This window comes from Triturus cristatus, chromosome 3_1 (assembly GCF_964204655.1).
Source record: "Triturus cristatus chromosome 3_1, aTriCri1.1, whole genome shotgun sequence".
Taxonomy (NCBI): Eukaryota; Metazoa; Chordata; class Amphibia; order Caudata; family Salamandridae; genus Triturus; species Triturus cristatus.
Window position 1 is genome coordinate 9,363,551 of NC_140583.1, and position 144,179 is coordinate 9,507,729.

A 144,179-nucleotide genomic window follows, 5' to 3' on the forward strand; every position below is an offset into this window, starting at 1 on the left:
CTCCTGCATCCGGACCAGCCCCGCACCAGCACCCGACAAGTCGAACTCCAGCAGCACCCACCTCAAGTGCATCCTGCTCAACACCCGCTCCGTCCACAGACACGCCATCGAACTCTGGAACCTCCTAGACGCCACAGCCCCTGACGTTGCCTTCCTCACGGAGACCTGGATGAACGCCTCTTCAGCTCCCGACATCGCCATCGCCATCCCAGAGGGCTACAAGATCATCCGGAGGGACCGCAACGCCAACCAGATGGGAGGAGGCATCGCCATCATCCACAGGAACACCATCCGTCTCACGACCAGCACCGACAACACCCTGACCAGCGCCGAACACCTGCACTTCCAGATCCACACCAACCCGAACACCACCCTCAGAGGCACCCTGATCTACCGACCCCCTGGACCACGCACGCAATTCAGCGAGGACATCGCCGACTTCGTCAGCCCGCATGCCCTCCCCTCCGCCGACTACATCCTCCTGGGGGACCTGAACTTCCACCTGGAGAACAACAACGACCACAACACCAGCACCCTGCTCGACAACCTCGCCAACCTGGGACTCAAGCAACTGGTGTCCACCCCCACCCACCTCGCCGGACACACACTCGACGCCGTCTTCTCATCCAGCACAGACATCAACTTCAGCCACGCCACAGAGCTTCAATGGACGGACCACAGCTGCGTCCACTTCACCTTCAAGAGAACGACGACCCACCAACACCAGCAACACACCGCCCGCAGAAGCTGGAACAAGATCACAGCAGACCAGCTCGCCACCTCCCTGAGCCAACACCCTCCTGCCAGCTCAGCGAACCCCAGCCAGGCCGCCGACAACCTCACGAAGTGGATCACCACCTGCGCGGACGAGCTCGCCCCGCTGAGGACCCCGCCCAGCAGACCCACCAGCAAGAAGGCCCCATGGTTCACCGACGAACTCAAGAGCTCCAAGAAGAACTGCCGAGCCCTCGAGAAAGCCTGGAAAAAGGACCCGACACCGGACAACAGGACCTCCTACAAACTGGCCACCCGGAAACACCACCAGCTGATCCGCGCCGCCAAGAGAACAGCATTCAAGGACCGGTTGGACAACAACGCACACAACAGCAAGGAACTCTTCAACATCGTGAAAGAGCTTTCCAACCCCAGCGCAGGAAACAACGACATCACCCCATCGCAAGACCTCTGCAACTCCCTCGCCTCATACTTCCACAACAAGATCACGGACATACACAGCAGTTTCAACAACCAACCAACGCACACCACGACCGACCTGCCACCCCCCCCCACCACCACCCTCCACGCCTGGACCCCGATCAGCACAGAAGACACCATCCGCACGATGAACTCCATCCACTCCGGATCACCAACCGACCCCTGCCCTCACCACGTCTTCAACAAGGCCGACGCTGTCATCGCACCCCACCTGCGAGACATCATCAACACATCCTTCGACACCGCCATCTTCCCCGAAAGCTGGAAACACGCCGAACTCAGCGCCCTACTCAAGAAACCAACAGCGGACCCCACCGACCTCAAGAATTACCGCCCCATCTCGCTTCTACCGTTTCCAGCCAAAGTCATCGAGAAGACCGTCAACAAGCAGATGGCCGCCTTCCTCGAGACGAACGGATCCCTCGACCCCTCACAGTCCGGCTTCCGAGCCAAACACAGCACCGAGACCGCCCTCATCGCCGCCACCGATGACATCCGAGCCCTGATGGACAAGGGAGAAACAGCGGCCCTCATCCTCCTAGACCTCTCCGCGGCATTCGACACGGTCTGCCACCGCACCCTAACACGGCGCCTCAGCGACATCGGTATCCAGGACAAGGCGCTGGAATGGATCATCTCCTTCCTCGACGGAAGAACACAGCGAGTCCGCCTACCACCGTACAAGTCAGAGGCCTCCGAAGTCATCTGCGGCGTCCCCCAAGGATCATCACTGAGCCCCACCCTCTTCAACGTCTACATGAGCCCCCTCGCGGCCATCGTACGCAAACACCACCTCAGCATCATCTCCTACGCCGACGACACCCAGCTGATCCTCTCCCTGACCAACAACCCCGCCGCCGCCAGAGCCAACCTGCACGAAGGGATGAAAGAGGTAGCCGAGTGGATGACGACCAGCCGCCTGAAACTGAACTCGGACAAGACGGAGGTCCTCATCCTGGGCTCTTCACCCTCCGCCTGGGACGACTCCTGGTGGCCTCCCGCCCTGGGCACCGCGCCCAAACCGACAGACCATGCACGAAACCTGGGCTTCATCCTGGACTCCTCCCTCTCCATGACCAGGCAAGTCAACAGCGTCTCCTCGGCGTGCTTCAACATCCTACGCATGCTACGAAAGATCTTTTGGTGGATCCCCTCAGAGACCAGGAAGACCGTCACCCAGGCCCTCGTCACCAGCCGACTGGACTACGGCAACGCCCTCTACGCCGGGACCACCGCCAAGCTCCAGGAGAGACTCCAGCGGATCCAAAACGCCTCAGCCAGACTCATCCTCGACATCCCACGATCCAGCCACATCTCCGGTCATCTGAGAGACCTTCACTGGCTCCCCATCAACAAGAGAATCACCTTCCGCCTCCTCACCCACGCACACAAAGCCCTACACGACCAAGGCCCGAGCTACCTCAACAGCCGAGTCAACTTCTACGCTCCCAAACGCCACCTCCGATCAGCCAACCACGCCCTCGCCGCCGTCCCCCGCATCCGAAGAGCGACTACAGGAGGAAGGTCCTTCTCCTACCTGGCCGCCAAGACCTGGAACTCCCTCCCGTCCGACCTGCGCCTGACCCAAGACCACCTCTCCTTCAGGAAGAAGCTGAAGACCTGGCTGTTCGAGCAGTAGCGGCACCCCCCCTCCCCAGCGCCTTGAGACCCTACGGGTATGTAGCGCGCTTTATAAGTGTCACTGATTGATTGATTGATTGATAGTGTAGGGGTAAAAATTACTATTCTAACTCCAGGGGGTACAACAGTAGGGTAAGTGTTGGATAGTGTAGGGGTAAAAATTACTATTCTAACTCCAGGGGGTGCAACAGTAGGGTAAGTGTTGGATAGTGTAGGGGTAAAAATTACTATTCTTACTCCAGGGGGTGCATCAGTAGGGTAAGTGTTGGATAGTATAGGGGTAAAAATTACTATTCTAACTCCAGGGGGTGCATCAGTAGGGTAAGTGTTGGATAGTATAGGGGTAAAAATTACTATTCTAACTCCAGGGGGTGCATCAGTAGGGTAAGTGTTGGATAGTATAGGGTTAAAAATTACTATTCTAACTCCAGGGGGTGCATCAGTAGGGTAAGTGTTGGATAGTATAGGGGTAAAAATTACTATTCTAACTCCAGGGGGTGCATCAGTAGGGTAAGTGTTGGATAGTATAGGGGTAAAAATTACTATTCTAACTCCAGGGGGTGCATCAGTAGGGTAAGTGTTGGATAGTATAGGGGTACAAATTACTATTCTAACTCCAGGGGGTGCATCAGTAGGGTAAGTGTTGGATAGTATAGGGGTAAAAATTACTATTCTAACTCCAGGGGGTGCATCAGTAGGGTAAGTGTTGGATAGTATAGGGGTAAAAATTACTATTCTAACTCCAGGGGGTGCATCAGTAGGGTAAGTGTTGGATAGTGTAGGGGTAAAAATTACTATTCTAACTCCAGGGGGTGCATCAGTAGGGTAAGTGTTGGATAGTATAGTGTAATATTATGCGTTGTAATGGTATGCGTTGTAATGGTAGTATGCGTTGTAATGGAATGCGTTGTAAAGGTAGTTTTTAAAAATGCGTTGTAGTGTCATGCGTTGTAATGTCATGCGTTGTAATGGATTATGCGTTGTAAAAAATGCGTTGTAATGGTAGTGCGTTGTAAAAGTTGCGTTGTAAAGGTTGTTCCCCAGGGGAAAACTGTGATGGCAAATAATGTACGTTTCAGCACAGTCACTCTTCCCTAATTGAGCTCTTGGATTCTGACCATTACCTTGTAAACAGAACCGACCTATGTGGGGTACGACCCAAATCGGAGATGAACTTTTACGCTGTTTCTCGCCCAGACTAATGCTATACCCCGTCGCATTCCAACCCACATAAGCTCGCAACTCATCCTTGGGAATAGATGAATATGCATCAATGTCTCTACTCATATCAGCAACTCCTCTCATCAAGGCTTTATTATTCGTGCTAGGTCTATTGGAACGCAGTGGTCGTGGGGAATAGGTCTCAAGTGCAAAAAGAAACATAGTCTGGAATGCCCATGATGACCCATTATAGCTAAACGGCAGCACTAGATACGGGATACCCTTATTAATGGTATGCGGCATCAAACCACACACCCAGCAATTTGTTGTGTTCATAACTAGTTGGTGCTGGTGCAGGAGTTGAATAAACGAATTGTTTACGAACTCAGAACGTCTAGCTTGTTCGTGCTCAGACAGAGGGTGGAAAGAGTGTGAGGGAACAGTAGGAGGAGGTATGGGCTGTATAGTGGGTGCAAACGGCACTTGAAAAGACAATAATACATAACCTACAGAAAACATCATCATGCTAAATAGTACAAACAGACATAATATTACAAAACATTTGCTATTCTTTACTTTACATATTCTGCTCTTAAAATTTATTTCCTCAGCGGGTCTCTCCATCTCGAAAAACTCCATCCTCTAATCGTGCTGTTCGCGGCGGATGAGTGTCTTCTGCTAAGGAGTACACCTGTCAGTCCAGGGAACGCCCTAGACCAACCAGACCGTTGACCTAACGTCTCCGGCTTGTACCCCAAAGTCTTGGCACCGCGACCCTGCAGCTGAACCCGGATGGCGGTTCGAAAAAGCAAAAATAAGAAAGTTTCTCAGATGGAAGAGAGAGCTGCACTTCTCAAAAAATATCAAAGAAAAAGAATTTTTATTTGTCCATAGTTCTCGGCCTCAAATTGTAACGGCTTCTTGTAGGTACTGTTTGGTCTTGAAACAAGAGTTCAGGCTCTGTAGTGTCCAATCGAATTGGCGGTGGCACAGCTTCTTGCAAGATGTCATCGCTTTCCTTCTCAGAAAGCGTTCCTTTTACTCGTGCATCGCTAAAGGGCAGAAGACGAGGCACAGTCTCAGTCTCTGAGTCAGCGATCCCTTTCTGGACCCACTGGTCGTAAGGCAAAGGCAAAGGGACCCTCTTGCAGTGAACGCCGTGTATCCAGTTCTTTTTCCCTTTTACTCGAACAGCCGATCTCGTTGAAAGAAGGACGAGATGGATGAAGTTTTTGACCAGCACCCATGATCCAGGGTTGATAGGATGCCCTGGAGCTTCAGAGACCTGAGGCAGAGTATCATGCACCTGTTGGTGTAAAGCACGCAATTTAGCCGTCAATTCATACAAATAATCGAGCAGTACTGGATGTTCGATCTCACTAAGTTTTGTAGGCCTTGGCACTCCCCATATATTGGCCGGGCGGCCAAACACGATTTCATAGGGACTAAGTCCCACTCGTGAATGCACAGTCATTCTTGTTGATAGGAGTGCTAAGGGCAGAGCATCAGGCCATTTAAGACCAGAACTTGCTTGAATCTTAGCCAACTTGAGTTTCAAAGTGCCATTGTAACACTCTACTAGTCCAGCTGATTGGGGGTGATTTGCAGCGTGGAATTTCTGCTTAATACCTAGTCCCTCACATACATTCTTCATCACTCGACCCACAAATTCACTCCCATTATCACTCCATACCATTCTCGGCATTCCAAACCTAGGGAAAAATTCCTTGACAAGGGCTTTAGCTGTGGATAAGGCAGTATTGTCTTTTAGGGGATAGGCTTCTATCCACCTTGAAAAAGCGCAGACAACAACAAGTACATATTTCAAATTGTTGCACCTTTCCATGTGGATGAAATCTAGCTGCAAAACCTCAAACGGATACGTTGGAGGCGCAAAATGACCAGCTGGAGTTGGGGTTCCCCTACCAGGATTGTATTTCAAACATACCATGCAATTTTTGACCACATTCTCTGCACACTTGGGAATTCCAGCATTCTGCCATACTGGAGCTAACAACTTACAAATCCCTTTCACACTGATATGCGCCATTCCATGTGCCATCGTGACCACTGGAAGCACATATGCATCAGGTAACAACCATCGCCGGTGCTCTGACAAATCAACCCAACAACCATTTTCATCCAATTTACCCTTACTTTCTTTCCACATACTCAATTCTTTCTCTGTGGCTTCAGCTTGAAGGGACTTCACACTCTCTATCGTGTCTTCACATATTCCAACATCACCAACCCATCTTGCAGGGCCTGCAACATACATTCGAGTTGTAACATCTTTTGCTGTTTCTTTCGCAACTTTGTCAGCAAATGCATTACCACAACCAACATCATCGGTAACTTTCTTGTGTGCACTGCATTTCACAATCGCAACTTGTAATGACAAGCTCAACGACTCAAGGAGATCATTCACCAACTGACCATTCTGAATCTTAGTTCCATGCAAAGTCAAGAACCCACGTTCTTTCCACAAGCGCCCAAAACTATGGGCCACACCAAAGGCATACTGACTGTCAGTATATATGTTCACTTTCGTTCCTTTCGACAACACGCATGCTCTTGTAAGGGCAATTGATTCTGCTGCTTGAGACGAATTATGTGGTATACGTGCAGTTTCAACAATCGTGTGCAAAGTCGTGATAGCATATGCAGCAGTCGTTTCACCATTCGGAAGCTTGAAGCACGAGCCATCCACCCATAAGGTACCATCACACTCAACCAAGGCAGTATCTTTAAGATCCACTCTCCCTTTTGGTTCTTCTTCTGTTCTGAACAGACAATCATGTTGTTCAATCTCATCTGTGTCTGCTGAAATCGGCAATAAAGTAGCTGTATTCAACGTGTTACACTTCTTTATGTGCACATGACTCGCTAATAGTGTTAACTCATAACCTGACAATCGAGCACTAGTTAAGTGCTGTGTCTTGGTCCTGTTTAATAACGTGTCCACTGCGTGTGGAACCATCACAATCAACGTGTTGTTGATTACTAACCCAGCAGACTGTCGAATAGAAACAGCTGCTGATGCTGTGGCTCTCAAACGACTTGGCAATGCCTTGGCTACCGGATCCAAAATTGACGAAAAATACGCGCACGGACGCTGTTTGTCTCCAAAAGACTGTGTCAGCACTGACAATGCACAACCTTCTTTCTCGTGAACATACAACGTAAAGGGCTTACTGTAGTCGGGGGTACCCAACACAGGAGCTGAACATAATGCATTACGCAATTCTGAAAAACTTTTCTGACACTCTTCAGACCACGGGACGGGATTCGGGGTATCTTTACATGTTAATGCTATCAAAGGTTTTGCCAGCAAAGAAAAACTCGGGATCCACTGCCTACAGTATGAAGTAATACCCAAGAAAGCACGCACTTCTCTCTGTGTTCTTGGCACGCTCAATTGTGCAATGGCCTGAATTCTTTCTGGGGTCAGTTTCCTTCCCTCTTTCGATAAGAGATGGCCTAAGTAGGTCACTTATTGTCGACAATATTGCAGTTTTGAGAGAGACACTTTGTGATGAAAAGTAGACAAATGACGCAACAACGACAATGTAGCTTCTTTACAAATCTCCTCAGTATCCGCGGCGATTAGTAAATCGTCAACATACTGAATAAGGATAGCGCCACTAGGTAGAACAATTGTATCAAGCTGCGCTTTTAAAGCCTGACTGTATATTGATGGACTTTCACAGTAGCCCTGTGGAGCGCGTTTAAAATGGAAGCTTCGACCTCCTAGACTAAAACCAAAAATATCCCTGCTCTCCTCTGCAACCGGGATGCTAAAGAAAGCATTCTTCAAATCGACCACTGAGAACCAAGCAGCGGAAGCTGGAATCATAGTTAACAAGGCAGTTATATCAGGGACAACTGGAAACTGTGGCACAACTATCTTATTGACCTCTCTAAGATCGATCACAAATCTGTAAACAGGTGGCTGAGAAGGGTCAGTACATTTTAAAACAGGCAGAACCGGACTATTGCAAATGTTGCCTCTTGTCTCTTCAATTACATCCTTTTAAATCAAGTCATAGATGATCGCTAACAACGCTTTCTCACCTTCATTAGAGATCTTGTACTGGGGAATGCATGGCAATTTAACATTGGCTTTCAAAGTGACCACGTATGGCGGTATTTCTAAGAGACCCACATCATTAAGACCAGAAGCCCAAAGGACATCCGGAAGCGACGACAATTCAGCTGGCAGTTTATTCTTCGACAAATACATTGGAGAAATCACTTCCCTACCCAGTGTAAGTTGTACTCCCGAGGGGGAACAATATAATGTTGCATGTAATCTCTTTAACAAATCCAATCCTAACAGGTTTTCACCACATCCTGTCGTTAGGATGAGGGGTGCTTTCAGCTCACAAGGTCCAACAGAAAGGGGCATAGGACTAGAGATCGGGTTCCTAACCGGGGCGCCAGAAAAACCTACTGAAACATTAATTTCGCCAGACAAAGGCGCGCCAGGGAGTTTTGAGTGCATAATAGAACTTTTTGCAGCACCAGTATCCAATAGAAAAGGTTCTGATACACCCGCTGTAGTCACCTTGACATACGGTCTACTCTGGTCCACTGGCACTGAAACAACTCCCTCTCTCTGTCTATGGCTGTCCTAGTAATCATTACCTTCCGCATTTTCATCTTCTGCATAATAGTCGTTATTATAGTCGTCCTACCAGTTGCATTGGCTTGCTGATCAAAACTATTCATCGTATTTTGAGGCGGAAGAGGACGCGCGTTCTGGGGAACATTCCCACGCCCTCTACCTCTAGGAGCTTGCTGACCACCTCTACCTCTCGTGCCATAAGCATTATTCGTACGCTGCAACAATATAGGACAACTATACTTAAAATGACCTTCTTCTTTACAATACGAACATTGATTGGGACCTACCGGAACACGCGGTTGGGAATATTCGAACCTTTGCATGTTTCTTTGAAACTGCTGAGGTTGCTGATAGTTACTCTGACTTCCGCGTGGTGGGTAGGCCTGCTGTAAAAGAACCTTCGTTTTTAATTCTTTTGTTTTCTTGTCTGCTTTATCTTTCTCATCTTTATCCCTATTTTCGTAATACTGTGCAGTAGCCAGTATTTGTGCTGAACAGGAAACAGCCCAAGAACTCTTAGAATCTTTCAATTTCTTACACAACTCGGGAAGCAAATTATGCACAAATTTGTCAACAAATAATCGTTGACCACCTTCCGTACTCATATCTTGTCCACTATGGTCGATAAAAGTTTCTTCGAACCTGGTGAAGAAATCGGACACTGACTCGTCTTTCTTCTGCTTGTATGCCGATAATTTATCCCAATTCACACACATCGCGGGCATTAAAGTTTTCATATAATTAATTATTCTACCAGGGGGTTCTGCTACCGCGGGCTCAGGCTTGGCACCACCAACTTGTCTAGTGTCTGCAGCAATGATATTAGCCCATGTGTCACCTAGTTCTGCAGCATGATCTGCATTACGAATCAATCCCCACAAAGGCTGCGGAACAACATTCCCGAACAACATATCAATGTCAGCTAAATTCATAACATACAATTCTGCGGTCTGTGATAACTCCTTATAATATCCTGCAGGGTTTTTATGGGGGTCAGGCAATGTCTGCTTAAGCGCTATTACTTCAGCTCGCTTCCATGGCACGTGTACCCAAACACACTGAAAATGTGGCTGAACAGGTGGGTTAGCATTTAAATCACCAGGTCTCCAAACTGGAGTAACCTCACGCATCGGATATTGGCGCGCTTTTACCTTTTTCCCTACAGGGAACTCCTGTTCGAACAACGACTGATGACAATCCCCATTCCTGAAGGACAACAATGTCGTAACTGCTCTATCAACATCGGGGCCCACAATCGTGCCTTTCTCAAAATCGAACCGTACATGACACACCTCCTGCGGGCTTGAGTCTAGACCATGATCTTCCAATTCCTCACAGAGGAATTCACACATTTTCTCGAAAACGTATCTCTGTTTTGGTGCTTCCCATTGATGAAAAACATTTACAACAGATTCCACATCATATCTTGAAGGACAAACAATCCATTTATGTGCCATGCGGTCCAATACTTCTTTCTCTTCAGAACCAGGCAGCTGACTACGCAACTGCTTATGTTGTGAACCAGGGGTCGTACTAGATGACCCGAAGAGAGGCGATATAAAACTAGTGACCGCACTAGCTATTCGTTGTCGTGTAGAAGGTGAAGTTGAGGCAAGAACAGGGGGAAAAACAGAGGGAAGAAAAACGGGTGCGGAGACAGGTACAGGTATCGTATCAGGAATAGCGCCGAGAGAGGCAGCTGATGTACTAGGTAGAGTCGCAGGAAGCGCAGAAGAGATAGGTAGCGAAACCGGCGGCCCTTGAGAGGGCTGTGCCGTAGGGATAGGAGCCGGCTGAGGAGGAGCTGGCGGCTGCGGGAAGGCTTGCGGCAAATTAACTAGAGGCTGTACATTTAAGGGTTGCGGAGGTGCTGTAGCACTCTGCGCATACGGGGGTGGTGAACTCAGCAAATGTGACATTAGGGGATCTTTCTCCTTTTCTTTTGACGCATCTTGCTGAAGGGGCGGCAAAACTGGGTAACATTTATCAATCACTAGTTTACGTTGCCTTCGCAGCTGCTGATTCATTTGTTCTTCTTCATTATCTTTAAACTGTAAGGCTGCTTGCATTATCGACATACCTTTCTCTCTTTTATTTTTCTTCGCTAATTTGATTTCTTTCTGTTTGGCTTCCTTTCGCCATAGGCGGAAAGAATCAAACATCGCCGGCCGGGCTTTCTTTTTAAATAATTTAACCTCTAGATAATCCAAAATCTCTGTGTCGAAACTACCATATTGGGGCCATTTTAAATCACCATCTTTCCTGGTGTATCGGATCCATACTTCATTGTACGTAATGGGGCCCACGCCATGTTTTACATAAAGCTCATAAGTTGGAGTTCCAATTGGAGGAACCGGACACAAATCCTCTAATCGGGAGTCCTTATTACAACCCAGACAAAACAAATTTCCAAATATACTAGAACCAGGCATCTTCGCTCACTAGTCTAGTTTCAAACGTCAAAGGATTATCGAATACGGTAATCTCGTGAATGCACGAGTCCTTCGGCTTTGGCACTTGCAAGTTCCAAATCAAAGCGATCCCAAAGGGATACCAAACTAAGAACCAAACTAAGGACTGGGAGACGCTCCACTTATACTTAACTGAGGTATCGATGACGTCACCAGAAGACTCGTTAAATCGTTTCGCTCTACCAAATCATCAAGGGTCCAAAACAGGGCGATAGTCAGGGCAGCAGTCCTTCGTAGCCGTCGGGACGTGGAGAACCTCGCAGTAAAGACTTTCGGACCGCGTCCACATGCAGGGGTCGATGAAGTGGCAGCCTTCCTCCAGAATTTTCACACGAAGCTCCTCACGAACCTCTGGCTTGGACCGGTACCGCTGAAATTGCCCAACGTTGGGCGCCAACTGAAGTACTGGGTTTTTCAGAACCAACCCAGCGGTGCCAGGGGACACACCCGAAGACTTCGAGTTCTTCCTGTTTCAGACTACAGAAACACAGAGTCTTCTAGATGAAGTCAAAGATCGTATTTATTGGCTGCAGACCTACATTCCCAAGCCGCGTAAGATGAGAAATTGGTCTAAGCTCCCATTAGATCAGTGGATCAGTCTTCTGACAGCCAGCAGACCCTCTCTCTCAGAGAATGCTTCATTGGACAACAAGGAATTTGACGACTGGATTCGTAGCTCGCTTCACTCTGTAATACCTATAAAAGAAATCAGCCTAAAAAGGGTACAAGAAACAGCTCCTTGGTACTCGGAAGAGCTTAGAGCAAAAAAACGGCATTGCAGAAAGCTCGAAAGAAAGTGGCGGCTGGGCTATGCCACTGTAGATAAAATCGCGTACAGAGAGGCTATCAGAGCTTACAAATCAGAAATAAAATCCAGGCAATCCTCCTACTACAGTGATAAAATTATGAAGGCCAGATCAAAACCAAGTGAGATCTTCCATATCGTTAAAAGTCTTACTAAACTTCCTTCACCCGGGACAATACTCTCTCCCGCTGTAATGAGTTAGCAAGCTCTCCAGCCTGCTCTCGGGTACCCTCCTCCACCCGGCCTCACTTCCTCCCTGCTTCTTCCTCTCCTGCCCGCGGTGGCAGCTGTCCGAGAAAACAAGCCGTGAAAACTGCTGGAGCCGGCTCAAAAAGACAGAGCAATTAATACTGCCCCCTCAGGCCAGGTCGGGAGTGGGAGGGCAGCAGGGAGGACGTCAAATCCGGGAAGGAAGCTGAAGGCACCTAATGACTGGGAAACTTGCGCTGAAACTTCAGACGCGAGCGCACGGGAGTTGCGTAAAGAAGAAGCAACAGGAGGCGGAGCAGCGGCGGCAGTAGCAGCACGGGCCGGGCGCAGCCTTCTCCGCTCCGTGCTATGGGCAGAGGAGCCCGCGGGAGCACGGGACGGCGCTGACCGCGGCTCGGGTGCGCTTGGCATCAGCTGGAGAATCGCGCTGTTTTGCATCACCGGAGGACGCCGCCCTGGAGTACCCTAGTGCTTCCTTGCCGCCGCCGCTCACACCACCTACGCGGCCGCTGTGAGCAAGGTAAACCACAATACCCAGCAACCCTTGCGGGACGAGCCCGCACACGTCACGAAGAAGCGCGCTTGTAGGCGCATAAAGGCAGCGGGAGCCCTGGCAGAGTGGGGGGTCTATCTCCGACCTGTTGCCTGAAGCTGACACGTACTTTTTCTGCTCCCAGAATCGCGCTGTTTTGCATCACCGGAGGACGCCGCCCTGGAGTACCCTAGTGCTTCCTTGCCGCCGCCGCTCACACCACCTACGCGGCCGCTGTGAGCAAGGTAAACCACAATACCCAGCAACCCTTGCGGGACGAGCCCGCACACGTCACGAAGAAGCGCGCTTGTAGGCGCATAAAGGCAGCGGGAGCCCCCGCGACGCGGGATCGCGCGCGTGTCGGCGCCGGGCTAAGCCCGGGCAAAGGGCGGGCCGTCTGAGGCCGTCCGAGGACGACAGAGGACGGGACGGACCCACACTACCATGATCGTGTCTGAGTGAGTGATTATCGAACTTTGTCACATTGGGTACTGCTGTTAATTGCTCTAACACAGCTGATATCAAGCAGCAGTGAACTTGAAGTAGATCGGGTAAAGCTGTGTGGTGAATATGCCGAAATCGAAAAAAACTACAAGTGCGAACACCATGGACAATTATATGGTGCAGATCGTTAGCAAAATTAATAACGACAGAAGAGCGTCACTGGGGTTAAATTGTTCTCAAAATGCTTCTGAAAAATCTCCTGTGCCTGCACCTTTGTCTGATTCACTTTTGGCTTCCCCCTTAATGGCTAATACTAGCACCCCAACTGAAATTGATGAGTCAGAGAGTGACATTATTGAACTAAGCACTTATCCAACAGTTACCTCACAACCCATTTCTGATGTAGATTTACACATGGCCGTCGAATTAGCTGATATCGATTCTTCCATCCCTCCTCCCAGAGTCAGGCAAGTTAGAACCTGTAGGAAAAATCAGGTTAAAAGTAATGGCTCCCGCCCAGGGAAAAAAAAGGCTACCTCTGCACCCAAAATTGTGAAGAAGGCTGAGGCACCAGAATCTCATTTTGCTAAATATTCTGAGAATGAATTGTCCAAGAAAATAGCAAACATGATTGATATTAAAATTGAGAGTGTTATTACTCCTCTGGTAGCCAGAATTGATGAATTAATGACAGAGGTAGTCAGATTAAACTCCCTGATAAGTAGACCTGTGGAAGAGGTACCTAGAACTGAGTATCCGGCACTGAGCCACAGTAGTCTGATAGTACCACCTGATAGAGGGGAGCGAAGGGCAACACAAAATGAGATTGTGAACCCACCACTCTTGCAATCTACAACTGAGGGGAATACCCAGAAAACATCTAAACCAGGCCTTCCTATTGACCGACTTGCCCAACGTCCAGCGAATGACCAGTTCCAATGTATTGTCGAGGCATTTCCTACTACATTGGTTCTTGCCAATGTACCTAATTTACCTCCTGACAAAATAGAAACTACATCTTCCCTCATTAGTAAATCATTACATTGGCTAACAAAAAATATGAGAATGACTCCTTGGGGAGAGAGGCAATTAGCTGGCGAAATCATCATGGCAAGAAGGGTCTCATGGCTAGGCCATGATCCTAAAAAATATGCCGGGGATTGTGTGGTCATTAATTTTTCCAACTTGGCTGTCCTTCCTAATATCCTGCATAACATACTTCCCCCACAACGGAGACATGGCACTATCATTCCATTAACGCTGCACTATTTCTATTGCAGAAAGAAAGGGGTGGTAAATCAAGCGATGGTGAGGAAAGGGCGAACCCTATTACCTAGTATAGGGGATAGGGGTGACCTTAATAGGATATGGAATATCAACGTAGAAAACAGATTTGAGGTCCTGTCAAATCTGAATGACTGCGATTGACTTGATGGGAATGCTAGATTTGAGGCTGTTACATCTACTTTGCACGATACCTCATTTATCCCCATAGGAACAGCCAGTTGTAATGACAGTATTGTAAAAGGCAACCCCAGCTCTACCAAGTTGGCTGTACGGGAACTCTGTAGATCTGCATTACCCACCCAACTAGGAACTGGAGATATTGGAGTACAGGCACTAATAAATGAATCATTAAGTAATCCAAATAGCAGGACTGATTATACGAATAGGATTGAAGATGATATCCAATACTCATTAACGTTAAATGAGCTTACTAGTCCCATTAAACCTAAGCCTCATTTGTCCGTTTTATCTTGGAACCTTGCAGGAATTGGCAACAAAATGCACTGTCCTGAGTGGTGCATTTTTGTTGACCAGTTCGATATAATTTTATTTCAAAAGTCGTGGTCAATGGACCCGGTTTATCGCTTGGGTTTCCTTAATTTCTACGTACCTGCCACTAAAAAAGCTAAAGGTCGTCCCTCAGGAGGCTTGATAATTTGGATCCGCCAATCCCTTTGCTGTAAAATTGACCAACTTAGTTCTCAATCTAGTGACATTCTGTCACTAAATATCACCTGGCCTAATGACCAGGGATTGGTTATAGCAAATGTTTATGCTAGAGGGACGGTTGGAGGCTCCTCATCAGACGTAATATCTGTCTTAGACCAACATCTCTCTGTATTACCATCGGAGAAGCCTATCTTAGTAGGTGGGGATTTTAATACGACGTTCGAACCTCTTGGTTCGGAGGATCAGTTCCTAGCAGAAGAAGAAGATAGTAAGTGGGGGGTTCCCCAGCTGGAACTACCCCCGGTCAAGAGGTGGACCGCCATGGCCATTCAATTGAAAGCACTTTGCCTAGAGAGAGGGCTTAGGGCTGCTAATGGACGTACCCGGTCAGACTACCAGGGGGCAAATACGTTCGACAATGGCAGATCCACTAGTCGTATTGATTATTTCCTAGTGGATATAAGGATTTGGCCTAAACTGAACGATATGATCATAATTAAACGAGATGACAGTGATCATAACGCCCTTCACCTGGAACTACAAACCTTTAATGAGCCCACAGAACTAGGAAATGAAGATGGGAAAACTAGCCTGGATGTTGTTGTATCAAACAACATGAGGCATGTTAAATGGGAGAGATTTATAGAGAAGCCCGAAGAATTAGCAGATCTTAAAAAAGTGGTAACTGACGAAATGGATAAATTGCTTACACTAACATCTGGAAACACATTTTTATCATCAATGGATGAGGTCCATACCACTTTCTTTCAAAACCTCCAAAAAAATTTTAAAAAACCCCTAGTGGGTGGAAAATCCAATAAGGACAAACAACCTATGGCGGGATGGTTCAACAAATCTTGTAGAGCAGCTCGCCAGAGTTTAAGTTTGGCCCTTAGATCAAAAAACATGGATAGTGTGAGATCTGCTAGAAAACTATATAAGCATACACAGCTAAAGGCTAAGAAGGAATGGGACGAGGATCATTGGCAGGATCTGAAAGCAGCTTGCATGTCGAAGGATCAAAAGAAGTTTTGGGCGATAGTAAAATGGGACAGAGGCGGGGTTGCACCATCTCCCCAAAATAATGTGGCAATAAACCAATGGATTGATTTTTTCAAACCACAATACGCTTCAGCCTTGCAAGAAGGAGAGCACTTACCCCCCCCGGTCATTTATTTTCAAACGCAGGTGTTCACGATTAAAGATATAAACTTAGCATTAGATTGTATAACCAGGGGCCGTGCCCCCGGGATGGACGGAATACCTGCGGATGTATTTTTAACTGATAGATTGTCCTGGTGTCAGTATTTCCAATATCTAGCAAATTCTATCGCTATGGGGGCGCCTGTACCCCCCTCATGGAAAGGGGCTGAAATAATCCCAGTTTTTAAGAAAGGGGACAAATCATTACCCAGTAACTATAGACCTATCAGTCTCATAGATTCCGCCCAGAAACTGATAGGTCGATTAGTGCAAAATAGATTACATACCTGGATTGAAGAAAATAACATTCTTTCTCCCTTTCAGGCTGGGTTTAGACCATGCACTAGTTCGGTTGACCAGGTATTTTATTTTTTAGCACTCTATTGGAGGAATGTAAAGCTAACCAATGGGACCCTTTATGCGGTTTTTATAGATTTAAAATCCGCATTTGATTTGGTGCCTCGCTCCAAATTATGGAGGGTTCTCGACGAAGCAGGGATTGCTCCAGAATTACTAACACTACTCGTCCGCTTACATGAAAACAATTATGCACGAATTAGGTGGGGAACGCAGGGGGAGGTTACTGACACATTCCCTGTAGAGCGTGGTGTTCGGCAGGGATGTGTCCTGGCGCCCACGTTGTTCTCCCTGTTTATTAATGGTATTGTAAAACACCTGAGTCGTTCGCCCACAGACGCCCCCGTATTGGCTGGAACCCGCGTACCTGTTCTCATGTTCGCGGATGACACATTGATAGTTTCACGGACACCTAGTGGCCTGCAGAAGGCGCTAAATGCATTCGGTGAGTTTTGTCGAGAACGTGGCCTTGAAATAAACACCTCCAAAACAAAGTTCATGTGCCTAAATAAGAGGAAAAATTTTAGAGGTGTTATCAAATTCAATGACACTCCGTTAGAACAAGTAGAGGCATTTACATATTTAGGGATATCCCTCCAGAGTAACATGAAGTGGACAAACCATATTGATATGGCTGCCCTAAAATTCCATCAGCTAACGGGGGCAATTGTCTCAAAATATAAAACATCCCTGACTAAACCTATCACTCCAGCCTTAGAGATTTATAATATGAAGGCTATTAGTGCCGTATTATATGGTTCAGAATTATGGGGTTTTGGCAACCTGAAACAACTAAGTCTTGCTGAAAACAAGTTCTTACGTTGCCTAACGGGAGTTCCCCGAAGTACCCCAATGATTCCATTAGCCTATGATCTGGGCAGGAAAAGATTTGAGGATTTGGCACGATTGCGCCCACTCCTATATTGGAGACGTATCATGGTCACACCGGAATTGGCCCATTATGCTACAGCCCTAAAAGATATTATTAGGGCCGACCAATTTCATTCTATATCATGGCTTAAAGAAATCAGAGACTTATTAATAAAACTAGATTTGGGGCATCTATGGGATGATTTAAATGGGCTAAAATTTCCTCCCAAGTCTGCACTCAAAAAAATGTACTGGGATATGATTACAACATCTGTTATTATTACTGGCCAGAACACCAATCTAACAGGACGATATCTCGACATCAAAAGTATTCCATCTTGTGAGGCTTTTTGGGATTATATAGAGAGGCCTTTTGATAGAAAACTGTATTTTCAGTTTCGAATTGGGACCCTCCCTGTTAAAACATTTACACAGAATTGGCTACCCAACCATGATAATTGTTGTCCTCACTGTCGAGATTTGATTGAAGATGCTGGTCATTTACTATTTGTTTGTCCATTATATGTCACTCCACGTCGTAGATGGATAAAACCAGTATGTTTAAATTTGGGAATACGTAGATACAAGGATGCCTTGAGAATACTCGAATCTGATTGCACTCAATATTTGGTCATTGCTGTAGCAAAATTCTTGGGGTGGGCCTGGGTTATACGTTCACGCACCCTAAAAATGTTAGAAGAAGGATAAAGAACATCTGACACCAAGGACATTGTTCTATTTTTAGCATAAATTTGTTTTTAATCGATGTTATCAATTCATCGGAACTATTCGCCAGCATCATGGTTTAATGTATTTTTAAGATTGTATATTGTTTTAAATATAGTATTTATATTTATTGTTAGGATGTAAATATGCTTTTATGACAATGCTGTCGAATAAAGCTTTGAATTTGTATTTGTAATGAGTTAGCGGAATTTTTCTATCAAAAAATCAATAAAATTTACTCATCATTTGTAGTCTCAGCCCGGGAACCCCCACCCAATGATCTTTCTTCTACCTTGGAAACGGCTCACTCTTCACAAATGATTTTGGATCATTTCCCTTTGATCAATCTAGACACGTTAGAGGCTCTTACCCAGCAAGGAAAATCAGGTTCCCCACGTGATTCTGCCCCTCCTTGGACTATGGTGTCGGTCAGTCAAATCATCCTCCCCACCCTGTTGGAGCTGCTTAACACCTCCTTAATTACCTGCAGTGTCCCACCTGCGTGGAAACAAGCCATGGTGAGGGCACTGTTGAAAAAGCCTACCCTCGACCCTACGGATCACGGTAATTATCGCCCCATCTCCTTGCTACCCTGGGCGAGTAAAATTCTGGAAAAACACATTAATTTCCATCTGACTGTGTTTCTCGAGAATAATCATCTACTCGATGTCTCTCAGACAGGGTTCCGTCCTAAACATGGAACAGAAACGGCCCTGTTGGCCGTAACAGAGGAAACTAGACGGATCTTAGATCGGGGAGGATCAGTGGCAGTCATCCTCCTCGATCTAAGTGCAGCCTTCGATACAGTGAGCCACGAAACCCTACTGAACCGACTCCTTAATCTGGGAGTGTCAGGGACTGCTTTAGCCTGGTTTAAATCCTTTTTGTGTGGAAGGACTTTTCAGGTCTTTGATGGAGACTGTATTAACTCAAGTAAACCCCTGGCCTGCGGGGTTCCGCAGGGTTCGTCACTTAGTACCGCCTTATTTAACGTGTACATGAGACCACTGGTTTAGATTGTTCACCCATATGGTATTAGGATCATTACATATGCGGATGACAGTGGTCTCCCTTGCACAAAGGAATTGTGACATTGCACAGACCAACCTGATTGCCTGCATGGAAGAAGTCAAAAACTGGATGACAGCCTCGTCCCTTAAATTTAACGGTGATAAGACCGAACTTATGCTAATTGGACCACCAGCACTGTCTACTATTGACCTCCTATGGCCCTCTATTCTGAGCGCTCCGCCCATTCCAAAAACCAACATAAAAAGTCTCGGAGTCTGGTTGGACGATTCCCTAACCCTGAACACCCAAGCAACCAAGATTTCTGCAACCTGCTTTGGAATCATTAGAATGCTGAAGAAAATTCTCCCGCTTCTACCATTTGAAGCCAAGCAGGTTGCGATTCAGGGCTTAATTCAATCTAGATTGGATTTTAGTAACGCCTTATATCTAGGGTCTCCGGAATATGTCCTGCAAAAACTTCAGCGCATTCAGAACTGTGCTGCACGCATGCTGCTTCAGCTCCTTTGTAGAGCATCAACGGAGTCAGGACTGAAGACTCTGCACTGGCTCCCTGTTAGGGAGCGAATTAAATTTAAAGCCATGTGCATCTCTCATCAGGCCTTTTGGAATACTGGTCCAAAGATCAACCATTGCCTGCTCTCTCCTTACCAACCCAGCAAACAACTCCGCTCTGCCAAAGCATTTCTAGCCGAAGCTCCTAGGATTAGGAGATCAAGAGCAGGAGGTAGATCCTTTTCCCATAATGCGGCCAAACTTTGGAACTCTCTCCCTTTATACCTCAGATCTGATTCTAATTTGCTTTCTTTCCGGAAAAAGCTTAAAACCTTCCTCTTCACTAAATAATCACTCCTGAAGCTATCGCGCTACGTGGCACTATCTTTTTCTATTTAGCGCTTGGACGCCCTTGGGCAGCAGCAGCGCATAATAAAATTTCTTTTCATTTCATTTCATTTGGTCTCTGGCCTCTGGTCTCTGGTCACCGGTCTCTGGCCTCTGGCCTCTGGTCTCTGGTCTCTGGCCTCTGGCCTCTGGTTTCTGCATCTAGTCGCCGGTCTCTGGTCTCTGGCCTCTGGTCTCTGGCCTCTGGTCTCTGGCCTCTGGTCTCTGGTCTCTAGCCTCTGGTCTCTTGCCTCTGGTCTCTTGCCTCTGGTCTCTGGTCTCTGGCCTCCGGTCTCCGGCCTCTGGCCTCTGGTCCCTGGTCTCTGGTCTCTGACCTCTGGTCTCTTGCCTCTGGTCTCTTGCCTCTGGTCTCTGGTCTCCGATATCTGGTCTCCGGTCTCTGGCCGGCCTCTGGTCTCTGGTCTCTGGCCTCTGACCTCTGGTCTCTTGCCTCTGGTCTTTTGCCTCTGGTCTCCGGTCTCTGGACTCCGGTCTCTGGCCTCCGGTCTCTGGCCTCTAGTCCCTGGTCTCTGGTCTCTGGTCCCTGGTCTCTGGTTCCTGGTCTCTGACCTCTGGTCTCTGACCTCTGGTCCCTGGTCTCTGGTCTCTGGTCTCTGGTCCCTGGTCTCTGGCCTCTGGTGTCTTGCCTCTGGTCTCTTGCCTCTGGTCTCTGACCTCTGGCCCCTGGCCCCTGGTCTCTGGTCCCTGGTCCCTGGTCTCTGGTCCCTGGTCTCTGGCCTCTGGCCTCTGGCCTCTGGTCTCTGGTCTCTGGCCTCTGGCCTCTGGCCTCTGGTCTCTGGTCTCTGGTCTCTGGTCTCTGGTCTCAGGTCCCTGGTCTCTGGTTCCTGGTTCCTGGTCTCTGACCACTGGTCTCTGACCTCTGGTCTCTGGCCTCTGGTCCCTGGTCCCTGGCCTCTGGTCCCTGGTCCCTGGTCTCTGGCCTCTGGTCTCTTGCCTCTGGCCTCTGGCCTCTGGCCTCTGGCCTCTTGCCTCTGGTCTCTTGCCTCTGGTCTCTTGCCTCTGGTCTCTTGTCTCCGGCCTCTGGTCTCTGGTCTCTAGCCTCTGACCTCTGGCCTCTGGCCTCTGGTCTCTTGACTCTGGTCTCTTGCCTCTGGTCTCTTGCCTCTGGTCTCTGGTCCCTGGTCCCTGGTCTCTGGCCTCTGGCCTCTGGCCTCTGGTCTCTTGCCTCTGGTCCCTGGTCTCCGGTCTCTGGCCTCCGGTCTCTGGCCTCCGGTCTCTGGTCTCTAGTCCCTGGTCTCTGGTCTCTGGTCCCTGGTCTCTGGTCCCTGGTCTCTGGTCTCTGGTCTCTGGTCTCTGACCTCTGGTCTCTTGCCTCTGGTCTCTTGCCTCTGGTCTCCGGTCTCTGGTCTCCGGTCTCTGGCCGGCCTCTGGCCTCTGGTCTCTGACCTCCGGTCTCTGGCCTCCGGTCTCTGGCCTCCGGTCTCTGGCCTCCGGTCCCTGGTCTCTGGTCTCTGGTCTCTGGTCCCTGGTCTCTGGCCTTTGGTGTCTTGCCTCTGGTGTCTTGCCTCTGGTCTCTTGCCTCTGGTCTCTGACCTCTGGCCCCTGGTCTCTGGTCCCTGGTCTCTGGTCCCTGGTCTCTGGCCTCTGGCCTCTGGTCTCTTGCCTCTGGTCTCTGGTCTCTGGTCTCTGGTCTCTGGCCTCTGGCCTCTGGCCTCTGGCCTCTGGTCTCTGGTCTCTGGTCTCTGGTCTCTGGTCTCTGGTCTCAGGTCCCTGGTCTCTGGTTCCTGGTTCCTGGTCTCTGACCGCTGGTCTCTGACCTCTGGTCTCTGGCCTCTGGTCCCTGGTCCCTGGCCTCTGGTCCCTGGTCCCTGGTCTCTGGCCTCCGGTCTCTGGCCTCTAGTCCCTGGTCTCTCGTCTCTGGTCCCTGGTCTCTGGTTCCTGGTCTCTGACCTCTGGTCTCTGGCCTCTGGTCCCTGGTCTCTGGTCTCTGGTCCCTGGTCTCTGGCCTCTGGCCTCTGGTCTCTTGCCTCTGGTGTCTTGCCTTTGGTCTGTTGCCTCTGGTCTCTGACCTCTGGCCCCTACTCTCTGGTCTCTGGTCCCTGGTCTCTGGTCCCTGGTCTCTGGTCCCTGGTCTCTGGCCTCTTGCCTCTGGTCGCTTGCCTCTGGTCTCTGGTCTCTGGTCTCTGGTCTCTGGTCTCTGGCCTCTGGTCCCTGGTCTCTGGACTCTGGCCTCTGGTGTCTTGCCTCTGGTCTCTTGCCTCTGGTCTCTGGTCCCTGGTCCCTGGCCTCTGGCCTCTGGCCTCTGGTCTTTTGCCTCTGGTCTCTTGCCTCTGGTGCCTGGTCTCTGGCCTCTGGTCTCCGGTCTCTGGCCTCCTATCTCTGGCCTCTAGTCCCTGGTCTCTGGTCCCTGGTCTCTGGTTCCTGGTCTCTGACTTCTTGCCTCTGGTCTCTTGCCTCAGGTCTCTGACCTCTGGTCTCTGGTCTCTGGCCCCTGGTCCCTGGTCTCTGGCCTCTGGCCTCTTGCCTCTGGTCTCTTGCCTCTGGTCTCTGGTCTCTGGTCTCTGGTCTCTGGTCTCTGGTCCCTGGTCTCTGGCTCTGGCCTCTGGCCTCTGGTCTCTTGCCTCTGGCCTCTGGTCTCTGGTCTCAGGTCCCTGGTCTCTGGTTCCTGGTTCCTGGACTCTGACCGCTGGTCTCTGACCTCTGGTCTCTGGCCTCTGGTCCCTGGTCCCTGGCCTTTGGTCCCTGGTCCCTGGCCTCCTGCCTCTGGCCTCTGGTCTCTTGCCTCTGGTCTCTGACCTCTGGCCCCGGGTCTCAGGTCCCTGGTCTCTGGTCTCTGGTCCCTGGTCCCTGGTCCCTGGTCTCTGGCCTCTGGCCTCTGGCCTCTGGCCTCTGGTCTCTTGCCTCTGGTCTCTTGCCTCTGGCCTCTGGTCTCTGGTCTCAGGTCCCTGGTCTCTGGTTCCTGGTTCCTGGACTCTGACCGCTGGTCTCTGACCTCTGGTCTCTGGCCTCTGGTCCCTGGTCCCTGGCCTCTGGTCCCTGGTCCCTGGCCTCTGGCCTCTGGCCTCTGGTCTCTGGCCTCTGGTCTCTGACCTCTGGCCCCGGGTCTCAGGTCCCTGGTCTCTGGTCTCTGGTCCCTGGTCCCTGGCCTCTGGCCTCTGGCCTCTGGCCTCTGGTCTCTTGCCACTGGTCTCTTGCCTCTGGTCCCTGGTCTCTGGCCTCTGGTCTCCGGTCTCTGGCCTCCGGTCTCTGGCCTCTAGTCCCTGGTCTCTGGTCTCTCGTCCCTGGTCTCTGGTTCCTGGTCTCTGGCCTCTGGCCTCCGGTCTCTTGCCTCCGGTCTCTTGCCTCTGGTGTCTTGCCTCTGGTCTCTTGCCTCTGGTCTCTGTCCTCTGGCCCCTGGTCTCTGGTCTCTGGTCCCTGGTCTCTGGTCTCTTGCCTCTGGTCTATTGCCTCTGGTCTCTGGTCTCTGGCCTCTGGTCCCTGGTCTCTGGTCTCTGGTCTCTGGTCCCTGGTCTCTGGCCTCTGGTCTCTGGCCTCTGGCCTCTGGTGTCTTGCCTCTGGTGTCTTGCCTCTGGTCTCTTGCCTCTGGTCTCTGACCTTTGGCCCCTGGTCTCTGGTCTCTGGTCCCTGGTCCCTGGTCCCTGGTCTCTGGTCCCTGGTCTCTGGCCTCTGGCCTCTGGTCTCTGGTCTCTGGTCTCTGGCCTCTGGTCTCTGGTCTCTGGTCTCTGGCCTCTGGTCTCTGGTCTCTGGTCTCTGGTCTCTGGTCTCAGGTCCCTGGTCTCTGGTTCCTGGTCTCTGACCACTGGTCTCTGACCTCTGGTCCCTGGCCTCTGGTCCCTGGCCTCTGGTCCCTGGCCTCTGGTCTCTGGCCTCTGGCCTCTTGCCTCTGGCCTCTGGCCTCTGGCCTCTTGCCTCTGGCCTCTTGCCTCTGGTCTCTTGCCTCTGGTCTCTTGCCTCTGGTCTCTTGCCTCTGGTCTCTTGTCTCCGGTCTCTGGCCTCTGGTCTCTAGCCTCTGACCTCTGGCCTCTGGCCTCTGGTCTCTTGCCTCTGGTCTCTTGCCTCTGGTCTCTTGCCTCTGGTCTCTGGTCCCTGGTCCCTGGTCTCTGGCCTCTGGCCTCTGGTCTCTTGCCTCTGGTCCCTGGTCTCTGGCCTCCGGTCTCTGGCCTCTAGTCCCTGGTCTCTGGTCTCTGGTCCCTGGTCTCTGGTCCCTGGTCTCTGGTCCCTGGTCTCTGGTCTCTGGTCTCTGGTCTCTGACCTCTGGTCTCTTGCCTCTGGTCTCTTGCCTCTGGTCTCTGGTCTCCGGTCTCTGGCCGGCCTCTGGCCTCTGGTCTCTGGCCTCTGGTCTCTGGCCTCTGGCCTCTGGCCTCTGACCTCTGGTCTTTTGCCTCTGGTCTCCGGTCTCTGGCCTCCGGTCTCTGGCCTCCGGTCTCTGGCCTCTAGTCCCTGGTCTCTGGTCTCTGGTTCCTGGTCTCTGGTTGCTGGTCTCTGACCTCTGGTCTCTGGCCTCTGGTCCCTGGTCTCTGGTCCCTGGTCTCTGGCCTCTGGCATCTGGCCTCTGGCATCTGGTGTCTTGCCTCTGGTGTCTTGCCTCTGGTCTCTTGCCTCTGGTCTCTGACCTCTGGCCCCTGGTCTCTGGTCCCTGGTCTCTGGTCCCTGGCCTCTGGCCTCTGGTCTCTTGCCTCTGGTCTCTGGCCTCTGGTCTCTGGCCTCTGGTCTCTGGCCTCTGGTCTCTGGGTTCTGGTCTCTGGTCTCAGGTCCCTGGTCTCTGGTTCCTGGTCTCTGACCGCTGGTCTCTGACCTCTGGTCTCTGGCCTCTGGTCCCTGGTCCCTGGCCTCTGGTCCCTGGTCCCTGGTCTCTGGCCTCCGGTCTCTGGCCTCTAGTCCCTGGTCTCTCGTCTCTGGTCCCTGGTCTCTGGTTCCTGGTCTCTGACCTCTGGTCTCTGGCCTCTGGTCCCTGGTCTCTGGTCTCTGGCCTCTGGTCTCTTGCCTCTGGTGTCTTGCCTTTGGTCTCTTGCCTCTGGTCTCTGACCTCTGGCCCCTGGTCTCTGGTCTCTGGTCTCTCGTCTCTGGTCCCTGGTCTCTGGTCTCTGGTCTCTGGTCCCTGGTCTCTGGTCTCTGGCCTCTTGCCTCTGGTCTCTGGTCTCTGGTCTCCGGTCTCCGGTCTCCGGTCTCTGGCCTCCGGTCTCTCAACGGCCTATGGCCTCTGGTCTCTGGCCTCTGGTCTCTGGCCTCTGGCCTCTGACCTCTGGTCTTTTGCCTCTGGTCTCCGGTCTCTGGCCTCCGGTCTCTGGCCTCTAGTCCCTGGTCTCTGGTCTCTGGTCCCTGGTCTCTGGTTGCTGGTCTCTGACCTCTGGTCTCTGGCCTCTGGTCCCTGGTCTCTGGTCTCTGGTCCCTGGTCTCTGGCCTCTGGCATCTGGTGTCTTGCCTCTGGTGTCTTGCCTCTGGTGTCTTGCCTCTGGTCTCTTGCCTCTGGCCCCTGGTCTCTGGTCCCTGGTCTCTGGTCCCTGGCCTCTGGCCTCTGGTCTCTTGCCTCTGGTCTCTGGCCTCTGGTCTCTGGCCTCTGGTCTCTGGGTTCTGGTCTCCGGTCTCAGGTCCCTGGTCTCTGGTTCCTGGTTCCTGGTCTCTGACCGCTGGTCTCTGACCTCTGGTCTCTGGCCTCTGGTCCCTGGCCTCTGGTCCCTGGTCCCTGGTCTCTGGCCTCCGGTCTCTGGCCTCTAGTCCCTGGTCTCTCATCTCTGGTCCCTGGTCTCTGGTTCCTGGTCTCTGGCCTTTGGTCTCTTGCCTTTGGTCTCTTGCCTCTGGTCTCTGGTCTCTGGTCTCTGGTCTCTGGTCTCTGGTCTCTGGTCTCTGGTCCCTGGTCTCTGGTCCCTGGTCTCTGGTCCCTGGTCCCTGGTCTCTGGCCTCTTGCCTCTTGCCTCTTGCCTCTTGCCTCTTGCCTCTGGTCTCCGGTCTCCGGTCTCCGGTCTCCGGTCTCTGGTCTCTGGACCCTGGTCTCCGGACTCTGGTCTCTGGTCTCTGGTCTCTGGTCTCTGGCCTCTGGTCCCTGGTCTCTGGCCTCTGGCCTCTGGCCTCTGGCCTCTGGTGTCTTGCCTCTGGTCTCTTGCCTCTGGTCTCTTGCCTCTGGTCTCTGGTCCCTGGTCCCTGGCCTCTGGTCTCTTGCCTCTGGTCTCTGTTCTCTTGCCTCTGGTGCCTGGTCTCTGGCCTCTGGTCTCCGGTCTCTGGCCTCCGGTCTCTGGCCTTTAGTCCCTGGTCTCTGGTCTCTGGTTCCTGGTCTCTGACTTCTGGTCTCTGGCCTCTGGTCCCTGGTCTCTGGTCTCTGGTCTCTGGCCTCTGGCCTCTGGTCTCTTGCCTCTGGTGTCTTGCCTCTGGTCTCTTGCCTCTGGTCTCTGACCTCTGACCTCTGGCCCCTGGTCTGTGGTCTCTGGCCCTTGGTCTCTGGTCCCTGGTCTCTGGCCTCTGCCTCTTGCCTCTGGTCTCTGGTCTCTGGTCTCTGGTCCCTGGTCTCTGGCCTCTGGCCTCTGGCCTCTGGTCTCTTGCCTCTGGCCTCTGGTCTCTGGTCTCAGGTCCCTGGTCTCTGGTCTCTGGTTCCTGGTTCCTGGTCTCTGACCGCTGGTCTCTGACCTCTGGTCTCTGGCCTCTGGTCCCTGGTCCCTGGCCTCTGGTCCCTGGCCTCTGGTCCCTGGTCTCTTGCCTCTGGCCTCTGGCCTCTTGCCTCTGGTCTCTTGCCTCTGGTCTCTGGTCTCTGGTCTCTGGCCTCTGGTCCCTGGCCTCTGGTCCCTGGCCTCTGGTCCCTGGCCTCTGGTCCCTGGTCTCTGGCCTCTGGCCTCTGGTCTCTTGCCTCTGGTCTCTTGCCTCTGGTCTCTGACCTCTGGCCCCGGGTCTCTGGTCTCCGGTCTCTGGCCTCTGGTCTCTGGTCTCTGGTCTCTGGTCTCTTGCCTCTGGTCTCTTGCCTCTGGTCTCTGGTCTCTGGTCTCTGGTCCCTGGTCCCTGGTCTCTGGCCTCTTGCCTCTGGTCTCTTGCCTCTGGTCTCTGACCTCTGGCCCCTGGTCTCTGGTCCCTGGTCTCTGGTCCCTGGTCTCTGGCCTCTGGCCTCTGGTCTCTTGCCTCTGGTCTCTGGCCTCTGGTCTCTGGCCTCTGGTCTCTGGTCTCTGGTCTCTGGTCTCAGGTCCCTGGTCTCTGGTTCCTGGTTCCTGGTCTCTGACCGCTGGTCTCTGACCTCTGGTCTCTGGCCTCTGGTCCCTGGTCCCTGGCCTCTGGTCCCTGGTCCCTGGTCTCTGGCCTCCGGTCTCTGGCCTCCAGTCCCTGGTCTCTCGTCTCTGGTCCCTGGTCTCTGGTTCCTGGTCTCTGACCTCTGGTATCTGGCCTCTGGTCCCTGGTCTCTGGTCTCTGGTCCCTGGTCTCTGGCCTCTGGTCTCTTGCCTCTGGTGTCTTGCCTTTGGTCTCTTGTCTCTGGTCTCTGACCTCTGGCCCCTGGTCTCTGACCTCTGGCCCCTGGTCTCTGGCCTCTGGTCCCTGGTCTCTGGTCCCTGGTCTCTGGCCTCTGGCCTCTGGTCTCTTGCCTCTGGTGTCTTGCCTCTGGTCTCTTGCCTCTGGTCTCTGGTCTCTGGTCCCTGGTCTCTGGTCTCTGGTCCCTGGCCTCTGGCCTCTGGTCTCTTGCCTCTGGTCTCTTGCCTCTGGTCTCTTGCCTCTGGTCTCTGGCCTCTGGTCTCTGGCCTCTGGTCTCTGGGTTCTGGTCTCTGGTCTCAGGTCCCTGGTCTCTGGTTCCTGGTCTCTGACCTCTGGTCTCTGACCTCTGGTCTCTGGCCTCTGGTCCCTGGTCCCTGGCCTCTGGTCCCTGGTCCCTGGTCTCTGGCCTCCGGTCTCTGGCCTCTAGTCCCTGGTCTCTCGTCTCTGGTCCCTGGTCTCTGGTTCCTGGTCTCTGACCTCTGGTCTCTGGCCTCTGGTCCCTGGTCTCTGGTCTCTGGCCTCTGGTCTCTTGCCTCTGGTGTCTTGCCTTTGGTCTCTTGCCTCTGGTCTCTGACCTCTGGCCCCTGGTCTCTGGTCTCTGGTCTCTCATCTCTGGTCCCTGGTCTCTGGTCTCTGGTCCCTGGTCTCTGGTCTCTGGTCTCTGGTCCCTGGTCTCTGGTCTCTGGCCTCTTGCCTCTGGTCTCTGGTCTCTGGTCTTCGGTCTCCGGTCTCCGGTCTCTGGCCTCTAGTCCCTGGTCTCTGGTCTCTCGTCTCTGGTCCCTGGTCTCTGGTCCCTGGTCTCTGGTCTCTGGTCTCTGGTCCCTGGTCTCTGGTCTCTGGTCTCTGGCCTCTTGCCTCTGGTCTCTGGTCTCTGGTCTCTGGTCTCCGGTCTCCGGTCTCCGGTCTCTGGCCTCCGGTCTCTGGCCTCTAGTCCCTGGTCTCTGGTCTCTGGTCCCTGGTCTCTGGTCCCTGGTCTCTGGTCTCTGGTCTCTGACCTCTGGTCTCTTGCCTCTGGTCTCTTGCCTCTGGTCTCTGGTCTCTGGTCTCCGGTCTCTGGCCGGCCTCTGGCCTCTGGTCTCTGGCCTCTGGCCTCTGGTCTCTGGCCTCTGGCCTCTGACCTCTGGTCTTTTGTCTCTGGTCTCCGGTCTCTGGCCTCCGGTCTCTGGCCTCCGGTCTCTGGCCTCTAGTCCCTGGTCTCTGGTCTCTGGTCCCTGGTCTCTGGTTGCTGGTCTCTGACCTCTGGTCTCTGGCCTCTGGTCCCTGGTCTCTGGTCTCTGGTCCCTGGTCTCTGGCCTCTGGCATCTGGTGTCTTGCCTCTGGTGTCTTGCCTCTGGTGTCTTGCCTCTGGTCTCTTGCCTCTGGCCCCTGGTCTCTGGTCCCTGGTCTCTGGTCCCTGGCTTCTGGCCTCTGGTCTCTTGCCTCTGGTCTCTGGCCTCTGGTCTCTGGCCTCTGGTCTCTGGGTTCTGGTCTCTGGTCTCAGGTCCCTGGTCTCTGGTTCCTGGTTCCTGGTCTCTGACCGCTGGTCTCTGACCGCTGGTCTCTGACCTCTGGTCTCTGGCCTCTGGTCCCTGGTCCCTGGCCTCTGGTCCCTGGTCCCTGGTCCCTGGTCTCTGGCCTCCCGTCTCTGGCCTCTAGTCCCTGGTCTCTCGTCTCTGGTCCCTGGTCTCTGGTCCCTGGTCTCTGGTTCCTGGTCTCTGGCCTTTGGTCTCTTGCCTCTGGTCTCTTGCCTCTGGTCTCTGGTCTCTGGTCTCTGGTCTCTGGTCTCTGGTCTCTGGTCTCTGGTCTCTGGTCCCTGGTCTCTGGTCCCTGGTCTCTGGTCTCTGGTCCCTGGTCCCTGGTCCCTGGTCTCTTGCCTCTTGCCTCTGGTCTCCGGTCTCCGGTCTCCGGTCTCCGGTCTCCGGTCTCCGGTCTCCGGTCTCCGGTCTCCGGTCTCCGGTCTCCGGTCTCCGGTCTCCGGTCTCTGGTCTCTGGTCTCTGGTCCCTGGTCTCCGGTCTCTGGTCTCTGGTCTCTGGTCCCTGGTCTCTGGCCTCTGGCCTCTGGCCTCTGGTGTCTTGCCTCTGGTCTCTTGCCTCTGGTCTCTTGCCTCTGGTCTCTGGTCCCTGGTCTCTGGTCTCTTGCCTCTGGTCTCTGTTCTCTTGCCTCTGGTGCCTGGTCTCTGGCCTCTGGTCTCCGGTCTCTGGCCTCCGGTCTCTGGCCTTTAGTCCCTGGTCTCTGGTCTCTGGTCCCTGGTCTCTGGTTCCTGGTCTCTGACTTCTGGTCTCTGGCCTCTGGTCCCTGGTCTCTGGTCTCTGGTCCCTGGTCTCTGGCCTCTGGCCTCTGGTCTCTTGCCTCTGGTGTCTTGCCTCTGGTCTCTTGCCTCTGGTCTCTGACCTCTGGCCCCTGGTCTGTGGTCTCTGGCCCTTGGTCTCTGGTCCCTGGTCTCTGGCCTCTGCCTCTTGCCTCTGGTCTCTGGTCTCTGGTCTCTGGTCCCTGGTCTCTGGCCTCTGGCCTCTGGCCTCTGGCCTCTGGCCTCTGGCCTCTGGTCTCTTGCCTCTGGCCTCTGGTCTCTGGTCTCAGGTCCCTGGTCTCTGGTCTCTGGTTCCTGGTTCCTGGTCTCTGACCGCTGGTCTCTGACCTCTGGTCCCTGGCCTCTGGTCCCTGGTCCCTGGCCTCTGGTCCCTGGCCTCTGGTCCCTGGTCCCTGGCCTCTTGCCTCTGGCCTCTGGCCTCTTGCCTCTGGTCTCTTGCCTCTGGTCTCTTGCCTCTGGTCTCTTGCCTCTGGTCTCTGGCCTCTGGCCTCTGGCCCCTGGTCCCTGGTCCCTGGCCTCTGGTCCCTGGTCTCTGGCCTCTGGCCTCTGGCCTCTGGTCTCTTGCCTCTGGTCTCTTGCCTCTGGTCTCTGACCTCTGGCCCCGGGTCTCTGGTCTCCGGTCTCTGGCCTCTGGTCTCTGGTCTCTGGTCTCTTGCCTCTGGTCTCTTGCCTCTGGTCTCTGGTCCCTGGTCCCTGGTCTCTGGCCTCTTGCCTCTGGTCTCTTGCGTCTGGTCTCTGACCTCTGGCCCCTGGTCTCTGGTCCCTGGTCTCTGGTCCCTGGTCTCTGGCCTCTGGCCTCTGGTCTCTTGCCTCTGGTCTCTGGCCTCTGGTCTCTGGCCTCTGGCCTCTGGCCTCTGGCCTCTGGTCTCTGGTCTCAGGTCCCTGGTCTCTGGTTCCTGGTTCCTGGTCTCTGACCGCTGGTCTCTGACCTCTGGTCTCTGGCCTCTGGTCCCTGGTCCCTGGCCTCTGGTCCCTGGTCCCTGGTCTCTGGCCTCCGGTCTCTGGCCTCCAGTCCCTGGTCTCTCGTCTCTGGTCCCTGGTCTCTGGTTCCTGGTCTCTGACTTCTGGTCTCTGGCCTCTGGTCCCTGGTCTCTGGTCTCTGGTCCCTGGTCTCTGGCCTCTGGCCTCTGGTCTCTTGCCTCTGGTGTCTTGCCTCTGGTCTCTTGCCTCTGGCCTCTGGTCTCTGGTCTCAGGTCCCTGGTCTCTGGTCTCTGGTTCCTGGTTCCTGGTCTCTGACCGCTGGTCTCTGGCCTCTGGTCCCTGGTCCCTGGCCTCTGGTCCCTGGCCTCTGGTCCCTGGTCCCTGGCCTCTTGCCTCTTGCCTCTGGCCTCTGGCCTCTTGCCTCTGGTCTCTTGCCTCTGGTCTCTTGCCTCTGGTCTCTTGCCTCTGGTCTCTGGTCTCCGGTCTCTGGCCTCTGGCCCCTGGTCCCTGGTCCCTGGCCTCTGGTCCCTGGTCTCTGGCCTCTGGCCTCTGGCCTCTGGTCTCTTGCCTCTGGTCTCTTGCCTCTGGTCTCTGACCTCTGGCCCCGGGTCTCTGGTCTCCGGTCTCTGGCCTCTGGTCTCTGGTCTCTGGTCTCTTGCCTCTGGTCTCTTGCCTCTGGTCTCTGGTCCCTGGTCCCTGGTCTCTGGCCTCTTGCCTCTGGTCTCTTGCGTCTGGTCTCTGACCTCTGGCCCCTGGTCTCTGGTCCCTGGTCTCTGGTCCCTGGTCTCTGGCCTCTGGCCTCTGGTCTCTTGCCTCTGGTCTCTGGCCTCTGGTCTCTGGCCTCTGGCCTCTGGTCTCTGGTCTCAGGTCCCTGGTCTCTGGTTCCTGGTTCCTGGTCTCTGACCGCTGGTCTCTGACCTCTGGTCTCTGGCCTCTGGTCCCTGGTCCCTGGCCTCTGGTCCCTGGTCCCTGGTCTCTGGCCTCCGGTCTCTGGCCTCCAGTCCCTGGTCTCTCGTCTCTGGTCCCTGGTCTCTGGTTCCTGGTCTCTGACCTCTGGTCTCTGGCCTCTGGTCCCTGGTCTCTGGTCTCTGGTCCCTGGTCTCTGGCCTCTGGTCTCTTGCCTCTGGTGTCTTGCCTTTGGTCTCTTGTCTCTGGTCTCTGACCTCTGGCCCCTGGTCTCTGACCTCTGGCCCCTGGTCTCTGGTCCCTGGTCCCTGGTCCCTGGTCCCTGGTCCCTGGTCTCTGGTCTCTGGTCCCTGGTCTCTGGCCTCTTGCCTCTGGTCTCTTGCCTCTGGTCTCTGGTCCCTGGTCCCTGGTCTCTGGTCTCTGGCCTCTTGCCTCTGGTCTCTTGCCTCTGGTCTCTGGTCTCTGGTCTCCGGTCTCTGGTCCCTGGTCTCTGGCCTCTGGCCTCTGGTGTCTTGCCTCTGGTCTCTTGCCTCTGGTCTCTTGCCTTTGGTCTCTGGTCCCTGGTCCCTGGCCTCTGGTCTCTTGCCTCTGGTGCCTGGTCTCTGGCCTCTGGTCTGCGGTCTCTGGCCTCTGGTCTGCGGTCTCTGGCCTCTGGTCTCTGGCCTCTAGTCCCTGGTCTCTGGTCCCTGGTCTCTGGTTCCTGGTCTCTGACTTCTGGTCTCTGGCCTCTGGTCCCTGGTCTCTGGTCTCTGGTCCCTGGTCTCTGGCCTCTGGTCTCTTGCCTCTGGTGTCTTGCCTCTGGTCTCTTGCTTCTGGTCTCTGACCTCTGGCCCCTGGTCTGTGGTCTCTGGCCCCTGGTCTCTGGTCCCTGGTCTCTGGCCTCTGGCCTCTTGCCTCTGGTCTCTTGCCTCTGGTCTCTGGCCTCTGGCCTCTGGCCTCTGGCCTCTGGCCTCTGGCCTCTGGTCTCTTGCCTCTGGCCTCTGGCCTCTGGTCTCTTGCCTCTGGCCTCTGGCCTCTGGTCTCTGGTCTCAGGTCCCTGGTCTCTGGTCTCTGGTTCCTGGTTCCTGGTCTCTGACCGCTGGTCTCTGACCTCTGGTCTCTGGCCTCTGGTCCCTGGTCCCTGGTCCCTGGTCCCTGGTCCCTGGTCCCTGGCCTCTTGCCTCTGGCCTCTGGCCTCTGGTCTCTTGCCTCTGGTCTCTTGCCTCTGGTCTCTGGTCTCCGGTCTCTGGCCCCTGGTCCCTGGTCTCTGGTCCCTGGTCTCTGGTCCCTGGTCCCTGGCCTCTGGTCCCTGGTCTCTGGCCTCTGGCCTCTGGCCTCTGGTCTCTTGCCTCTGGTCTCTTGCCTCTGGTCTCTGACCTCTGGCCCTGGGTCTCTGGTCTCCGGTCTCTGGCCTCTGGTCTCTGGTCTCTAGCCTCTGGCCTCTGGTCTCTTGCCTCTGGTCTCTTGCCTCTGGTCTCTGGTCCCTGGTCCCTGGTCCCTGGTCTCTGGCCTCTGGCCTCTGGTCTCTTGCCTCTGGTCTCTTGCCTCTGGTCCCTGGTCTCTGGCCTCTGGTCTCCGGTCTTTGGCCTCCGGTCTCTGGCCTCTAGTCCCTGGTCTCTGGTCTCTCGTCCCTGGTCTCTGGTTCCTGGTCTCTGGCCTCTGGCCTCCGGTCTCTTGCCTCTGGTGTCTTGCCTCTGGTCTCTTGCCTCTGGTCTCTGTCCTCTGGCCCCTGGTCTCTGGTCTCTGGTCCCTGGTCTCTGGTCCCTGGTCTCTGGCCTCTTGCCTCTGGTCTATTGCCTCTGGTCTCTGGTCTCCGGTCTCTGGTCTCCGGTCTCTGGTCTCTGGTCCCTGGCCTCTGGCCTCTGGCCTCTGGCCTCTGGTCTCTGGCCTCTGGTCCCTGGTTTCTGGCCTCTGGTCTCTGGTCTCTTGCCTCTGGTCTCTTGCCTCTTGCCTCTTGCCTCTTGCCTCTGGTCTCTTGCCTCTGGTCTCTTGCCTCTGGTCTCTTGCCTCTGGTCTCTTGCCTCTGGTCTCTGGCCTCTTGTCTCAGGTCTCTGGCCTCTGGTCTCTGGTCCCTGGCCTCTGGCAGAAGGACATGATGTCCCCTTGCGGTGCCAGACTAACGTTTCGCACAACCTGACTGGGCCCTGCCTGACTGTCTCAGTAGCAGCCAGTAGGCACAACCTGACTTGGCCACCCCTGACTGTCTCAGTAGCAGCCAATAGGCACAACCTGACTGGGACCCGCCTGACTGTCTTAGTAGCAGCCATTAGGCACAACCTGACTGGGCCCCACCTGACTGTCTCAGTAGCAGCCATTAGGCACAACCTGACTGGGCCTCGCCTGACTGTCTCAGTAGCAGCCAATAGGCACAACCGTTACATTGGGTTGTCTAAGAGCCGCGCAAGATAAATAATCCCAATAATGCATTGTAACAGTGATCCTGCCAGAAGCCTTAGCTCAGTTGAGAGACCCAAGCCTTTGGAGGTGGTGCGCACACGCCTAATGCTCGATGTGTGGTACTTGGCAGAACTACAAAGCCACACCAGGCCCTCTCTTCAGCAGCCCTCCGTGGGTCAGCACCCAGGCCACTCCATGCCCTCCTCACAGCACCCCTTCCCTGGGTCAGCACCCTGGCCACTCCAGGAATGAATGAAGCCAGGGGCTACAGGTCACTTGTGCAACCACAGGTCACTTGTGCTTCCTGAGGTCCCTTGGGCTTCTGCAGGTCACTTGTGCATCCACAGGTCACTTGTGCTTCCTGAGGTCACTTGTGCTTCCGCAGGTCACTTGTGCATCCACAGGTCACTTGTGCTCCGCAGGTCACTTGTGCTTCCGCAGGTCACTTGTGCTTCCGCAGGTCACTTGTGCATCCACAGGTCACTTGTGCTTCCTGAGGTCACTTATCCGTTCACAGGTCACTTGTGCTTCTTGAGTTTCTTGTGCTCCCGCAGGTCACTTGTGCTTCCAGAGTCACTTGTGCTTCAGGAGTCATTTGTGCATGCACAGGTCAGGTACCCCATGCACACCTGCTCTTCACCTGCCCTCTTTCTTGGTCTCACAAATACTGCACCAGACATGGCTGAACGGAAAACCACACATCGCTTGTGCTCCCTGGGCTCACTTGTGTCACAAACACCTAGCCTGCCCTGCACATTGGTCCCAAACATCTGGTTCCCTTGCCTCGCACATCCCAGCCAGGAGCCAAGGGCATAACACAGGACCCTGTAGCCCCAACCCACCGACTGCCCCTGTCACACCGACTGTCCTCGTCACACCAACAGTCCTTGTCACACCGACTGTACTCGTCACACCCACGGTCCCCGTCACAGCGACTGTCCTCTTCACACCCACGGTCCCCGTCACAGCGACTGTCCTCTTCACACTGAATGTCCCTGTGAGAAGTTGGCCTGGCATATGCTGGTCATTAGTTATAGTGGCCACCTTGCAACAGTCCAATTCGACTCTTATGGTAGATAGGTTTAAGACAACCTTTTAAAGAAAGCTATCATAGTGGTAGCAGTGGAGAGCAGCCTTCAGGCTAAGTCTCAGAGGAATGCAAAGCAGCTTGTTTGACCTTATAATCTCTTGAATTACCAAATAAAAGGATATCACACAGCTATAAATATAAAATATATATGTATTTATTTCTAGACACACTCTACTAATCTCTTTATGAGATTAGAAGTCAGGAACATATGCAAAAATCAACAGTTCACAACAAGTTAATCACTTATATGGCTGGGGCCCTAGGGGCGTACCAGACCATATACTAATAAAGAGACTTAAGAAGAACGACTTGAGAAGGGACAAGGCCTAGGGCCTTCAGAAGCGCTGGGGCTTCAGTAATCCACGCAAGGCAGGTAAGTAAAGGACCCACGGGAGACGCCTGCAGTGTGAGAACACATCCGCGGATCCCAATGGACTTCAATGGAGCAAGTCGCGGTTGGAATTTTAAAGTTTAAGGGTACTTCGGGAGAGTCTACAAGCAAGTCACTTACAGGGTAAGTAGTTTGAGGGCCAACACCCACAGGAGCACCGGAGTGCACAAGTTACCTCACCCAGGGAAGCCGGGTGCATAGGTGTCTTTTGGTGTCGGGTCGGTATACCTCTTTTTTAGTATATAGTCTGGTACGCCCCTAGGGCCCCAGCCATATAAGTGCTTAATTTGTTGTGAAACATTGATTTGTGCATATGTTCCTGACTTCTAATCTCATAAAGAGATTAGTAGAGTGTGTCTAGAAATAAATACATATATATTTTATATATATACCTGTGTGGTATCCTTTCATTTGGTAATTCAAGAGATTATAAGGTAAAACAAGCTGCTTTACATTCCTCTGAGACTTAGCCTGAAGGCTGCTCTCCACAGCTACCACTAGGATAGCCTTCTTTAAAAGGTTGTCTAAAAACTTACTACCATAAGAGTCGAATTGGACTGGTGCAAGGTGGCCACTATAACTAGTGGCCAGCATATGCCAGGCCAACTTCTCACATTGGTGGGCAGCGTGTGGTATTCCAGCTTGCCATTGTTTTACCAGAAAATCTCTATTTGAATTACTAACTGAAAACCACTAAAGGTACTCAAGGTACATATAAAGTCAAGCTTAGTATCAGCACGATCTACTGAACTTAGAGCTGTTTGTGAAGGGATAGCACACCCTTGCTACAGCTCAAGCTAGGATCAGTAGGCCACAAACTAGTGTAGGTAGTACAACACTGCACAACAGTAGAATGTCCTCAATGGGTCTAGCCAGCCTCATTATAAGGACATTACTTTATTTGACTTGAAAGCCATGTGTGTTGCCAGACACCTGAAGCTAGGACAGAGTCCCTTCACACTAGGCCTGATAGATCTGCTGACAGCAGATGATCTGAGGTTGGCTCTAGGAGCTAACAGATCTGAATCAGGGAGTGGGTCAATTACAGTCTCTGGGTCAGATGATGAAAATCAAGATGACCTGGACTCTGGGGTTGAAGGGCCAGATCCAAAAGGATCTGAACAGGACAGAGGAATTCTCCCTAAGAGAACTGACAGAGTCAGATCCCTTTCTAGGGAGTCTGAGCACTCATATCACTCTGGCAGAGAATCTGTCCAGCGCAGGAACTCATACTTTAATAGAAGAGAGACCTCCTCTGATCTGAGGTTGGCTCTAGGAGCTAACAGATCTGAATCAGGGAGTGGGTCAATTCCAGTGTCTGGGTCAGATGATGAAAATCAAGATGACCAGGACTCTGTGATTGAAGGGCCAGATCCAGATGGGTCTTAACAGAACAGAGGAATACTCCCTAAGAGAACTGACAGAGTGGACTTACCTTCTTTGCAGACACCGCTGGACACTGCTGGACCACCAGGGACGGGACGCACACGCTGTTGGTTCCCCTCGCCGCCACTCGTGAACGTTGGCCGCAGTGGGGGGGAACTACAGCTCCCGGCATACCTAGCACCGGCCAGGACTTCCTTCCGGCTTGTTCCGCACCCGGAGGCGCTATAACTACAGAGGCTCCCTCCGCGTCGCGGGACGCGCGCGGGCGACGCCGGGCTGAGACGGGGCAGAGGGCGGGCCGTCTGTGGCCGTCAGGGGCAGACAGAGGCAGGGCTGGGCCACCCCTCTAAGGCAAGTGAACACTTACGCTTGGATATACCCCGTAGCATATCACCTGTTGCACTTTAGTTACCTATGCATGTAAGTTTGTGACTTGCATTAACTAGAAGGCTGGCTTACGAGTTCGTTAGAAGGCCTCTCCCCCAATATTGGACAAAATCTGAACTCTGACTAATTGGTTGCCGGCTTGCTCCGTGTTCTTACTATCTCTTGCTGCCAGAAGCTCCTGTTCCATTTTTACTCAGTAACAGCAAATAGATAGAGCTTTCAGTTACCATTTTGACCCAAGATATATAATTCATATAAGAGGACAGCCGTCATTCCCTATCTTGTGTATACTCCAACTTATAATTTATATTTCATTGTGTTGCAAATGTGGTGCTCGAAGAATTCTAATTAATATATCCCTAGGATCAGGGCAATTAGGGTGATCACAGATAGCTAGTAATCGGGCTCTTGAACCAAACTGTACCCCATATTATTATTCCATGGTAAAAAACAATTCTACTATGGATAACTACCTTGTGAAAGTAGTACGCCAAATTAATAAAGACAGAAGGAAATCATTGGGTCGCGAAAATACTACTACTACTGACTTAGGTTCTCTAAGTAATGCTGCTAATGTTGCTAATACTAATGTAAATACTGTGGCACCTAATGTCTTAGCCGCTGAATGTTTGCTAACAGAGTTTATGGCGCTACCTGAGTCTCCTGTAGTCTCAGAATGTCCTTTACTTACGTCTGCAGACTCCAACGCTACACCTTTGAATCTGTTGGACGAACCAAGAACTGATCATCATTTAGCATGCTCCCCAAAAAAAAGGGCTGTAAGGGAATGTAGAAAAACTATACCAAAGCGAGGTGGGGCACAGCACAAATCGAACTGTGAAGCTACTCCCAAAAATTCCCTTTGCCAAAAGGGAACTATGACCAAAAACTGTGGCACTGATATATTTTCGACGACAAATACTATGTCCTGTATTATTAAGGCATTTGAGGACAAATTAGAGGCTGTGGTTAAACCACTAGTTGAGAAAATAGATATACTATCAGCAGAAGTGCTTAGACTAGGTGGCTCTCTTTCTACATTAATTGATACTCAGATTAATCGACAGGGTGGGATAATGGAGCAAGAGGGAAGAAATGTACAAGTCCCGATTAAAGAGAATACCCCTCCAACTAATCCCATACCAAACAACCAGATGTTGGATAAAACCAATGCCCCAAATGTAGAACCACTTTCTACAGGTTGGACAACGGTTCAAGCCAAGAAAATTCGCTCTACAAATTTACCCCCACAGTGTGAACCATATGTTATAGTACTTACAAATGTGCCACCCTTAGACAATATGCAGTCTAATGTACAAAACGAATCACATGATTCCCTTAAACGGAAAACAGTCTCCTGGCTAAACCACAATTGTGGGTTTCCCGTCAACTATTCAGATCAGATACTATCAACTAGACGGGTCCCCTGGATCGGGAGTGCCAGGAAAACTTGTAAAGGTGATTGCATAATTGTTAATTTTAAACACCCTCAACACGTGGCGACTGTACTACTTAGAGAAGCATCATTGGCACTGAGAGAGAATAGTGTGGGTGTACATCCTTTAGGCTACTTTTATCAGCATTTAGCTAGGGATAAACAGATTAATACTTTAAGTATATCCCAAAACAATATCCAAGGCCCACCTTTTCAGACCAATACAAACAATAGGTACTTGGCACTAAGAACCTTGGATCTAAATGACTGACTAACCCCAGCCTATGTGTCAGAGGTGGAGACTAAGTTAGCAACTAAAGGTGGAGACAGGACTCCGACCATAGTGGAACCTAATGTTGAAACCGTTCAAATAAGGTTGGAGACCCCAGTAATTGCACATGATATTCAGACACCCTATCCTAGGACAACTACGGACACCTATATAAATTCAAGGATAACTATTGCTAGCTTGGGTGAGAATAGACAATGTGGTACCAAGCATACTAAGATTGGGGGGCTAACTACCGCAAACCCACCTCCGCATGAAAATACTGTCCCTCACATTATTGAGGATGGTGCAACTGAATTCCCATCTGTTAAACTAATAACATGGAATATAGCAGGGGTATCTAGGAACTTGCAGGATGAGGTTTGGTGTTCTTACACTGAGAATTTTGATATCATTCTCCTGCAGGAGACCTGGGCCATAGATATACCTCATAGACTGGGTTATAAAACTTTCAGTGTCGTCAGCGAGAGGAAGAGCATCTGGGGGCCTGGTGATCTGGGTAAGGGTTACTATGGAGGTAGATATTACATCACTGTCGATTGATTCCCCTGATATAATGGGACTAAAAATGGTAACTACGGGGAAAGAAATTATATACTTATTAAATGTATATAATAGACCGCATCCCCATAGTAAAGATTCACAGGTGATAGTCCTCCTTGATTCTTTTTTAAATACTTTAAGTCCAAGCAAGCAGGTAATTGTTGGAGGAGATTTTAACTGCCAATACGAGCCAATATTGGGCTTGGATACTTTATTTGAAGAACAGGATACAGCTAATAATGTCCTTCCCTTAGAGTCCAATAATATGGTAAAAAATTCAAGAGCAGCTATGCAGATTTTACAAACTTCAGTAAATCATGATTTAAGGGCGTGTAATGGCCGCTTTCAGTCTGATAGACCAGCGGCTCCAACCTTTGGTAGGGGAAATTACAGGTCTCACATAGATTTTCTAATGGTCTCCATCAGTCTATGGTATCTAATAATAGATTTTAAAATAGACCATAGAACAGAGAGTGACCACTTCCCCCTCCAACTATGGTTACATTCAGAACCTTTCGCACCTAAAACAAATATGATAACAATGCTAAATAGCCCTGTAGGAGAACATCAGGTCTCAAATAATAGGCGTGCTATCAAGTGGCCCTATATTCTGGCCAAGGATGAAACGATGACAAACATATACAACTCCTTTGCCGATATATTGGAGGGAAGTCAAATGTCTGTTCTAGGTACTCAGGATGTCCTTGATTTACATTACAAACTAGTAGACGCATTGACTCCCCACTTAAGTAAAATCTATAAAAAGGATTTGAGCCAGAAATGTAACCATTCAACAACAACAAACCAATGGTACAACAAAGATTGTCGTAATGCTAAAACTGACCTGATCCAGGCTGTAAAATTAAAGGACTTCCAGGGAATTAAAGATAGTAGATTAACATATAAAAAGACCTTGGCCGAAGCAAAAAAAGCCTGGGACGATGTTCTCTGGGATGACCTCTTAAATGCAGCCCACCAGAAAGATCAGGCCACATTCTGGAATCTAATCTCCAAGGGAAATAAAAAAGGCAGATCATCCAGGGACATATACCTCGATGAAAAAACCTGGTGCAATCACTTCTCTAAATTATATTGTAACACCAATGAGGAGATGGCCACGGAGGACCAAGAGATTAATAGATTACTTGATAATAATACTCGTCTAGATTTTAGTTTAGAAGAAACTGTTGAGGCAATACAGGATATTAAAACGGGCAAAGCACCAGGCCCCGACAAAATTCCCGGTGACTTGCTAAAGCATGATGTAGGAATTTGGGGACCCTACATTAACTTCTTATGTAATTCTATAGTGGCTGGGACACCAATTCCCGAATCATGGAAAGGGGCTGAAATCGTTACAATTTTTAAGAAAGGGGATCGTTATGATCCAGCAAATTACCGCCAGATAAGTTTAATTGATCTTTTACAAAAAACTTTCGCCAGACATATTTTAAATAGACTTTTAATATGGATAAAAGAGGAACAGATTTTAACTAAATACCAAGCAGGATTTAGGTTAAAAACTAGCACAGTGGATCAAGTGTTTAGATTCATGTGTATTTGCTGGAAATATATTAATATAAGAAAGGGAAGCCTGTACGTAGCATTCATCGATCTAAGGGCTGCATTTGACCTTGTACCCCGTAAATTACTATGGTCCACCCTTAATGATATGGCAGTCCCCAGTGAGCTACTCAAGGAAATAATTAGACTCCACACAGGGTATTATGCTAGAGTTAGATGGGGCAAGGGAGGAGAAATTTCGAAAGATATCCCTGTGGATCGGGGCGTCCGTCAAGGGTGTGTGCTGGCGCCCACACTCTTTTCTTTATATGTCAATAATATACCTAATTATCTAAAAGACTGTAAACATGACTCCCCGAAATTATCAGATGAGGCGGTCACCGCATTACTTTTTGCTGATGACACAATCCTCATCTCCTAAACCCCGCAAGGCTTACAAAACCTAGTAAACACTTTTAATAATTACTGTGTGGAAAAGGGGCTAGAAATTAACTCATCCAAAACAAAATATATGTCCATAAACCCCCAGAAATCCTTTAGAAAGAATCTGGCCCTAAAAAACCAGAAATTGGAATACGTCGAGAGTTTTAATTACCTGGGCATTATGCTGGATAGTAAACCCCATTGGAAAGGGCAATTGGAAAAAAGTAATTTAATTTTAAAACAAAATCTAATGCCTATTCTAAAGGTGCACGGCAGTAGCCAATCTAAATCAATTACGCCGGCACTAGAATTATTCAAAGCTAAGGCCCAATCGGCAGCACTCTACGGCGCTGAGGTCTGGGGTTACTCCTGCAACAACACTTTTAGGAAGGAAGAGAATATCTTCATACGCAGGCTACTTAAAATACCAGTAAGAACACCGATAATTCCAGTTTTTCTGGATATCAATCTTAAAAGAACTGATCATCAAGCCACATTAAGGCCACTACTCTATTGGATTAGATTATGGACAACCCCTGAGTTGAGCGACTATAAGAATGGACTGTTAGAAATAATTAGGATTGATGAATATAAATGTATTCCCTGGCTAAAACATATTTCCCAGTGGTTTAAAAAGCTTGGGTTTTCCCATTTTTGGGAAAATCCCCAGAACATGTTACCAATCTCAAAAAAACTTCTGAAATCTGCTTTTTGGGCATACGTAAAGAATGAAGTATCCACTAGCTCCACACTAGGTATATTGACACAGAAATTCTTGTCCGTTAAGGATACTCCCGTATTCGAACAATTCATGGACGAGATAAGACCACCACTAGCTAAAACACTGTATCTACAATTTAGGTATGGGGTCTTACAGATTGCTGCAAATACTAGTAGTTGGAGGGGCAATGAAGATGATAGTGGATTGTGTACCCTTTGTTCACAAAAAGCAAAAGAAAATGATGCCCATGTACTGTTTTTCTGCCCTGTTTACAAAAAGCCAAGAGTTCGATGGATTAAACCCCTGTGTATAAACATGGGGTTTAGGTTTTTCAAAGAGGCAGAACGTACACTCAAAGCAAATACTTCACAAATAATAGTTTTCAGCTTAAGTAGATTCCTATTTAATGTATATCTCATAAGGAATCAGAAAGGATGTAAGCTATAATATTTAAAGGCTGGTTAGATAACCTTCCTGCCTGGTCAGACACTATGAATTTTATTCTTTTCCCCTTTCAAAATGTATTATAATAATCTTTTAAACATTATCTGGCTTTTAACTAACTTATATGTTTTTAGCATAGCTGTGATAGAATTTAATGTGATTGATCTCCATCTTTATTGCCTGGAATTTGGACTGTGTATTATATATGTTTTTTTAATATCTATGTATGTTGGTTTTATGACAAATAAGTCGAAATAAAGCTGAAATTGAATTGCGATTCTCCTATTAACATGACCAGAGAATCTGGATTTCATTAAAGACACGGAGGCTATCATTATGCATTAATCCTTTTAATGCGTCACACAGACAGCCGCACTACATCATAAACAAGAAAAGTTCTAGAATGTAGAGAGTAGAGTACAAGTGGCATGAGGCACAAACAGACTGCCTCTTTTAAATGTAAACGAGTAGATAAAGTCCAGAGATGAGAACCAGGATGAACCAGAAGATGAAGGCAACAAGAGGTCCGGAGCGAAGAAGGCTGGAGAATGGAGATTATCCAGAATTATCTGAAAAAGAGAATAAATGTCAAAATACCAAATAGAAATCAAACGAAAAAAGCAAGGCATCAACTGATATCAACATATCAAAATGCAGATTATAAACATACAAAACGTCAATGAAAAACCTTAAAGGGTGTGGCTAAGGGCGGGATAATGATAGCCTCCGTGTCTTTAATGAAATCCAGATTCTCTGGTCATGTTAATAGGAGAATCGCAATTTCATTACAAGACCGGAGGCTACATTATGCATGTTGGTAGCCACGAAGTACCACATCAGACATATGTTCCACAGGCTTACAGTAATGATGAGCAAAGGTTGAAGCATTAGACCAATCAGCAGCCTTAAGAATCTCAACCAATTTGCCGCCAGACCAGAAGGATTTGCTTGCCATAGCGCCTCTGAGAGAATGAGCTTGGAATTTAGAGTGATCAATACCGGCCAGATTCATAACAGACTTGATCCATCTAGCTATGGAGGAGGAAGAAATTGGTCTAAAGGGTTTGACAAAAGATAAAAGGAGTTGTTTAGCATCTAAAGGACGAAGATCTTTCATTCTCAAGTCATATTCTCTCATGCAGTCTATGACGCACAATTTCTTGCAGAGGTCGAAACGAGGATAATAAATCGAATCAGACATAGTCTTAGTCCTTCTGAACAAGTCAAATTTAACTCCAAACATATCATAGGATCTATAAGAAATATCAAGGCATCTTACATCTGAGACCCTACGACAGGAGATTAAACAAAGAAGAGTAGCGAGCTTAAGCGATAAGTACTTCCTGTTAAGATGGGCGTTATCTGGCCAAGAGGAGAAAAGATCCAGGATAGCTTTCACGTCCCACATGCACTGGTACTTAGGTTTAGGAGGTCTTTTGAGTCTAATACTTTTCATAACTCTACAAACAATATTGTTCTTACCTACCGTCTTACCGTTGACAAGGGAATGACCAGCAGAGATGGCTGATCTATAGCAGTTAATTGACCTATAGGCTAAACCTCTATCGAATTGTTCGACAAGGAAATTAACCACGTTGACGATAGGAGCCTCCAAGGGATCCAAATTCCTTTCCATGCACCAACAAACCCATTTCTTCCAGACGTTGTTATATCTGTAGTGTGTTCCAGGTGCCCAAGATTCTCCGAGGAGAGAGAAAGCTGACGTCGAAAGGCCAGACAGCTCGTTTGATTGCCTGACACTTTCCAAGCAAGAAGGTTCAAATTCCCCGAAAGGATTAGGTGGTGATCTTCTCCGTCCGCGTTGGTGAGAAGACCCTTGCCCGCAGGAATGAGGAAGGGAATGTCGCAAGAAAGTTCGAGGGTGGTCGGGAACCATGCCTGAGACGGCCAGAATGGAGTTATCAGAATCAGGGAACACCGTTCCGATCTGACCTTCTGAAGGACTCTCTGAATCATGGCAAAGGGAGGAAAAGCGTAACCCTGAAGGTCCGACCAACATTGAAGAAAAGCGTTTACTGCTAGAGCACCCGGGTCTGGCATCCAGCTGAAATATTTCGGGAGTTGGAACGACAGTCTGCTGGCAAACAAGTCCACATCTATTGGACCCCAAAAGAGGGAGAGTGTATTGAATATGTTCGCATTGAGTTTCCAGTCGGTTCTGTCTGAGAGGAATCTTGAGTTCCAGTCTGCTGAGATATTCGACTTCCCAGGGAGATATCCTGCCTTCAGAGAAATCTTGTGTTCTAAGCAGAACATCAAGAGTTTTTTAGCTAAAGCTGACAAGTCCGCTGATTTCGTACCACCGAGGCGATTGATATAAGACACTGCGGAAACGTTGTCCATTTTGAGGAGAACGGACCTGCCCTGGAGAGATTGTTTGAAGCTCATTAGGGCGTATAGACCGGCGGTAAGCTCCAGGAAATTTATGTGGTGGGAAGACTCCGCGAGCGACCATGCGCCACCAGTGTCCTGGTCGAGGAGACGAGCGCCCCAACCGTGCAGACTGGCATCTGATTCCAGGATGAATTCCGGAGCAGAGCCAAAAATCGCTCTCCCGTTCCAGGCGTCGAGATTCTCTAGCCACCATGAAAGTTCTGATCTGCCTTCTACGTCCAAGGTCACAAAGTCCTCGTACCAGAGACCAGAATTGAGAGCTTTCCTTTTTAATCTCTGAAGAGCACGGTAGTTCAGAGGGCCCGGGAAGATAGCTTGAATGCTGGAAGAGAGGAGGCCAATAAGGCGGGGTAATTCTCTTAGGGTTAAGGAGTTTTTCTTTAAGACATACCTGATTTCCTTCCTGATTTTTGCGATCTTTTTGGTAGGGAGAAGGAGGAGACAACGGGAGGTATCCACCGTGAATCCGAGAAATTCTAGAGATTTCGAGGGAATGAGGATAGACTTCTCTCTGTTTAGAATAAAACCGAGGCTCTCGATAAGATGTATGGAGACATTTAGGTCTCTCTGAATTTGGGAAAAGGATTGGGACATTATGAGGATGTCGTCTAGGTAAATATTTAGACGAATACCTCTCTCTCTGAGGATAGAAACGATAGTCCTCATAATTTTGGTAAAGCACCAGGGAGCGGAGGAAAGTCCGAAGGGAAGAGCTTGGAATTGATAAAGAAGACCTTTCCAGCTGAATTGTAGAAAACACTGGTGTTCCGGCGCCATAGGAATGGTAAAGTAAGCATCCTTGAGATCTAGTTTCACTAACCAATCCCCTTCTAAAAGAAGATCCCTTAGGAGATGAATACCCTCCATTTTGAAATGTCTGTAAATTAAGTATTTGTTCACCTCCCGAAGGTTTATTACTGGTCTCCAACCCTTGTCCTTCTTTTGAACTAAGAAAAGGGTACTGATAAACGTTTTTAGGGACCAGGGCACCTCTATAATAGCTCCTTTCGTTAGCATAGAAGAGATTTCTTCTTCGACAATTTTTTCGTGATCGAGCGAAAGAGTTAGGGGTTTGGGGGAACGAGATTGGAAAGGAGTCTCTAAAAAGTCTATTTTGAAACCCTGGACGGTTTCGAGAACCCAGGGGTCTTGAGTTAGTGAAGCCCAAACATGGTAGAAATGCTTCAGTCTGTCCCCGACTTGGGAAGAAGAGGAAAGAGGAAGAGGAAGACTTACTTGGGAGGTTGGAGGAGTTTGGATTTCCTCGGGACCTGAAGCCTCTGTTGCGTGGTCCTCTTGCTCGATGAGGGAAGAATTGCTGATTTGAGGGGTAGAAGCCTCTACCGGAACCTCTGTAGGACGAGAAGGGCCGCTGGTTACCTCGGCCGGAAGAACGGCCCCTTCTTCCAGCCTGTCCAAAAAGGCCTGTGTTAAAAACACGTCTCATATTCGATTGAGCCCTATCAAGGGCGGTAAAAGTAGCAACATATTTTCCAATTGATTTGATGACATCCTCGCCAAAGAGAAGACCTTTAGGGTTGTCTGACGGTTCCTTAACAGCCAAGTCGCTAAGCTTTGGGTTGATCTTAGAGAGGATGGTCCTCCTCCTTTCAGTGTTTAAGCTCGAATTGGCATTCCCGAGAAAGACAATTGCTCTTTGACTCCAGCCACGGATGAGATTGATGTCAAGAGGGGTTCTGGAAATGTGAGACTCCTCAGCCAGGTCAAGGATTCTGGTGAGGGGGCCTAGGACATCCAAAAGACGGTCCTGGCAACCCTTAAGAGCTCTCTCCAAACCTCTTCTAGGGTCTTTGCCTAGCTTAAATAGGAATTTAATCAAGTCCGGATCAAGGTTGGGGGTTTGGGAGACCTTTTCGTGAATAGTAGGTCTCGGGCACTCTGATCTGAGGGTATTCCTGGTCTCCCTTTCCAGTGAATTCCTTATCCATCTTTTAATAAACTTTGAAACATGTTCTTGAGGGAACCATTTAGAACTGTTAGGATGGGAAAGAGTTAGGGGAGAGAACATTTCTTCTCCCAGAGGATTCAGAATAATATTGTCGGAAGAGGAGGGAGATTCTCCTTCAACAGGAAGGTTAAAGTCTAAGTCTTGGTTCGGGTCATCTAAGTCCAAGACGAATTCGTCAAGGGGATTATCAAAGTGTTCTTCCTCTGAATCAGAGTCTGAATCTGCGACATCCTTAGAAGCATAGCGGCTTGAACCGCGAAGGCTATTAGTCAAAGTTGTGCCGCTATGGACATCGGTCAGGTTCGTGCCGCGAAGGGCAGCGTTCTCATACGAGGCGCGAGGGCCTCCCAACTTAAATGAGGTGCTAGGACCTCCCATGTCCACTGAGGTGCCACGACCTCCCATAGGACCTTCCATGTCAACAGAGGTGCCACGACCTCCCATAGCAAAGGAATGTTCGCAGTTCTTGGTTTTTTTACTCTTTTTACCCTCGGTAACAAACTCGATGGAACGACCATCTGGATCGGAGGGAAAGGGTCTTTTGGTAGACATCACCTCTTTAAGAGTTGAAAGCATGCATGCACGCATTTCTTTTTGCAGGAATTCTTTAAAGTTGCCACTATTATGGAGGGGAGAGCTGGCTGTGGCATCGTCAGAGTCAAGGTCTGACATTGTGTAGGGGGGGATAATTAAGGTAACTTCAAATGAGTAAAATGTATTTAAACAAGGTAATCAGTAGAGATCAGAGTTATTAGATTTTTTTTTTTTTTTTATTATTTTTTAGTTAATTATTTTGAGTCTCCCCTTTTTTTTTAAATAATAATTTAGGGTGGCAAGGATATATGTAAATAAGTAATAATTTAGGGTGGCAAGGATATATCTAAAAAAGTATAATCTGGGATTAATGGGGTGAAATCAGAGTAAAAAACGGCCCTCGAGTAAAGCTTTCTGAATTGACGAAGGATTCGTTACAAAAAAGCATTCGCCGGCAGCAGCTGACCCAAGTGGAGTAACTGACGCGCTCCCTCGAGGTCAGCTGTTGCCATGGAAGCGTCAAGTTAGAGGAAGGAGCCCTGGGGGGTGGCATCGCAGCGCGCACCGTTGCCAGGGTGCATTTCTTAAAGATAGTAACGCGCTCGCACGGACCGGGCGAGCGCGAGGAAACGATGTGAGGGGCGAGGTAGCGGATTATAAAGGGTAAGAATTGAAATAATAGTTAGATTAATCGGCGAGTTGTAACATTGGTAAAGGAATAGGATAGGTGAGGAAAAACGAAGACTCGCGCGCGAGTGCTAATTAGATCGGCAACCTTAATAGGAAGCCGGTGTAAGGAGTGAGGAGGGGGGGGAGAAGGCCCATGGGTATGGAGTACGAGGAGGACGATATTAATTAGATTATAACAAGCATAGGTTATGGCAGTAAAAAATGTAAGTAAAAGAGCAGAAAAGGGCAAATCATAGAAAACGAGCTTACTCCTACTCAGGATAAACGCTAAGAAAATACCATCTCAGGATAAACATTGAGAAAATAACATTTTAAGGCAATAAATAAGGAGACAATAAAAGCGCTACTTATCTGCCTGTGAGCCGCATTTAAAAGAGGCAGTCTGTTTGTGCCTCATGCCACTTGTACTCTACTCTCTACATTCTAGAACTTTTCTTGTTTATGATGTAGTGCGGCTGTCTGTGTGACGCATTAAAAGGATTAATGCATAATGTAGCCTCCGGTCTTGTAATGAAATTGAATTGACAGAGTGGAAGATAGGCTAAGGTCCCCTTCAAGGGAATCTGACCACTCATGTCACTCTGGAATAGAATCTGTTCATCAGAGGAGCTCATACTTTACTAGAAGAGAGACCTCCACTGAAAGAATGTACAAACTGCTACAGTATGAGGAAGCAAGAGTTGCCCTTAAGGCCAAGCAGTTGGCATTAGATAAAGAAGCCTTTGAGCTCCAAAGAGCTTCTTGAAGAGAGGGTGTATATACCCCTGGTGGCAGCAACAGTGTCCCTAGAGGCAGAGAATACATTCCAGACCATAGGAACCTGTCCAAGGTTGTTCCTCCCTACCAGAGGGGGGATGATATCCACAAGTGGATAACTGCTATGGAGAGGGTCTGTAGAGTACAACAGGTCCCCTAGAAATAGTGGGCAGCAATCTTGTGGCTCTCCTTTTCTGATAAAGGTAGATACAAGCTCCTCACTGTTAGAGAAGAGGATGCTGATGATTATGAAGTCCTGAAGAGTGCACTGATAGATGGGTTTGGCTTAACCACTGAGCAGTACAGGTTGAAGTTCAGAGACACCCAGAAAGCACAGACTCAGGACTGGACTGACTTTGTTGATTGTACAACCAAGGCTCTGGAGGGTTGGCTGGTTGGTAGTAGAGTTACTGATTTTAAGGGATTGTTTAATCTTTTGATGAGAGAAACGATCCTTAATAATTGCCAAAAACAGTTGTTGCATCAGTACCTGGTGGACTATGATCTGACCTCTCCCCAAGAATTGGGAAAGAAGGCAGACAAATGGGTCATAACCAGGGTGAGCCAGAAAACCCAGAACCAAGGGGGTGACACTAAGAAGCAGGATCCTAAAGGCTCTGAGAAAGGTGGGGATAAGTCATAAGACTAGAAGTCTTCACAGGGGCCCCAAAAATCTGCATCTGGTGGGGATTCACAGTCTAACAAGGGAAAAGGCCAAAAGAAGCCATGGTGCAAATTCTGTAAACAGAAAGGACACTGCACTTCTGATTGTAACAAATCCAAAGACCAAACCACCACCACTCCTGCCCCTAAGGCAACTGTTCCCCCTAGTACAGCTACTGGTGGAGGTGGAAATCAGAATAAGGGTGTAGTAGGGTTGACCCTGGGTTCTGAAGTGGACTCTGGCCTAGTCAGAGTACCCACTCAGGGATTGCTGGTTTGTGATGGAGACATTCATATGTCCTTCCTAGTGAGCCCCAGTAATCTGGGCAAATACAAACAGCAGCCTGTAATAAATGGCAAACAGGCTTTGGCATTCAGGGGCACAGGGGCTAGTGTCACCATGGTGGCAGAGGATCTTGTGGACCCTGGGCAGATCATCCTGGGTGAAATGTACCAGGTTACCAATGCAAGCAATGTCAGGACCAACCATAGTCTGGCAGTTGTGAATTTCTCCTGGGGAGGGGTAACTGGCCTCAAGAAAGCAGTAGTCAGTGCAGACCTCCCTGTCGAATGTCTATTGGGCAATGATCTAGAGACTTCAGCCTGGTCTGAAGGAGAGTTATGGACTCATGCTGAGATGTTGCGCATACCTGCAGAGGTATTTGCTGTGACTAGGTCACAGGCCAAAATGCATAAAGCTGAACCAGCTCTGGGTCCTGAAACTATGGACCAGATGCTACCCAAGAGGAGGAGCAGTAGGGTTAAGGCAGTGCCTTCCCCTCTGTCTCAGATCACAGATTCCCATCCTGAGGGAGGAGAAGCAGATCCTGAAGAAGGAACTGCCCCAGAGGGACTTGAGCCTGATCAGATTGAGTTCTTGGGGGCAGGGGGACCTTCCGGGGAAGATCTGAGCAAAGAGCAACAGTGCTGCCCCTCTCTTGAACCCCTCAGACAGCAGGCTGCTGCTGAGGCTGCTGGGAGTGCTAGTGGGTCCCATAGAGTTTATTGGGATGAGGGACTCCTATATTCTGAGGCTAGAGATCCTGCCCCTGGACCCACCAGGAGGTTGGTAATACCTCAGAAGTTTAGGGGGTTCCTCTTGACCATAGTACATGACATCCCTTTGGCAGGACACTTGGGCCAAAACAAGACCTGGGACAGGCTTGTTCCACATTTTTATTGACCACATATGTCAGAGGACACCAAGGAGTTTTGTCGCTCATATGTCACTTGCCAAGCCACTGGCAAGTCAGGTGGCACAACAAAGGCCCCCCTGATACCACTACCTGTGGTGGGGGTACCCTTTGTTGGTCCCCTTGACCCTCCAACAGCATCTGGGCACAGGTTTATCCTGGTGGTAGTGGATCATGCCACCAGGTACCCAGAAGCAGTTCCCCTGAGGCTCACCACAGCCCCTGTGGTGGCAAGAGCCCTCATTGGAGTTTTCTCCAGAGTGGGTTTCCCTAAGGAGGTTATATCTGACAGAGATACCAACTTCGTGTCAGGGTATCTAAAAGCAATGTGGAAGGAGTGTGGTTTCAACTACAAATTCACTACTCCCTATCACCCACAATGCAATGGGTTAGTTGAAAGGCTCAACAAAACCCTAAAGGGAATGATTAAAGGCCTCCCAGAAAAGCTTAGGTGAAAATGGGACCTTTTACTTCCCTGCCTTCTGTTTGCATACAGAGAGGTCCCACAGAAGGGGGTTGGCTACAGCCCTTTTGAACTTCTGTTTTGGGCATCCTGTAAGAGGTCTGTTATGTTTGGTGAAGGAGGGCTGGGAGTTACCTCTCAAACCTCCCAAACAAGATGTGATGGACTATGTACTTGGTCTCCGCTCCAGGATGGCCGAATACATGAAGAAGGCAACTAAGAACCTGGAGGCAAGCCAAGAACTACAGAAAACTTGGCATGACCAAAAGGCTGCACTGACTGTATACCATAAAGTGTGGGTGTTGGAGCCTGTGGCCCCAGCAGCTCTCCAAGACAAGTGGAGTGGCCCCCATACAATTGTTGAGCAGAAGGGAGAAGTTGCCTACTTGGTGACTCTTGGAACTCCCAGGAGCCCCCTTAGGGTGCTCCATGTCAACAGATTGAAACCATATGTTGACAGGGCTGACATGGGCTTGCTCATGGCAACTGATGAGGAACAGGTGGAGGAGAGTGACCCTCTCCCTGACCTGCTCTCACAGAACCCTGATGATGGGTCAGTAGATGGTGTTGCTTTGGCAAGCAGCCTCACTGCTCATCAGCAAACTGAGTGCAGACAAGTTCTGCAACAGTTTAGATATATGTTTAGCCTGACCCCTAGTCAGACTTCCTGGTGCACCCATGAGGTGGACACTGGAGACAGTCTGCCTGTCAAGAGTAAAATCTCCAAAATCGGATACAGTCCCTGACCATGTCAGGGACTGTATCAGGACTGAAGTCCAGAAAATGTTGGAACTAGGTGTGATTGAGCTTTCAGATAGCCCTTGGGCTAGTCCAGTAGTCCTTGTGCCTAAACCTCATGCCCAGGGTGGTAAGAAAGAAATGAGGTTTTGTGTAGACTACAGAGTACGCCTGGGCAAAAATTCCGTTCCTCTCTCGGAAATTGCGATAATTTGACATTTTCGCGTTCCGCGAAGAGCGCGAAATTGTCAAAATTTCCGCAATTACCAGAAATGTTGTGCTTGCTCGCGCTGTAAAATAATACATTCTCGCGTGCGCTCGATCGCCTTACCTGAATCCCCGCATTCGCCGACAGAAGTTTTCCCGATCCGGTCGCGTTCTGCACAAGATGTTGGATTATTGGTAGCCATTTGCGCTGTATCGCGACAGTGCGCGCCTGCAGTAACGTCATTCGTCGCGCGATCACGTCTTTCTTCTCGTGATCATGCACCGCGAGACAAGTGAAAACAAGATGGCCGCGTCCGCGAGCAACCGCATGGGTAAGTTGGCGAGCCGCCACCACGCAGAAAATACCGCGAACGGGCGGGAAAAAAACTTCCGCATCTTCGCTATATTTCCGCGTGTTTGCGGAAATTTTTAACATTTTCGCGATAATTTGCGAAAGTGAATTTCGCAAATTCCGCCCACCCCTACTACAGAGGCCTCAATGCAGTCACCAGGACTGATGCCTATCCAATTCCCAGGGCAGATGAACTGATGGATACTTTGGCCTCAGCCAAGTATCTGAGTACATTTGACCTAATAGCTGGCTACTGGCAAATCAAGTTTGCTGATAATGCCAAGGCCAAAACAGCATTTTCAAACTCTGGTGGGCACTACCACTTAGTGGTGATGCCCTTTGGTTTGAAAAATGCACCTGCCACTTTTCAGAGGTTGGTGAACAAAGTTCTGACAGGTATGGAAACTTATTGCTCAGCTTATCTAGATGATATTGCTGTCTTTTGTTCCTCATGGTAGGATCACCTGGTCCACTTCAGAAATGTTTTGGAGGCCCTGCAAAAGGCAGGCCTCACTATCAAGGCCACTAAGTGCCAGATAGGGCAGAGTCAGGTTGTGTACCTGGGCCACCTTGTAGGTGGAGGCCAGGTTCAACCATTGCAGAGCAAAATCCAGACCATAATGGAATGGGTAGCCTCAACCACCCAGACACAGGTGAGAGCCTTTTTGGACCTAACTGGGTACTATAGGAGGTTTGTTAAGGGCTATGGATCTATAGTGACCCCCTTAAATGATTTTACCTCCAAGAAATTGGCAAAAAAGGTTCAGTGAGCAGCAAGCTGTCAAAAGGCATTTGAAGACCTAAAGCAGGCCTTGTGCACTGCCCCCATCTTACAGAGTCTAGACTACACCAAAAAGTTCATTGTTCAAACAGATGCTTCTGAGCTGGGTGTGGGAGCTGTACTGTCTCAACTGAATGATGAAGGTCAAGACCAGCCAGTAGCTGTTATAAGTAGAAGGCTGGTCCCTACAGAGAAACGTTGGTCAGCTATAGAGAGGGAGGCCTTTGCTGTGGTGTGGGCCCTGAAGAAGGTGAGGCCATACTTACTTGGCACTCACTTCATAGTTCAGACTGACCACAAGCCCCTCCTATGGCTTAAACAGATGAAAGGTGAAAACCCAAAACTGCTAAGGTGGTCCATTTCCCTACAGGGGATGGACTATACAGTGGAACATAGTCCTGGGACCCAACATGCCAATGCAGATGGACTCTCAAGGTATTTCCACTTAGAACACGAAGACTCAACTGGTCAAGGTTAGTTTAGTGTCCCTGCGTTGGGGGGGGGGGGTTGTGTAGGAGAGTTGGATCTGCACTTATGTTGCCCCCACTTTTTTTTCTGATGTTAACACTGGCTTCTGGCTATAGTCTGGCTGGGTCCCTGCTAATCAGGGCCCCAGTCTCTCTGTTCTCTCTAAACAACTTGGATTGCATATTAGATGCACTAGTGATTGGATACTGTGGTACCTTATGAGCCCCTAGTATATGGTGCCTTAGGTACCAAGGGCATAGGTACTTCACCGGCCTACCAGGGGCTGAAGCATGTATTATGCCATCCCTGGGAAGCAGACGAAATCTGACACCACAGGCCTGCTACTGCAGCCTGGGTGAGGTAGTGTTAGCACTCCTCACTGAGGTATAGGTTCCCTATATCTCACCTAACACACACATATAAACCTATCAGTCACCCCTAAGGAAGGCCCTGTCAATCCTGAGTGCAGGGTGCTTGGTTTACAATGTGAGGGGGTGCCTCTGCATGAGCAGGGCCCCTCTGCAGCTGGCAGAGTCTATTCTCTGTGGCTGTTTGTGGATGTGGTTAAACCATATACTCTTAAGTGCATTATACTCTTAAGTGCATTATAACTTACCGGTAAATGCTAACTTTGGAATGACTGCATCAAAACATGTCATGTTTGGTGTCAAACAACTTGGAATCATACCCCCACACCAGTAACTGGTGTGGGAGTATGATCCCACCCTTCTAGAGGGGAAGACATGTACCTACTGTGAAAACACGGTAGAAATCTGAAAGAGCTTGACATCACAAAATGGATGCCACCAGCACAGACACTGGGCTGCCCTCCTGCTGCTGACTGAAACTTGCAGTGGAGGAGGCCCAACAATAGGCATCCTGTCACAGGGAGGTGTCACAACTTTCCAGACAGGATTTAGTGTATTGGGGCTGGGTGGGTGCACTCCTAGAGTGCTTTGAAGTCCTGCACTGGGGGAGCAGTAGGCTCCTCTGTGCATATGCCAGCTCAAACCGGTTCAGGGGCTACCTGCCCCTGCTCTGGCGTGAAACTGGACAAAGGGAAGTGGGTGTAACCACCCACTCCCCTGACCCTCCCAGAGGAGTGGTCATCGAGTTAGTCCCTCCCTTTCCTTTAGTATAAGATAGGGAACCCTTGCCATTGCAAACTAGATATCCCTGGACGACGCTCTACAAGAAGAATTCTGGCCCTTCGACGTTCCACTACCTTTGGAAGACTGAAGAATCTCCCTTGGAGTCAAGGAGTGACTCCCCTGCTTGGCAGGCACCAAAAACTTGAATCAACAGTCGCAAACTTTTCCGCTCCCGCTGGAGTTCGAAGTCCCTGCAGCCCTGTAAGTGGATTTCCTGACTTCTCGACGGCCATTGTGAGTCCCCACCAGAGCTGAGGCGAGTGGACCCCACGAGTGATGAGGAACAGCAATACCTGGGTACCGCGCACTATTGTCGTGTGCAACCCTTTCACGACATTCTATGAACTTGTGCATTAGACCATGTGTGGTCCAACCCCCCAGCAGGATTTCCACCGAAGATCAGTGGCCTACCTCATCCTGAGTGACCGTGGGCTCCTGTAAAGTGAATACTCACAAGGCACCTTTGTGGGTCCCCTGAAGACTTTCTCATCAAACCAAAGAGCTCCCCTGATTGCTCCAGGCCTGCCCTGACTTACCCTTGCTGGGTGAGTCCCTCGGACCTTGCTGGTCTGCACCGCTGACTTTCTTCATTTTTCACGAGACTTGCTGTTGCCAAGGCTTGTTGGCTCCAATCCGGTTGCTAACACCTCAGTAAGCGTCAGACTTTGTGGGACACTCCGAATCCAGCTCCTGGTTGTCGTCGACACCTCTTGGACCTCGTGGCTGAGGAGTCAAGACATCTGTGAATCACCTGAAATCACCCGACTACAGTGGGCATCCATCTTCCTGGCCCGGGTCACTGGCAAGTGGCTGTGAACACTGTCCCTTCTGCTTCCTTCTTCTGAATCCAGCCTTGGATTCCACCGGACACTTCTCCAGTCTTCACAAGCAGCAAATCTTCATCGGCTTCCATTAAAAAACGATGCCGAGACCCGACACCCGACACCAAAAGACACCTATGCACCCGGCTTCCCTGGGTGAGGTAACTCATGCACTCCAGTGCTCCTGTGTGTGTTAGCCCTCGAAGTACTTACCTTGTAAGTGGCTTGCTTGTAGACTCTCCCGAAGTACCCTAAAACTTTAAAAATCCAACCGCGACTTGCTCCATTGAAATCAATAGGGAACCCGCAGCTGTGTTCACACACTGCACGCGTCTCCCGTGGGTCCTTTACTTACCTGCGTTGGGTGGATTAGTGAGGCCCCAGCGATTCTACAGGCCCTAGGCCTTGTACCCTTGCAAGTCGACATTCTTATACCTCTTTTTTAGTATATGGTCTGGTACGCCCCTAGGGGCCCAGCCATATAAGTGCTTAATTTGTTGTAAAACATTGATTTGTGCATATGTTCCTGACTTCTAATCTCATAAAGAGATTAGTAGAGTGTGTCTAGAAATAAATACATATATATTTTATATATAAATACCTGTGTGGTGTCCTTTCATTTGGTAATTCAAGAGATTATAAGGTAAAACAAGCTGCTTTGCATTCCTCTGAGACTTAGCCTGAAGGCTGCTCTCCACAGCTACCACTAGGATAGCTTTCTTTAAAAGGTTGTCTTAAACCTATCTACCATAAGAGTCGAATTGGACTGGTACAAGGTGGCCACTATAACTACTGACCAGCATATGCCAGGCCAACTTCTCACACTGGTTGTTTGAAAGCTGTAGCAGCTACCTGTAAGAGTCTGGAACAGAGTGAAGGAATTGTGATGGGATATCCTGTGAGAGTGTCTGTACCTCATGATGTGGCAATCCTTTTAACAAGGAGCCACACTCAGTTCATGATGCATAGTCGTCTGACCAAATACGAGGAAGTCATCTTAGGTGCAACGAATGTGAGCCTTGTGAGATGTCTGAATGTGAACCCTTCAACATTGTTGCCTGATGCTGAGAATGTGGAAGTCAGAGATAATCTGGATCATTACTGTTTGGAAGTGCTTGAGTTCTGTACCAAACCACCTCCTGATATAAAAGATGTACCTTTGACAGAAAGTGACTATGTGATGTTTGTGGATGGATCATGCTTGAGAACAGATGAGGGAATTCTGAGTGCAGCATATGCAGTATGTACGGTAGCAGCTGTTATGGAGGCATCTTGTCTGAAAGGAGTAAAATCAGCCCAAGTCGCTGAACTTTTTGCATTAACACGAGCATGCAAGTTGGGAAAGAATGTGAGAGTGACCGTGATAACCGATAGTCAATATGGCTTCGGTGTAGTGCATGACTTTGGGCAAATCTGGTCCCAAAGAGGGTTTTTGACATCGAGTGGAACTCCTATAACGAATGCTGAAGTGGTTGGAAAATTGCTTGAGGCGATACAGCTGCCTAAACAGTTAGCAGTGGTGAAATGTGCTGCGCATTCGAAGTCCGCTGATTATATTTCAGTGGGCAACCGGTTTTCCAACGATATGGCTCAGTATTGTGCACGTAATCAGAACTCTGTGAATCGTGGGCGAGAAAAAGAAATGAATTCATGTCCCTTGTTGTTTACAAACACTGTGAATACATGGGAGGAAGTGAGACAGTTGCAGGAAGAAGCAGGAGATGAGGAAATGAGACACTGGGTAAAAGCAGGATGTGCACCACGGGAAACAGATCATGTGTGGGTTTATCGGGATGGAAGACCAGTCATGCCTGATAGCATGGTTTCTACCATGGCACGGATGTATCATGGACAAGCACATGTAGGGAGAGATGCTATGATCAGACTTTTCAACAGACATGGTATAATGCAAAATTAGACTTGTAGCTGAAAGCCTTTGTCAAAGATGTCTTATATGTCAGCAATTTAATCCTGGAAGAAAAACAGTGGTAAGTCTGGGAACGATAGGACGAGAAGGAGGGCCTTTCTCATGAATGAAGATTGACTTCATTGAAATGCCCCCCTGCAACAGGTTGAGGTATGTTCTAGTGATGGTTTGTCTGTTCTCTCGATGGGTGGAAGCATAGCCAACTAGAAGGAGTGATGGAATCACAGTAGCAAAGCTACTATTGAGAGAGTTCATTCCTAGATTTGGTTTTCCAGTCACGATCGAGTCAGATAGAGGAAAGCATTTCCATAAAGAAATCATGAAATTAATTTGTGAAGCATTGAATGTACAACAAAAACTACATTGTGCCTATCGCCCAGAGGCTTCTGGTGAGGTGGAACAAGTAAATGGCACCATTAAAAACAGATTAGGAAAAATGTGTTTAGCCACAGGATTGAAATGGCCTGATGTCTTGCCTCTGGTACTCATGACTATAAGATCTATTCCAGATAGGAATACAGGCTTGAGTTCTCATGAGATAGTGATGGGGAGAGCAATGCGACATGTTTTCATACCAGTCAACAAGCTATTGCCTATATCTGATGACTTAGTGTTGGATTATTGCAAGGGGTTGGCTGATTCCGTTCATTCTGTGTTCCATCAGGTTGGATCGGATGCCACCACTCTTGAAAAGAAGCCAGTTCATGATCTGAGCCCAGGTGACTGGGTGAGAATAAAAGTGCATAGAAGAAGAAATTGTCTGGTCCCAAGGTGGGGTAAACCACGTCAGGTGATCCTGACTCCAACGACAGCTGTAAAATGTACAGAAGTGAAGAACTGGATTCATGCTAGTCACACCTTGCGAATTCCAAATCCAGTGGATAACAAAGAAGGAGAATACTTTAAAGAATCAGATACAAGTTCCGAATCAGGTACTGAAGAAATAAGAGCAAGACAAACTCCTGAAAGGGGAGAGTCAGAACCAAGTCCAGCTGTAGCACTAGAGAATCTTCCATTAAGAAGAAAATTGCAAATTTCCGATACCAGCTCTGAATCAGACACTGAACAAGTACAAGCTCATAAGAGTGAAAATAAAAACAGTGAAGAGACTGTCAAAGAAATTCTTGATAAAGAAGTTCCGTATGAAAAGTCAAGAGATATTCCACCTGAAATAACAGAAGTAGATGGTAAGGTACCAGATACAGAGAGTGTGGGAAAGATTGTCGCGGAAGACCTCCGAGGAGATGTAGGGAAACCATACATGCAGGTAGAAGAAGGGACAGTTAGTCAGCAGGAAGATTGTGTGGAAGAACCACGAGGAGGGACAGAAGTAGATAAGAAAAAGAAAGTTGGAACTGAATCGGAGGACAGTGATGAAGAAGTACCAGAAGGTCGAGTCCTGAGGAAAAGAGCATGGAGAACTGAGAGAAATGAAAAAGTAAGTAAGCTAAAAAGGCCAGCAAAGAATGAAATTTGGCCAAACAAGATACAGAGATTGAGATACAGATTGACACCAGTGAATTCATCCAGAGCTGAACAAGCGAATGAGGTGTCTAGCCCAAAAAAATCAAAAGACGTTGAACGGAGACTCTCAGAGGAAAGCAAAAGGACTAGAAAACCCAACCAGAAGTATAAGTCACCAGAATGGTCGTATGTGTCACTTCCTGAAGGACAAGAAGAGGCAGACAGTCAAGGAGATCTAGAGGTGGCTGTACCAGAAGTGGTTGAGGAAGACGAAGAATCGGAATTCCTGAGCGTTATCTTGTCTGACATTGGGGAAGAGACGAATGTTCAGGAAATTCTGAATCTAGATTGTGAAAGAAAAGTGAAAGACGATCAAATGCCAAACTGAAGAGACAAAAGTGCTCCAGAAGGAGAAACTTGAAACTTGAAATTTAACGAAAAAGACATAAACAGAAAAGAACCAAGTAGGTGCTTAGAGCCTTGGGTTAGACAAAACTAGTTGTGAAGTAGAAGAGGCTAAGTCAAAAGACAATGACCGTTTTTCGAAATGGCAAATACCGAAAGTAGAAAATCTAAATGTGTGTTCCTTAGAAGATGGTGCAAAATGTGTTGTTGTTGTACAGGATTACTAATGCTTGTGGAGTGCGTTAGCTTTAATGGTCTCATTTAAGGTTACATTAGAAACAATAGAAGGTCATGGTGAGAATAAAACTGATGTAGAAAAGATTCAAAAGATTAATCCGACTAAAATAGATAGAAATTATTTAGATAAAGATAGTTCTATAACTGACTTTTCTTACAATGTTTTCTCAAAATTATTGTATGAATATGTTAAAACAATGGATGTGAGGGATTGTTATGTCTGCATGCAGTTGCCTGCATCAGTGTCTGAGGGAGTGACATACCACCACCTCCCAGTGACATATGGAATAACATGTAGTGTATTAGCAAGTTTGTTTTACAAGATAGGGAGACTAGAATATTATTTTTCAGATGTAGATAAAATATTTTCACAAGTACCTGTAGTCAATAAACTGAATAAAGTAAAACCTGCTAAAGTGTTAGGTGAATTTTTCTTAGAAACTAAAGAATTAACATTAGAGTCAATATTCAGAAATAATCTAACTTGTAGTCTGAAAAGAGAGGAGAAGACTTTCTTAGAGATGGTAGAAGAAAGTAGATAAAAAATGCAAATAAAGGTACCTGAGGGAAAAGAAGAAAAGACAGTTTGGGATGTTGAAAGAGAAAAACATATGAAAGGAGAAGCTAATCCAACAATGGCTCTAGATTGGCCTCAGAAAGGAAAATTGTGTATTAAAAGAAATCAAACTGCATATGATAACTATTTTGTGGGTACAAGTGAAAGCCATGATACTTATAGAATCATGGGTGGATGGGGATTTAAAGGAGGAAATGATCCGTTTTTTCCTGGATTACATTTTATCTGCAGGAACAAAGCTTATTATCGATTACCGGACCGTTGGTATGGCACATGTTATCTAGGCCTGGTTTTCCCAAAGATATTTCATGTGGGAAGAGGAAAAGGTGGTGCACCTGAGATAGGTAGACAACTAACACGTAGGAGAAGAGAATCTTGGTCAGAAGTCGTAGGAGACATTTTTGGAGTGTTGATACCAGCAGTTGGAATATCTCTGAATGCACATAAAATTTGAAAATTATCAACAGTAGTAGATCGCTTGTTAACAAGCGCTGCTGGAGGATTTTTATTGGTAAACACCGAAATGGTTGCCATGCGAGCCATGGTGATGCAAAATCGACTTGCCCTTGATATAATTTTGGCAAAAGAGGGTGGAGTCTGTGGAATTCTGAAAGTTCAACATTGTTGTACTTATATTCCTGACGAAAGTCAAGATTTAAAGACGTACATAAAGAATATAACTGATTTGCATGAGGAGATTGTTCCACTGGAGGTTGAAGGTATTTGGGAAAAGATTGGAAAAAGGTTTTCTACTATTAAAGACTTTTTACTAAAACTAGGTAGTACCTTTATTGGTAAGATATTATTGCAGTAACATGTGTGATTATTCTAGTATTAATTCTGAGATTAGGATGTTTATGTAGCAAAAGAAAGAAAATACGAAACAACATACAAAGAGAAACTGAAAAGAAAAGAGAGAAAGAAAGAAAAGAAAGAGAATTTGAAGAGGTAGAATTAGAAGAATGGAAAGAGAATATGTATAAAAAAAACGAGAGAAGAAGAAACAGGGGAAACCGTCATGTGATCTAACAAAATATTAAGAGAACTGAATTAATTTCTATTTACAAATTTTATAAAAGTTTAAGTTAGTGTGGTGATGTTAAAAATCACCAAAGGGGGGATTGATGGAGCAGGTAAAACAACATTTTGTATACCTCCTCTATTTTGCATGAAAATACTAACTATATAACCTACTTATTATAATTTTACTATTGGATTGCTGTGTTAAACTAAAACCAACCATTTGCATACACCAATTATACGTGGGATATTGCTATTTGCATGGCAAAATAACTCTAATAACTAAAATATGTACGCATATTAATAGTAGTACATGTGATAATAGAATATCGCATGATTTATGTTGCTTATTTGACATTTGCGTTCCTGTTTGGATCCTAAAAGGTGAGTATTATCGTTTTAAATGTCGCTAAAGGCTAGGAACATACTAATACATAAAGGGATTAGTGAGGGTTTAACATTAGAATCTTCATTTCTTTGTATTAATTATTATTTTGTGTTTGTTTACCTTAACCTCTTCAATGCCCGTGACGAGCTGGTCTCGTCATGGGCCGCGGTTGCGCTGTGCCCATGACGAGACCAGCTCGTCATAAACCCCTTCCCGCTAATGCAACGGCCTGCACAGGGCGGGGAAAGGGGCGGGCACTGAAGGGGTTAAGTTGACATTTGGGCCTACCAAAATATGGCGTCCAAAATGGAGTTCAGAAGTGGCCACCGTCTCGTGAGCGCGATGTCTACTGCGCAGACTCGGATGGCTCCGTGAACTTCCAGATGACCCAAGTCACAGTGTTCCTAGTCAAGGATAGGAACTTGGTGGACTGCCAAACTTCAGTCAGTAAAATCTGGTCTAAATGAACAATTGGGACATACAAGAAACCTACAACAATGTTGCATAAGGGCAACACTGACAGAGGAAATGAACCAGCAAAATCCATGAGAACCTCATAGACTAAAAATCGGACGTTCCCCAACCAGCCAATCACCGTCTTTCTTAGCCTACAAATGTTTCATGTTATCCCAAAATTTATTATAAAAAGAGTAGTAGAATAAGGAGGGGCGTTCTTACGTTCTTTTTCTAGCATTCTGCAGTTTCCGATGACTGCACACCCCTATCGACCCCACAGACGATGACAGATGCTTGCGCGATTTCTGGTCCTTTGGAGATCTTTGGTACAGTAACATGCTGAGCAAAGAACTTTCGGACATTGAGCTTTGGCCTGCTTATTTTGGACAATTTAAAGGCTAAATTCGGTTATGCAGAGCCAAATGAATTAGAGAAAATCCAGATGGCAAGAATAGGTAAATATAAATGTCATGCGATTTGTGAACAAAATTCTAAATTTGATCGATTATTAATGCTGATATTAATTGAAAATAATATTTAGATAAACAAATATGATTAACAGAATTTACGAGTTTGTGGTTTTTCAATGAAAAGAGTAAAGGATTCTGAGTCTTAAATATGTTTTAGTTGGTTCTAAATCACCATCAACCAATCCAAGTAATTGGTCCATCGACCAAGTGGTGGAGTGCCTTGATGTTTAGGGTTAGGAATCTATAGGTGGTGAATGCTAATGTATATGCTGTAAAATAACTTTTCTTCCCTATAGGTAATAAAATACTCCCCCACATGTACAGCGCGAGATCATCATCCCTCCTGTGTGCAGACTCGTGAGTGGAGAAGTGTGAGTGTTGGTGTTATGGGCCCCACCAATGAATGCATGTGTGAATGAACTAGTGTGACGTCGGGTCTGCGACGCAGGAAGGGATAATTGTAAAATTGTCTTCTTTTCTCTCTTTTTCCCCGGCCTTGCGCTGGATCACTACTGTACCTGTCACAGCGACTGTCCCCATCATAGCGATTGTCCAAATCACACCGACTGTCCCTGTCAAAGCGACTGTCCCCTTCACAGCGACTGTCCCCGTCACATCGACTGTCCCCGTCACAGTGACTGTCCTATTCACATCCACTGTCTCCATTACACTGACTGTCCTCATCACACCGACCGTCCCCGTCAAAGCAACTGTCCCCGTCACAGCGACTGTCCTCGTCACGGCGACTGTCCTCTTCACACTGACTGTCCTCTTCGCATTAGCTGTCCTCCTCATACTAGCTGTCCCCGTCTCAACAACTGTCACCGTCACACCAACTGTACTCTTCACACCACCTGTACCCATCACACCAAATGTCCTCATTACACCGACTGTCCCCTTCACAGCAACTGTCCCCATCACAGCGACTGTCCTCGTCACACCAACTGCCCCCTTCACCCCGAATGTCCCCTTCATGCTAACTGTCCCCGTCACACCGACTGTCCTCTTCACACCGACTGTCCTCATCACACCGACTGTCCTCCTCACACCGACTGCCCTCTTCACATCGACTGTCCTCTTCACACCGCCTGTCCCCGTCACACCGACTGTCCTCTTCACACCGACTGTCCTCTTCACACCGACTGTCCTCGTCACACCGACTGTCTTCTTCACACCGAATCTCCTCTTCACACCGCCTGTCCTCTTCACACCGACTTTCCTCTTCACACCGACTGTCCTCTTCACACCGACTGTCCCCGTCACACCAACTGTCCCCATCACAGCGACTATCCTGTCACACCGACTGCCCACATCACACCGCCTGTCCCCTTCACACTGTCTTCATCACACAGTGCTCTTCACACCGACTGTCCCCGTCACAGTGACTGTCCTCGTCACACCAACTGTCCCCTTCACGTCGACTGTCCCCATCATACCGACTGTCCTCTTCACATCGACTGTCCTCATCACACCACCTGTCCCCGTCACACCAGATGTCATTGTCATACCAACTGTCCTCGTCACACTGACTATGTTCATCACACCGACTGTCCTCATCATATTGACTTTCCTCTTCACACCAACTGTCCCCTTCACACCAACTGTCCCCTTCACACCGACTGTCCCCTTCACACCGACTGTCCCCGTCACAGCGACTGTCCCCATCTCAGCGACTGTCCCCGTCACAGCGACTCTCCCCGTCACAGCGACTGTCCTCTTCACACCGACTTTCCTCTTCACACCGACTTTCCTCTTCACACTGACTGTCCCCTACATGCCGACTGTCCCCGTCACACCGACTGTCCCCTTCATGTCGACTGTCCCCTTCACGCCGACTGTCCCCGTAACAGCGACTGTCCCCATCACACCGACTGTCCTCATCACACCAACTGTCCCCTTCATGTCGACTGTCCCCGTGACGCCGACTGTCCCCTTCACGCCGACTGTCCCAGTCACAGCGACAGTCCTCATCTCAGCGACTGTCCCCGTCACAGCGACTCTCCCCGTCACACGACTGTCCTCTTCACACCGACTTTCCTCTTCACACTGACTGTCCCCTTCTTGCCGACTGTCCCTGTCACACTTATTGTCCCCTTCATGTCGACTGTCCCTGTGACACCGACTGTCCCCTTCACGCCGACTGTCCTCATCACACCGACTGTCCTCATCACACCGACTGTCCCCGTCACGTTGTTCTGATTACAAGTGTGTGCTGTAGATGTCAGTATCTTATACTTTAGCGTAATTTGCACTTTGCTTAATTTGCAGTGTAAGTTATTAATTAAATGGAACAGCAACTGAATGAATGAATGAATGAATGAATAAGAATTTATATCGCGCAACTAAGCCCAAAGGCATCAAGGCGCCTAGCAAAAGGATCAAACAGACCAGAACTACTCCTGCGGATAAGCCTTGGCAAAGAGCCACGTCTTTAATGCCTTTCGGAACATAGGGAGATTCTGCTGGAATTTGATTTCAGTAGGGCAGGAGTTCCACAGTTTAGGAGCTAGTGACGAAAAGGCTCTCCCTCCCCATTTATCTTTTTGAAAGCGGGGAACTGAAAGTAGATTCCTTCCCTGGGAACGCAGGTTCCTGCTCGGGACATAGGGAGCCAGCAAATCCTTCACTCCTTCTGCCCTGCTGCCAGTCAGGGCCCCAAAGGTCATGCAGAGGATCTTAAAAGCAATCCTATCTTGGATAGGTAACCAATGAAGACTCTTTCTAGTCGCGGTGGCTGATGCAATCCTGGGAGCGTCCAACACGAATTTGGCTGCCGCATTTTGGGCTATTTGTAAACGCCGCACAAGGCTCTTATTGATGCCAGAGTAGAGGGCGTTGCAGTAGTCCAGCCGTGAGGCGACCAGTGCAACCACGATCTGCTTGCGGGCCTGCGGCGCCAAATAGTGTCTGATCTTCTTAAGGGTTCTAATAATACACCAGCAGGTGGAAACAGTCCTATTAACCTGCTGAGACATAGAGAGCGCAGGATCAATCATCACCCCTAGATTACGGGCCAGGACCGTGGGTGTGGGACAGACTCCCAAGGAGGGGGGCCACCACTCCGAAGACCAGATGTCCCTATTCCTGCCAAAGATGAGGACCTCGGTTTTTCCCCCATTAAGTTTTAGTGAATTATGAATCATCCACTGAGAAACTGCCTCCATGCAGTTCCTGAACCTAAGAGCAGGGGAGCTGACCGAGTGGGAAAGGGACACCATGATCTGGGTGTCATCTGCATATGACACCACTTCCAACCCAAATGATCTTATTAACCTGGCAAGTGGGGTCACATAGATGTTAAAAAGGGTAGGGCTTAAAGCCGACCCCTGCGGGACCCCACATTGCACAGGTAGGGGTGTAGATAGAAATTCACCCAATTTGACCCTCTGTACCCTCTGATTTAAAAAGGAAGCCAATAGGTTCAGAGCCAGACCTTCCACCCCAATCTCCCTAAGGCGTGATATCAAAACCAAGGGAGATAGGGTGTCGAAGGCGGCTGTCAAATCCAACAGGATCAGAAGGGTGGTGTGGCCTGAATCAACCTCCGTGCGGATGTTGTTGAGCACTACCGTAAGAGCTGATTCCGTGCTATGGTGTCTCCGGAAGCCATGTTGGGACTGATCAAGACAGCCCGAGCTGTCTATGAAAGCCGTAAGATGTTCATTAAGATGTGTTTCAAGCATCTTCGCCGGAGCGGGAAGCAAGGAGATAGGCCGAAAATTTTTGAGAATTTCCGGATCTAAAGTAGGCTTTTTAAGAAGGGGCTTCACAACAGCACTTTTCCACAGAGCAGGAAAAATACCCTCCTGTATCGCTTTATTCATAATGGTCAGAAACGGAGGCAGAAGCGTTTGCCGACATTCCTTGAAGATTTTAAGAGGGCAAGGATCCAAGGGGGATCCTGACCTGGTCTTACTCAACAGCACATCCAGCTGTTGCAGAGAGAGCGGAGGGAAATGGAACAGGTGCGCAGACAAAACTCTGCTACCCTCTCCCCCGGCAGAAACAGCCGACGGGGGCGGGCTCAGCACTGCTCTCTGCAAGGCAAGGGCCGAGTAAATATCGGCTATTTTGGAATGAAAGAATTGTGCTATATTATCACAGAGAGCCTGGGAGCTAGGAATGGGATCATGCATTTGCAGGGTGCAAAGGGAGTCTGCAATTTTAAAAAGATGTCTGGGGGAAGTGAGAGCAGAGGTCAGCTTGGAAAAATACTCCTGTTTTTCTTTGATCACCTGAGCCTTGTATCCCTTAAGGAGGAGTTTGTGTTTTTCCCTCTCTTGGTAGCCGCCACTTGCCCTCCACAATCTTTCCTGCCTCCTACAACCCTGCCTTAGCACTCTCAAAGACTCTGAAAACCACGGGGCTGAGGGTGTCTTTCTTGCAGAGTAGCGGAGAGAAACCGGAGCCAACCGATGCACCGCCATAGCTATCGAGTCAGTAAGCTCACAGGCCGCCAAGCTAACATCCTTTACTGTGGCAGCGGATACATTAGGAATGAAAGGAACTAACGTATCATTTGTGATATTCCTATAGTTACGCTTTGGTTCCCTCCTACCAGGAGCTCCCATTTTAGTATATGCGGGAGAGGTCTGAAGCCTCAAGGGGACCGCTAGGTGATCGGACCAGACCAACGGTATAGGAATCTCTGTCTTCAGCCCCTCATCGTTGGAGAACACCCCATCAAGAATGTGACCTGCCCAATGGGTAGGATTGGTAACTACTTGCTGAAGACCAAATGCAGACAGAGATTCCACAAGCGAGGACGTCTCTCTGGAGTCCACATTATCGAGGTGGAAAATTATGTCTCCCAGAACCGTAAGCTGGGCACAGCCAAAATAGGGTTCTAGGAGATTAAGCAGGATATTCCCAAAGTCCGCTCTTGGGCCTGGTGGTCTGTAAATCAATATACCAGAAAAAGGAGCAGCGGAAGGAGAGGTTATCATGAAGTATAGAGCCTGGAAGGGGTCTGCGGGGGCGGATAAAGTAGAGATCCGGCAGGTGTGGGAACTCTTTTATACTGTTTTAATTGTTTTTAGAATTCTTGTAGAACCCTCGTATAGCGCACTTGAAACCTGGCGGTGTCCACCTGTTAGAGTGGGCCCGTCGTGTTAGTGGGTCAGTGCACTAGTTTTTTGCCTAATTCCTCCCATAAAAGCTCACGCTGGCGTGCACAGCACCAGCCGTGCTGCTGGTTTGGGGAGAATTCGTGCAGTGAAGCAAGGCCATAGATATACAGGTGAACAACTACGAGAAATAGGTGAGTGGGGTGGTGGAGTTGGGGATTTTAAATGGGAAGGGACAGCGTCGAGTCAGATTTTGTTAAAAAGGATATTCTGAGATGTGGCCTGCTTAACATAGGGTCACTACCAAAGCACCATATGGAGATTCAAATGTTGTTGGAATCACACAATCTGGATGCCCTATTTATGACAGAGACCTGGACGTATCCCGGGTCAGATATGGAGCTGGGGGCTGGCCAGTCCACCGGGGTATAAAGCATTTTATAAGCCCAGGTCTAGTGGCAGAGGTGGAGGGGTTGGGATCATTTTCAAAGAACTATGGATATTGATGAGGTGGCAGGTATTGAACTACTGGGATTTTCTTTAAAAGATCATGCAGGTCATGTGCTGACCGGTATGGTTTGTTACAGACCTCCAGGGGCAGTTAGTCTGCAACATCAGCAGGATCTGGCCGATGTCGTCAACAATATGGCACTCACCCATGCTAGACTACTAATCCTAGAAGATTTTAACTTGTGGAACAATGGTGATCTGGACTCAGGTTATTAAAACCTTATACAATCTTGTGAGAATTTGAATTTGTCATAATGGGTCCCAGAACCTACTCACAAGGGAGGGCATACATTGGATTTGATTTTTGCCAAGAAAGACTCCACTGGAGTGGTAAATATCGTACCGGTGGGCTGGTCTGATCATCACCTGGTTACGTTTTGGGTGGTTAATCCAAGGATGAATGCCTCCAAGGTGGGAAGGAGTTTTCTAGGCAGGGACTGGAATGGACTTCTGAAGAGGGCAAAAATGCCTCCTGTTTTCTATATAAATGGGCTTTTTGATCCTAGGAACCAGGTGGATGAGAACTATGCAGCACTCTGTCGACTTATACATGGAAAGCTTGAACAGATTGACCCTTTAAAAAACATCAGGAAACTGGGGAACCATCTGCCCCTTGGTATAATGAAAGATTGAGGAACTTAAAAAGGGATGTAAACAAGCAGAGCGGCAATGGAGGAAGGAGTACGCGGAAAATGAAAAAGCTATATGGAAGGAGAAAATAGCTAGCTACAAAAAACAAATCGCTATTGAAAAAGCAGAATATTTTGCAGATGTTATTCTGAAGGCACCTAATAGCACCAAGAGCATTTTTAGAATTGTGAAAGAGATTGCCAGTCCAGACTGCACAAAAAACAAGCTCCTTCCCACACAGGAGCTATGTGATAGTTTAGCAATCTTCTTCGAGGAGAAAATAAGTAAGATCATTGAAGGGATGAAAGTGGACGACTTGGCTGACGCCGGTGGGGTGGGTGGCAGATCATCGTCAAATAATCAATGGAGTGGGGTTGATGAGACTAAGCCATCAGATCAGGTAGTCTTTCTAGATCATTTTGAGTTACCGTCAGAGGAGGATTTTAATAAAGCAGCCGTAGGTGTCTCCTCGGGTTCGCCTTTGGACACCATTCCTCCTAAATTTTGGAAAGAGCTAGGACCCGAACTCTTCCCGATGCTCCCGTCAGTTGTGTGGTCAATCCTTAAGTAGTGGACCGGTACCTTCCTGCTGGAAACAAGCGATAATAACACCACTCTTGAAGAAACCAACCCTTGATCCTCCATGCCCTAAGAGTTATAGGACCGTTTCTCTCTTACCGTATCCAGTGAAGATCATCGAGCGCCTGGTGAGCAGGGCACTCTCACAGTTTCTGGAGGCTAACAACAAGCTGGAGGATGCCCAGGACGTGGGATGGAGACTGCTTTTTTAACCGTTTTGGATGACCTTCGAATGCGTGCTGACAGGGGACCATCAGCTATACTGATCTTGCTGGACCTGTCTGGCGCTTTCAATACGGTTAACCATGCAGTCCTTCTATCAAGGTTGGAGGGAATGGGGGTTGTGTATGTGGCCCTGAGATGGTTTCATTCATATTTGGCTAACAGACGGCAGGCAGTGGCTCCCCCTCTATCAATCAGATTTTGGTGACATTGGCCATGGTGTACCCCAGGGGTCTGCGATCAGCCCAATATTATTTAATGCTTATATGAGTCCTCTGATAGCTATTATCAAGGCACATCATGTTAGTCTTGTGAATTATGCTGACGACACTCAGCTTATTCTATCACTGGAAGGGATCATGCTTTCTCTTTAGAAAATGTTCATGCCTGTATGCAAGAAATGGTACAGTGGCCGAGAAATACCTCCTTGATATTTGATAGCGATAAAATTGAGATTTTACACTGTGCGGTAGGTAAAGTACCTTCCGCACTTCCAATTGGCTTCTGGCCTATCCCCACGGATTTACCTTTGGCACCCGCCGAGACGGTCCGAAACCTAGGGGTCAGCTTTAATGATAAGTTGAACCTTGAGACTCAAGTTAACAAGATTGTGGGGAGTAGTTTTTCCCTCATCAGAGTACTTCGGAAGATTCTTCCGATGTTACCAATCCAGGCAAGAGCTCTAGTGGTAAGGAGTGTTTTTCCGAGACGCCTGGATTACTGCAATGCTTTGCTACTGGAGTCTCCTAGGTACCTGATTGGAAGACTCCAGAGAATTCAGATCGCGGGCGGCAAAGCTTGCTTTATTGAGACCGCGAAGGTCAAAAGCATCTCAGGCCTTGGCGGAGCTGCGCTGGCGCCCTGTATCACAGAGGTTACAATTCAAGTCACTCTGTATTGTTATCAAGGCGGTGCACGGGCTTGGGACTAAACCACTGCAGAGCAAATTTGGTTGGTATGCCCCTACCCTTAGTCTCTGTTCCTCTTCAGCCAACCTAGTAAAAATACCGAGGATTAAAAGAGCAAAATTGGGGGGAAGAGCCTCCAGTATTGCAGCTGCACGGTTACGGAAAGGTCGTCCCATTGAACTGAGACAGGTGCAGGACCTGTCGCTGTTTCGTAAGAAAATAAAAACTTGACTCTTCCCTAGAGTATGAGCATTCTAAATACTGTCTGACGCTTCTGCAGCACATATGGTGGTAGTGTACATGTATTTCAGCTCCAGCATGCCTGTAGGGTTACAGTGCTCTTTACAGGTATGAAAAACATAAACAAACAAACATAAACAAAGCGACTGTTCGCTTAACACCCACTGTCCCAGTCACAGCGACTGTCACTGTCACACCGACTGTCCTCATCACACCGACTGTCCTCATCACACCGACTGTCCCCGTCAAAGCAACTGTCCTCGTCACGCCGACTCTCCCCATCAAAACGACTGTCCCTGTCACAGCGACTGTCCTCATCACACTGCCTGTCCTCGTCACACCAGCTGTCCCTGTCACACCGATTGTCCTCTTCACACCACCTGTCCTCTTCACACCACCTGTCCTCATCACACCGACTGTCCTCTTCATACCGACTGTCCTCTTCACACTAACTGTCCTCATCACATCGACTGTCCTGTCACACACTGTCCTCTTCACACCGACTGTCCTCGTCACACCGACTGTCCCCGTCAAACTGTCTTCATCACACTTTGCTCTTCACACCGACTCTCCTCTGCACACCGACTGACCCCGTCACAGCGACTGTCCCCGTCACAGCGACTGTCCTCGTCACAGCGACTGTCCTCGTCACGCCGACTGTCCTTGTAGGAGAGTAGGATCTGCACTTACGTTGCCCCCACTTTTTTTCTGGTTTACACTGGTTTCTGGCTATAGTCTGGCTGGGTCCCTGCTAATCAGGGCCCCAGACTCTCTGTTCTCTCTAAACAACTTGGAGTGCATATTAGATGCACTAGTGATTGGATACTGTGGTACCTTATGAGCCCCTAGTATATGGTACCTTAGGTACCAAGGGCATAGGTACTTCACAGGCCTACCGGGGCTGAAGCATGTATTATGCCACCCCTGGGAAGCAGACTAAATCTGACACCACAGGCCTGCTACTGCAGCCTGGGTGAGGTAGTGTTAGCACTCCTCACTGAGGTATAGGTTCCCTATATCTCACCTTACACACACATATGAACCTATCAGTCACCCCTAAGGCTGGCCCTATCAATCCTGAGGGCAGGGTGCTTGGTTTCCATGTAAGGGGGTGCCTCTGCCTGAGCAGGGCCCCTCTGCAGCTCTCAGAGTCTATTCTCTGTAGCTGTTGGTGGATGCGGTTAAACCATATACTCTTAAGTGCATTATAACCTAGCTGTAAATGCTAACTTTGGGATGGCTGCATCAAAACATGTCGTGTTTGGTGTCAAACGCTTTGGAATCATACCCCCACACCAGTAACTGATGTGGGAGTATGATCCCACCCTTCTAGAGGGATAGACATGTACCCACTGTGGAAACACGGTAGAATCCTGAAGAGCCCTGGCATCACAAAATGGATGTCACCAGCACAGACACTGGGCTGCCCTCCTGCTGCTGACCGAAACTCGCAGTGGAGGAGGCCCAACAATAGGCATCCTGTCACAGGGAGGTGTAACCACCTTCCAGACAGGATTTAGGGGCATATCAGCAAGGCGAGGCGATAGAATTGTCGCTGCTTTTGCGGCCGTTTTCCGCCGAAAAGCGGCGATAATTTTATCGCCTAATTAGAAAGCTCACGCGAACGCGTGAAAACTTGCGTTAGCGTAGGAATTCCTAACGCCCAGCTTTGCATCTCTAATGAGATGCAAAGTGGGCGTTCCTGACCTGACATGACAGGAGAAATGTCGCTAAGCTGAATTTCTCCTATCATCAAGCCCCACGCTATGAAGCATAGCGGCAAGAAAAGTAGTGATAACCCTTGTTATCACTACTTTCCTTACGCCTGCTTCAGGACTGACTTAGCCATGTTATCCTATGGAAGGTGGATATCATGGCTAAGTTTGTGAGTCCCTATCATCAAGCTAACGCCACATTGCGTGAGATTATCGCTGGGTTTCCAGCGATAATCTCATGTTAGGCAGTTAGCGCGAGGATTTTTATCGCTTTTGAGATAAGCGTTGCTAATAGCATGCTATCTCAGCGATAAAAATCCATGCTAGCCGGCGATAATTATCCTAGCGCTAAGTGCGCTTAGCGATAATTATCGCTGGTTGTTGCTGATATGCCCCTTTGTGTATTGGGGCTGGGTGGGTGCACTCCTAGAGTGCTTTGAAGTCCTGCACTGGGGGAGCAGTGGGCTCCTCTGTGCATATGCCTGCTGAAACCGGTTCAGCGGCTACCAGCCCCTGCTCTGGCGTGAAACTGGACAAAGGGAAGTGGGTGTAACCACCCACTCCCCTGACCCTCCCATAGGAGTGGTCATCGAGCTAGTCCCTCCCTTCCTTCTAGTATAAGTTAGGGAACCCTTGCCATAGCAAACTAGATATCCCTGGATAACGCTCTGAAGAAGAATCCTGGACCTTTGGAAGACTGAAGAATCTCCCTTGGAGTCAAGGAGTGACTCCCCTGATTGGCAGGCACCAAAAACCTTAATCAACAGTTGCAAACTTTCCCGCTCCCGCCGGAGTTCGAAGTCCCTGCTGCCCCGGAAGTGGATTTCCTGACTTTTCCAAGGTCATCGTGAGTCCCAGCAAAGCTGAGCCAAGTGGACCCCACGAGTGACGAGGAACAGCAATACCCGGGTACCGTGCACTATTGTTGAGTGCAACCCCTTCATGACATTCTATGAACTTGTGCTTTGGACCACGTGTGGTCCAAGCCTCCAGCAGGACTTCATCTGAAGATCAGAGGCCTACCTCGTCCCAAGTGACCGTGGGCTCCTGGTGAGTGAATCCTCACAAGGCGTCTTTGCGATCCCTTGCCGGCTGGCTTGTGGGTCTCCAGAAAACTTTTCTACAGAACCAAAGGGCTCCCCTGGTTGCTCCAGGCTTGCCCTGACTTACCGTTGCTGGGTGAGTCCCTCAGACCTTGCTGGTTTGCACTGCTGACTTTCTTCACTTTCCACGAGACTTGCTGTTGCCAAGGCTTGTTGGCTCCAATCCGGTTGCCGACACATCATTAAGCTGTAGACTTTGGGGGATACGCCGAATCCAGCTCCTGGTTGTTGTCGACGCGTCCTGGACCTCGTGGCTGAAGAGTCAAGACACCGATGATCACCTGAAATCACCCGACTACTGTGGGCATCCAGCTTCCTGGCCCCGGGTCACTGGCAAGTGACTTTGAACACTGTCCTCTACTTTCAGGTCTTCTTTCTTCAGAATCCAGCCTTGGATTCCACCGGACACTTCTCCTGTCTTCACAAGCAGCAAGTCTTCTTTGGCTCCCATTGAAAACACCGCTGCGACCCGACACCAAAAGACACCTATGCACCCGGCTTCCCTGGGTGAGGTAACTCGTGCATTCCAGTGCTCCTGTGTGTGTTGGCTCTAGAACTACTTACTCTGTAAGTGACTTGCTTGTAGACTCTCCCGAAGTACCGTAAAACTTTAAAATTCCAACCGCGACTTGCTCCATTGAAGTCTATTGGGATCCGCGGCTGTGTTCTCACACTGCATGCGTCTCCCGTGGGTCCTTTACTTACCTGCCTCGGGTGGATTAGTGAGGCCCCAGCGCTTCTGAAGACCTTAGGCCTTCTCCCTTCTGAAGTCGTTCTTCTTATACCTCTTTTTTAGTATATGGTCTGGTACGCCCCTTGGGCTCCAGCCATATAAGTGCTTAACTTGTTGTGAAATGTTAATTTGTGCATATGTTCCTGACTTCTAATCTCATAAAGAGATTAGTAGAGTGTGTCTAGTAATAAATACATATATATTTTATATACATACCTGTGTGGTGTCCTTTCATTTAGTGATTCAAGAGATTATAAGGTAAAACAAGCTGCTTTACATTCCTCAGAGACTTAGCCTGAAGGCTGCTCTCCACAGCTACCACTAGGATAGCTTTCTTTAAAAGGTTGTCTTAAACCTATCTACCATAAGAGTCAAATTGTACTGGTGCAAGGGGGCCACTAGAACTAGTGACCAGCATATACCAGGCCAACTTCTCACAGTCCTCGTCACTGTAGCTGTCCTCTTCATACTAACTCTCCCTGTCACACCAACTGTCCCCTTCACACTCACTGTTCTTTTCACACCGACTGTCCCCTTCACACTGTCTTCATCACACTTAGCTGTTCACACCGACGGTCCCTGTCACACCAACTGTTCCCGTCACACCGACTATCCACTTCACACCCACTGTCCTTATTACACCGACTGTCCTCTTCACACCGAGACTGTCCTTTTCACACCACCTGTCCTCTTCAAACACCTGTCGTCATCACACCGACTGTCCTCTTCATACCGACTGTCCCCTCAACGCCGACTGTCCTCATCACACTAACTGTCCTCATCACACCAACTGTCCTCTTCACCCTGACTGTCCCCTTCACACCGACTGTCTTCTTAACACCAACTGTCCTCTTCACACTGACTGTCCTTTTCACACCAACTGTCCTCTTCACACCGACTGTCCTCCTCACGCCGACTGTCCTCTTCACATCGACTGTCCTCTTCACACCGCCTGTCCCCGTCACAGCGACTGTCTTTGTCACAGCGACTGTCCCCTTTATGTTGCCTGTCCCCGTCATGTTGACTGTCCCTCTGGCCTCTGGCCTCTGGCCTCTGGCCTCTGGTCTCTGGCCTCTGGTCTCTTGCCTCTGGCCTCTGGTCTCTTGCCTCTGGTCTCTGGCCTCTGGTCTCTGTCTCTGGTCTCTGGCCTCTGGTTTCTTGCCTCTGGTCTCTGGTCTCTGGCCTCTGGTCTCTGTCCTCTGGTCTCTTGCCTCTGGTCTATGGTCTTTTGCCTCCGGTCTATGGCCTTTGGTCTCTGTCTCTGGTCTCTGGCCTCTGGCCTCTTGCATCTGGTCTCTGGCCTCTGGTCTCTGTCTCTGGTCTCTGGTCTCTGGCCTCTGGTCTCTGGCCTCTGGTCTCTGGCCTCTGGTCTCTGTCTATGGTCTCTGACCTCTGGCCTCCTGCCTCTGGCCTCAGGTGTCTGGCCTCTAGCAGCAGGACGTGATGTCCCCTCGTGGTGCCTGACTAATGTATCGCACAACCTGACTGGGCTCCGCCTGACTGTCTCAGTAGCAGCCAATAGGCACAACCTGATTGGGCTCCGCCTGACTGTCTCAGTAGCAGCCAATAGGTACCACCTGACTGTGCCCCACCTGACTGTCTCAGTAGCAGCCAGTAGGCACAACCTGACTGGGCCACCCCTGATTGTCTCGGTAGCAGCCAATAGGCACAACCTGACTGGGACCCGCCTGACTGTCTTAGTGTCAGCCAATAGGCACAACCTGATTGGGCCCCACCTGACTGTCTCAGTAGCAGCCAATAGGCACAACCTGATTGGGCCCCGCCTGACTGTCTCAGTAGCAGCCAGTAGGCACAACCTGACTGGGCCACCCCTGATTGTCTCGGTAGCAGCCAATAGGCACAACCTGACTGGGACTCGCCTGACTGTCTCGGTAGCAACCAATAGGCACAACCTGACTGGGCCTCGCCTGACTGTCTCGGTCGCAGCCAATAGGCACAACCGTTACATTGGGTTGTCTAAGAGCAGCGCAAGATAAATAATCCCAATAATGCATTGTAACAGTGATCCTGCCAGAAGCCTTAGCTCAGCTGAGAGACCCAAGCCTTCGGAGGTGGCGCGCACACGCCACATTGAAATGCGTTAGCCTAACGCTCGATGTGTGGTACTTGGCAGGACTACAAAGCCACTCCAGGCCCTCTCTTCAGCTGCCCTCCGTGGGTCAGCACCCAGGCCACTCCATGCCCTCCTCGCAGCACCCCTTCCCTGGGTCAGCACCCTGGCCACTCCAGGAATGAATGAAGCCAGGGGCTACAGGTCACTTGTGCAACCACAGGTCACTTGTGCTTCCTGAGGTCACTTGTGCTTCCGCAGGTCACTTTTGCTTTTACAGGTCACTTTTGCTTCCTGAGGTCACTTGTGCTTCCTGAGGTCACTTGTGCTTCCGCAGGTCACTTGTGCTTCCGCAGGTCACTTGTGCTTTCACAGGTCACTTGTGCTTCCTGAGGTCACTTGTGCTTCCGCAGGTCACTTGTGCTTCCGCAGGTCACTTGTGCTTTCACAGGTCACTTGTGCTTCCTGAGGTCACTTGTGCATCCACAGGTAACTTGTGCATCCGCAGGTCACTTGCGCTTTCTCAGGTCACTTGCGCTTCTGAAGGTCACTTGTGCTTCCTGAGGTAAATTGTGCTTCCTGAGGTCACCTGCGCTTCCACCGGTCACTTGTGCTTCCTAGGTCACTTGTGCTTCCGCAGGTCACTTGTGCATCCACAGGTCACTTGTGCTTCTGAGGTCACCTGTGCCTCCACAGGTCACTTGTGCCTCTGATGTCACTTGTGCTCCCGCAGGTCACTTGTGCATCCGCTGGCCACTTGCACTTTCTTGGGTCACCTGCGCTTTTGCAGGTCACTTGTGCTTTCACAGGTCACTTGTGCTTCCGCAGGTCACTTGTGCTTCCTGAGGTCACTTGTGCTTCCTGAGGTCACTTGTGGTTCCAGAGGTCACTTGTGGTTCCAGAGGTCACTTGTGCTTCCTGAGGTCACTTGTGCTTCCCGAGGTCACTTGTAGTTCCAAAGGTCACTTGTGCTTCCTGAGGTCACTTGTGCTTCCCCAGGTGACTTGTGGTCCCACAGGTCACTTGTGTATCCGCAGGTCACTTGTGCTTCTGAGGTCACCTGCGCTTCCCAGGTCACTTGTGCATTCGCAGGTCACTTGCGCTTTCTCAGGTCACTTGTGCTTCTGCAGGTCACTTGTGCTTCCTGAGGTCACTTGTGCTTCTGAGGTCACCTGCTTTTCCACAGGTCACTTGTGCTTCCGCAGGTCACTTGTGCTTCTGCAGGTCACTTGTGCTTCCACAGGTCACTTGTGCATCCGCAGGTCACTTGCGCTTTCTCAGGTCACTTGTGCTTCTGCAGGTCACTTGTGCTTCCTGAGGTCACTTGTGCTTCTGAGGTCACCTGCTTTTCCACAGGTCACTTGTGCTTCCGCAGGTCACTTGTGCTTCTGCAGGTCACTTGTGCTTCCACAGGTTACTTGTGTCTCTGAGGTCACTTGTGCTCCCGCAGGTCACTTGTGTATCCACAGGCCACTTGCGCTTTCGCGGGTCACCTGCGCTTTTGCAGGTCGCTTGTTCTTTTGTAGGTCACTTGTGCTTCCGCAGGTCACTTGTGCTTCCTGAGGTCACTTGTGCTTCCTGAGGTCACTTGTGCTTCCACAGGTGAGTTGTGCATCCACAGGTCACTTGTGCTTCTGAGGTCACCTGCGCTTCCACAGGTCACTTGTGCCTCTGAGGTAACTTGTGCTTCCACAGGTCACTTGTGCATCTGCAGGTCACTTGCGCTTTTTCAGGTCACTTGCGCTTTTGCAGGTAACTTGCGCTTTCGCAGGTCACTTGTGCTTCCTGAGGTCACTTGTGCTTCCACAGGTCACTTGTGCTTCCACAGTTCACTTGTGCTTCCTGAGGTCACTTGTGCTTCTGCAAGTCACTTGTGCTTCCTGAGGCCACTTATCCGTTCACAGGTCACTTGTGCTCCGCAGGTCACTTGTGCTTCCTGAGGTCACTTTTGCGTCCACAAGTCACTTGTCCTTCTTGAGTTTCTTGTGCTTCCACAGGTCACTTGTGCTCCGCAGGTCACTTGTGCTTCCTGAGGTCACTTGTGCATCCACAGGTCAATTGTGCTTCCTGAGGTCACTTGCTTCCTGAGGTCACTTATCCATTCCCAGGTCAAGTGTGCTTCTGGAGTTTCTTGTGCTTCCACAGTTCACTTGTGCTTCCTGAGGTCACTTGTGCATCCGCAGGTCACTTGCGCTTTCTCAGGTCACTTGCGCTTCTGAAGGTCACTTGTGCTTCCTGAGGTAAATTGTGCTTCCTGAGGTCACCTGTGCTTCCACAGGTCACTTGTGCTTCCACAGGGCACTTGTGCTTCCTGAGGTCACTTATCCGTTCACAGGTCACTTGTGCTTTCGCAGGTCACCTGTGCTTCCTGAGGTCACTTGTGCTTTCACAGGTCACATGTGCTTCCTGAGGTCACTTGTGCTTCTGCAGGTCACTTGTGCATCCACAGGTCACTTGTGCATCCACAGGTCACTTGTGCTTCCGCAGGTCACCTGTGCTTCCGCAGGTCACCTGTGCTTTCTGAGGTCACTTGTGCTTCCGCAGGTCACTTGTGCTTCCGCAGGTCACTTGTGCATCCACAGGTCACTTGTGCTTCCACAGGTCACTTATCCGTTCACAGGTCACTTGTGCTTCTTGAGTTTCTTGTGCTTCCACAGGTCACTTGTGCTTCCAGAGTCACTTGTGCTTCCAGAGTCACTTGTGCTTCAGGAGTCATTTGGGCATGCACAGGTCAGGTACCCCATGCACACCTGCTCTTCACCTGCCCTCTTCCTTGGTCTCACAAATACTGCACCAGACATGGCTGAACGGAAAACCACACATCGCTTGTGCTCCCAGGGCTCACTTGTGTCACAAACACCTAGCCTGCCCTGCACATTGGTCCCAAATATCTGGTTCCCTTGCCTCGCACATCCCAGCCAGGAGCCAAGGGCATAACACAGGACCCTGTAGCCCCAACCCACCGACTGTCCCCGTCACACCGAGTGTCCCCGTCACACCGACTGTCCCCGACACACCGACTGTCCTCTTCACACAAACTATACTTGTCACACCGAGCAGATTCAGCTCTTAACTGTGCTGTGTGAGTAGGAATTTCCACATCTTCCAGCCAAACCCTTGCTGATGAGTCCGTTGTGGAAGAATGAAGCCATGTAGGCATGCGCTTCCCGTCACGAGGCCAGGAGTGTGTGGGAAGGGGGCTGGGTGTATTTTTGTGGGGGCGGGTGTGTGTGGTTGTGTGTAGGTGTGAATGTGGGGGCGGCGGGTGTATGTGTGGGAGGGGGTCTTGGTCACCCATGGGCATGTGGGAAGAACTGGGGCAGTCAGACTGTCCCCCAGGCTTTCCAGGGGTATCACTGGACGGGGTCTGTGTGCTCTGTGCTGTGGGGTACCGTGGGCGGGACACCAGAGGCAGAATTCTTAGGGGTGCAAATTTGTAAAAGAAAGAAAAATTGTACTAGTACCAAACTCTAATGGCAGGGCCGGTACTATAGATTTTGTCATGCTGGTAGCAGAGGTGCAGATATGTTTTAAAAACAGAATGCAATTGGCCGGGCAGCTGTGCGTTTCAAAACATCTGCTTCTGAGCTGCTGTCATGTCTAATCCCAGTACGATCGGCTACAATCTCAATACTGTACCAACCACAAGCAGGAGGCAAACACGCAGCAACACACTCTCCTGTTTCTTTGTACTCAACAAGTGTGACAGAACTGTGTGGCATGATTACAGGTGCAGAATCAGAGATATCAGGATTACAGGTGCTGAATCAGAGACATTGTGATTACAGGTGCTGAATCAGAGACATTGTGATTACAGGTGCTGAATCAGAGACATTGTGATTACAGGTGCTGAATCAGAGACATTGTGATTACAGGTGCTGAATCAGAGACATTGTGATTACAGGTGCTGAATCAGAGACATTGTGATTACAGGTGCTGAATCAGAGACATTGTGATTACAGGTGCTGAATCAGAGACATCATGATTACAGGTGCTGAATCAGAGACATATAGATTACAGATACTGAATCAGAGACATATAGATTACAGATACTGAATCAGACACATATAGATTACAGATACTGAATCAGAGACATATAGATTACAGATACTGAATCAGAGATCATTATTACAGATACTGAATCAAAGACATTGTGATTACAGGTGCTGAATCAGAAATATCAGGATTACAGGTGCTGAATCAGAGGCATTGTGATTACAGGTGCTGAATCAGAAGCATTGTGATTACAGGTGCTGAATCAGAAATATCAGGATTACAGGTGCTGAATCAGAGGCATTGTGATTACAGATGCTGAATCAAAGACATTGTGATTACAGGTGCTGAATCAAAGACATTGTGATTACAGGTGCTGAATCAGAAATATCAGGATTACAGGTGCTGAATCAGAGGCATTGTGATTACAGATGCTGAATCAAAGACATCGTGATTACAGGTGCTGAATCAAAGACATCGTGACTACAGGTGCTGAATCAAAGACATCGTGATTACAGGTGCTGAATCAGAAATATCAGGATTGCAGGTGCTGAATCAGAGGCATTGTGATTACAGATGCTGAATCAGACGCATTGTGATTACAGATGCTGAATCAGAGACATCAGGATTACAGGTGCTGAATCAGACACTTCGTGATTACAGATGCTGAATCACAGACATCGTGATTACAGGTGCTGAATAAGAGACATCGTGATTACAGATGCTGAATCAGAAACATTGTGATTACAGCTGCTGAATCACAGACATCGTGATTACAGATGCTAAATCAGAGACATCGTGATTACAGATGCTGAATCAGAAACATCGTGATTATAGCTGCTGAATCACAGACATCGTGATTACAGATGCTGAATCACAGACATCGTGATTACAGATGCTGAATCAGAGACATCCTGATTACAGGTGCTGAATTAGAGACAGGTGCTGTATCAGAGACATCGTGATTACAGATGCTGAATCAGAGACATCAGGATTACAGATGCTGAATCAGAGACGTCGTGATTACAGGTGCTGAATCAGAGACATCGTGATTACAGATGCTGAATCAGAGACATCATGATTACAGGTGCTGAATCAGAGACATATAGATTACAGATACTGAATCAGAGACATATAGATTACAGATACTGAATCAGACACATATAGATTACAGATACTGAATCAGAGACATATAGATTACAGATACTGAATCAGAGATCATTATTACAGATACTGAATCAAAGACATTGTGATTACAGGTGCTGAATCAGAAATATCAGGATTACAGGTGCTGAATCAGAGGCATTGTGATTACAGGTGCTGAATCAGAAGCATTGTGATTACAGGTGCTGAATCAGAAATATCAGGATTACAGGTGCTGAATCAGAGGCATTGTGATTACAGATGCTGAATCAAAGACATTGTGATTACAGGTGCTGAATCAAAGACATTGTGATTACAGGTGCTGAATCAGAAATATCAGGATTACAGGTGCTGAATCAGAGGCATTGTGATTACAGATGCTGAATCAAAGACATGGTGATTACAGGTGCTGAATCAAAGACATCGTGACTACAGGTGCTGAATCAAAGACATCGTGATTACAGGTGCTGAATCAGAAATATCAGGATTGCAGGTGCTGAATCAGAGGCATTGTGATTACAGATGCTGAATCAGACGCATTGTGATTACAGATGCTGAATCAGAGACATCAGGATTACAGGTGCTGAATCAGACACTTCGTGATTACAGATGCTGAATCACAGACATCGTGATTACAGGTGCTGAATAAGAGACATCGTGATTACAGATGCTGAATCAGAAACATTGTGATTACAGCTGCTGAATCACAGACATCGTGATTACAGATGCTAAATCAGAGACATCGTGATTACAGATGCTGAATCAGAAACATCGTGATTATAGCTGCTGAATCACAGACATCGTGATTACAGATGCTGAATCACAGACATCGTGATTACAGATGCTGAATCAGAGACATCCTGATTACAGGTGCTGAATTAGAGACAGGTGCTGTATCAGAGACATCGTGATTACAGATGCTGAATCAGAGACATCAGGATTACAGATGCTGAATCAGAGACGTCGTGATTACAGGTGCTGAATCAGAGACATCGTGATTACAGATGCTGAATCAGAGACACTGTGATTACAGATGCTGAATTAGAGACATCGTGATTACAGATGCTGAATCAGCGACAGGTGCTGAATCAGAGACATCGTGATTACAGGTGCTGAATCAGAGACATTGTGATTACAGATGCTGAATAAGAGGCATTGTGATTACAGGTGCTGAATCAGAGACATTGTGATTATAGGTGCTGAATCAGAGATATCATGATTACAGATGCTGAATTAGAGATATCCTGATTATAAATGTTGAATCAGAGATATCGTGATTACAGATGCTGACTCAGAGACATCGTGATTACAGATGCTGAATCAGAAACATCGTGATTACAGATGCTGAATCAGAGACATCAGGATTACAGGTGCTGAATAAGAGACATCATGATTACAGATGCTGAAACAGAGACATCGTGATTACAGATGCTGAATCAGAGACATCAGGATTTCAGATGCTGAATCAGAGACATCGTGATTACAGATGCTGAATCAGAGACATCGTGATTACAGATGCTGAATCAGAGGCACCTTGATTACAGATGCTGAATCAGAGGCACCTTGATTACAGGTGCTGAATCAGAGACATTGTGATTACAGATGCTGAATAAGAGGCATTGTGATTACAGGTGCTGAATCAAAGACATTGTGATTACGAATGCTGAATCAGAGACATCGTGATTACAGGTGCTGAATCAGAGATATTGTGATTACAGATGCTGAATCAGCAACATCAGGATTACAGGTGCTGAATAAGAGACAATGTGATTATAAATGTTGAATCAGACACATCGTGATTATAAATGTTGAATCAGAGATATCGTGATTACAGCTTCTGACTCAGAGACATCGTGATTACAGATGCTGAATCAGAAACATCGTGATTACAGATGCTGAATCAGAGACATCAGGATTACAGGTGCTGAATAAGAGACATCATGATTACAGGTGCTGAATCAGAGAAATCATGATTACAGATGCTGAATCAGATACATTGTGATTACAGGTGCTGAATCAGAGACATCGTGATTACAGATGCTGAATCAGAAACATCGTGATTACAGATGCTGAATCAGAGACATCAGGATTACAGCTGCTGAATTAGAGACATTGTTGATTATAAATGTTGAATCAGAGATATCGTGATTACAGATGCTGACTCAGAGACATCGTGATTACAGATGCTGAATCAGAAACATCGTGATTACAGATGCTGAATCAGAGACATCAGGATTACAGGTGCTGAATAAGAGACATCATGATTACAGATGCTGAAACAGAGACATCGTGATTACAGATGCTGAATCAGAGACATCAGGATTTCAGATGCTGAATCAGAGACATCGTGATTACAGATGCTGAATCAGAAACATCTTGATTACAGATGCTGAATCAGAGACATCAGGATTACAGGTGCTGAATAAGAGACATTGTGATTACAGGTGCTGAGTCAGAGACATCGTGATTACAGATGCTGAATCAGAAACATCGTGATTACAGATACTGAATCAGAGACATTGTTGATTACAGATGAAGAATCAGAGACATCGTGATTACAGATACTGAATCAAAGATATCGTGATTACAGATGATGAATTAAAGACATCCTGATTATAGGTGCTAAATCAAAGACATCCTGATTACAGATGCTGAATAAGAGACATTGTGATTACAGTTGCTGAATCAGAGACATCGTGATTACAGGTGCTGAATCAGAGAAATCGTGATTACAGGTGCTGAGTCAGAGACATTGAATGAGAGACACTGTTATTACAGATGCTGAATCAGAGATCAGGATTACGAATGCTGAATCAGAGACATCGTGATTACAGGTGCTGAATCAGAGATATTGTGATTACAGATGCTGAATCAGCAACATCAGGATTACAGGTGCTGAATAAGAGACAATGTGATTATAAATGTTGAATCAGACACATCGTGATTATAAATGTTGAATCAGAGATATCGTGATTACAGCTTCTGACTCAGAGACATCGTGATTACAGATGCTGAATCAGAAACATCGTGATTACAGATGCTGAATCAGAGACATCAGGATTACAGGTGCTGAATAAGAGACATCATGATTACAGGTGCTGAATCAGAGAAATCATGATTACAGATGCTGAATCAGATACATTGTGATTACAGGTGCTGAATCAGAGACATCGTGATTACAGATGCTGAATCAGAAACATCGTGATTACAGATGCTGAATCAGAGACATCAGGATTACAGCTGCTGAATTAGAGACATTGTTGATTACAGATGAAGAATCAGAGACATCGTGATTGCAGATACTGAATCAGAGACATCGTGATTACAGGTGCTGTATCAAAGATATTGTGATTACAAATGCTGAATCAAAGACATCCTGATTATAGGTGCTGAATCAAAGACATCCTGATTACAGATGCTGAATAAGAGACATTGTGATTACAGGTGCTGAATCAGAGACATCAGGATTACAGCTGCTGAATTAGAGACATTGTGATTACAGATGCTGAATCAGAGACATCGTGATTACAGGTGCTGAATCAGAGAAATCGTGATTACAGGTGCTGAGTCAGAGACATTGAATAAGAGACACTGTTATTACAGATGCTGAATCAGAGATCAGGATTACGAATGCTGAATCAGAGACATCGTGATTACAGGTGCTGAATCAGAGATATTGTGATTACAGGTGCTGAATCAGAGATATCGTAATTACAGATGCTGAATCAGCAACATCAGGATTACAGGTGCTGAATAAGAGACAATGTGATTATAGGTGCTGAATCAGACACATCGTGATTATAAATGTTGAATCAGAGATATCGTGATTACAGCTTCTGACTCAGAGACATCGTGATTACAGATGATGAATCAGAGACATCAGGATTACAGGTGCTGAATAAGAGACATCATGATTACAGGTGCTGAATCAGACACTTCGTGATTACAGATGCTGAATCAGAAACATCGTGATTACAGGTGCTGAATAAGAGACATCGTGATTACAGATGCTGAATCAGATACATCGTGATTACAGGTGCTGAATCAGAGACATTGTGATTACAGATGCTGAATCAGAGACATCGTGATTACAGGTGCTGAATCAAAGACATCATGATTACAGGTGCTGAATCAGAGACATCGTGATTACAGGTGCTGAATCAGAGACATCAGGATTACAGGTGCTGAATCAGAGGCGTCGTGACTACAGATGCTGAATCAGAGACATCAGGATTACAGGTGCTGTGAGGAAATATGAATTTTTATGATCAATTGTGTCCCCTATCTTAGACCCCAACGGCTCCATGTACATGCTACAAGTACATGTATGTTCCCTCCACTTCCAGCTATGAAGACGCAAATACATATGCGTCCAACGTTAACATGTCCTCTTTCAGGTCCACCATGAATGGGTCGAATATTCCGTTCCTAAGTATGCCTTGCCACCGTCTTTATATGGTATACTATTCACGTTTTTCAGCTCTGGCAAGTTAGGCCCTGAATTCTGCCATCGAGCTTTTCCTGCCTTCTGCCTCTGAATGCTCCAGCCTGGACCTGCATCTGTATCCATGACCTTTGTCTTACTTCCTGCGCGGCTAACGGTGCCTGGCCCGGCCTGTTGCCTGCCAAGACTGTATTCAGCCTTCAAGTTATCTGCTCCGCTCCTCGAGAAATGCATTCCTGTCTAGTAGTTTAGGTAAACATCCTTCCAGCTACAGAGCAAAGGGCCCGGCCTTACTGTCTCCGTGCAAGTAATTCATAGCTTCTGTTGCCATGGTAGGCCCATGCCCCTTCGCATCTCATGTAGACACGTAGACGCTTATACACGCACTAGTAGTTAGTATAGGATAGCCTCTGCCTGAGAGACCTTTCCTTCCAGATAATACAGTTCCTTAAACACAAAATATTAGATACGATTTGGGATTAGGTTGTTCTGACATCCCAGACTTCTGTCTCCTCATGTAGGGCTAAATGTCAAGTCCCCTTCACTCTCCAGTTACACGTCAATCACACGTCATGCTGCCGTGCGCGCATCTCTGCCATATATTTCTGCTGACTTTGCAGGATTCTCTTATGGATCCACCCACCTGTGACATCCTCAGAATGACGTTTCTAGTACACGCCCTTATGCACGCCTATTGTAACGCCTTTTTTCATTACGTATGTGTATTCTTATCTCTCTTCTCAGCTGTTACGCCTTCTGCATATGTCTTTACTGTAATGCATTGACTATATATATGACAACCTGTCAATAAAGTATTGCCCTATCCCTTCCCGAACCTTCGTGGTGACGGAATCCGATTGCCTGGTTCGAACCAATTCCTTTGTAAGGAATAAACCCATTTTAGAACCTCTAATACCACGGATTCTGCCTCTTATTTTTACTGAGTTATTCTTATTGAACTTTACCGCATAAATTAAGTCTAGGTAATTTAAATTTACCACATAATTGGCGCCCGAACAGGGACACCTCCCCCACCCCACGCGCCGGAGGTGCATTGCAGACCCGGTCTCCTGCCACAGCCGGACGGACAACTACGCGTACCCGCAGGATTTCCTGTACCTCCCTCAGGCCAACGGAGGTGACTGAGGCTGCGATCAACACCCAGACGAGGCGGTGAGGAGTGCGGAGGATCCCGACCAGAGCCTAGCTGAGAGAGCAAGATCCGAGGTATACAGAGGCCCACCAGATTCCGAAGTTCCGAAGTAACTAAGTCACAAGTCGAGTCCAGTCCAGTCTGGTCTAGTCCAGTCCAGACTTTCCGAGGCCTTCTGTTCCGTTCCGTGCTTCCTGGTGAGTACCGTTGCTGGGGACGCATCTAGACGTGCGCATTGGTTTGTGCCGGTCAAGACGGGTTTGGGTACACAGACCTGGTCTGCACTGTTTCAGCAGTGTATCTGTACTGTTTAGCAGTACATCTAGTATTATGCAGTTAACTAGTTTTATTCTAATTATCATTGTTCGTTTTAAAATGTTTTAATATGTTTTAAATGTCGTGGTATGAGTGATTGTTCGATCTTCATTACTGTGTTTATTGTATTAATTGTGTTCAAGTCCGAGTAAGAATCAGGTAGCAAGGTTAAGATGCCGTTATTCTCAAAATTAAGACAGATAAAAACTAGAAAAGGGATACTCGAGGAAGCCGTTCCCGTTCCACCTAGGGACACCATAAACATGGCCTAGATGCCGTATTATATCTCGATTTATGGGTAGACTACACCAAGGATTTAGCAGAGAATCAGAGATGGCCCACTACTGGGACATGGGATGCAGATTGCATCATGAGAGTAGAAGAAGCATTATGGAAAAAGAAAGCCAGACAGTCACAGAAAGATGCCATTGAATTATGGCGTAAAGAATCGCATAGACGCACAGAGAAAGCGCTCAGAAAAGAAGAGAAAAGTAGGGAGGATTCAGATAAAGCCCAAGAAAACGTATTAATTGAGGAAGGTATCCGAGTAAAAGCAGAACAAGTAGACAGGCAACGAAACAATCTTATGAATGGTATGTATCCTCTCCTGGCCGAGGGTTTACCTAAGGCCACCCTGGAAGTACCAAAAGATCTGCCACCTCCATTGCTTCCGACTAAATTGCACCCCAAGACCGCAAAGGACATTTTCCTTTCTTCCTATTTAGACGATGTAGCCCCCGAATATGTTAATGCTCCGCCGCCATGCACACCACCTGCTAATGGCGCTCGACCCCGAGATAATCTGCCCCCACTTCCGCAGCAACATACTCCTCCTTCCGTTCCAAACCTTCCGCCCGTTCCTTCACTTCTTCCTGCACCTATTCTTCCTACCTTACACCCAACGAATCCTTTTGGACCTGGCACCTCAGGAGGTGCGACAGGAAGTTTTCATACGCCGCCATCAGTGCGTCGATTGACTTATTAGGATCTAGCACACCAACGTACACCCCAAACAGCGAATTATGACATATATAAAGAGCCTCTTACAGACTGTAGATATGATCCAGTACCCGGTAAAGACGACAGAATTATGCTATCATCAGACCGTCTACGACGAGTTGCGAACTATTTAATGATATTACCAGGAATGATTGATCATCTAGACAAAATATATCACTTTGTCCAAACAGGGCAAGGTCCTGAAAGTATTGGCGAGGCCATGGCATACCAGAAAGTGGACACGCAAAAACTGTTGTTACGCTTCTTCATAAACTGCCTGATAAGACACAGAGATAGGCCAGGTGTAGACCCGGAAGAAATGAAAGCACTTAACAAATGGGGTCAGAATATAGCAGACGGAAAACATGATAAACAGAATAGTATAGAAAGTATGTACCGAAGGATCAGAAAAACGGTAGAACAAATATGTGAAAGAGAACAGCCTGAAAGAGAAATAGATGCAGATAAAACCGAATCCTCAGGGGAGGAGGAACAGCTAGAAATGACAACAGGACAATTACAATTACCAGCTAGAGAAACGATAGCTTATGTAGGTAAGGGAATGTAACGGAGACTCCCTACCTCGGATCTGGCCCCCCTTACTTACCCTGTCCGGGGCGTCCTTTCCGCTCAATCCTCCCTGCCCGGACAGTCCATCCAGGGTTTCAACCACAGCCTCGGTGACCCCAGGAGCCCCGCCCCTCTTTTTCTTACAGGAGCCAATCCCGAACAGCGACCCACCGGAAGGACAACCCCTGATTCCCGGAAGTCCCTCCTACCTGTTCCCCGCCGGAGACAGAAAAGCCGGAAGACAGGAAGCAGAAGTCGTCGAAGGATCGTGGCAGGAGAGTTCGGCAGGAGATACGACGACAGGAGAGGACGAGAGCGGCGAACCAGAAGAGTGGTCGGAAGACTGGTGGAGTCCCCCGGAGGAGGCTGAAGAGCGGCCGTAACTCGGATGAGAGTTACGGCGGAGCCCGTGAGTACCAGCTTTTCCTTCCGTATAGTACTCTACAGTACCCGTGTGTACCCTAGACTCTCTGTAGATAGATGTATATAGCCTCTCTCCTGTTAGCACCCCTGCACACTGATAGGATCTCTCCGTATCCATTGTACAGCACCTCACGCTTTGTAAATAGTACCCCACTCAACCCCTTTTCCGAACACCTATCTTTCTTCGACTTATCCCTCTTTTTCCTCGTCCCTTCTCCTCACACTCCCCTCCACTTTTATCACTCCCGGTGAAGGTTACGGCAGCGAGATAGAGTGTCCGCAGGACTAACGGCTCCTTCTGTGTTTTGTCTCACTGCCCTCCGAGGTGTCCGTCCTTCCCCCTTCCTGGGACCAACGTCGGCGACTAGGACAGCAGAAGATCTTCGGTGACGACGACCGCAACCGACGGGGCCCCACATCGTTTCTACCCCTCCTCCTGCAGAAGACCTGTATTCTATCCTGTTACACACCGTACCTTGGACCCAATAAAGTAGACTATTGCACACTATATACGGCCTCCTTGCCTGCTTTTCCAGCCCGCCGAATCCCGAAGATCACAGGTGGTGTCAGAAGTGGGATTAGCTGGAAGCATGGAGGCCGTAATAAAGAAAATGGCGGAGAATCAGGAGCAGTTGGGAATAATGATGGAGCGGTTCTTGAAGACGGCCGAGGACGATCGCGGCCAACTACACGATGTGTTACGGGGTCAGGGGACCACCCATGAACAAGCTATGGGGAAACTGACCACTGTGTTGGAGCACCAGAGACCCGCCACCTCCCTACCATCAGTGGTACTGCAAAAATATGTGCCCGGGGAGGATCCCGACTTTTTCTTTACCAATTTTGAGAGATTGGCACAGGCTGCAGCATGGCCTGCCGACCGCTGGGGTCACTACCCGGGTCCCTTATTGACCGGCGAATTACAGGCGGCGTACCAACAGGCGAACGTACAGGGTACCACACCTTATGGGGACATAAAGAAGTGCATCCTTGAACGGTTGGGCATCGACGATGAAACCTATCGCAGGAAACTACGGCAAATCAAGGAGGGACCCCAGGAAACCCCGAGAGCTCTATCCTTTAGGATTAAGGACCTGGCTAATAGGTGGTTGAGACCGGAATCCTCCACCATGGACGACGTGTTACAAAAAATCTACCTGGAACAATTTCTGATGTCATTGTTGCCCGGCACCCAAAGGTGGGTACGACAACATGCCCACCTTACCCTAGACACGGCGGTGGAAATCGCAAGTGCCTACAGTCGGGCACAAGAGACCCAACGAAGTAAGGAAGATCCGCCCCACAAACCACATCCCTCCATAAACCTCCGACCTCCCCGTCCTTCTTTCCAGAGGCGACCGGAACCAATCCCCCTGCTCCCATACCCCGTAGTTCCCCGACCTAATAACCCCGGACCCCAGTGTTACCATTGCGGGGGTTTTGGTCATATTGCTCGGTTGTGCCCCCAGAAGGAGGAACCCATGGAGGTGGGACTCGCCAGGAATTATGTGTGTTCGGTCCCAGGTATGTCACCTCCGTCGTTCCACTGCCCTGTAAGCATTGATGGACAACCACTTATGGCCTTGGCTGACTCGGGGTGTCGACAGAGCGTTATCCGGCCCCAGCTCTTGCCTCAACCTGTGGGGCCGACGTCCGGTACGGTCGCCATTCAATGTGTCCATGGAGACACAAAACAGTACCCCACTACCCAAGTTCGGGTCCAACACCCCAAGGATCCTGGAACCACCCTCTCTGTTGGTCTTGTCCCCACTCTACCGGAACAGGCTATTCTGGGAAGTGACTATATGGGACTACCAGGACTTCTGCAAGAAACAACTGATTCCTGCCCCGTTCCCTCAAGGACCTGTTTCCCCTAGGACTGAACCCAAACCACCGAAACCCAAAGCCCAGAAAAAGAAGGAGAGACGTGAATACACCGGTGTCTTCCCAGTGACACTCGAAGAACACCCGTGGCAGACCGACAGAGAATTCAGGGCAGCCCAGCGAGAGGATCCGGTGCTGCAGGAAGCATGGGCCAAGGCAGTAGACCACGAGGATCCTCTTATAGTAGGTCCTTACTTCTTTAAGAAACATGGGTTGCTATATCGGAAGGGAGGGACCCACCAAAAACCTCAATTACTCATACCTGGTCCCTTCCGGGAGAAGGTGCTCTTTCTGGCCCACAGCCACCTTCTGGGGGGACATTTCGGAGACGAGAAAACTAGCCAAGCCATCCTAGACAGGTTCTATTGGCCAGGGGTACACCAAACCATCAAAACATACTGCAGAGAGTGCCTGGTCTGTCAAAAACACAGTAGATACCAACCTCCAAGGGTACCCCTACAACCCCTTCCCCTCATTGACGTCCCTTTCAGCAGGGTAGGTATGGACATCATAGGGCCCTTACTACCTTCCCGAAGTGGCTGCCGATACGCCCTAGTCATCGTGGACTACGCCACCCGCTTTCCCGAAGCCCTTCCCCTGCGACAACCCACCACCCAAAACGTTGCGAAAGCTCTCATCGCTGTGTTCTCAAGGGTAGGATTTCCCCGGGAGATCCTGACGGATCAGGGCACTCCCTTCGTCTCCTCCCTTATGAAACAGGTCTGCTCCCAACTAGGGATTAAACAGATACGCACCTCGGCGTATCATCCACAAACCGATGGGTTAGTGGAACGATACAATGCCACATTAAAACAAACCCTAAAGAAACTATTAGGGCTGGAGGCGAGGAGGTGGGAGGATATGTTACCCCTTGCCTTATTTGCAATACGTTGCAAGACGCAGAGCAGCACAGGATATTCACCCTACGAACTGTTGTATGGCCGACCCCCTCGTTCTCTATTGGACATGGCTCAAGAAGCCTGGGAGGCGGAACCAGATCGCACCCGTCCCCTCCCGGAATATATGGAGAACCTCAAAACCCACTTGTCTCTAATAAGGGACATCGTACATCAGAATCTTACACAGGCACAAGAGAAACAGAAGGGTCAGTATGACAGAGGCACAAAACACCGGGTCTTCTCAGTGGGAGATCTAGTTCTCTTAATGATGCCCTCCTCCGACCAAAAGCTCCTTGGACAATGGCAAGGTCCCTATACCATACTCCGACAAATAACCCCTGTCACCTACGAAGTACAACTAGACCCCACACGGGGTACCACCCAGATTTATCACGTCAACTTACTAAAAAAATGGGAAGGTCCTCGTCCCGTCCTAGTCGGCTCTATTGGTCTGGAACCCCTTTCTTTCTCCCCTTGCATAGACCCCGCCCTACCTCCGTCCCTGAGTGCAGCCCTCCAGCATCGTCTCTCCCCTTTACAACAGGTGTTCTCCTCTTTGCCGGGTCATACCTCCATCACTGCGCACGCCATACAGACGAGTCCGGGGAAGGTGGTCCGGCAAAGGCCTTCTAGGGTCCCTGAAGCCCGTAGAGCGATCATACACCAAGAAATAGAACAGATGTTAAAGCTGGGCATTATAGAACCCTCTGTAAGTGACTGGAATTCTCCAATAGTGCTTGTACCCAAACCTGATGGGTCTGTGAGATTTTGTATTGATTTCCGCGAAGTCAATAAGATATCATCCTTTGACACATACCCGTTACCCCGAGTAGACGAGATGGTCGAGCGTATAGGGAAAGCCCAGTACATATCCACTCTGGACCTTTGTAAGGGGTACTGGCAGATACCTCTTAGAAAAGAAGACCGAAAGAAAACGGCATTTTCGACCCCTGAAGGTTTATATCAGTTCCTCGTCCTCCCCTTTGGCCTCCATGGCGCGCCCGCCACATTCCAACGGGCCATGAATCATATCTTACGACCCCATACTCAGTATGCAGGGGCCTACCTCGACGATATAGTTATCTACAGCGACACCTGGTCACAACACTTGGAGCATCTCCACAACGTCATTTCCTCTTTGGGCTCCTATGGGTTCACGATTAATCCAGCCAAAACCACCCTGGCAGCCCAAACCGTTAAATATCTGGGATACCTCCTGGGTGAGGGCCTCATACGACCCCAGAGAAGCAAAACAGAAGCCATCCATTCCCTCCCCTTCCCCCAGACCAGAAAAGACTTGCGGGCCTTTCTGGGCCTTCTGGGTTACTATCGCAGGTTTGTGCCCAATTTCTCCCAAAGGGCCGCCCCGCTCACTGACCTATTGAAGAAAGCCACGAAAACAGAGGCCATCCTGAAAAACCCGACTCCCCTATTGTGGCATGCCTTTACCGATCTGAAGAACGCCTTGACCTCCGATCCCGTGCTAGTTAGTCCGGATTATACACAACCCTTCCTACTTCAGACAGATGCTTCAGAACAGGGTTTAGGGGCAGTACTGTCACAGAAGGACCACGAGGGGAACGAAAGACCCATTCTTTACCTCAGCAGGAAACTGTTTCCTCGAGAACGGAATTATGCCGTCGTGGAGAAAGAAGCTTTGGCAATTAAATGGGCAGTGGACAGTCTCCGTTACTACCTAGAAGGGCGTGACTTTACCATCTTCACCGATCACGCCCCCCTTGAGTGGATGGCCCGGAACAAGGGGCACAATGACCGTGTCCTGCGGTGGTTCCTGGCCCTCCAACCGTACCGCTTCAAAACAGTACATCGAAAAGGCATAGAACAGGGTAACGCGGACTTCCTCTCTCGCTATCCACTGTCCATACCGGATACAAGAAAGACAGCTAGGGAAAGGGAATGTAACGGAGACTCCCTACCTCGGATCTGGCCCCCCTTACTTACCCTGTCCGGGGCGTCCTTTCCGCTCAATCCTCCCTGCCCGGACAGTCCATCCAGGGTTTCAACCACAGCCTCGGTGACCCCAGGAGCCCCGCCCCTCTTTTTCTTACAGGAGCCAATCCCGAACAGCGACCCACCGGAAGGACAACCCCTGATTCCCGGAAGTCCCTCCTACCTGTTCCCCGCCGGAGACAGAAAAGCCGGAAGACAGGAAGCAGAAGTCGTCGAAGGATCGTGGCAGGAGAGTTCGGCAGGAGATACGACGACAGGAGAGGACGAGAGCGGCGAACCAGAAGAGTGTTCGGAAGACTGGTGGAGTCCCCCGGAGGAGGCTGAAGAGCGGCCGTAACTCGGATGAGAGTTACGGCGGAGCCCGTGAGTACCAGCTTTTCCTTCCGTATAGTACTCTACAGTACCCGTGTGTACCCTAGACTCTCTGTAGATAGATGTATATAGCCTCTCTCCTGTTAGCACCCCTGCACACTGATATGATCTCTCCGTATCCATGGTACAGCACCTCACGCTTTGTAAATAGTACCCCACTCAACCCCTTTTCCGAACACCTATCTTTCTTCGACTTATCCCTCATTTTCCTCGTCCCTTCTCCTCACACTCCCCTCCACTTTTATCACTCCCGGTGAAGGTTACGGCAGCGACATAGAGTGTCCGCAGGACTAACGGCTCCTTCTGTGTTTTGTCTCACTGCCCTCCGAGGTGTCCGTCCTTCCCCCTTCCTGGGACCAACGTCGGCGACTTGGACAGCAGAAGATCTTCGGTGACGACGACCGCAACCGACGGGGCCCCACATCGTTTCTACCCCTCCTCCTGCAGAAGACTTGTATTCTATCCTGTTACACACCGTACCTTGGACCCAATAAAGTAGACTATTGCACACTATATACGGCCTCCTTGCCTGCTTTTCCAGCCCGCCGAATCCCGAAGATCACAGGGAAGATCCTTTAATAATTCAATACGTCCAATACGTCCAGAAAGTAAGAGAATTTTTCAAACAGCTATGTCAAATCCGAAGACCCCTGAACACTTATTTCAGGCTACTGATAGAATACTTCAAGAACGAATGGGGTACCATGTACTCGATTCTATGGATGAACAAGAATTAGCCAGGTCAGCAGTACAATGGGCTGACAGTTCTGATAAATATAGTGATGACGCGCTAGTACATACGTTTTTGAATCTTTCACCAGACGAACAGCGTTTAGCTGGTATATACATGATACAACACCTCCTTATATTGTATAAAGGCCAACACTCCAATCCTGGTCCCCTACCTGATATACTGATAGAACTACTCATGAAGAAATGGAGAGGTCTAGGTACCGATCTAATTAAAGTAATTCTAGAATATCGGCACAGATATAGTGCCTTTCTGTGTCCAGAGCTGTCTCCCCCGGCCTGAAAGCAAGTAGCGATTCATATCCACATCTTTTTGTAACAAAGTTAGTCGAGAATTCCTTGCCACAGGTTAAGAATAGAGTATTGAAAGTAGAGAGCTCTTGGCAAGCTAACACCCCGTCACAAATGTTACAAATGTTACAGTACCACCAGAATAGAATTAGAGAAGAACAAGAACACGAACAAAGACGTATGAAAGACACGAAAATGAAAATGCTCGTCGCCCAGTCAGTTCCAGCTGACAGTCATAAAAAGGGTGCGACACAGTCCAACAATTCAGCGGTTCCTGTTAAAGGGACATGCAACTATTGTAAACAGCCAGGTCATTATATAAACGATTGTGCAGTTCTGAAACATAATATCTCTACGGGTAAAACCAAGGAGAGACCGCGTCCACCTAGACAGGATCAGATCCAACAACAAGTACCTCAGAACGTACAGCCTATGCAAGCTGCACAACAGACTGTAGCAGTACCACAGCCACAGCCTATTGTGGCAACACAAAACACAACACAACAGATGTACCAGTATGCACAAAATGACTATCCCGACTATCAGCGATACACATGAAACAGCCTAGAGAGGGAAGTTGGCTTACCCCTTATTGAGGTTCCTGTAGATCAAGAGGGTCCTTATGTACATAGTCAAGTATTAGGGAAAGACAGAAAGTTTTTAATTGATACAGGGGCAAGCAGAACAACTATAAGTCACGACGAGGTTCCAGGGGCACCCCTCTCAGGCTCACAAAATGTTTCCCTTGGATTTTCAGGAAAGCCTATTGTTAATGAAGTATCGCAACCTCTTCCTGTTGCAGTTGGTCCATTGACACGGACTACAGATTTATTGCTTACGAAATCATGCCCAGAAAACTTGTTAGGTATAAAGACACTGAAAGCTCTAGGAGCTGTAATATGTTGTTCCCCGGAGGGGGTACGACTATTTCTGCGTGACTTTAAAGGTCACTATGTATTTAGAGACATGGATCACCGGTTACAGAATGTCCCTGCACATTTATGGGCACAAGGCCCCACTGATGTAGGTTGTATGCATATTACACCATATCGAGTCACACTCAAAGCAGGAGTGGTATTACCACGAATTCGACAATACAAGTTACCTCCAGATGCTGTAGTGGCTTTGCTGCAAATCATTGACGAGCTCATTGCACAAGGAGTGGTTGTGGAAACCGACTCCAATGTATGTAATTCTCCTATAATTCCAATTCTTAAACGAACTGATCCAAATGCACCCCAAGTTTATCGATTAATTATTGATCTGCGCGAATTGAATAAATGCATTGTACCACAATATCCCGTGGTTCCGGATATCTCTTCATTATTAACAGCTATTGATTCAGAAGCAACGTTCTTTACTGTAATTGACCTCAAGAACGCCTTCTTTAGCGTCCCAATCGATCCGGAAAGCCAATATTTGTTCGGATTTTGTTTAAATGGACGAAGCTTCAAATTTGCACGCGCACCTCAAGGATTCACAGAAAGCCCCAGCATCTACAGCCAAGCACTGAAAAGACAACTTGACAGTATCCATATGCCTGTTAACACTACCCTGCTTCAGTATGTCGATGATCTGCTGATCACCGCCCGAAGCGAGCCCGAATGTGAAAAAGCATCACTGACGGTTTTACATTTTCTGGCCGACAAGGGGCACAAGGTGTCCCCTTCGAAGCTGCAATTCTGTGTTCAGCAAGTTGTGTACCTTGGGCACTTGCTGTCCAAGGGGGGGAGACAGCTCACACCTGACCGCATCCAGTTAATTGTAAACATGCCACCACCCAAGACACAAAAGGAGGTGCGGGCCTTCATAGGTCTCACTTCATACTGTAGACAATGGATTCCCCAATATGCATTTCTAGTAAAGCCACTCATTCAGTTGACAACCCAGGAGGCAGCGACTTCGACTGTCCTCCCTTGGACTCAGGCACATACACAAGCTTTTGAAGACTTAAAGAAAGCCTTATGTCAAGCACCTGTTTTAGCGACACCATGTTACAGTAAGCCTTTTACACTTTTCGTTACAGAACGCGAAGGTACTGCCTTGTCAGTACTCACTCAGGAACAAGCAGGTTCACACAAACCGTGTGCTTATTTTTCTAGCACATTAGATCCAGTAGCCCAGGCTCTGCCTACGTGCCTGAAATCAGTCGCAGCAACAGCTTTAGCGATCAGACAAAGCGATTCCATAGTACTAGGGCATCAATTGACAGTGCAAGTTCCACACTCCGTGGAAGTTCTTTTAAACCGAACTCAGACTCAGCACTTGACTATAGCACGACTGACAGGTTATGAATTAACATTGTTCCAGCCACACATAGAAATCAGACGCTGTAGTACATTAAATCCTGCCACACTTTTGCCATTAAGTGGAACAGACCCATTGGCACATGATTGTATTGAAGTCATTACTATTACGACGAAACCCAGACAAGACTTGACAGACGTTCCGTTACCGGATCCAGACCTGACACTTTATGTGGATGGTTCATGCATGAGAACAAGTACAGGAGAGTTAGTGGCCGCTTACGCAGTCACGACAGACACCGAAGTTATTGAAACGAATTGTATTGACACATTGTCAGCTCAAGCAGCAGAGCTCATCGCTCTGACACAAGCCTGTATTCAAGCAAAAAATAAAAGAGTCAACATATACACAGATTCACGTTATGCATTCGGAGTTGTACACGACTTCGGAGTCCTTTGGCGAGAAAGAGGTTATTTGACTTCTCACGGTGCCAACATTCAACACGGTCCCCTCATTCAAGCCCTGTTAGATGCAATACATCTGCCTACTTCGATATCTATCATGAAGTGCAAGGCCCATACAAAAGTCACCGATATCATTTCCCAGGGTAACGACCTAGCAGACCGAACAGCTAAGCAAACAGCACAGAATCGGACTCATGCAACTGACTTGACAAAGACAATAGTTCCGACATCGACACACTGCATGACAGTTAGGGATCCCGCCCTTGATGTAATTGACATACAGACACATGCTACACCAGAGGAAATCAAGAAATGGACTGAACTAGGAGGGATCCAAACAGATCAGGGATGGATGACGAAGGGAAAATCTACATGGTTTCTCCCCGACTCCATGGTTCAAGTTATCATTAACACAATACATAGTCCAGCACATCTAGGAGAGAAAGCTATGTTAGACAGTATTCAAAACATTTGGTTTAATAAACACTTACGAGCTGCAGCCAAACAGAAAGTGCGTACTTGCATGATTTGTTGTCAGTTCAACCCAGGTAAAGGCGTTCCTGTAGAGCAAGGTGGATTTCAACCTCCTGATCACCCTTTTGAAGTCCTCCAGATGGATTATATCCAGATGGAACGTTGTCGAGGATTCAAATATGTTCTCGTAGTTGTATGCGCACTTTCTCGTTGGACAGAAGCATATCCAGTCTCAGATTACACTGCCCCGACCACTGCCAAGCAGCTGGTTCGTGAATTCTTCCCACGGTATGGTTTGCCCCGTATCGTGTACTCAGATAACGGCCAACCGTTCTCATCCGAGCTAATGAAGCACATTTCACTCCTGTTAGGCTATCAATGGAAATTCCACTGTGTCCGGCATCCCGAGGCAGCAGGTCTCGTGGAACGTCATAACCAGACTCTGAAAATTCGACTTTCTAAAATCTGTAGAGAGAAAGGCGTCGACTGGATAGTAGCCTTACCAGTTGCACTATTTTACATGAGAATGATAGCACATTCTCGAACAGGGCTATCCCCATACGAGGTGGTCTTCGGTAGGCCACCAAATATGTGGGGGACGCCTATACCTCGTAAAATCACTGATGTTGATTGTAATATGCTGACAGATTACCTTGCTTCCTTGATGTCTGCACTACAATCTTGCCGTTCACAGGTAGCTGCAGCCTTTCCCGACAACACCGAGGTGAAGCCCCATGAAGTGGTTCCCGGAGATTTTGTTTTTATAAGAAATTTCGACAGGAGGAGCCCGCTGGAGCCTCGTTGGCAAACGCCGAAATTAGTACTCCTGACCACGAGAACAGCAGTGAAGATTGAGGGTTGCAAGGGTTGGCTACACTCGAGCCACATCAAGAAATTTCATGGACTGCCTTCTGATTTGAACTCTCAGCCCTGCCCTCCTCCACAGACTGATTCAAAACTCCCCCTGGTCGAGAAAACTGCTGCCCAAGTATATAAACTGAAACTAAGGTCTAGCAAGTCAGACAATTTGATTGTTTAAGTCCTCTCCTAGGTGAATCGGTTAAATTAGTCTCTGACATGTATCCTCTAGACCGAAATCGAGAGAGAGATAGACAGAAACAGCTCAAGAAACGTGCATATTGTAAATCACTTCATAGTCACTGTATAGTGACATTGTTGATTATGTTTTTTCTAAATCTTCTGATTATTGCTGCAAGTATACTTTTGCACATATACTATCCTATTTTCAAGCGTGCACACTCTGCTTACAATGTTACTGCCGAACACTCTTTTAGCGAATTACCTCCACATGAGTTGCCCTACAGACTTGCGCTGTGCAACAACACATTCATTAGTATGTTACATCACTCCCATCAGGCCAACAACGCTACAAATTGTTGGATATGTGGCCGACTCCCTCCCTATCAGAAATACAAGGGAGTTCTGCCTCTCTTTCCGTATCCATTCACACACAATGGTTCCTGTGGCGCATGGTTTAGTTTGATTAATTCTTTAGATTCAAATACCGTAGTTTACCAGAGCAACTGGGTATGGGGAAACCTGAACTTAGTATTGCTTAAAGCCTGCTACCCTAACAAGGAGGTACTTCCCAAAAGGACAGGAACTGACCTAGAAAATGAAGTATATGGATTAGGTAACTTTACACTTAACCTCATGATTCTGAATGTTGAATCCGAAGCTGCACTAGTCTTGCCTGCTATGTCCGTATTACCAGTCAAAGGTGAATTATGTGTAAGAAAGAATGGTTCAGTACACCTGGGTCATAGTAAATGTACTACTGTGATCGAATTCAGTGATCAAGGCAAGTCTACATTTAGAGCTTCCCGTCATTCCTACTTCATTTGTGGTCATACCGCATATATACGTTTACCTCTAGATTGGGATGGTACCTGTTACATTGCATTCCTTCTGCCACCTGTTTTCCTAGCCCCTCCTGATTATCATAGAAATACCCATCTAGTACACAATAGACCCCAGAGAGATCTCCCGATTGTCGACTACACTGAAACGGCATGGGAACAATATACAGACTTCAATAAAGGTCTCTTTCCCTACATAGGTGTTGTCTCTAATAGTAAACTGATACGCAGATTAACCAGAACCCTTGAAGCAGTAGTGAATGAAACTACCTCTGCCCTAGGCAACTTAACAGAGGAGCAGTCTGCGATACGGATTGTTGTTCTCCAAAATCGTCTTGTCCTTGACGTCATCCTGGCCGATAGGGGCGGAGCCTGTAGAGTCATCGGATCAAGTTGCTGCGTTTTCATTCCAGAAAACGCGCCATCAGTATATAAAGCCATAACTCGTCTTCATAAGATTGCAAGCCAGATACATCAGAATCCAGGCACCTGGACGTGGTCCGGTTGGTTCTGGAGCATGTTGTCAGCCTGGGGATGGAAAGTCCTATCCTTCCTAGGTATTGGCCTTCTCATAGTATTCAGTTGCTGCCTGTGTCTACAATGTGGACCAGCGATTTGCGGCCTGTGTGCCACATCATGTATTCCACGTTCAAGTTCTGATTCAAAATCCCGGAAGAAGAAAGAAGAGCAAATGATGTTACATGAACAGATTGATGGATTCCTGAGGATCGATATCTCATGAAGGGTCCGTAGGGGACAAGGAGGAAATGAGGAAATATGAATTTTTATGATCAATTGTGTCCCCTATCTTAGACCCCAACGGCTCCATGTACATGCTACAAGTACATGTATGTTCCCTCCACTTCTAGCTATGAAGACGCAAATACATATGCGTCCAACGTTAACATGTCCTCTTTCAGGTCCACCATGAATGGGTCGAATATTCCGTTCCTAAGTATGCCTTGCCACCGTCTTTATATGGTATACTTTTCACGTTTTTCAGCTCTGGCAAGTTAGGCCCTGAATTCTGCCATCGAGCTTTTCCTGCCTTCTGCCTCTGAATGCTCCAGCCTGGACCTGCATCTGTATCCATGACCTTTGTCTTACTTCCTGCGCGGCTAACGGTGCCTGGCCCGGCCTGTTGCCTGCCAAGACTGTATTCAGCCTTCAAGTTATCTGCTCCGCTCCTCGAGAAATGCATTCCTGTCTAGTAGTTTAGGTAAACATCCTTCCAGCTACAGAGCAAAGGGCCCGGCCTTACTGTCTCCGTGCAATTAATTCATAGCTTCTGTTGCCATGGTAGGCCCATGCCCCTTCGCATCTCATGTAGACACGTAGACGCTTATACACGCACTAGTAGTTAGTATAGGATAGCCTCTGCCTGAGAGACCTTTCCTTCCAGATAATACAGTTCCTTAAACACAAGATATTAGATACGATTTGGGATTAGGTTGTTCTGACATCCCAGACTTCTGTCTCCTCATGTAGGGCTAAATGTCAAGTCCCCTTCACCCTCCAGTTACACGTCAATCACACGTCATGCTGCCGTGCGCACATCTCTGCCATATATTTCTGCTGACTTTGCAGGATTCTCTTATGGATCCACCCACCTGTGACATCCTCAGAATGACGTTTCTAGTACACGCCCTTATGCACGCCTATTGTAACGCCTTTTTTCATTACGTATGTGTATTCTTATCTCTCTTCTCAGCTGTTACGCCTTCTGCATATGTCTTTACTGTAATGCATTGACTATATATATGACAACCTGTCAATAAAGTATTGCCCTATCCCTTCCCGAACCTTCGTGGTGACGGAATCCGATTGCCTGGTTCGAACCAATTCCTTTGTAAGGAATAAACCCATTTTAGAACCTCTAATACCACGGATTCTGCCTCTTATTTTTACTGAGTTATTCTTATTGAACTTTACCGCATAAATTAAGTCTAGGTAATTTAAATTTACCACAGCTGAATCAGAGTAAACGTGATTACGGGTGCTGAATCAGGTACATCAGGATTACAGGTGCTGAATCAGAGACATCGTGATTACAGGTGCTGAATCGGAGACATCGTGATTACAGATGTTGAATCGGAGACATTGTGATTACAGGTGCTGCATCAGAGACATATAGATTACAGATACTGAATCAGAGACCTCGTGATTACAGATGCTGTATCAAAGATATTGTGATTACAGATGCTGAATCAGAGATATCGTGATTACAGATGCTGAATCAAAGACATCCTGATTACAGATGCTGAATCAAAGACATCCTGATTACAGGTGCTGAATCAGACACATCGTGATTATAAATGTTGAATCTGGGACATCGTGATTACAGGTGCTGAATCAGAGACATCAGGATTACAGGTGCTGAATCAGAGTAAACGTGATTACGGGTGCTGAATCAGGTACATCAGGATTACAGGTGCTGAATCAGAGACATCGTGATTACAGGTGCTGAATCGGAGACATCGTGATTACAGATGTTGAATCGGAGACATTGTGATTACAGGTGCTGCATCAGAGACATATAGATTACAGATACTGAATCAGAGACCTCGTGATTACAGATGCTGTATCAAAGATATTGTGATTACAGATGCTGAATCAGAGATATCGTGATTGCAGATGCTGAATCAAAGACATCCTGATTACAGATGCTGAATCAAAGACATCCTGATTACAGGTGCTGAATCAGACACATCGTGATTATAAATGTTGAATCTGAGACATCGTGATTTCAGATGCTGAATCAGAGACATCAGGATTACAGGTGCTGAATAAGAGACATCATGATTACAGATGCTGAATCAGAAACATCGTGATTACAGATACTGAATCCGACACTTTGTGATTACAGGTGCTGAATCAGACACATCGTGATTACAGGTGCTGAATAAGAGACATCATGATTACAGATGCTGAATCAGAAACATCGTGATTACAGATACTGAATCAGAGACATCAGGATTACAGGTGCTGAATCAGACACATCGTGATTAAAGATGCTGAATCAGAGACATCGTGATTACAGATGATGAATCAGAGATATCAGGATTACAAGTGCTGAATCAGAGGCATCGGGCCCGATTCACAGAACTAACTTAAGACAAAATCCTAAACTTACTACTTTTGGTATTCACAGAAGGCATTTAGTAGTAGTAAAGTTAGGATTTTGTCCTAAGTCTGTCTTAAGTCTGTCCTAAGTTTGTCTTAAGTTTGTCTAAAGTCTGTCTTAAGTCTGTCTTAAGTCTGTCTTAAGTCTGTCTTAAGTCTGTCTTAAGTTTGTCTAAAGTCTGTCTAAAGTCTGTCTTAAGTCTGTCTTAAGTCTGTCTTAAGTCTGTCTTAAGTCTGTCTTAAGTCTGTCTTAAGTCTGTCTTAAGTCTGTCTAAAGTCTGTCTAAAGTCTGTCTAAAGTCTGTCTTAAGTCTGTCTTAAGTCTGTCTTAAGTCTGTCTAAAGTCTGTCTAAAGTCTGTCTAAAGTCTGTCTAAAGTCTGTCTAAAGTCTGTCTTAAGTCTGCCTTAAGTCTGTCTTAAGTCTGTCTTAAGTCTGTCTTAAGTCTGTCTTAAGTCTGTCTTAAGTCTGTCTTAAGTCTGTCTTAAGTCTGTCTTAAGTCTGTCCTAAGTTTGTCTTAAGTTTGTCTAAAGTCTGTCTTAAGTCTGTCTTAAGTCTGTCTTAAGTCTGTCTTAAGTCTGTCTTAAGTCTGTCCTACTACTTTTGGTATTCACAGAAGGCATTTAGTAGTAGTAAAGTTAGGATTTTGTCTTAAATTTGACTTAAGTTAGACTTAAAACAGACTTAAGACAGACTTAAAACAAACTTAAGACAGACTTAGGATAGGTCAGGTCAGGTCAAACCACTTTATTCGATTATTTAAAATCATAAAAGTATACTATACAATATAAAAACAGTTAAAAAACATAAAAAGGCATTTCCATTATTAAAAACAGTTAATCACTGTCAATAAACTTATGATGACTAGTTTATTTACTCCTGATGGGCTGCCTGTCTATTCCTCCTACTCCTAATAGACGCAACGAGAAAACTGGCAACACCAAACATGATTACAGGGGATTCCATTATTTGTAAAAACAATAATGCAGGTTTAGTCTGTATAAAAGCTTTCTCTTTCAATATTGGGAAAATTAAACCTTTTTCTCGCTTCATGATACAGAGGGCAAAAAAACATAAAATGCATGGTATCTTGGGGGGGGGGAGAAGTCATCGCATTTACAAGGAGCCGTGTCTTCCGGCCTAATCCATCCCTGTGAGTCACTTAATACTAAGTGGATCTGGTTAAAACGAAATTTTGTCAATAGCCATCTGTGAAAGGAATTCGTAACAATAGACAGATATGGTTGCGTGGCTAAGGACAAAATAAGCAAGAAGTGAGCCCTAACTGTTGGTTTACTTAGCTCTTCTACTTCTCGCTCAGCCTCGCTGAGCTTAATATAGTTTATTTTGACCCACTTTAGATCAGCTTTACATAGACCTTCAGGATTGGAGAAAATCTCTGGGCGCCCCAATTTCTTAGTTGACATTTTAATGTAGGACAGCCACTGGATTTCCTTCATATTATCTAGTTTAATACAATCCTTCAGGATCTTGTGGTTTAACGTAAGATTCGAAATTTTTTTTTTTTTTTTTTTTTTTTTTTTAAACCTTTATTTAGCACTGTGTACAAGACAAATACGGGCCTACAACCATCCGGCCGGCCTCGACACTTCTGAAGCTTGATAGCAAAGTATATGTCCACTCGGTGGCACGGCAGCACATAAAAGCATACGACCTATGTTACAATAAATCCACGTGCACCGAGTGGCAGGAGACAGTAAGGTTAATTTTAAAAAAATTTATGTAAGGAGATACAGAAGCTAGAACGGATCAGTGTACAGAACAGACGATCATATGATAAATGGGTAACAGCCAACAGGAGAGTCAACTAACAGTGAACACATCTAAAATGGCGGCACGAAACTATAATACCAGGATATAGATACGCAGCGAAGTGTGCCTCCCAGCCGCTACCCTCCTAACACCAGTCCCCCCCACTGACCCTAGAAAAAGACGTAAGAAAAGGACGGAAAAAAGAAAAAGAAGGCCCATAGAAACAAAAAACGTGCCGAAGAAGACCCCCCACCCTACACGCATGCCGAGGCTATGGCCTACCCCCCCCCCTAGCTACGTGTCTGTCGCCCCATAGGAACCCGAAATGTAGAATTAAGGAAAGAAGAAAGGAAAAAGGACCATAAAATCACGGTTGAACCCAGGGAGAAAAAGAAAAGTGCACTACCCTACTACTCCCAGGAAAAGGAAAAGCGGGGAGGAGCCCACCCCACTGCCGAACTCCCGGACTCCCGCGCCGCCCATACATCCTGCGCCATGTACAGCACAGTATCAAAAGACCCACGTAAACCCGGTGGTCCCGAATCAATACCACCCAGCACTTCAGCACTTCACAAGTCCTCCCCCCGGCAGAAGAAGGAAACAGGAGGCGAAATCACAGCGACATGTAGCAAAAAACAGGTCATTAAAAACTACTCAGCCAATATTGCAAAACGTGTATCAGTCCAGGTCCCCGTCTGCCGATCCAACCAAAGCAACAACGAGCATGCCATCACCCCTGTCCGGACCGGCAGATGTGGTTCAGGCCCGTCCATTGCTGCGAGTCACCTTCAGCCAGGACAAAGAGACAAGATGGCCGCTCTCGAGGAAAGGGGACAATGAAGCCGTATCGTACCGCAGGATCCCAAACGCAGCAGTAACATGCCACAGAAGCTCCAGCGATAGGTGCATTCAGGGTAACATCTGGCAAGGGAAGTGAAAGGCTAGGTCTCAACAGGTAGTTCGTAGGCAGAGTCACAGCGTTCAAAGTGAAGGGTGTCCCTGCAACTGTATCCGTGTCGATGGGTTGACGCGTTACATTGTAGCCAGGAGGACTCCGCGCCACCGTCCCTCCGCTCTGCAACATTGTTTCACCTCCAGGAGAAAACATGGGCGGCGGGGGATCCTCCAGCCGGGAACGTCCCGTTGCAAACAGTGCCTCATCGATTCTCCGGGTCAGCGCCCGGCAAGTACTCTGCATTGCCACTTTTAACGCCACGAGGGCGGCCAATACATCCCCACAGGTCGGGTCTCTCTGTACCAAGCATCGGTCCGTCCTATCCCGCTGCTCCTCCGATGCGGCAATCAGCTCCGGGGCACATGGGCGCGCAGACACTGCGAGTCCAGGGTCAGCCAGCGTCTCAGCAAGAAGAGCAGGCGCCATTGTCATCTCCACTGCAGGCAATTAGTGGCGGGACAAAAGTGACTATGTATACCGGAGATCCGAGGATGTAGACACCGGAAAAGCTTCGTGCTCCACTCGGGAACTGCACAGGGCGAGAGCGCCCCACGGTTGCCGTGAGGACCGGCCGTTCGCCGCAGGAAGACACTTCAAAATGGAGTCCGCTCGCTTTTCTTCAGGGTGGCGGAGGAGAGCTAGTATTAGGGGGCTCCAACGTCGTCCACACCACTGCCAGCGCGAGGGGGAGTCCGACCCGGACGTAAGGGTCCGACTCCAGTCGCACAGCCAGCGTTTTCACCCCCGCGACCACCCGCAGTATTCCAGCTCAGCACCCCGTCCACATCCCTCGGCGTCCAGCAGCGGCCATCTACGCAGGGACCAGGGGGAGCGCCGGAGGTCGAAGTAAACACCGAGTCTGCTACCAAACCCGCCGACAAAGGTGTCAGGAGAACGCCAGTCACTTCAGTGCCGGTAATCCGCGGCGGTAGAGCGGCGCAGGTCAGGAGAATTGATCAGGATTAACAAAGGAAGCCAGACGGTCCACGGAGCCGGGAGCTCAAGCGTCCGTCCCGTCGGCCATCTTGGCTCCTCCGTAAGATTTGAATTTAACCAAATTCTAATCCATAACAGGATTGGGGCTATTTTTATTATATCAGAAATATAGCCTATCCCCAACTCAAGGTGGACCGAATGGGTCGCTGTGGATTGTGGAAGGCCGAGGAGGGCACGTAGAAATTTATTTTCTTCTCTTTGTATGGGATCAGATTTAGTGTACCCCCATATTGCAGCCCCATACCTAGCAATTGAAATAGTTTTGGCTTTATATATAGCTAAGATAGCCTCACAAGGCTTTCCTCCCAGTCTTTTTGCAAAACCTGATATTGCAGCTGAGGAGTTTCTCACAGCATTTACCTTTGTGGAGAGTTGCGGTACCCAGGTTCCTTTTTCATCAAAAACAACGCCCAGATATGTAAATACTTTCACTCTGGTTATTGCTTCCCCGCCACAATAAAAGGTTTTAACATTGTTTTTACCCTATCCTAAAGACATAATATGCGATTTACCCTTATTGACCACAAGATCCAGCGATTTCATAAAATCCCCAAAGGAATCTAGTAATCTTTGTAAACCGAGAGGAGTCCGAGCCAATAAAACTGCATCGTCCGCGTAAAGGAGTACAGGAATGGATGTTCCTCCCATACGCGGAATATCGAGTGTAGCCGTTAACAGGTTATCTTCCAAAGAGTTTATATACAGGGTAAATAACATGGGGGCCAGGATGCAGCCTTGGCGCACCCCTCTACCTGACTTAAAGCTTGCAGTACATTTCCCCTCCTGCGTCATCCTTATTGAGGCTCTCAGGTCTTTATGTAGGTCGGCCAGGAAATACACAAGGGGCCGGTCGAGTCCTAGTTCCAAGAGCATAGACCACAGCCTTGACCTGTTAACTAGATCAAAGGCCGTGGACAGGTCCATGAAACCCAGAAAGATCGAGCCCACTACAGCTTTCGTGTATTTAGATACAATTAAATGTAAATTAAGACATTGGTCCTCTGTGCCTCTCCCGGATCTAAAGCCATACTGGGCATTGGTTAATATATCTTTCTCTGTTGCCCAGTCCGTTATCCTTGCTAGAATAACCTTCCCTAAGATTTTGATTGAGGAGTCCAGCAAGGATATTGGCCTATAGCATCTGGGATCTCCCCTTTGTCCCTTCTTAAACACGGGGATTATAATTGAACGGGACCATGACTTCGGGAAAACTGTAACAGCCGAGGTATTAAATACGTTCGTCAGTATTTTAGCCCAATACTTGGGGTTAGCCTTGAACATATCAGAGGGCACCCCGTCTGGGCCTGGCGCCTTGCGCCCTGCCGTTCCCTCTATTGCTTTCTCAACCTCCGCTATGTTAAAACTAACAGGTATCGTAGGAGGATTAGAGATTGGTACCTCAAAGGTTTCCAGCTCTATATTGCTCCCATAAATTTTTTCAAAATGGCATAACCAGTCCTCCTCTGGGATGTTAAGTTCTAATACAGAGTTCTGGGTGCCATTGAACAGAGGAGTATTGACAATTGCCCAAAACTTGGAACTATCTTTCAAGGTAGCATTATCCATTAAAGCTGCCCACGCATCTTGTTTAATTTTGTTTTTCCGAGCCTGTACTGCTATTGAGTACTCTTTCCTAAGCTGAACGACTAGCCGTTTGTTCCTTTGGCTATCGTTAAGAGCCTTTTTAAGTAGGTTATGGGCTTTAGTGCAATTGTGGTCGAACCAGCCAAATGCGGGTTTATTTTTAACTACTCGGCTATTAATTGTAAGATCATTGGCCACTTGAGAGCAAATGGCTTCATATGACGCTATTACGTCCCCCCCATAATAGAGGGGGTCTGTACAAGTGTTTAGTTCCGAGCCGACCTTTGTTATAATAGAGTGAAGAAAATCTTCGGGGGTAACCTTACTCTAATTTAATCTCCTCCCCTGGTCTTTAGCTTTTACATCAACTGTAACAAGTGACAAGACTGTTTTAACCAGGAGGGAAAAGCCATTATCTAATACAATCACCACCGGATTGTGGTCACTGAAGGAAGAGAGTATAGCATTATAAAAAATCACATATCTTAAAAGTCCTGGGGATAGAAATATGTAGTCTATTATAGATTCACAATCCCTAGCTATGTACGTGGGAACACGGTTACTCTTATCGAAGAACCCTGCCTCAAACAGTTCATTATGAGTCAAGAGAGCCTCCAATGCTTCCCCCTTAGAGCTATGTTCAAAATGTTGAGGGGATGTGAAATCTGGGCCATCATTATCTCTATATTTATTTATTTTATTTATTTCTTGTGACTTGTATAGCGCACTATAACCCAGGGGTCTCTAAGCGCTTTGTTAGGATCAGCTATACAATAAAAAGATGCATCAGATTAAAATTTAGCGGCCACCCCACGCTTGCTGGAAAAGCACAGTTTTTAATTGCTTGCGGAAGGGCATTAGTTTCTTTTCATTGCGGAGTTTCAGCGGTAGTTTATTCCACATAGCTGGCAAAGTATGTGAGAAAGCACGCCCACCCACAGTGGTCAGTCTACAGCGTGGCTGAACCAGACATATGGAATCAGCAGATCTAAGCACCCTCCCTGGTTTGTAAAGGGACAGGCGAGATTTCAGATAGGTGGGTGCTCTGCCATGAAGCGCTTTGTGTACAATGCAGAGCCCCTTGAACATTAGCCTCTGCCTAACTGGCAACCAATGGAGTTCCCACAGGAGGGGGGATGCCTGGGTACTCCTTGGTTTCTTGAAAATGAGCCTGGCAGCATCGTTCATGACCGTCTGCATTCTGTTTAAGAGGCCCTGTGGGAGTCCTATATACAATGAATTGCCATAGTCCAGCCTAGCCAAAATCATTGCAGAAACCGCGCTCCTTAGGGTGGAAAAAGAGAGCAGCGGGGAAACTTTCCTGAGTTGGCGAAGGAGGCCGACGCAGCAGCCCACCACAGCTGTGACTTGCTTTTTCATGGACAGCTTGCTGTCCACCTGGATGCCCAGGCTCTTAACCACCTCAGCCGGTTCTGGAGGCGTACCCAACTCCCCAGGCCAGAAACGGTCACACCAAGGGTTGCCAGCGATGGTAATCGGCAACACCTCGGTTTTGTCCGGGTTGATTTTTAGGGAGTTGCCGGACATCCAGTTAGCTGTACTTCTCAAAATGTTTTGCAGTCTGGTAAAGGCATTCTGGCTATCCTCCAGCTGGATAATGATCTGGGTGTCGTCTGCGTAGTTATATACCTGACAGTCCATTTGATTAAGCATTCGAATCAAAGGCTGTAGGTATATGTTGAACAATAGGGGTGACAGAGCAGACCCTTGTGGGACTCCGCAAGTGATCGAGGTTGCGGTAGAGAGCATGTCACCTAATTGCACTTTCTGCGTCCTCCCTTGAAGGAAGGATGTGAACCATGCCAGTGCTATGCCCTGAATGCCGAAGTCCCTCATCCGCGACAGTAGTTGTTCATGACACACGGTATCAAATGCCGCGGAGAGGTCCAACAGCACCAGGGCCCCCGGGATTTTCTTGTCTGCTCTGTTCCTAAGTTCGTCTACGATTGACAACATAACCAGCTCCGTGCTGTGATTCGCACGGAAGCCTGCTTGATTCGGCTCTAGCAGCGTGTTGCTTTCCAGATGTTCTGAAAGGGTGATAAGGACATGCTGCTCCAGGACCTTCGCCAAGAATGGTAACTGGGAAATTGGTCTGAAGTTCTTCAGACATTTTGCGTCTGCCCCCGTTTTTTTTAGCAAGGGAATCAGACGGGCTTCCTTGAAGGCAGATGGCACTTGACCAGTTTGTAGAGAGAGGTTCAGGAGACTCAGCACATCATCCTCAATGCCCGGGAGTGCGAGTTTGAAGACTTCAGGTGGGCATGGATCCGCCCTAGAGCCGGACTTGACCCGTCCCGTGAGGGAGACTAAACTCTCCTTTGTAATCAAGGGTAGATTAGAGAGCGGGATTATAATTGGCAGTATGGCTGGGATATCCACCGGTGGACAGTCAATTTGCGAGGTTGCCGTAATTTCAGTGACCAAATCAATGACTTTGTTGGTGAAGAAATCCTGGAACTTCTGACAGTCCTCCTGACTAAAGTCCGGGGGCTGTTCCTTGTTCTTCCTGAGCTCCGTGAGGACTCGGAAGACTTCTTTCTGAGGGTTCGTGGCCGTAGAAATCCTCTCCTCGTAGAACTCGGACTTCCTGGCTATAATCGCTTGCTTATAACCAGCGAGAGCCCGTAGATAGTTACTACGAGAGTCAGGACTGTAGTTTTTCCGCCAGGTTCTTTCCAGTTTGCGTAGCCCACGTTTCTGAGCTCTGAGTAAGTCATTATACCACGGGGCCCCTCGTTTCCTATCCGTACGGTTCACCCTACAGATTGGTGCAACTTTGTCTGTGGCATTCTGAAGTTTGTCCATGAGTGCCCCACAGAGGGCCTCTGGGTTGAGGGGGCAATTGTTGGCAGGGGGGTTGGTGCGAAGTAAATGTATCATTTTATCCCCATCAAACTTATTCCACTTCCTAACTGCCTTCCATCCTCCTTTGGTTGTTGTTTTCAGTCTGTCCGCCAAAATCTTGCCTCTCACCAAGTGGTGGTCAGACCATACGCATGGCAGAGCCGCAGCCATGTCCTGGACAGGAACTGTCGTCCACACCAAGTCTAGGGTGTGTCCCTTAGCATGTGTTGGGCCTCTTACTTGTTGAACCAGATCTAATGAGGTTAACGCCTCATCGATCTGTAACGCCTGACCATCTTTTGGGACCTTCTCCCAATGGTAGTTAAAATCCCCCATTATCATTACCTTGTCATATCTTGAGCGAATGTCCTGGGCCAGTCTTATGAACAAGTCAGGGAAATCAGGCGAGGTCCACGGAGGGCGATAGACTAACAAAATCAGCAGACAATCCGTCCCTGATTGCAACTTAACGCCCATCACTTCCGCGCCTGCCAAATTTTCCGTCAAGACCCTTTCAACCAATAGGCGTGAGTTGTACAGGAGGGCAACACCTCCCCCCCTCTTGGCTCCAGATCTATTGTAGAAAAGTGCCGAAAAGTCGGATGGTAGGGAGGCGACGAGATCCGGCATAGAGGAATCCTCTAACCATGTCTCGGTGAGTCCCAGGAGATCTAGTTCTCCTTCTTCAAGAAGGGTAAACACCTCTAAATTATGTCGTTGCAGGGAGCGTGTGTTAAGGAGGCCAAAGCGTAAGCCGCGGGCCTGACTCATAACCTTACGACCCGGCTGGGGAGTGGGGGCGGACAAGATTCTCTCACGCACAAGAATGTCAACACAATCTGGGCTAATATCAAAATTGCAGGTGTTCAAAGACTCCAACTCACCTCTGGTGTATACCAAGCGAGAACCAGGGGTCGTGGCCCCGGGTCCCGTCTGGTCCCTGATGGGCACAGATGGGCTTGCCTCTGGCGAGCCTCCGGCGCGCCCACGCTGCGCGCATACGCTGCGCGCCTGCATGGTGGCAGGGTTAAGTAGCCTCGAGCGTGCAAGGTGGCCAGGCAGCAACTAGGCTGTCAACCACAATGGCGTCCCAAAGCGGCGCTTCCTCCCCCAAGATGGCTCCCGCCCCAAGAACCCAAGAAAGCAGCTAAAGACCCGCTCAACAGCGGTGCAATCTCCGATTAGAGTGTGGGTATATCCTAACTCAAACCCCACCAGAAAACGGGACCCTTCGAAAAATTTTAAAAGTGCAAATTAATTAATTATTTCCGCATTTAAAAAGCGCTATACTCGCGCTAGTAGCAGCATGTAAATTCTAACAGGAGCAGCCTCAGTATCGCGGCTAGTCTACACAAATGCACGTTAAAATCTCCCATCAGGATATAATGACAAAAAGTGGTTTGATTTTCCTTGTATATTTTTAAAAAGTTTGACAACAGATGGAGATGCTCATTAGGAAACTCGCCTTGCTGCGAATTATAACAATTGACAAGAATTAACTTAATATTATTTGCCAAACTAACTTCCAATATAAAACAATTATGGGAAGTACAATCAACCTTTTTGACTCTTCCTGTAATGTTTACTGAAACCAGAAACATAAGTCCCCCTCTGTCTCTCCCTGCTGTCGAACTCAAAGCAGGAACAAAGTAGGATGTAAAACCGTCAATCCAGAAATCACAATCCTTGTCCCATGTCTCTTGAAAAGCAACAATATCATACTGTTTTACAAAGTTTAGCCAGCCGTTATCGTCCCTTTTTGACCGCAAGCCCGCAATATTCCAGCTTAACATCTTTACCTTTTCCCCCATACCATTAGCGATACTAGCAGAATTGGGTTGAGAGTTTTCAGTACTCATTATTACGGGTGCAGGTTTCATAGATCCCAATTCAGCCGATCTGTCCCTACCCTGACCCTCAGAATCCTTACGTCAGTCACAAGCCTCTAGGCCCGAGAGTGCATCAAATCTATTATGTGTGACGATGTTAGATCCAATCCTACAATGATTGTCAACATTATAGATTTGCGACGCTACAGGGGACCGAGGCTCAATAAAAGTGAATGGTCTGAATCTCCCACAATTTGGGGGAGCTTTAATTAAATGCGTGTAAAAAAAACCCAGAGGACGCGCACAGACACTGTTTGCGTCACAGACCAGAGAGGCTGCCCTTAACAGAACTGTGGCGACGTGTTGGGGGTGTTTAAAATTTACGATTATACAATCCCCACTGCAAATCTTTCTGGACGGGCCAATCCAGTTAGCCCTTCTAGTTGTTAAGATTTGATCAGAAAATTTAATCGGGAAGCCACATCTTCTGTTTAGCCATGACACTGTTTTGTTTTTTAGTGACTCGTGCGATTCCTTGTAGGACTGTGCAGAGTGATTATCAGGAGGGGGGACATTGGTTAAAACAACCACGTAGGGTGCACAATCAGGGGGAAGATTTATAAAGCCACTTTTTCTTCCCTGTCTAAAACCTGATGAACCCTCTGAACCTAAAGAGGATTGTTTTGTTAGACCAGTTAATGGTGTATGGTCAGGGGGAACGATTTCGGGTGCAGTTGTTTGCTGGGTAGGTTGTTGCAGGTTGTCGTGAATGGTTCCCTGCTCAACTCCAGCAAGACCCTTTACAACAGCCTTAGCTCTTTCGGCCATAGCCAGATGTGTCGCTACCAAACCTCCTAGCCTCTTGACTTCCGAGGTAACAATGTCCAGTTTGAGCACTAGGGGTTGGATGTACTCAGCTAACTTGGCCTCAAATTTGGCTTCTAAGGTACAGACCAGTAAGGCAAATTGCTCCGGGGATAAATTAATACTAGCTGCACTATTTCCTTCCTGTGGGACAATTCCAGCAGCACAGCTGTTTTGAGCTGGCTGGGAAGCTTCCGCTCTTTTTTTACTATGCTTCCCCCCACGTTTACTTTGTTGTTTTCTGCAGGCTCTCACTGGTCTGGGGGTTGGCGGGGTCTCCTCTAAATCAACAATAGACATGTCTAGATGTTCCTCCTGAGACTCAGAGTGGACCTGTGCTTCAGCCGTTATAACCGCCCGATTGCCCAGGACAGGTGTATCATCGCCTGGAGTTTCCACCAAACGGTTAAGAGTAGCTTGGGGTGAGGCAGGTGGACTCCCTCTGCCAAGCGAGGCTCTCCGATCATTGTTAATTTTGTTTACTATCTTAACCAAATAATTATCAATTGAGCCTGCCCCAGATATAAACTTATCATGTTTGGCATTAGACATAATCGATACTAAGTGATAATGCCTTGAAATAAAGAAGCAGTAAAAAACTTCCCACCAGCGTCAAGGAAAGAATACCCTGATACCAGGATACGAAAATAGGTAGCTAAGGTATTAACACTAGCAGATCCTCAAACAGAGTCCACAATATAGAATAGTCTCACTTGAGCACAGTGACTGATGTCATCGAACCAGGCTCTTAGGCCCGGCCTCTTCCGGCCCCGGACGGCCACAGACGGCCCGCCCTTTGCCCGGGCTTAGCCCGGCGCCCGCCCACGCGCGTCCCGCGAAGCGGGAGGCGCGAGCTACTTTTAAGGTCCGGTGCAAGAGGGAGGGGCCACAGGTCACTGCGCTGCCCCTCTACCTCCTGGGTCTTTGAGTCCGCTGCCCTCCGGCGAAGTATGCAGTAGTCCCCGCCTGGTTCTGCTACGATGCGCGTCCCCAGATTATCATAATTGGCTGTAAACCTACCGACTTAGGATAGACTTAAGACAGACTTAAGACAAAATCCTAACTTTACTACTACTAAATGCCTTCTGTGAATACCAAAAGTAGTAAGTTTAGGATTTTGTCTTAAATTAGTTCTGTGAATCGGGCCCATCGTGACTACAGGTGCTGAATCAGAGATATCAGGATTACAGGTGCTGAATCAGAGACATCGTGATTACAGGTGCTGAATCAGAGACATCGTGATTACAGATGCTGAATCAGAGACATCGTGATTACAGATGCTGAATCAGAGACATCGTGATTACAGATGCTGAATCAGGGACGTGTGTGTTGAGGTGCTGTAGAGCTCTGCAGGGCCTTAAATCCGCATCGCGGAAAAAATCCCAAAATGCGGTATTGTTCAACTCATGTTTTTTGGTTTGTTTTTACAAATTAAGCACCGTCCCGTCCGCCCTGGCGACGTTGAAGCAGATTGCGCTGCGCAATACATGCCTTGCCCCGGGTGCTGGCATTGGGAATGCAGGCCCCTGATTAGAGCTCGCCCCTGCACTCCTGAGGGGTCGAGGCTCCCCCGCCACCCCCACATACATACTTCACTTTGACAATCCTGATGCTTCATGACTTGTGGAGGGCGAGAGGTGGGCAGTCCTCTCCTCGGACCTGTTGGTTTTTATCTCTATTCATCATTTTGATATTGGGGTGGTTGGGGGGGGGGTAGGGGGAGGCCTCGGGGTCGGGTGCACTGTGGATTCAGGAGGGCTGCCTCAGCAGCCATCTCACACACAAGGGCTGGCAGGCCACCGAGGGAGTTTAAAGGCAGGCCCGGTCTGTTCTGTGTTTCTGAGGCAGATCCAGGCGAGCAGCATATTGGTGTTCACTTTAGACCTGTCTCTTGCACTCTCAGGGGCAGATTTACAAGGAACTGACGCATCTGCACAGATGCGTCAGTTTCCTTGCGCCAGCACCAAATGTCCTTGTGCCACCATGGATGCACTGTGTTTACAATACAGTGCTCCATTTCGCAAGGATTAACAGATGCGTCAGAAACACTGACGCATCTGTTGCCACAAAAGTGACGCAACTCAAGCAATGCGCCACAACAGATAGGTGAGTCGCATACAAAAAGCCCTGCGTCATTCCTTACGCCTGGTCTGAGCAGGCACAGGGATTCTGACGCAGTGAACGCATAGAGTGATGCAGTGAAATGTTGTAAATTTCACTGCATCAGTACTACACGACGTTTTGTGTGGGAACGCCCACCCTGCATATATATACCTGGCACAGGTATAATGTGACGCAGGGTTTTACAACGTGATGCATCTCCCTGTTATAAATTTGCCTCTTGTTAGCGCCGCAGTTGCGTCAAAAAAAGTGGCTCGATAGTGGCACAAGGAGGGGCAAGGGGCTTGTAAATCTGCCTCTCAGGAGCCAGTCATGATTGTGACCCCCCCCCCAGACTAGGGTGGTAGGTGTAGGCTGCCGCCAGCAGTGCCTGCACAGACAGTAACACGTGTGCACTGCTAGAAACACAACAGACTCCAGGCCCGGTGGGGGCTGCAGCAAAGCAGCTCATTAGAGAGCCATCAGGGGGTATTTACCCTCAGAGCTCGATGGCAAACCGCAGCTTCAGAAAGCAAGTGGCAGACTGTTCCCTTGGGTCTACCTCAGATCACAGAGCTGTCAGCACTGGAGGTGAACAGCCAAGACAGGAGCGGCTGATGAGTAAAACAGCAATAACACACAGAGGAAAGGCCTCTTAGACACAAGCCCTCCTTGGAAAAGGAACCTGCAGGGCGGCTGTATGAGACCCCGCAGAGAGAAACAAACATTACTGGGAGCTGCAGAGAGACTGCATGAGACACTGCAGAGAGAAACAAATATTACTAGGAGTTGGAGAGAGACTGCATGAGACCCTTCAGAGAGAAACAAACATTACTGGGAGCTGTAGAGAGACTGCATGAGACCCCGCAGAGAGAAACAAACATTACTGGGTGCTGCATAGAGACTTCATGACACTATGCAGAACAAAACAAACATTACAGGGAGCTGGAGCGAGACTGCATGAGACCCTGCAGAGAGAAACAAACATGGCTGGGAGCTGGAGAGAGACTTCATGACACAATGCAGAGAGAAACAAACATTACAGGGAGATGGAGAGAGACTGCATGAGACCCTGCAGAGAGAAACAAACATTTTTGGGAGCTGGAGAGAGACTGCATGAGAGCCCACAGAGAGAAACAAACATTACTGGGCACTGGAGAGAGACTTCATGACACAATGCAGAGAGAAACAAACATTACAGGGAGATGAAGAGAGACTGCATGAGACGCCACAGAGAGAAACAAACATTACTGGGCACTGGAGAGAGACTTCATGACACAATGCAGAGAGAAACAAACATTACAGGGAGATGAAGAGAGAGTGCATGATACCCTGCAGAGAGAAACAAACATTTTTGGGAGCTGGAGAGAGACTGCACGAGACTCTGCAGAGAGAAACACACATTTCTGAGTGCTAGAAAGAGAGACTGTTTGAGACCCCACAGAGAGAAACAAACATTACTGGGAGATAGAGGGAGACTGCATTAGACAACGCAGGGAGAAACAAGTATTACTGGGAGCAGGAGAGGGACAGGGCAAGACCCCGCAGAGACAAACAAACAGCACTGGGTGCTGTAGAGAGAGACTGCATGACACCCTGCAGAGAGAAACAGACATTACTGGGAGCCTAGGAGAGACTGCATGAGACCCTGTAGAGAGAAACAAACATTTCTGGGAACTGTAGAGAGAGACTGGGCGAGATCCGCTGAAAGAAAAAAACATTACTTGGAGCTGGAGAGAGACTGCACGAGAACCCGGAGAGATAAAATATTTCTGGGAACTATAGGGAGAGACCGTGCTAGACTCTGCAGAGAGAAACAAACATTACTTGGAGCTGGAGAGGCATATGGTGAGGCCCGCAGAGAACAACAAAAATCAATGGGACACCAGCAGAGAGAAACACACATCACTGGCAGCTGGAGAGAGACTGCACAAGACCCTGCAGAGCGGAACAAACATTAATAGAAGCTGGAGGGAGACTGCATGAGAACCTACAGAGAGGAACAAGCATTAGTGGAAGCTGGAGAGAGACTGCACGAGACCCGCATAGAGAAACAAACATTACTGGGATCTGGAGAGAGATTGGACGAGACCCTTAGAGAGAAACAAACATTACTGAAAGCAAGAGAGAGACTGGACAAGTCCTGCAGAGAGAAACAAACCTTGCTGGGAGCTCAAGAGATACTGCCTGAGACCCGGCAGAGAGAAACAAGCATTACTGGGAGCTGGCAACAGATTGTGCAAGACTCTGCAGAGAGAAACCAACATTACTGAGTGCTAGAAAAGAGACTGCATGAAACCCCACAGAGAGAAACACACATTTGGGAACTGTAGAGAGGCTGCATCAGACCCTGCAGAGAGAAATAAACATTACTGGGAGCTGCAGAGAGGCTGCGTGAGACCCTTCAGAAAGGAACAACCATCACTCGAATCAGGAAAGAGACTGAACGAGACCCCACACAGAGAAATAACCTTTACTGGGAGCTGGAGAGAGACTGCAAGACACCTCACAGAGAGAAACAAACATTACTGGGAGCAGGAGAGAGAGTGGAAGAGACCAGCAGAGAGAAACAAACCTCACTGGGAGTTGGAGAGAGACTGCACAAGACTCTGCAGAGAGAAACAAACATTACTGGGAGCTGGAGAGAGATTGCATGAGACCCTGCAGAGAGAAACAAACATTACTGGGAACTGTAGAGAGAGAATGGGCGAGGCCCGCAGAGATAAAGAAACATCACGGGGAGCTGGAGAGAGACTTCATGACACTATGCAAAGAGAAACAAACATTACAGGGAGCTGGGGAGAGACTGCATGAGACCCTGCAGAGAGAAACAAACATTACTGGGAGCTGGAGAGAGAGAGACGGGCGAGCCCCACATAGAGGACAAAACATTACTGAATTCAAAAGAGAGACTGGACGAGACTCGCACAGAGAGAAACAAGCATTATTGGAGCTCTAGAGATATTGCACGAGACCCTGCAGAGAGAAACACACATTACTGGGAACTGTAGAGAGAGAATGGGCGAGGCCCGCAGAGATAAAGAAACATCACGGGGAGCTGGAGGGAGACTTCATGACACTATGCAGAGAGAAACAAACATTACAGGGAGCTGGGGAGAGATTGCATGAGACCCTGCAGAGAGAAAAAACATTACTGGGAGCTGGAGAAAGAGAGACGGGCGAGACCCGCAGTGAGGAAAAAACATTACTGAATCCAAAAGAGAGACTGGACGAGACCCGCACAGAGAGAAACAAGCATTATTGGGAGCTCTAGAGATATTGCACGAGACCCTGCAGAGAGAAACAAACATTACTGGGAACTGTAGAGAGAAAATGGGCGAGGCCCACAGAGATAAAGAAACATCACGGGGCGCTGGAGGGAGACTTCATGACACTATGCAGAGAGAAACAAACATTACAGGGAGCTGGGGAGAGACTGCATGAGACCCTGCAGAGAGAAACAAACACTACTGGGAGCTGGAGAAAGAGAGATGGACGAGCCCCGCAGTGAGGACAAAACATTACTGAATCCAAGAGAGAGACTGGACGAGACCCGCACAGAGAGAAACAAGCATTACTGGGAGCTCAAGAGAGACTGCATGAGACCCGAGAGACAGAAACAAGCATTACTGGGATCTGGAGAGAGACTGCACAACACTCTGCAGAGATAAACAAACATTACTGAGAGCTAGACAGAGACTGCACAAGACTCTGCAGAGAGAAACAAACTACTGAGAGCTGAAAAGAGACTGCACAAGACTCTGAAGAGAGAAACAAATATTACTGAGAGCTGGAGAGAGACTAAATGAGACCACACAGAGAAACACACATCACTCTTAGCTGGAGAGAGACTGCACCAGACTCTACAGAGAGAAACAAACATTACTGAGTGATACAAAGAGAGACTGTATGAAACCCCGCAGAGAGTAACAAACAATTGGGAGCTGCAGAGAGACTGCATGAGACCCCACTGAGAGAAACAAACATTACTGGGAGTTGGAGAGAGACTACATGAGACACTGCAGCAAGAAACAGACATTACTGGGAGCAGGAGAGAAAGTGGACAAGACCCGCAGAGAGAAACAAACATCACTGGGAGCTGGAGAGAGATTGCACGAGACCCTGCAGAGAGGATCAAACATTAATGGGAGCTGGAGAGAGACTGGACGAGACTCGCATAGAGAAACAAGCATTACTGGGAGCTGTAGAGAGACTGCACGAGAGCCTGCATAGAGAAACACGCATCACTGGGAGCTGTTGAGAGAGACTGCACAAGACCCTACAGTCAGAAACAAACATTTCTGGGAGCTGGAGAGAGACTACACGAGACACTACAGCGAGAAACTGACATTACTGGGAACAGGAGAGAGACTGCACAATATCCTGCAGAGAGAAACAAAGAATACTAGGAAATTTAGAGAGAGACTGGGTGAGACCTGCAGTCCGCAGAGAGAAACAAGCATCACTGGGAGCTGTAGAGAGAGACTGCACAAGACCCCACAGACTGAAATAAACATTTCTGGGAGCTGGAGCGAGACTACACGAGACACTGCAGAGAGAAACAGACATTACTGGGAGCAGAAGAGAGACTGCACAATACCCCGGAGAGAGAAACAAAGATTTTGGGAGCTGGAGAGAGACTGAATGAGACTCTGCAGAGAGAAACAAACATAACTGGAAGCAGAAGAGAGAGTGGATGAGACCCGCAGAGACAAACAAACATCACTAGGAGCTGGAGAGAGACTGCATGAGACCCTGTAGAGAGGATCAAACATTACTGGGAACAGGAGAGAGACTTTGTAAAGTAGTATAAATGTTTTTTTTTAAAATGGGTATGTAATGTGGAATGGATGAGCAAATAACCATTGAACTCTTTATATGCAATTGTGACATTTTTTGCATTAGTAATTGTGTTTTATATGTTTTTATATCTTTACCAATAGATAATTGTTGTCAAATATTTAAAGTCCTTAGGAAGGTGGTCATACCGAGTTTCATGCACTGAAACGCTGCGTCGACAACTCTTCGATCCTTGTTTTTTTAACTGTACACAGGTTGTAAAAAGTGCCAGTCATTTTAATGTTTTTAAAAAAAGAAAACACATGGATGATTTAATTTGTTTTTAATTCATGTACATTGAAGTGTAGATTGCCTTTGGATACAACAAGAGGTAATTGTGTGATCAAATATTAGTATCTGTTAAGCTGTGTATTTTTAATAAGAGATGTTTTTTAATATATATTTTTTATACTGCTAAAACAATAACATTTTATAATATTGCATATAATCTGGGTTCAGTCCTTTAGATTGAAAGGATACGGTGTGAATAACATGAGTGTGTGATTAAGCATATTAATTTAATTGTTTATTAAATTTTATTCTTTTGCAATATATTTATTAATAAAAATAAAAAACTTTTCCTTATTTTATTAGTAAATTAATTGATCATTTCACTATTATTTTATATTTAATAATATTAATTTACTAGATTCTTACAAAACTATTAATTTTCTTTTTATTAATAAATAATTTCACTTATATGTTATATTAAATAATTGTAATTTTTAAACAAATAAATAATAATTAATTATTTAACTGTTAATATTAATATTTATTTAATTTGTAAAGAGTATTATTTTGCAATTTGATTGATTTTTTTAGTAAATAATTTTATAAATAATTTAAATAATTAATCACAGTATATGTTTAATTATATATACTAGATTATTACTAGAGTATTAATTTTCTCCTTTTTTTGATTAAGGAAATAATTGTAATGTTTAATTAAATAAATAATCATTAATTATATAACTGTTAATATTAATATTTATTTAATTTTTAAAGAGTATTATTTAGCAATTGTATTTATTTATTTAGTAAATAATTTTAAAAATAATTTAATTAATTCATCACATTTTATTTTTAATTATATATACTTGATTATTACTAGAGTATTAATTTTCTTTATAATTTTTTGATTAAGCAAATTTATTTAATTATAAATATAAATATCTTACATAGCATTATATTAATGAAAATATTTTATAAACTTCTCCTTATTTAAAAATTAAATTAATTATTCTTTTCATTTTTTTTTTTTTTTAAATAATCTTAATTTATAAATAAATAATTAAAAATTAAAAATATAATACTTGCGTTGTAAAAGTCTTTGCGAAATAAAGGTACTTGCGTTGTAAATACATGCGTTGTAAAGGCATGCGTTGTAAAAGAAAATGCGTTGTAAAAATTGCGTTGTAAAGGTAGTGCGTTGTAAAAGTTGCGTTGTAAAGGTTGTTTACCCGTGGATACAAAAGTCCTTTTCCAATTGTAACAGTGACAACTTAATCTACTTACTACAATGCCCTTGCCAATTTCAGTATGTGGGCATGACAACCCGCAAAGTGAAATTGAAGATGCTAGAACATAAAAGCACTTTTAGATGCAAAAAGACTAACACCAGGCTGACAAGACATTTTGTTGAATCCAACCATCGAGCAGATGATTTTACATGGACGGTGCTGGAAAAACCATTCATACCATCCCATATCAGTGGCAAGGCGAAATTCCTGTTCAATAAAGAACAACGATGGGTCTTTAAATTACACAGTGATAAGAAAGGCCTCAATGATTCGATCACTTGGACGTCCTTATAAGAGTCCTTATAAGAGCACATATCGCTTATAATTCTATGAAATGCATAAATACTGACTAAACATCCATCGAATCCGGATTGTAACTTTAGAAAAGCTTCTTTTTTATTTCCTCTAATGCAGGATATTGTAACCATGAGTAGACATTATATAGTAAGTCTATACTTACACATCAAATACATCTATTATATCCAATACGATCTAATGAGAGTGCCAGTCATTTGTTATCATGTTATGGCTAAGTAACACATAAGCTCATGAGAAAACATCTTTTTTGTCACTCGTATACTAGAGAGGTACAGTGTTTTGGGGACATAATTCTTCTTCTCCCTTTTACACCCTTGTCCATGGCACCAACACACTTTTCCATATAAACAGGTATTTGTCAATAAAGTTGTTCCAAATTACGGAAGCGATTATATTGAGAACTACCACTTCCTGTTTTCAGGACGTCATGTTGTAGTTCAACATGACGACATTCAGAGGCGCCGGAATACACGCGGCACGCTCTTAAAAGACATGGCAAGTCGGAGCCTCGGCACCTCCCACAAACTCAGGAGAGTACGAGGCACCGACGGATAGGTAAGCGGCAGAACTGTACGCCACTCGTTTTAATTTAATTTAATTTTATTTACTCTGTCCGCATGCTAACGCTACGCACAGAGCATATTTTGCTCATTAATAGCTGGGCAACATGATCCTAGGAAAGTTACAATCAAACGAGTATCAGCCGTTTGCCATTAGAGCAGTGTTAATGTTTGGCTTGACTTTTCTTAGCCGCAGGCAATAGATTTTTAACGCCCAAGTCTGCAATTTACAACTATTATGATACCTGAAAGGAGGCTATATCTGATGAGACAAGATGAAATGGTTTCGTTTTTCTAGCGATATTAGACGCACCAACGACAGTTGAATTGTTTAGCAATATACCTTTGCATATAAGGCTCTGATTTAAACATAGACGTGCCTCATGTTTAACATACACAGATTATTACATATCTGAAGGCACGGTTAAGGTGAATTTCAACACTAGAGATGTAGAGGAAACTATAAGTCGATAACTAGCCCTCTGTATGATTGTACCTGATCTATAATTGCTGACGTATTGTACTCAACCTACAATTTACTTTGTCAATAGACAAATTGAGTGACTTGCAATTTCGAATTACCGTGCAGATAACAGAAAGACAGTCCTGCTATTTCATGTCTAGAGAGCTGTCTGTGAATGTTGTTTCCCTTTTTAATTTACAAAGAAACGTCTGTCTGACACTATAAAGGTCAACATGACAGAGTTTGATAAAAGAAATGTATGTAAAATTTGAATCCATCTCTTGATCCGCTATATATAATTAATCTCTTATAGGGCGGGGTCTCCTTAACCTGAGTTAGTTACCGGGTGAGGAGAGGTCTGAATCTCACACAAGACAGGTGAGTGCACTGTTTTCCATTTTTGATATGACAGTGCGGTATCACTATGTGCATAAACAGAGCCACTGTATATCATTTATTTGAAACACATAAATTGTAAGGAACACTGTAAACTATTTTCTGATTACACAAAAAGACTATATATGTTTATATCTTACAGGAGTGAAGAGTACCCTGCTTGTTCAGAGATCTCACCACATAAGGTTGTACTTGATGACAACCTTATTTAAAAATTATTTTTAAAATTATTTACTAAATAAATAAATACAATTGCTAAATAATACTCTTTAAAAATTAAATAAATATTAATATTAACAGTTATATAATTAATGATTATTTATTTAATTAAACATTACAATTATTTCCTTAATCAAAAAAAGGAGAACATTAATACTCTAGTAATAATCTAGTATATATAATTAAACATATACTGTGATTAATTATTTAAATTATTTATAAAATTATTTACTAAAAAAATCAATCAAATTGCAAAATAATACTCTTTACAAATTAAATAAATATTAATATTAACAGTTAAATAATTAATTATTATTTATTTGTTTAAAAATTACAATTATTTAATATAACATATAAGTGAAATTATTTATTAATAAAAAGAAAATTAATAGTTTTGTAAGAATCTAGTAAATTAATATTATTAAATATAAAATAATAGTGAAATGATCAATTAATTTACTAATAAAATAAGGAAAAGTTTTTTATTTTTATTAATAAATATATTGCAAAAGAATAAAATTTAATAAACAATTAAATTAATATGCTTAATCAAAAAAAGCAAAACAAAATATAATTAATACTCTAGTAATAATCTAGTATATATAATATAAAACATACTGAGAATAATTAATTTAAGAAAAAAAGAAATTATTACCTTAAGTAATCAATCAAACGTACTGTGAATAATTAATTAAATGAATAATAACATTATTACCTAAAATAGTCAATCAATTTTGAAATTATTAGTCTTGAAAAAAAAATAAACATTAATATTAACAGTTTACAATAGAGATATGGAGCAAAGATAAGAAGAAAATATTTTGCTTTACAAAATATCCAAAAATAATTAATAAACATGAAAAAATATTACAACAATTTTCTTTAAAATGTAAAAAAAAAAATGTATTTATAACATAATTTAGAAGTAGGAAATTTAATTACAAAGATACATAGAAAAAAAATTCCCACCGTTTATTATTGATTTGTATGGGTAAAATTGTCCTTCATTTATTTCAATAGCTGAAGCTGGATGTCCCGCGGAAATGGAAAGCAAGATGAGAAAAAAGAAGAAAGGGGAACTTTGGAAAGAAAATGATATAAGGGTAGAGGTAAGGATGAAATTAGGTTATTTTAGAAGTAAAAATATAGAATAAATAAGTATTTGTTAAATTAATACATTAATACTATTAAAGAAAACATTGTTTCTGGTTTCGATTGTTTATTGAGAAAAATAAAATAAAATATTTATGATTTAATGTAATTTTTCAAAATATTTACATATATTAAAAAAATAACATTTTATTTGTTTACATTATATACATATTTTTCAAAATAATACGAAAAAATAGTCAGTTTTTCATCTTTGAAGTTTTAAATGACGTAAGGACGTAAACGTAAACGTAATCCGCCATTTTGAAGAACATCGATGGAGGAAGCAGCTGGAAGCTGATCTACGTCCAGGTAGGAAACAATTTTAACTTTATTTATACATTTTAGATTAAAAAAGGATACATATATTGTGAAGAAAGGATAAGGAGAGGTTGCGGTGTTTGAATGTTTTGTAAAACATGTAAAAAAAGCATGTCGGCGATCATGTTATTAGCATATGCCTATGTCGGGTCTTTGAAAGTGAAAGTGAAATGTTTTTTTTATAATTCTAAGTTGTAAACATTAAATACTTTATGCAAATGTATGTATAATACACAGTTTTTGGATATTTGGTTGAAAATAGTTCGAATGGTTACTTAGAAATACGATCTAGACTTTTGGTACGGAGAAAAAAAAGGTAAAAATAAGATAACTATGGAAACAAGAAAAGATAATTTGTTTACTATATTTACGAATGATTATTGCAAAGAATAAAAAAAATTACAATGCGATACTTTAACAATTGTAAAATCCAACATAAAGTCACAGTATTATTTGGAAGGTGGTAATAAATGCAACTTTGGTATGGATAGTCACATTAAGAAAAAAATGAACAGGTTGTTTCTCATTTTGAGTATGGTTTAATTTTGGAATTGGGTTTTTTGAATAATTGCATTTATTGTTGAAAAAAAAAAAAAGGTAGCTTGACCCGACTAATAATTTGGAAAAATGTTTTAGAAAAAGTCTATTGCCAATTGTAATTTGTGTTGGAGAAAATTTAATGCAAAGCAGGAAAGTAAATGTTGAAAAGTTAATTAGAAGTTTAGAATGTTAGAAACATTTTCAAGGTAGTCTAAAGCCACACACAACGAAAACTGTTGTATAATACCCAATAGTCTTTCTGACATTTCCTTTGTTTTATGAGAAACTCGTGGGTTTAAACTACCAGCTAATGTTTGTGAAAGTCTAATTTCTTGAAAACTTTGCTCCTTCTTCAAAGTTTCCAAGAAAGAGTAGAAATTAGGATGTGGCTTGCCAATTGTATGGTTGAAGGAGTTATGCCATCCCTCAATGGCATTATTTGGTTTAGCTTCTCCCTCTAAACAGCTCGTGTATCAGTTCCACCACTCCACATGGAAACGTGGCTTCCTCCTGCGACCCGATCTGCTTAGGTGCCCAATCCATGTGTCTTCAAAATAATTTAGGATTGGTGCCAATTTGTCTTCATTAGTATTGTAATATTCAGATTCTGTAATGGCAGTGTAGTACTCGTCTACACTTTCGGGAGGAACAAAACAAAAAGCTGTTAATTTTTTTAATTCAGATTGAAGTTTGCTATCTCTTGAGTATTCTGCAACTAGGGATGTTTTTTGTAACTTACGCCAGAATGCCTGGGAAAAATGGAAAAAACACCCCTGAATTTGGGTATCCGTGTACGTTTTACTGATTACATTGATCATGCTCAATACAAAATCTACAATTATTTTCCTAGGACTTTTTGATGTAGAATTTTTAATAACTGATAAAAGTTCAGAGTAAGTTGCAGAAGTCTTATCAGGTAGCAAACTATATACTAAGGGGATCACATTATGGTTAATTGTTGCGTGTATAGTGTAAATTTGAGTGAAAGGATGGGGTGTACTTTTAAACGTCCCATCCATCATCCAAATTTTACTATTTTCTAATTTAACAAGGTTACGTGGTGTGCTAACAATAAGAATACGTTTTTGAGGGTTTTCGTTGTCATGGAGAAGGAATTGTTCATGAGCAAAAGAGATTGTTAGTTCATGTGCTATCACTATGTCAGAAAAGATATGAGGTGTTGTGGTTTGTGTGTTACTTACCTGCTTTTGTCTTTGAATAATTCGTCTCAAATTAGGAATTGTAGGCATATTACTAGCAACATGACTGGGGACATGCTGTGCAACCTCTCTTAATATGGATCCAGTGGAATCATTGGAGGTGCTTGCAATTTCTTTCATTTCGTTTAATGTTTCTCTAACATCAATCTCCATTGCAGAGGCAGAGTGGTTATGTTCTGTTGTTTTAATAATGATATTATCATGTGTAATCGCTCTGCCACTGCAATGGGTTGAGTAGTATTGCACACACCTCCAATGATTTCTAGGAAAACTTATCCTTTCTTTACAATATATGTATCCTGAATGTTTCAGTAATTTGTTTCCTTTTCTGGATTTATTGTAGCATGCAGTTTCTTGTGAAGACTAAGGTGCCGATCACGATCCGGTAAAAAAAATCCCTGTACGACTCGTATCCGGTCTTTTTACCGTACGAATCGTACAAGTACCGTACAAACTGGCAATCACGATTCGCATGGGAAAAAGTCCATACGAATCGCATTGGGAATAATTCCCCACACGTCCTCGGGTCGGAAAATGTGTCCGACACGTCCCCGGAGGATTTACCGTACAAATGTGAAAAGTAAAGTCCGACCGCGGAATTACGATCCATCCCGTGCGTCCGATGTTACAACCGTATGGAAAAAACACCGTCCGCACCGAACTCCTATAGCAACCATGGAGACATGTGCCCGCATACGCGCCCAACACCCCCCAGCCCTCCTATGTACGAGTCGAATCCCCACCCGTGTATGTACACCCGTGTATGTACGAGACGTACCCCCACCCGTGAATGTATGGAGCGTACTCCCACCCCAACCGTGTAAGTACGACCTGTACCCTCACCCGCGTATGCATCGAGCGTACCCCCACCCCAACCGTGTATGTACGACCCGTACCCTCACCCGCGTATGCATGGAGCCTACCCCCACCCCAACCGTGTATGTACGACACGTACCCCCACCCGCGTATGCATGGAGCGAACCCCCACCCCAACCGTGTAAGTACGAGCCGTACCCTCACCCGCGTATGCATGGAGCGTACCCCCACCCCAACAGTGTAAGTACGACCCGTACCACCACCCAAACCGTGTATGTACGGCCCGTACCCTCACCCGCGTACGTATGGAGCGTACCCCCACCCCAACAGTGTATGTACGGACCGTACCCCCACCCCAACCGTGTATGTACGGCCCGTAACCTCACCCGCGTATGCATGGAGCATACCCCCACCCCAACCGTGTATGTACGACACGTACCCCCACTCGCATATGCATGGAGCGTACCCCCACCCCAACTGTGTATGTACGACACGTACCCCCACCCGCATATGCATGTAGCGTACCCCCACCCCAACAGTGCAAGTACGACACGTACCCCCACCCACGTATGCATGGAGCGTACCCCCACCCCAACCGTGTATGTACGGACCATACCCCCACCCCAACCGTGTATGTACGACACGTACCCCCACCCGCGTATGCATGGAGCGTACCCCCACCCCAACAGTGTAAGTACGACACGTACCCCCACCCGCGTATGCATGGAGCGTACCCCCACCACAACCGTGTATGTACGACTCGTACCCTCACCCACGTACGTATGGAGCGTACCTCCACCCCAACAGTGTATGTACGACCCGTACCCACATCCGCGTATGCATGGAGCGTACCCCCACCCCAACCGTGTATGTACGACACGTACCCCCACCCGCGTATGCATGGAGCGTACCCCCACCACAACATTGTAAGTACGGAGCGCACCCCAGGCCCCAACACCAGCACCTTCACACAACATCGCGCATGTACGAGTCGTACCAAGCCAGACACAAGGACAGCACTGTACAACGAAATTCCCGAAGTACACACCGTACACACGCTAAAAATGCACGTACACAACCAGGACAAAGCAAAACAACACAAGAATACACCATTCGAATGGCACAAAGCCACAAAACATGTCCAACAAGCACAAAAACAACACATTCACTGACCTGCAACTGCCAAAATCCAAAACAGAGGCCCAAAACACAACCACTCCTTATAACACACCCACCCAAACTTCAAACACAGCCACACCCACCAATGGATCAATAAAAATGGCCCACACACAAACCATGAGCCTTTGCAACAGACTCACTGCTGCCAGACCCCACAGACAACCTACAGCACCATACTTGAACCTTAACTACACCTTACACTTGCACACCTTCACACACACACCTTCACAAACACCCCCTCATCACATTCACACACACACCTGCACAACCACACCCACACACCCACAAACATCCACACACAGCCCCCCCACCATCCACACCCCCCCCACCATCCACACCCACACCCCTCACCATGCCCACTAACAAGAATCCAAAGTTCACTAGCCGAGAGTTGGAGGTCCTTGTCGACGAAATCCTGAGTCGAGCCACACCTCTTTGGAACATTGGTCAGACAGACCTGCATAACCGAGAAAACAGCCATGTGGCAGAGGATTGTTGATGCTGTGAATGCTGTTGCGGCCACCAGAAGGACCAGGCATGAATGCCAAGCCAGGTGGTACGATCTGCGGAGGAGGGTCCGAGCGAAAATGACTGACGACCACAACCAGGCCAACATCACTGGAGGAGGGCCGCCCCGCAGACCCGTACACTACCATCCCTGGGAGGAGAGAGTGATGGCCGTACTGCCGGTGGTGGCAGTGGACGGATTAGACGGACTCCGAGACCCGGGTGAGTACACAAACAACTCACCTCACATGGGGGGGGAACGTCATCCACAACCAAACTCACAAACAGGCACGCAACCACCCCAAGCTATCGCATGACTCAACCACACTCCATGAACACGCACATGCCACTGGCGCCACCATGCCCCATGCACCCAGCTGGACAATGCAAAGTCACAGGCCACAGAAAACAACAACACAAGACACGGTAAGCCGGATGGCGGGAGTGTGGGCCACAAAAATCACATAGTGCAACTCAGAAGCAGACAACAATGCCCCCTGCCCATATGGCCTAGGTCACAGCCAGACAAACAGTGTGTCCCCAGACAGGAAAGACTTGCCAGCAAATGGCGGACGCCTTGCATTAACACATGGGGGTGACGGCACGTTTTTGCACATGACAGCAGCTAATGAACAGCCAACACTGTGAAAGAGTGGCAGCACACACCACCACAGCAGCAGCGCAGACACACACACTACACCCAATGGGTGCCTGCTGATCAGAAACGAACTCACATCAACAAGCCAAGGGCCAGTCAAAGATCTGCAAAAAGTGTGTGCCTAGGAAGCTGGGCTGAGGTGACAGAGGGTGACACACAGAGGGAGGGAGAGGGGGAGAAAGAGGGAGGGAGACACAGGGAGACGGACAGAGGGAGGAGGCTGACACACAGAGGGAGGGAGAGTGGGACAGAGAGGGAGTGAGAAAGGGACACACAGGGAGACCAATTCAGCCGTGGGGGGTGTGGGAATGTCTGCTCGTCAGCAGGTGGACTGCGTGCATGTAGACAAGGGTGGCCAGTGCCTGAATCCTCCCTCTTCTCCATGGCAAAACACTGGGTCATGTGTCAACCTGTGCACCAGCACAACGCCAGCTACCTGCATTATCTAAGTGTGTGGAACAACTCCATGTGCCCACGTACAGTGCAACACGGAAGGCGCCAATGCATGGCTCGCCACACCTGCTCATTCCACTGCTGACTGCAGTCACAATTGACGCAGCAAGTAAGACTGTGCCACACATAGGTAAAGTCGCAAAAGCTGTGGCCAAGGGACATACCCATGCACAAGTGCACTGTGAGTGGAATGCAAGACATATCCAAATTCCCAGAGGAAATGTGCCAACTTAGAAACGAATGAAACATGGATGTTGCATGGAACAAAATTAACATTGTCTCTCTCACACACAGGTCAACGTCGTGGATCACGCTGGGGGGGAAGACTCACAGGACCCGGCTCGGCGGGATGACGGACCCACCGGCAGCGACGACTCTCACCACTCTGTGGACGAACCCGACCCCGACCAACCTGGCCCCTCTGGTGTCCAACCACCTGCAGCACCTGCGTCAGGTACAACTGGGCCAACCACCACCCCCACTCCTGCCACATCCCAGGAGACACCCAGGATCCCTGCCCCACCACCACAATGCAGCCAGGCTGGCCAGGAGGGACACAGTGTACCGGGCACCGAGGAGGAGGCAGGCGACAACGCCAATGCCACCCCTCAGGGGTCCCGGAGACCCGATGTGCCCACAAGGGCAGGCCAGGTGCAAGTGGGCAGGGGTGGTGGGAGTGGAGGACGGTGGAGGCGCGAGCCTGACCTGTTGGCTGGGGAACCGGTATATTCCCATGTCCGAAACATCCTGGACACATACCGGCAGGACACCATGGGCATGGCCCAGGTTGTGTCCATCCTCGAGGAGATCAAGACCCAGCAGGCCCAGCAACATGCGGAGCAACATGTCTGTCTACTGCGACACCAACGGCGGATGGAGGACAGACAGGCTGAGCTCGTGACGGTCTTCACGGGAATTCACAGTACACTCCGTCGGATAGCCGACAACATGGGCAACCCTCCCTGTGCCAGCAGGCGTAGAACATCACCACCCACAGGGAAGGATGAGGAGGAGGAGGAGACATCCGACGGAGCATCCCAAACATCGTCACGGCCTGCTTCTGAGGGTCCCCGCAGGAGGGTGGGTCGTCCACGGAAAAGACCGTGAGGGTCAGCGCAACAGCACCATCTCCCAGGACACCTGGCCCACTGGACCAACAGCAGCACAGCAGCAAAAGACATTCTCTGCCACATGGACTTGCTGGTCACTGTCTGACCAATGTTGACAAAGACTGTGCCATGGACTCTGAGGATTTCCAATGGCAAGGACACCAACTCCCCTAGTGAACTTTGGATTCCACACACCCGGAAAGCCCCTCATGTCATACCCCCCCCCCACGTACCCCAACCAAAATAAAAAGTTACACCATAAAGAGAAGATGCCTACATTTTGCATTATTACCTACATGTGTCTTGTATAGTCTAACCATGCCTGAGTTCTCATTTGACTTCAACCATCCACACCCTGGGGCCTGAGTCTGGCACAGGACACACATGGGTCACATTGTATTAGGCAAGACAGACATGGAGCACCATACACACCTGTGATGGGCCCAACCAGCTGAGGGGGTGGCCGCACAACCGTGCCGACAGACATTTTGAGTACAGCGACAGCCATGCGCAGAGGTCAGGGATCATGTGGAGTGTCCTGTGGGGCACCCAGGTATGTGTGGACAGGTTGCAGAACCATGTCCTGCAAGCTTGAGTCAGGTGGATGCAGAGAATGGTGGCCTGGCCAACGTTGGATGCATGGGGATGGCACATGTCACAATACACACACAGTCATGGACATCATGCACAATACACAGTCGAATCCCACACAAACAGCTTGCATCTTGCTACTCTACACATAGACACATAGCCACTATTACGGAAAACCATGCCAGACATGCCGGATGCACCGTGGCAACACACCAGCATTGACTGAGAAGAGGCACCTTGGAGGCATAGGGACACCTTTATTATGCATGTATTTGGGAATGCAGAGGCAACTCGGAGTACACATGAACAGGTGTTCTGCTGGGTTTTCAGATCAGATAGAACCCGCTCGGCAGAGCCTCTCTAACCCAAACCAGAACGTTACCCCCTCCCTAGGGCCTATTTACACCTAAATAACCACATATATGTACCACCTAAGGACAGGGAATTCCTACTATATATACCAAGACCTACAAGTCACAGCCTCGCGGTCCCAAACGGACCCAGGACTTCCTGCCCAGACGGCAGCCACAGCCTCGCGGTCCCAAACGGACCCAGGACTTCCTGCCCAGACGGCAGCCACAGCCTCGCGGTCCCAAACGGACCCGGGACTTCCTGCCCAGACGGCAGTCACAGCCTCGCGGTCCCAAACGGACCCAGGACTTCCTGCCCAGACGGCAGCCACAGCCTCGCGGTCCCAAACGGACCCAGGACTTCCTGCCCAGACGGCAGCCACAGCCTCGCGGTCCCAAACGGACCCAGGACTTCCTGCCCAGACGGCAGTCACAGCCTCGCGGTCCCAAACGGACCCAGGACTTCCTGCCCAGACGGCAGCCACAGCCTCGCGGTCCCAAACGGACCCAGGACTTCCTGCCCAGACGGCAGCCACAGCCTCGCGGTCCCAAACGGACCCAGGACTTCCTGCCCAGACGGCAGCCTTAGCACGAGTTCATCCTATAATTACCACGACATACAACAAGGGAATCAGTGTTACTATATATCAGATCACACAAAGACAGCTAGTTGAGCACAACTTGTTCCCCAGTTCGAGGGGCTCCTTTCTCCCTTATTCAGTTACCACCTACCTGATCAGGATTAACATCTGTTCATGTAAAGTCACAGCTGACTAGAAGAATAGGTTACCCTCTTACACAAGAACACGTAGCACATATTGCTTTACTACAAACTGAATACTTTATTTAGTTATTACATGCACACTCACGGAACATAATACATATCACATAACCTGCAAAGAAAAGTGAAAGATTAAGTTGTACACTTTAATAGTAAGGGGTTGACATCACCTTGGTCGTATGTAGCCTGCACTCAATGGTCATCTAGGTTCCCTTCTCGTCTGCGCTTCGGCTTCGCCTGGAAGTCACACCTCCGCAATCACGGGTTTACTCCCGTCTCCCTCTCCGAGTCACTGGGACCTCTTCCTCATCGGCTACTCTCTTCTCTTTGGAATATCTATTTCTCGGTTTTTCTCCACCTCCAAGTTTGTCATCTGTCTTCCCTGGAATAAGTAGCAGCTTTACTACTAACGGCCAGGTGCCGCCTATGGACTAGAAGCAAGTGCCAGCATCTGCCTCAGACTTTCACTAATATAGAGGTGCATTTTCTCATGGAAAATTCCAGCCCGTAACCTGCCGCCCACCAAATTCTTGTACCTCCCCGTGCCAAGGACACGTTCCCAGCCGGCCGGCCTGATGTAGTGTCTTCGGCATGAAGAAAAATACAATCCTTCGATAAGGGCCGGCCTGAACCGGTTCTCTCCAAGCGAATAACACCTCCTAACTAAAACACTGCCTTTGACCTAGAAGCATCCCAAGCTGCCGGAGCAGAAAGAAAGATGGAGTCTCTCCCGTTTGAGGCCTACCAGGCCTGAATGCAGCACGGCTCCATGAAATACCCTCACTACAGAACAGATTACCCCTAATACTAACGAATCTATCCTCTAGGATATATGTGCAAACCCTGATCTATGGGGAAGAACACAGGATCATGTCGAAGTGCCTAATAAATAGGCTCTATACACTACTCTAACCCTTAGACTTGAATGGAAAGAGACTGAAGTCACCTAAATCACCCTTCAACACAATAAGACCGGAAAAATCGAGCAGTACAACAGGTCATGTGGAGTAACATGTGGGTCCAACACTGGAACCCCCCTTCTGCAGCACAAATGCGTGATAGCCATGGAACTGGCACACAAGTGTCGGCTAACAGCTAAACCCCCCCTGCTGCTCATGGAGAGGCTGCCATACACCATTGATCCTCTGATGTGGAAGTCCCACACCATGTCAAGCCAATGCAAACCGTATGTGTCCAAGGGCAGTGTAACACACATTGATGCCATCATCACAATCCACAATCCCATCACTGATGACTGTCAATAAGTCTGACCATCTATTCAGGTGTACCCAGCTGCATGTCATGTGTCCCATGGTGATGCGACATGTCTGCAGAGGAACCAAACATCGACAGGGGCAGTGTGCACACATCGTAAACAACTGCCACACCCAATACAGCCCTGATGCATCCCTTACCCTAAGGAGACTTCCAAACTTGTCCGTGCGTGTAAGGCTGAGTCAGCACACGATGACGTGTCCATGAGGAATAGCAGTGCCACAACAATGCAACCAGCAGACGGCATGCGCAAGTACCTGGGGATGAGAGACACACAAGAAGTCAGCCACAAAAAGCACAGCCACTTGCATGTGCATGTACGCGACACATGTAAGGATGACAACATGCTAGGTCACAATTATGACTGTGGAAATACACTCATCACTGGCACCATCACTCGAGTGACACATCCACACACACCTCTGACTCACATGCCATACATGCAGATGGACACACACATGGCAACACATGCCACACGGGGACCAATGCGTGCACACACAGACACTGGTACTCACCACTAAGCAAAGAAGTCGCGTATGAGCCGACTCCGGATGTCCTCTTGCGGAACCACATCCTCCACATCACTAGCCCCATTGCCAAGCCCTTCGCCCTCCACGGGTGGATGGTCCTGATCATCTTGATCCAGGATGAGTGGCACAGCTTTCTCAACTGCCATGTTGTGCAGCATGCAGCAGACCATGAAGATTTTGCAGACCTTCGCCGGGGCATATGGGAGGGCGCCACCGGTCTTGTGGAGGCATCTGAATCGGCTCTTCAGGAGGCCAAATGTCCTCTCTATCACTCGCCTTGTCCGGCCATGGGCGGTGTTGTAGCGGAGCTGGGCCGGCGTGATGGGGTTGCGGAGAGGTGTGATCAGCCATGGCATGTTGGGATAGCCAGCGTCCCCTACATGGAAAGCACATGCACATAAGTAGGACAGGAGAAGCGGTTGTGCTGGAAGTCTACGCAAAATACAGGACAGACAGAGTGTACCCACCAACAACACATGCTCGTTCGTTGCGCAGCTGCGTCATCATCTCAGGCACCCTGCTACGCCTCATGATGTAGGCATCGTGTGCTGATCCTGGAAAACGAGCACAGACATGTGAAATCACCATGTTGGACAGACACACCACAAGGGCATTGATGGAGTGGTAGTGCTTGCGATTCCTGTACGCTACCTCCTGTGCCTGTGGTGGTACCAAAGCCACATGTGTCCCATCTATGGACCCAATGACATGGGGCATCCCTCCCAGGGCATAGAATCCACGCTTGACCCCAGTCAACATTTCAGAGGTTGGGAAATGGATGAACTCATCCAGGTGAGGCAACATGGCCTCTAAGAAATCATGCAGCACACGGCAGAACATGCTCTGGGACATGCCACCAACATGAGCTATGGTATTTTGAAAGGTACCCGTGGCAAGAAAATGTAGGGCTGCCATTACCTTCAGCTTGGGTGTCAGTGCCGTAGGATACCTGTGCAGCGGTTGCAGGTGTGGTGCCAGCCTCGCCGTCAACTCCTCAATCAACGGTTGGGGGAAGCGGTAGCACCGGATACAGTCATTCTCCCGCATGTCAGCCAAGTCCGGAATTGCTCGGGGAAGAGGCGGCGCTCTGCAGTAATTTGGGAGTGAGTGCACTACAACAACAATTTTTTGGTGCTGAGCACATGTTAATCTGTCAATACACATATGCGACATACGGAGTCAGGTATGTGCCACATGCCCTGGACACATATGGCTGCCAGGTGACACTCCTACCAAGACCCAGCTACACACGGAGATTGTAAACCTCCACATGCCATGGCATGGGATTAGCTGTGTCCCAGTGTAAGTGAACAGCCAGACGCAACACAGGAGTGACATACATCAACACATCAGCAGAAGTAGGCTGTCGATTTCAGAGACTGGTAGCGGAACACTAGAGCCACAGGTCACATGACATTACACTAGGACAGCCCACACACCTTGCCAATAAGGTGTACATGTAATGACTCACCACACATTCATATAGAGGATGCAGACATGTCCTTGTGACGCTACTCCGCGTCACATGCAGACATACGCACCTCACATCCGATACCACTTGTGGCCTGGTGTGCGTAACAGTGTGCCATGCCCATCTACACACAGACACATGTTGGTTGCTGCAACAGGTGATGCATTTGAGGGAGCACCAACATCAAGCTAATGGGGACACCCCACACATACATGACATAGTCACATTGTGCACCGTGGGTAGTGACATGTCTGGTGTGGTAACCCCCGTAGCGGGCATCAGGGGACACTTGCGTGTGTTGTTGACTGTGCCATGCCAGTGACGCTCATCCCAAGTGTGCAGTACCACATGCACACATGTCAAAGGAGTTAAGGGCATGCCTGGCACACATTGCACCGTCACACATAACATCTGTACACATCTCATCATACATCTGGTGCCTTCTCGACTCAGGAGTAATGTGCCACATCACAGCCTTTCACACCTGTGCCCCACACATGTAGTACTGCCCAGACAATGCCTTGATGTCCATCCATGGACAAGTATGTCAGCCCTATTCCTTCCGGTGTGCTGCCTGTCACCACTGTGATGTGTGAAAGGCACCGTACATTCGCTCAGAGGGCCTGTGTACGTTCCCTATCACTATGGGAGTGCTGCCGTATGTGTACCCATAGTGATAGTGAGCGTACGCACGCGTGTACGGTCCGTATCACTATGGGTACACATACGCGTGAACACCCATAGTGATAGTGAGCGTACAGGCGTGTGTACGGTCCGTATCACTATGAGTACGCATACGCGTGAACACCCATAGTGATAGTGAGCGTACAGGCGTGTGTACGGTCCGTACCACTATGAGTACGCATACGCGAGAACACCCATAGTGAGACGGACCGTACACACGCCTGTATACTCACTATCACTATGGGTGTTCTCGCGTATGCGTACTCATAGTGGTACGGACCGTACACATGCCTGTACGGGCCGTTGCTATGCATTTGTGGTGCCCTAGGGCCCCGGTACGCACCGTACCTGTGTGTGAAACTCCAAATTACATAGGGGACACATGAGGGACAAGTATAAAGGCCTACATGCATGCTGGTTGTCATGGAGACCAAGTTTAAAGTTTGAAATTTTTTCTGCAGGTGCACAGCAGTAGTCAGTTTGAATGAATCTACTTTGTTGCAATGTGGTTCTGGAGTTGACATCATGCTCAAGAAAAAAACACAATAAGAACCCACTGACTGTGCTAGGTTTGAAGGGATTGGAGGAAACATAGGATGCAAATGTGAGTGACCAATCACTCTGTACTCCTGTGCATGAAACAGGCCAGCAAGGCAGATATAAGGCAGCCAGGTCCCATGAGGGAGCACTTGCCTGCACATCTTTGTATTCGACGACCCAGCTGCTGCTACTGATTCCCTGGAACCATGTCAAGGTCTGTGGAGAGGTCACGCCTTTCACCCTGGAGGAGAACCTGGCTTTGCTGGATGTGATCCTCCCACAGTACCCCCTGCTGTATGGCCGACCAGGGTATCAGGTGAGTGCAGAGTCTACTAGTACAGACTGTGTCCCTTGTTTTTATCACTGTGACTTCTGCCATTGTATCCAGGCGTGGCACACATGCTATGTACTGTAGGGGGGTTCCAGGGGGGGGAATGTCTGATGTCTCCCAGCCAGTGCATGCTGTGGTGCATGTCTGCCGTCCTCACTTGCATTGTGTTTACTGTGACAATCACTGCATGGTGCATGCCACATTCTGCCTGTCTTGTCCTCCTGGGAATGTAGTCCTCATTTTATTATGTGGTCAGCCCAGTGTGACAGGTGACTGTACCCACAGATGTGTGTTAGTTCTGTGTACCTGTGCTGAGAGTGTCCACATGATGTGTTCGTACCCTGGACATCGGTGTGTGTGTAAGTCCCCTGTCATGTGGGTGGGTGCATATGTGGAGTGTGGCACCCGGGCTGCATGAGGGATGGATATACCCTGCCCATGTGATGTGAGCAGGGAGCAGTGCTGTGTGTCTGATGTGCAGGGCCAGCCCCACACCTGTGAGCCCCCCCCGTCTAGTGGCACATGTGCAGAGTGAGGTTTGTCGCTGCATTTGGCAATGGCAGGTGAATGTCCTGTGCCTGTGTGTGTCTGTGTACTCTGCTGCGGTAGCGTCAGTGGCCTGTGGCATGTGACTGCTTAGAGGTGCTGCACATTATCCTGGTGCAGCTTGTGATGCACAGTGTGAGCCTGGATCATTGATTGTGTCGTTGCCCTCATTCCACCTGTGTACTTTCAATGGCACGTACTGCTTTTGCCCTTCCCCAGAGGATCATGTCCCTATGACAAAGGTGCAATGCGTTGGATGCATACTATGCCTTGTTGTAAACAGCAAATTTGTTCTAATCTGTCTCTCTGTGACATGTGCCTGGTGTATTGATGTAGTGTCACTTGTTCATCCTCACAGGTAGGCGCCTCTGCCAAGAAGCAGATATGGATGACCGCCGTCAGTGCCGTGAGGAAGACGGAGGGTCGCAAGCGGCGCCTGGCCCAGGTGAGGAAACGCTGGCAGGATATCTGGTGCTGGACGCGGAGGATCGCACGGGTCCTGCTGGGGGACTCACCTGAGACCCATAAGAACCGCGGGCGCCGCCGTCTGACCCACATCCACAAGCGTGTGCTGGCGGTGGTATTTCCAGACTTGGACAGGCGCTTACAGGAGAAGCAGCAGCAGGAAGGGGGTAGGTACATGTGTGTTTGTTGTGTGTCACCAGCATTTGTAAGTGCACAGTTGCATGGATACACTGCCAGGGTTTAAAGGTGCTGTGCAGATCCAGTTACCCACAGTATAGCGGTGCTCTCCTGCCTCCCTTCCCCTCCTTGCAATGTGTTCCCTGGTCTGTGTGTAGTCACTCCTTCACAAGGTAATGTAGGCTGGCGCTTTCTCCACGTGAACTATGCCTGTAGCATCATGTGTGGGGGTGGTGTGTAACAGGTTTTGGGACCTTGCCTGTGCCCTGTGCAGTTCAGTACATGTGGGTTCCATGTCAGTTGGCACTGATGCTGAGTCCAGACATGGGAGTTAGTCTCTCAAGTGTCATGCCTTACAGCACGCATGTCCTATGTTGTGGCCTGTGACATGATGTGCATGAGTGTGCGATACGCATAGTGCAGGGATGGTGGCGTGTGTTGCAGTCATTCCCATTCAGGACCATGGAGTTGTGTGGCCACTACTGTCCCCTGGGGCATATTTTCATAGGTGTCATGTGTGTCATCACAAAACGTGGACACTCTCAGTGTCTACAGCATAGGTTGTGCTCTGTGCCATTGTCCCCTGGCACCATGTATATTGACGTAAAATGTAGTACAAGTGTCCACTGTACAGCCTGACCTGATTTTCCTTGTTCATACTCACGGTGGCCAGTGCCTGTGTGTCTTGTTACAATCATCTGATGATGGCCATTTGTACATGATTATTTGGACAGGCGCACCTTGGGTATTTGGCGTCCAATCTTGCATTTATGCAGCCCCTGTGTATTTCACCCAGACTAAGAGATGTAAGTGCCACCTGTGTCTCAACAAATTGTCTCATGTAGGGGTTGGTTGGTGCGGGCAAAGCCTACATGTCAAAACCAGAATTCTCCTTTCTAGGTCTGGCCAGTGTGTGATGTTTGTCTGGACATACACTCAAGGTGCAGTGAGCCAGTCATGGTGGGCATGTTTTCAGTATTACCTATGCAGCATGTGCCTCAAGTTCATGGATATGGTCCCTGCTCATCCCTATTTTCAGTAACGCTGTGTGGTGCAGCTGCAGTGCTGGATTGTCCCCAGGGCCTGGCTCCTATGTCAAACTCCATTTCATGTCATTTGCTATTGTGTCATGCTCTCCATGGATTTTCATTGGCATGGTGGGTCAACCAACTGTGTGTTGCATGCCCTACATCTGTACCTTGTTTTGTAGATGTTACTGATCTTTCTTTTCAGGCTATGCACTGTAACCTATGTAGATTGGACTCATGTGACATATGTATACAGGTGTGTGATTAATTGCTGTCTCTTCACCTTGCCCACAGCATCGTCGGGGGACACGGAGGGAGACATGAGCACAGACGGAGCGGAGGGAGCGAGCACCAGTGCCAGCATTGACATCGTGGCTGGCACATTGAGTGGAACTGAGGCGGAAGAGAGTGAGGCCGAGGACCTGTCCACTGGCACGACAGAATATGAAGCTGACGTGTCCGAGGATGATCTCTCCGAGTGGGCGGAGGCTGCACCAGCAGCTGACAGCGGCACAACATCTCACACCGGCCCCTCCATTGCCACCAGCCGCCTCCCACTTGCTCGTGTCCCTTCCCAGCATGCCCGGTCACCACATGTCTCCTTCCTGCCAGGCACCGCACCCCCTGCCCCTGTCTCCACTGCTGCCACCAATGCCGAGTCTGTGGACATCCAGCGGCAGTTGCAGGTTGGTCAGGCTGCGATGCTTAATGTCCTCCTTGGCCACAGCCAAGTGCTGAACAACATGGAGGCATACTTGGAGGGCATTTTTTCATCGCAGGCTGACCAACGCAACTTGTTGAGGTCCATTGACTCGACACTGACTGCAGCAGTGGGTCTCCTGCAGCGCTACGTCCAACCCCCTACCCCTGACCCATCCACACTTCCCACTCCCATGCCTGTCCCACGTATACCCAGACATCAGCATGCACCCACCACAACAGACACAGGCACCACACCAGCAGGGAAGGTCATACGCACACCTCCTGGCACGCACACACAGGGTGAAGTAGGCACACCCACTGGGTCGGGGGGCAAACGTAAGTCACGCAGCAAGAGTGGGAGTCCGCATTCCACCAAATCCACTCCCTCCAAATCCCCTCCCCTCAGCTCTCCTGGCCACATATCCGGCAAGGACTCCTTCATGGCCGCTCTGTCCCTGAGCCCACAGTGACACCACCCCGCAAGCGGTCAAGGGTCTCCCGGTCAGGGTGGTTGAGTCCCCCCCCTGTCCACACCCTCCCCCAGTGGTGCTGCGACCCATCGCTCTGACCCCCCCCCCCCCCCTTGGGGCCTGTGGTTCCTTCAGGTGCAGGGGAGACGCTGGAGGACCTTGCTAAGGTGTGCAGCGACATCCTGGCCTCCGCCTTTGGCCCTGCCCCACCCCCTGGGGTGGAGTCCTCCATCCCTGCACCCACAATGCCTACCCTTCGCCCTCATGTCCCTGCGGTGCCTGGTCCTTCCCCCCCACATGATGCCCTCCCCGCTGTGGAAGACAAAGGGGTCCGACTGTGCAGGCAAGCTAGGGGACACACGTCCCACTGTGTCCCCCATCCAGCTGTGACTCATGGACTGCCTTATGGGCTTTGTAAATATTGAACTTTATCCACACACACTTTATTTGGAAATGCTGAATAAAGCCTTTTTCTTTTCCTTAGAACACTACTGCTTTTGTGGTATTGCTGTTGGTGGGGCTGCTACATGATTTTGGGTGGTGATCATGTGTTGGGTGTGTGGGAAATGTAGTAGTGTGCTGGTCATAGGGGGTACCCTGGTATCTGTGTGCCATCACAAGGTGTTAGCTAGGTTTCTCTGTTCATGTAAGCAGTTCCTGCATGGTGAAATTGTCCCAAGGTGTGTTCCTTCCTCTGTGTACCCTGACATCTTCCCTGCAGGGTGTTCCCAATATTTAGCGCTGAGCTGTGTCTACATTAGCTGGGTGTGTGACGGACCCCTTCAACTTTGGCCATGCATGCAGAGCGATGTCTCCACCTGCATCATTCGTGGCATCCTTGGTGATCACTGTACTTGTGTATGTAGTCTGTTGACATGACTTCATGTGGACATGTTCCCTTTTAGGCTGTATGCATGTGTGTACTCCCAGCCTCGCACACATGTGTTACATGTACTGCAGGGTCTTTGTGCACCTGACTGACAATTGTGGCAATTGGATCTGTTGGTACTCCACCCTTTTTGTTTCCATGG